The sequence below is a fragment of the Ranitomeya imitator genome, chromosome 2 (assembly GCF_032444005.1).
Source record: "Ranitomeya imitator isolate aRanImi1 chromosome 2, aRanImi1.pri, whole genome shotgun sequence".
Taxonomy (NCBI): Eukaryota; Metazoa; Chordata; class Amphibia; order Anura; family Dendrobatidae; genus Ranitomeya; species Ranitomeya imitator.
Window position 1 is genome coordinate 377024439 of NC_091283.1, and position 144179 is coordinate 377168617.

The 144179-nt window shown below is 45.0% G+C and overlaps 1 protein-coding gene across 1 annotated transcript; it reads left to right on the forward strand.

Annotated features, from left to right (window-relative positions):
* Window positions 1-42453: 42453 nt before the first annotated feature.
* Window positions 42454-113728, forward strand: LOC138664031 (gastrula zinc finger protein XlCGF57.1-like). Its single transcript, XM_069750442.1, has 6 exons — window positions 42454-42597; window positions 42728-42907; window positions 42990-43113; window positions 43197-43294; window positions 43482-43572; window positions 112225-113728. The coding sequence occupies exons 1-6, from the start codon at window positions 42520-42522 to the stop codon at window positions 113499-113501; spliced, it is 1848 nt and encodes a 615-aa protein (XP_069606543.1). The 5' UTR covers window positions 42454-42519; the 3' UTR covers window positions 113502-113728.
* Window positions 113729-144179: the final 30451 nt, after the last annotated feature.

A 144179-nucleotide genomic window follows, 5' to 3' on the forward strand; every position in this document is an offset into this window, starting at 1 on the left:
TCTCCACGGTATTCACGGTGGAAAATGAAATGCTAGGTGAAATCCCAAGAAACAATGAAAACCCTATATTAAGGGTCACCAATCTAACCCAAGAAGAGGTGCGAAACCGGCTAAATAAGATTAAAATAGATAAATCTCCGGGTCCGGTTGGCATACACCCACGAGTACTAAGAGAACTAAGTAATGTAATAGATAAACCATTATTTCTTATTTTTAGGGACTCTATAGTGACTGGGTTTGTTCCGCAGGACTGGCGCATAGCAAATGTGGTGCCAATATTCAAAAAGGGCTCTAAAAGTGAACCTGGAAATTATAGGCCAGTAAGTCTAACCTCTATTGTTGGTAAAATATTTGAAGGGTTTCTGAAGGATGTTATTCTGGATTATCTCAATGAGAATAACTGTTTAACTCCATATCAGCATGGGTTTATGAAAAATCGCTCCTGTCAAACCAATCTAATCAGTTTTTATGAAGAGGTAAGCTATAGGCTGGACCACGGTGAGTCATTGGACGTGGTATATCTCGATTTTTCCAAAGCGTTTGATACCGTGCCGCACAAGAGGTTGGTACACAAAATGAGAATGCTTGGTCTGGGGGAAAATGTGTGTAAATGGGTTAGTAATTGGCTTAGTGATAGAAAGCAGAGGGTGGTTATAAATGGTATAGTCTCTAACTGGGTCGCTGTGACCAGTGGGGTACCGCAGGGGTCGGTATTGGGACCTGTTCTCTTCAACATATTCATTAATGATCTGGTAGAAGGTTTACACAGTAAAATATCGATATTTGCAGATGATACAAAACTATGTAAAGCAGTTAATACAAGAGAAGATAGTATTCTGCTACAGATGGATCTGGATAAGTTGGAAACTTGGGCTGAAAGGTGGCAGATGAGGTTTAACAATGATAAATGTAAGGTTATACACATGGGAAGAAGGAATGAATATCACCATAACACACTGAACGGGAAACCACTGGGTAAATCTGACAGGGAGAAGGACTTGGGGATCTCCTGACCATAACCCTTCCACTTGACCAAGTACTGGAGTTTCCGTCTCGAAATACGAGAATCCAAAATCTTCTCCACCACATGCTCCAACTCCCCCTCAACCAACACCGGAGCAGGAGGGTCAATGGATGGAACCACAGGCGCCACGTATCTCCGCAATAACGACCTATGGAACACATTATGGATGGCAAAAGAATCTGGAAGGGCCAAACGAAATGACACAGGATTGATAACCTCAGAAATTTTATACGGACCAATGAAACGAGGCTTAAACTTAGGAGAGGAAACCTTCATAGGAACATAACGAGACGACAACCAAACTAAATCCCCAACACGAAGTCGGGGACCCACACAGCGCCGGCGGTTAGCGAAACGTTGAGCCTTCTCCTGGGACAATGTCAAATTGTCCACCACATGAGTCCAAATCTGCTGCAACCTATCCACCACAGTATCTACACCAGGACAGTCCGAAGACTCAACCTGCCCTGAAGAGAAACGAGGATGGAAACCAGAATTGCAGAAAAACGGCGAAACCAAAGTAGCCGAGCTGGCCCGATTATTAAGGGCAAACTCAGCCAACTGCAAAAAGGACACCCAATCATCCTGATCAGCAGAAACAAAGCATCTCAGATATGTTTCCAACGTCTGATTAGTTCGATCGGTTTGGCCATTTGTCTGAGGATGGAAAGCCGAGGAAAAAGACAAATCAATGCCCATCCTAGCACAAAAGGATCGCCAAAACCTCAAAACAAACTGGGAACCTCTGTCCGAAACGATGTTCTCCGGGATGCCATGTAAACGAACCACATGCTGGAAAAACAATGGCACCAAATCTGTAGGTTTCCTGTTCCTAATGGGCGGATCCCCTCTCTCGTCGTGCTGTCATGGGAGTCCGAGTAAATAATGGCACCAAATCAGAGGAGGAAGGCAATTTAGACAAAGGTACCAAATGGACCATCTTAGAAAAGCGATCACAAACCACCCAAATGACTGACATCTTTTGAGAGACGGGGAGATCCGAAATAAAATCCATAGAAATATGCGTCCAGGGCCTCTTTGGGACCGGCAAGGGCAAAAGCAACCCACTAGCACGAGAACAGCAGGGCTTAGCCCGAGCAGAAGTCCCACAGGACTGCACAAAAGAACGCACATCCCGTGACAAAGACGGCCACCAAAAGGATCTAGCCACCAAATCTCTGGTACCAAAGATTCCAGGATGCCAAGCCAACACCGAACAATGAAGCTCAGAGATAACTCTACTAGTACATTTATCAGGGACAAACAGTTTCCTCTGCTGGGCAACGGTTAGGTCTATCAGCCTGAAATTTTTGCAGCACCCGCCGCAAATCAGGGGAGATGGCAGACAGAATTATCCCCTCTTTGAGAATACCTGTCGGCTCAGAAACACCCGGAGAGTCAGGCACAAAACTCCTTGACAGGGTATCAGCCTTCACATTCTTAGAGCCCGGAAGGTACGAAACCACAAAATCAAAACGGGAGAAAAATAACGCCCATCGAGCCTGTCTCGGATTCATCCATTTGGCAGACTCAAGATAAGTCAAATTTTTGTGATCTGTCAAGACCACCACGCGATGCTTGGCTCCTTCAAGCCAATGACGCCACTCCTCGAATGCCCACTTCATGGCCAACAATTCTCGATTACCAACATCATAATTGCGCTCAGCAGGCGAAAACTTTCTAGAAAAGAAAGCACATGGCTTCATTCCCGAGCCATCAGAACTTCTTTGCGACAAAACAGCCCCTGCTCCAATCTCAGAGGCATCAACCTCAACCTGAAACGGGAGCGAAACATCTGGCTGGCACAACACAGGGGCAGAAGAAAAACGACGCTTCAATTCCTGAAAAGCATCCACGGCCGCAGAAGACCAATTGACCACATCAGCACCCTTCTTGGTCAAATCAGTCAACGGTTTAGCAACAGTAGAAAAATTAGCGATGAAGCGACGATAAAAATTAGCAAAGCCCAGGAACTTTTGCAGGCTCTTCACAGATGTCGGCTGAGTCCTATCATGAATGGCCTGGACTTTAACAGGGTCCATCTCGACAGTAGAAGGGGAAAAAATGAACCCCAAAAATGAAACCTTCTGAACTCCAAAGAGACACTTTGACCCCTTCACAAACAAGGAATTAGCACGAAGGACCTGGAACACCATTCTGACCTGCTTCACATGAGACTCCCAATCATCCGAAAAGACCAAAATATCATCCAAATACACAATCAGGAATTTATCCAGGTACTCTCGGAAGATGTCATGCATAAAGGACTGAAATACTGATGGAGCATTGGAAAGCTCGAATGGCATCACCAGGTACTCAAAATGGCCCTCGGGCGTATTAAATGCTGTTTTCCATTCATCGCCCCGTTTAATACGCACAAGATTATACGCCCCTCGAAGGTCTATCTTGGTAAACCAACTAGCCCCTTTAATACGAGCAAACAAGTTGGACAGCAACGGCAAAGGATACTGAAATTTGACTGTAATTTTATTAAGAAGGCGGTAATCAATACAAGGTCTCAAAGAACCATCCTTCTTGGCCACAAAAAAGAACCCTGCTCCCAACGGTGATGACGATAGGCGAATATGGCCTTTCTCCAAGGATTCCTTTATATAACTCCGCATAGCGGTGTGTTCTGGCACAGATAAATTGAACAATCGGCCCTTAGGAAACTTACTACCAGGAATCAAATTAATTGCACAATCGCAATCCCTATGAGGAGGTAGGGCACTGGCTTTGGGCTCATCAAATACATCCTGATAATCCGACAAAAACTCCGGAACTTCAGAAGGAGTAGACGACGAAATTGACAAAAATGGAACATCACCATGTACCCCCTGGCAACCCCAGCTGGATACAGACATAGATTTCCAGTCCAATACTGGATTATGGACCTGTAGCCATGGTAACCCTAAAACGACCACATCATGCAGATTATGTAACACCAAAAAACGGATATCCTCCTGATGTGCAGGAGCCATGCACATGGTCAATTGGGTCCAGTACTGAGGCTTATTCTTGGCCAAAGGCGTAGCATCAATTCCTCTCAATGGAATAGGATGCTGCAAGGGCTCCAAGAAAAAACCACAGCGCGTAGCATACTCCAAGCCCATCAAATTCAGGGCAGCGCCTGAATCCACAAATGCCATAACAGAGTAGGAAGACAAAGAACAAATCAGAGTAACGGACAATAGAAATTTTGACTGTACCGTACCAATGGAGGCAGACCTAGCGAACCGCTTAGTGCGCTTAGGACAATCGGAGATAGCATGAGTGGAATCACCACAGTAAAAACACAGCCCATTCCGACGTCTGTGTTCCTGCTGTTCAGCTCTGGTCAAAGTCCTATCACACTGCATAGGCTCAGGCCCATGCTCAGATAGTACCGCCAAATGGTGCACAGTTTTACGCTCACGCAAGCGCCGATCGATCTGAATAGCCAAAGACATAGACTCATTCAGACCAGCAGGCATGGGAAATCCCACCATGACATCTTTAAGGGCTTCAGAGAGACCCTTTCTGAAGATTGCTGCCAGGGCACATTCATTCCACTGAGTGAGCACAGACCACTTTCTAAACTTCTGACAATATATCTCTGCTTCATCCTGACCCTGACACAGAGCCAGCAAGATTTTCTCTGCCTGATCCACTGAATTAGGTTCGTCATAAAGCAATCCGAGCGCCAGGAAAAACGCATCCACATCACGCAATGCCGGATCTCCTGGCGCAAGGGAAAATGCCCAGTCTTGAGGGTCGCCACGTAACAAGGAAATAATGATCCTTACCTGTTGAACAGGATCACCTGAGGAGCAAGGTTTCAAAGCTAGAAACAATTTACAATTATTTTTGAAATTCAAGAACTTAGATCTATCACCAAAAAATAAATCAGGAATTGGAATCCTAGGCTCTGACATCGGATTCTGAACCACAAAATCTTGAATGTTTTGTACCCTTGTAGTGAGATTATCCATCCAAGAGGACAGACCTTGAATGTCCATGTCTACACCTGTGTTCTGAACCACCCAGAGGTAAAGGGGAAAAGTGAGCCAGAACACGCTGCAAAGAAAAATAAATGGTCTCAGAGCTTCTCTTATCCCTCTATTGAGATGCATCAATACTTTTGGCCTGCTGTACTGTTATGATCTGGTGGTTAGGACAAATAGTGGACCTGGTAGTTAGAGCACCAGGAAAGACCTGATAGTACATTAACATAGGACAAGCTCTGGGAAGTGGAACCTCTGCTGACCGCAATCCCTAATCCTATCACGCACACTAGAAATAGCCGTGGAGCGCTCCTATCATGACCTAGGCGCCTCGTCACAGCCTCAGAACTAGCTAGCCCTAGAGATAGGAAAAATAAGCCTATCTTGCCTCAGAGAAAATTCCCCAAAGGAAAAGGCAGCCCCCCACATATATTGACTGTGAGTAAGATGAAATCACAAACACAGAGATGAAATAGATTTAGCAAAGAGAGGCCCGACTTACTAAACAGACAGAAGATAGGAAAGGTCACTTTGCAGTCAGCACAAAACCCTACAAAAGCCACACAGAGAGTGCAGGGAAAAATACCTTCCGCACTGACTAACGGAGCGGAGGCGCCCATCTGCGTCCCAGAGCTTCCAGCAAGCAAGGCAAAATTCACATAAGCATGCTGGACAGAAAAAATAGCAAACAAGAAAAAAGCAAAGCGAAACTTAGCTTTTGCTGGAGGAAACAGGTAACCAGAAAGATCCAGGAGCGAACTAGACCAATGCTACAACATTGACAGCTGGCATGGGGCAAAGATCTAAGTAGAGTTAAATAGAGCAGCCCACTAACGAATTAGCCTCGTCACCTGTGGAAGGAAACTCAGAAAAACCCACAGGCACCAGAGAAAGTCCATGGACAGAACCAGCCGAAGTACCATTCATGACCACAGGAGGGAGCTCGAAAACAGAATTCACAACAGGGATCCTAGTTAATGATAACCTTACCTGGAGCAGCCAGTGCCAGGCAGCAGCTGCCAAGGCAAACAGGATCATGGGGTGCATTAAAAGAGGTCTGGATACACATGATGAGAGCATTATACTGCCTCTGTACAAATCCCTAGTTAGACCGCACATGGAGTACTGTGCCCAGTTTTGGGCACCGGTGCTCTGGAAGGATATAATGGAACTAGAGAGAGTACAAAGGAGGGCAACAAAATTAATAAAGGGGATGGGAGAACTACAATACCCAGATAGATTAGCGAAATTAGGATTAGTTAGTCTAGAAAAAAGACGACTGAGGGGCGATCTAATAACCATGTATAAGTATATAAGAGGACAATACAAATATCTCGCTGAGGATCTGTTTATACCAAGGAAGGTGACGGGCACAAGTGTTGTGAATTCCATTCTTGGGCTCCCTCCGGTGGATGTAAGTATCATTTTTGTGAGTGCTGCTCTTGGGCTCCCTCCTGTGGTTTTGAGTGGTATGGCTGCTTCTTGGATTTAGCTTCAGCAGCTGTTTTCACTGATCGTCTTTCTGGCTCGGCTATATTAGTCTGACCTTTTCCCTCTTTCAATGCCAGTTGTCATTGTTCCTGGAGTCTTTGCTCTTTGGATTTTCCTGACACTCTGACCAATTCAGCAAAAGCTAAGTCCTTGCTTGTTCTTTTGCAGTTCTATGTTTTGTTCATTTGTCCAGCTTTTCAGTATGGATCTATTCAGCTAGGCTGGAAGCTCTGGGCAGCAGAGTTTGCCCTCCACACCTTTAGTCAGGTGTGGAGATTTTTGCATTTCTCTGCGGTGGACTTTTTCTAGTTTTTTTTACTGACCGCACAGCGCTCTGTCCTGTACTTTTTTCTATCTAGCTAGAAGTGGCCTCCTGTGCTAAATCTTGTTTCATACTACGTATGTCATTTCCTTCTCCTCTCACAGTCATTATTTGTGGGGGGCTAAGCTATCCTTTGGGAATTTTCTCTGAGGCAAGATAGTTTTCCTGCTTCTATCTTTAGGATTAGTTAGTTCTCCGGCTGTGACGAGATGCAAAGGCAGTGTTAGGAGCATTCCACGGCTGCTTCTAGTGTTGTGTTGAGCTTAGGGACTGTGGTCAGTATAGTTGCCACCTGCTCAGAGCTAGATGCATGTCGCTCCTTAATCACCAAACCATAACAGTACAACTGGCCAAAAATGAGCTGATTGCCTCTCAAAAGAAGGAAGAGAAAAAGAGTTCTGAGCCATTTTTTTTTCTCTTTAGTTTGTTTGGTCATTTTTCTTCCTCTTGATCTCTGGGTGATTCGGGATTTGGATGCAGGCATGGATGTTCAGAGTTGATGTTCTCGTGTGGAGCACCTTGCTGCACAAGTACAGAGTATTCAAGATTATGTGGTTCAAACTCCGGCCTTAGAGCCTAGAATTCCTACTCCAGATTTGTTTTACGGGGATAGATCTAAGTTTTTGAACTTTAAAAATAACTGCAAATTGTTTTTTGCTCTTATACCCCGTTCCTCTGGTGACCCCATTCAGCAAGTAAAGATAGTTATTTCTCTACTACGTGGCGACCCTCAAGACTGGGCATTCTCACTTGAGTCAGGGAATCCGGGATTGCTTAATGTAGATGCATTTTTTCAATCGCTCGGATTATTGTATGACAAACCTAACTCTGTAGAGCATGCTGAGAAAACACTGTTGGCCTTGTGTCAGGGTCAGGAAGCGGCAGAATTATACTGTCAGAAATTTAGAAAATGGTCTGTGCTCACTAAATGGAATGAGGACGCTCTGGCAGCAATTTTCAGAAAGGGTCTTTCTGAAGCCCTTAAAGATGTTATGGTGGGGTTTCCCACGCCTGTTGGTTTGAGCGAATCTATGTCTCTGGCCATTCAGATTGATCGGCGCCTGCGCCAACGCAAAGTGGTGCACCATATGGCAGTATCCTCTGAGCAGAGTCCTGAGGCCATGCAATGTGATAGGATTTTGACTAGAGCGGAACAGAGGGGATACAGACGTCAGAATGGGCTGTGTTTTTACTGTGGTGATTCTACTCATGCTATTTCTGATTGCCCTAAGCGTATTAAGAGGGTCGCTACATCTGTTATCATTAGTACTGTGCAGCCTAAGTTTCTCCTGTCTGTGACCCTGATTTGCTCATTGTCATCTTTTTCCTTCATGGCATTTGTGGATTCGGGCGCTGCTCTGAACTTAATGGACTTAGAGTTCGCTAGGCGCTGTGGTTTTTCTTTGCAGCCTTTGCAGAGTCCCATACCCTTGAGGGGTATTGATGCTACACCATTGGCCAAGAATAAACCTCAGTATTGGACTCAGCTGACTATGTGCATGACTCCTGCGCATCAGGAAGATTGCCGTTTTCTGGTGTTGCATAATTTACATGATGTTGTTGTGCTGGGTTTCCCATGGTTACAAGTACACAATCCAGTGCTGGATTGGAAATCGATGTCTGTGACTAGTTGGGGTTGTCAAGGGGTACATAGTGATGTTCCTTTAATGTCAATTTCCTCTTCCCCCTCTTCTGATGTTCCTGAATTTTTGTCAGATTTCCAGGATGTATTCGATGAGCCCAAGTCCAGTTCCCTTCCTCCACATAGGGACTGTGATTGTGCTATTGACTTGATTCCTGGCTGTAAGTTCCCTAAGGGCAGACTTTTCAATCTGTCTGTGCCAGAGCATGCCGCCATGCGGAGCTATGTTAAAGGGACACTGTCACCTGGATTTGGAGGGAACAATCTTCAGCCATGGAGGCGGGGTTTTGATTCACCCTTTCCTTACCCGCTGGCTGCATGCTGGCTGCAATATTGGATTGAAGTTCATTCTCTGTGCTCCATAGTACACGCCTGCGCAAGGCAAGATTGCACCTTGTGCAGGCATGTACTACGGAGGACAGAGAATGAACTTCAATCCAATATTGCAGCCAGCATGCAGCCAGCGGGTAAGGAAAGGGTGAATCAAAACCCCCAAAACCCCGCCTCCATGGCTGAAGATTGTTCCCTCCAAATCAAGGTGACAGTGTCCCTTTAAGGAGTCTTTGCAGAAGGGGCATATTCGGCCGTCTTCGTCACCATTGGGAGCGGGATTCTTTTTTGTTGCCAAGAAGGATGGCTCCTTAAGACCCTGTATTGATTATTGCCTTCTTAATAAGATCACGGTCAAGTTCCAATACCCTTTACCTCTGCTCTCTGATTTGTTTGCTAGGAGAGGAGGAGGGGTTTGTCTCTATGTAAAGTCTTGTCTAAAGTCCACTTTAAGGGAGGATATTAGCGAAGGGAATGAGGATGTCGAGTCCATATGGGTCGAAATTCATGGAGGGAAAAATGGTAACAAAATTCTCATTGGGGTCTGTTACAAACCCCCAAATATAACAGAAACCATGGAAAGTCTACTTCTAAAGCAGATAGATGAAGCTGCAACCCATAATGAGGTCCTGGTTATGGGGGACTTTAACTACCCGGATATTAACTGGGAAACAGAAACCTGTGAAACCCATAAAGGCAACAGGTTTCTGCTAATAACCAAGAAAAATTATCTTTCACAATTGGTGCAGAATCCAACCAGAGGAGCAGCACTTTTAGACCTAATACTATCTAATAGACCTGACAGAATAACAAATCTGCAGGTGGTTGGGCATTTAGGAAATAGCGACCACAATATTGTGCAGTTTCACCTGTCTTTCACTAGGGGGACTTGTCAGGGAGTCACAAAAACATTGAACTTTAGGAAGGCAAAGTTTGAACAGCTTAGAGATGCCCTTAATCTGGTAGACTGGGACAATATCCTCAGAAATGAGAATACAGATAATAAATGGGAAATGTTTAAGAACATCCTAAATAGGCAGTGTAAGCGGTTTATACCTTGTGGGAATAAAAGGACTAGAAATAGGAAAAACCCAATGTGGCTAAACAAAGAAGTAAGACAGGCAATTAACAGTAAAAAGAAAGCATTTGCACTACTAAAGCAGGATGGCACCATTGAAGCTCTAAAAAACTATAGGGAGAAAAATACTTTATCTAAAAAACTAATTAAAGCTGCCAAAAAGGAAACAGAGAAGCACATTGCTAAGGAGAGTAAAACTAATCCCAAACTGTTCTTCAACTATATCAATAGTAAAAGAATAAAAACTGAAAATGTAGGCCCCTTAAAAAATAGTGAGGAAAGAATGGTTGTAGATGACGAGGAAAAAGCTAACATATTAAACACCTTCTTCTCCACGGTATTCACGGTGGAAAATGAAATGCTAGGTGAAATCCCAAGAAACAATGAAAACCCTATATTAAGGGTCACCAATCTAACCCAAGAAGAGGTGCGAAACCGGCTAAATAAGATTAAAATAGATAAATCTCCGGGTCCGGATGGCATACACCCACGAGTACTAAGAGAACTAAGTAATGTAATAGATAAACCATTATTTCTTATTTTTAGTGACTCTATAGCAACAGGGTCTGTTCCGCAGGACTGGCGCATAGCAAATATGGTGCCAATATTCAAAAAGGGCTCTAAAAGTGAACCTGGAAATTATAGGCCAGTAAGTCTAACCTCTATTGTTGGTAAAATATTTGAAGGGTTTCTGAGGGATGTTATTCTGGATTATCTCAATGAGAATAACTGTGTAACTCCATATCAGCATGGGTTTATGAGAAATCGCTCCTGTCAAACCAATCTAATCAGTTTTTATGAAGAGGTAAGCTATAGACTGGACCACGGTGAGTCATTGGACGTGGTATATCTCGATTTTTCCAAAGCGTTTGATACCGTGCCGCACAAGAGGTTGGTACACAAAATGAGAATGCTTGGTCTGGGGGAAAATGTGTGTAAATGGGTTAGTAACTGGCTTAGTGATAGAAAGCAGAGGGTGGTTATAAATGGTATAGTCTCTAACTGGGTCGCTGTGACCAGTGGGGTACCGCAGGGGTCAGTATTGGGACCTGTTCTCTTCAACATATTCATTAATGATCTGGTAGAAGGTTTACACAGTAAAATATCGATATTTGCAGATGATACAAAACTATGTAAAGCAGTTAATACAAGAGAAGATAGTATTCTGCTACAGATGGATCTGGATAAGTTGGAAACTTGGGCTGAAAGGTGGCAGATGAGGTTTAACAATGATAAATGTAAGGTTATACACATGGGAAGAGGGAATCAATATCACCATTACACACTGAACGGGAAACCACTGGGTAAATCTGACAGGGAGAAGGACTTGGGGATCCTAGTTAATGATAAACTTACCTGGAGCAGCCAGTGCCAGGCAGCAGCTGCCAAGGCAAACAGGATCATGGGGTGCATTAAAAGAGGTCTGGATACACATGATGAGAGCATTATACTGCCTCTGTACAAATCCCTAGTTAGACCGCACATGGAGTACTGTGTCCAGTTTTGGGCACCGGTGCTCAGGAAGGATATAATGGAACTAGAGAGAGTACAAAGGAGGGCAACAAAATTAATAAAGGGGATGGGAGAACTACAATACCCAGATAGATTAGCGAAATTAGGATTATTTAGTCTAGAAAAAAGACGACTGAGGGGCGATCTAATAACCATGTATAAGTATATAAGGGGACAATACAAATATCTCGCTGAGGATCTGTTTATACCAAGGAAGGTGACGGGCACAAGGGGGCATTCTTTGCGTCTGGAGGAGAGAAGGTTTTTCCACCAACATAGAAGAGGATTCTTTACTGTTAGGGCAGTGAGAATCTGGAATTGCTTGGCTGAGGAGGTGGTGATGGCGAACTCAGTCGAGGGGTTCAAGAGAGGCCTGGATGTCTTCCTGGAGCAGAACAATATTGTATCATACAATTATTAGGTTCTGTAGAAGGACGTAGATCTGGGGATTTATTATGATGGAATATAGGCTGAACTGGATGGACAAATGTCTTTTTTCGGCCTTACTAACTATGTTACTATGTTACTATGTTACTATGTTGCCAAGAAGGATGGCTCCTTAAGACCCTGTATTGATTATTGCCTTCTTAATAAGATCACGGTCAAGTTCCAATACCCTTTACCTCTGCTCTCTGATTTGTTTGCTAGGATTAAGGGGGCTTGTTGGTTTACCAAGATTGACCTTCGAGGGGCATATAATCTTATTCGTATCAAGCAGGGTGACGAATAGAAAACTGCATTTAATACGCCCGAAGGCCATTTTGAATACCTGGTTATGCCTTTCGGGCTTTCTAATGCTCCATCTGTATTTCAGTCCTTTATGCATGATATTTTCCGCAATTATCTTGACAAATTCTTGATTGTGTATTTGGATGATATTTTGATTTTTTCCAATGATTGGGAGTCTCATGTGAAGCAGGTCAGGATGGTATTCCAGATCCTTCGTGATAATGCTCTATTTGTGAAGGGGTCTAAGTGCCTATTTGGAGTTCAGAAGGTATCTTTTTTGGGTTTATTTTTTCCCCTTTGTCTATAGAAATGGATCCTGTTAAGGTCCAAGCCATTCATGACTGGATTCAACCCACATCTGTGAAGTGCCTACAGAAGTTTTTGGGCTTTGCTAATTTTTATCGCCGTTTCATTGCCAACTTCTCTAGTGTGGTTAAACCCCTGACCGATTTGACGAAGAAAGGCGCTGATGTGACTAATTGGTCCTCGGAGGCTGTTGAGGCCTTTCAGGAGCTTAAACGCCGATTTACTTCTGCCCCTGTCTTGCGTCAGCTGGATGTTTCTCTTCCCTTTCAGGTTGAGGTTGACGCTTCTGAGATTGGGGCAGGGGCCAATTTGTCGCAGAGGAATTCTGATGCCTCCTTGATGAAGCCATGTGCCTTCTTTTCCCGAAAGTTTTCGCCTGCGGAACATAATTATGATGTTGGCAATCGGGAGTTGTTAGCTATGAAGTGGGCATTTGAGGAGTGGCGACATTGGCTTGAGGGAGCCAAGCACCGCATTGTGGTCTTGACCGATCATAAGAATCTGATTTACCTTGAGTCGGCCAAGCGGCTGAACCCTAGACAGGCTCGGTGGTCCCTGTTTTTCTCCCGTTTTGATTTTGTGGTCTCATATCTTCCAGGATCTAAGAATGGTAAAGCGGATGCCCTCTCTAGGAGTTTTTTGCCGGATTCTCCTGGAGTCCTTGAGCCGGTTGGCATTCTTAGGGAAGGGGTGATTCTGTCTGCCATCTCCCCTGACTTGCGGCGGGCGCTTCGGGAGATTCAGGCTGATAAACCTGATGTTGTGAATTCCATTCTGGAGCTCCCTCCTGTGATTGCTAATGGTATTTTTGTGAGTTCTGCCCTTGGGCTCCCTCTGGTGGTTTCGAGTGGAACTGCTGCTCCTTTAGGTAGCTGTAGCAGCTGCCTTCACTAATCGCCTTGCCTGGGTTTGTTATTTAAACCTGCTCTGGGCTTTAGTCCATGCCTGCTGTCAATGTTCTTGGTTAGATTTGGTTCTCTCCTTGGAATTTTCATATGGCCAGTCCTTGTCTGCAAAAGATAAGTTTTTGCTAGTTTTTGTTTGTCCATTTGTTTGGACTCTGTTGCTTTGCAAATATGTCTCTTTTTGTCCAGCTTGTCACTATGTCTTATTCAGGCTAGCTGGAAGCTCTGGGAAGCAGATTTGCCCCTCCACACCGTGAGTCGGTGTGGAGTTCATTTTTGTAATCTCTGCGTGGATTTTGTAGTTTTTATACTGACCGCACAGTATCCTTTTCTCTCTGTCTATCTAGTTTAGTATTGGCCTCCTTTGCTGAATTCTGATTTCATTTCTATGTACGTCATTTCCCTCTCCATTCACAGTCAATATTTGTGGGGGGCTATCTTTCCTTTTGGGGGTTTTCTCTGAGGCAAGATAGCTTTCTATTTCCTTCCTTAGGGGTAGTTTTTCTTAGGCTGTGAAGAGGTGTCTAGGGAGAGTCAGGAATATCCCACGGCTATTTCTAGTGTTGTTGTTAGGATTAGGGACTGCGGTCAGTAGAGATACCACCTTCTCAGAGCTCACTCCATGTTGCGTTTTAGCCACCAGGTCATATCAGTGTGGCCTCTTAACCACCAGGTCATAACACCTGACCGCTGTCCTGTGGGGAAGTTGTTTGTTCCTGATAGATGGACAAGTAAGGTAATTTCTGAGGTCCATTGTTCTGTGTTGGCCGGTCATCCTGGGATTTTTGGTACCAGAGATTTGGTTGCTAGGTCCTTTTGGTGGCCTTCCTTGTCGCGGGATGTACGCTCTTTTGTGCAGTCCTGTGGGACTTGTGCCCGGGCTAAGCCTTGCTGTTCCCGCGCTAGTGGGTTGCTTTTGCCTTTGCCCGTCCCAGAGAGGCCTTGGACGCATATTTCCATGGATTTTATTTCGGATCTTCCTGTGTCCCAGAGGATGTCTGTTATCTGGGTGGTTTGTGACCGGTTCTCTAAAATGGTCCATTTGGTACCTTTGCCTAAATTGCCTTCCTCCTCTGATTTGGTTCCATTGTTTTTTCAACATGTGGTTCGTTTGCATGGCATTCCGGAGAATATTGTGTCTGACAGAGGTTCCCAGTTTGTTTCCAGGTTTTGGCGGGCCTTTTGTGCTAGGATGGGTATCGATTTGTCTTTTTCTTCGGCGTTCCATCCTCAGACAAATGGTCAAACTGAGCGAACTAATCAAACCTTGGAGACCTATTTGAGATGCTTTGTGTCTGCTGATCAGGATGATTGGGTGACCTTCTTGCCATTGGCCGAGTTTACCCTTAATAATCGGACCAGTTCGGCTACTTTGGTTTCACCTTTCTTTTGTAATTTTGGTTTCCATCCTCGTTTTTCTTCAGGGCAGGTTGAGCCTTCTGATTGTCCTGGTGTAGATTCTGTGATGGACAGGTTACAGCAGATTTGGACTCATGTGGTGGACAATTTGACGTTGTCCCAGGAAAAGGCTCAGCGTTTTGCTAACCGCCGTCGGTGTGTTGGTCCTCGGCTTCGTGTGGGGGATTTGGTCTGGTTGTCCTCTAGTCATGTTCCTATGAAGGTTTCTTCCCCAAAGTTCAAGCCTCGGTTTATTGGTCCTTATAAGATTTCTGAGATTATCAATCCTGTGTCTTTTCGTTTGGCCCTTCCAGCCTCTTTTGCCATCCACAATGTTTTCCATAGATCTTTGTTGCGGAGATATGTGGTGCCCGTTGTTCCATCTGTTGATCCTCCTGCTCTGGTGTTGGTTGAGGGGGAGTTGGAATATGTGGTTGAGAAAATTTTGGATTCTTGTTTTTCGAGGCGGAAGCTTCAGTATCTTGTCAAGTGGAAAGGTTATGGCCAGGAAGATAATTCTTGGGTTGTTGCCTCCGATGTTCATGCCGCCGATTTGGTTCGTGCTTTTCATTTGGCTCGTCCTGATCGGCCTGGGGGCTCTGGTGAGGGTTCGGTGACCCCTCCTCAAGGGGGGGAGGGTACTGTTGTGAATTCCGTTCTTGGGCTCCCTCCGGTGGATGTATCATTTTTGTGAGTGCTGCTCTTGGGCTCCCTCCTGTGGTTTTGAGTGGTATGGCTGCTCCTTGGATTTAGCTTCAGCAGCTGTTTTCACTGATCGTCTTTCTGGCTCGGCTATATTAGTCTGACCTTTTCCCTCTTTCAATGCCAGTTGTCATTGTTCCTGGAGTCTTTGCTCTTTGGATTTTCCTGACACTCTGACCAATTCAGCAAAAGCTAAGTCCTTGCTTGTTCTTTTGCAGTTCTATGTTTTGTTCATTTGTCCAGCTTTTCAGTATGGATCTATTCAGCTAGGCTGGAAGCTCTGGGCAGCAGAGTTTGCCCTCCACACCTTTAGTCAGGTGTGGAGATTTTTGCATTTCTCTGCGGTGGACTTTTTCTAGTTTTTTTTTACTGACCGTACAGCGCTCTGTCCTGTACTTTTTTCTATCTAGCTAGAAGTGGCCTCCTGTGCTAAATCTTGTTTCATACTACGTATGTCATTTCCTTCTCCTCTCACAGTCATTATTTGTGGGGGGCTAATCTATTCTTTGGGAATTTTCTCTGAGGCAAGATAGTTTTCCTGCTTCTATCTTTAGGATTAGTTAGTTCTCCGGCTGTGACGAGATGCAAAGGCAGTGTTAGGAGCATTGCATGGCTGCTTCTAGTGTTGTGTTGAGCTTAGGGACTGCGGTCAGTATAGTTGCCACCTGCTCAGAGCTAGACGCATGTCGCTCCTTAATCACCAAACATAACACACAAGGGGGCATTCTTTGCGTCTGGAGGAGAGAAGGTTTTTCCACCAACATAGAAGAGGATTCTTTACTGTTAGGGCAGTGAGAATCTGGAATTGCTTGCTTGAAGAGGTGGTGATGGCGAACTCAGTCGAGGGGTTCAAGAGAGGCCTGGATGTCTTCCTGGAGCAGAACAATATTGTATCATACAATTATTAGGTTCTGTAGAAGGATGTAGATCTGGGGATTTATTATGATGGAATATAGGCTGAACTGGATGGACAAATGTCTTTTTTCGGCCTTACTAACTATGTTACTATGTTTAAATACAGATTAAATACATGTAATTAAAATATAAAAACAGACCCCCTCTTTCACCCATTTACCAAAAAAAAACACCTGCAGGTCCAATGAGATCCACAAGGTCCAGCGTAATCCACATCGAGGTCCTAAGACGATCCCCGACTCCAATACATACAGAAGCCACAGTGACATCATAAAACGTGACCCCTCCCCGTGTCCGCCGTACACACACTAAGGGTGGCATGGAAGCCGCCACCTGTGAGGTCACTGGAGATTACAGTTTGAGGTTATCACAGACCCTCTGAGCTGTCAACTGTCACTTGAGGTGAACTCAAGGAGCACAGTGACCGGCAATACGCATAACCTGGCGGAAACATTGTAGTAGGTTGGATTGCCGGACTGCCCCCTGCGTGACACAGGGGCACTACAGTACGGAAGTCCGACAGTGAACCAGTGGAATCATTACAGTGCATCAGATTGGTGAATCAATGTTGGACTGCATTGCCCACTAGAATTTGTTACATACAGCAAGCTAAATGGGCAGAAGGACCTGGTGTTTTAGCTTACTAAGTCTGGTATTAAACCACTTCAAGGGATCTGGTCCTTTATCCCACTTGGATTTAGCTTTCTCACAGAGAGCAGGAAGGCTAAATCCAAGTTGGCAGAAGGACCTGGCGTTTTAGCTTGCTAGATCTAGTAGATCATCTTTTGTCGCAATGCGTCGGGCCGACGGACGTTGTTAAAGTTTTGCACGACGTGGGCAGTGGATGCCGTTTTTCGACGCATCCGCTGCCCATTCTGCAGTCTGGGGAGAAGGGGACGGAGGAGGGGGAGGAGGCTGACGCGACGTACAAAAACATGTTACATTGAACGTTTTTTGTGACGACGGTCCATCAAAACACAACGGATCCGTCGCACGACGGACGCGACGTGTGGCTAAGGCTACTTTCAAACTGGCGTTTTTTTTCAATACGTCGCAATGCGTCGTTTATGGGAAAAAACGCATCCTGAAAAGTTGTTTGCAGGATGCGTTTTTGCCCCCTAGATTAACATTAGTGACGCATAGCGACGCATTGACACACGTTGCAACCGTCGTGCGGCGCTTGCGCCGTGTTGTGGCGGACTGCTGGGAGCAAAAAACGTTATATGTAATGTTTTTTGCTGCCGACGGACCGCTTTTTCCGACCGCGCATGCGCTGCCGGAACTCCGCTCCCACCTCCCCGCACCTTACAATGCGGCAGCGGATGCGCCGGAGAAATGCATCCGCTGCCTCTGTTGTGCCTCCATTTCACTGCTAGCGTCGGAACCTCGGCCCGACGCCAGTGGCGTAGGAAGGGGGGGCGGGCCGCCCCGGGCGGCACAATGCGGGGGGCGGGCATCTAGCCCTGCTGGCACAAGCATCTTTTCAGTCAGTGCAGGGCCAGGCAGTGCAGGCACACAGCCAGCGTGACATTGTTTGTGGGTGGAGAGAGCACGTTCTCCTGCTCTGCTCTCCCGCCCGCCCCTCGCTGGCTGCTGAACTTATCAGGAGGACAGGCAGATTCCGGAGGAGCTCCTTGCCGCCCTGAGTGAGTGCGATGTATCTTTGTATTCTGACAGTCTGGGTGAGCTGGGGCGGCCACAGCTGATATACTGTATATTATATACTTCAGCAGCCGCCCAGGCCCCCAGCACCTGTCCTGTATATGTATATACTGTATCTATACAGCCTGTATGACAGTATATATAATATATATACAGGACAGGTGCTGGGGGCATGGGCTGGGCGGCTGTTGAAATATATACACTGCACAGTACCACTGCCCTGTATATATACACTGCACAGTACCACTGTCCTGTATATATACACTGCACAGTACCATCACTCCTCTGTATATATACACTGCACAGTACCATCACTCCCCTGTATATATACACTGCACAGTACCGCTCCTCCTGTCCTGTATATATACACTGCACAGTACCGCTCCTCCTGTGCTGTATATATACACTGCACAGTACTGCTCCTCCTGTCCTGTATATATACACTGCACGGTGCTGCTCCTCCTGTCCTGTATATATACACTGCACAGTACTGCTCCTCCTGTCCTGTATATATACACTGCACAGTACCATCACTCCCCTGTATATATACACTGCACAGTACCGCTCCTCCTGTCCTGTATATATGCACTGCACAGTACTGCTCCTCCTGTCCTGTATATATACACTGCACGGTACCATCACTCCCCTGTATATATACACAACACAGTACCACTCCTCCTGTCCTGCATATATACACTGCACAGTACCACTCCTCCTGTCCTGTATATATACACTGCATAGTACTGCTCCTCCTGTCCTGTATATACACACTGCACAGTACCACTCCTCCTGTCCTGTATATATACACTGCACAGTACCACTGTCCTGTATATATGCACTGCACAGTACCATCACTCCCCTGTATATATACACTGCACAGTACCATCACTCCCCTGTATATATACACTGCACAGTACCGCTCCTCCTGTCCTGTATATATACACTGCACAGTACCGCTCCTCCTGTCCTGTATATATACACTGCACAGTACTGCTCCTCCTGTCCTGTATATATACACTGCACGGTACCACTCCTCCTGTCCTGTATATATACACTGCACAGTACCACTTCTCCTGTCCTGTATATATACACTGCACAGTACCACTCCTCCTGTCCTGTATATATACACTGCACAGTACCACTCCTCCTGTCCTGTATATATACACTGCACAGTACCACTCCTCCTGTCCTGTATATATACACTGCACAGTACCACTTTTCCTGTGCTGTACATATACACTGCACAGTACCACTCCTCCTGTCCTGTATATATGCACTGCACAGTACCACTCCTCCTGTCCTGTATATATACACTGCACAGTACCATTCCTCCTGTCCTGTATATATACACTGCACAGTACCACTCCCCCTGTCCTGTATATATACACTGCACAGTACCACTCCTGTCCTGTATATATACACTGCACAGTACCATTCCTCCTGTCCTGTATATATACACTGCACAGTACCACTCCTCCTGTCCTGTATATATGCACTGCACAGTACTGCTCCTCCGGTCCTGTATATATACACTGCACGGTACCATCACTCCCCTGTATATATACACTGCACAGTACCACTCCTCCTGTCCTGCATATATACACTGCACAGTACCACTCCTCCTGTCCTGTATATATACACTGCATAGTACTGCTCCTCCTGTCCTGTATATACACACTGCACAGTACCACTCCTCCTGTCCTGTATATATACACTGCACAGTACCACTGTCCTGTATATATACACTGCACAGTACCATCACTCCCCTGTATATATACACTGCACAGTACCATCACTCCCCTGTATATATACACTGCACAGTACCGCTCCTCCTGTCCTGTATATATACACTGCACAGTACCGCTCCTCCTGTCCTGTATATATACACTGCACAGTACTGCTCCTCCTGTCCTGTATATATACACTGCACGGTACCACTCCTCCTGTCCTGTATATATACACTGCACAGTACCACTTCTCCTGTCCTGTATATATACACTGCACAGTACCACTCCTCCTGTCCTCTATATATACACTGCACAGTACCACTCCTCCTGTCCTGTATATATACACTGCACAGTACCACTCCTCCTGTCCTGTATATATACACTGCACAGTACCACTTTTCCTGTGCTGTACATATACACTGCACAGTACCACTCCTCCTGTCCTGTATATATGCACTGCACAGTACCACTCCTCCTGTCCTGTATATATACACTGCACAGTACCATTCCTCCTGTCCTGTATATATACACTGCACAGTACCATTCCTCCTGTCCTGTAAATATACACTGCACAGTACCACTCCTCCTGTCCTGTATATATGCACTGCACAGTACTGCTCCTCCGGTCCTGTATATATACACTGCACGGTACCATCACTCCCCTGTATATATACACTGCACAGTACCACTCCTCCTGTCCTGCATATATACACTGCACAGTACCACTCCTCCTGTCCTGTATATATACACTGCATAGTACTGCTCCTCCTGTCCTGTATATACACACTGCACAGTACCACTCCTCCTGTCCTGTATATATACACTGCACAGTACCACTGTCCTGTATATATACACTGCACAGTACCATCACTCCCCTGTATATATACACTGCACAGTACCATCACTCCCCTGTATATATACACTGCACAGTACCGCTCCTCCTGTCCTGTATATATACACTGCACAGTACCGCTCCTCCTGTCCTGTATATATACACTGCACAGTACTGCTCCTCCTGTCCTGTATATATACACTGCACGGTACCACTCCTCCTGTCCTGTATATATACACTGCACAGTACCACTTCTCCTGTCCTGTATATATACACTGCACAGTACCACTCCTCCTGTCCTGTATATATACACTGCACAGTACCACTCCTCCTGTCCTGTATATATACACTGCACAGTACCACTCCTCCTGTCCTGTATATATACACTGCACAGTACCACTTTTCCTGTGCTGTACATATACACTGCACAGTACCACTCCTCCTGTCCTGTATATATGCACTGCACAGTACCACTCCTCCTGTCCTGTATATATACACTGCACAGTACCATTCCTCCTGTCCTGTATATATACACTGCACAGTACCATTCCTCCTGTCCTGTAAATATACACTGCACAGTACCACTCCTCCTGTCCTGTATATATGCACTGCACAGTACTGCTCCTCCGGTCCTGTATATATACACTGCACGGTACCATCACTCCCCTGTATATATACACTGCACAGTACCACTCCTCCTGTCCTGTATATATATACTGCATAGTACTGCTCCTCCTGTATATATACACTGCATAGTACTGCTCCTCCTGTATATACACACTGCACAGTACCATCACTCCCCTGTATATATACACTGCACAGTACCACTCCTCCTATCCTGTATATATACACTGCACAGTACTGCTCCTCCTGTCCTGCATATATACACTGCACGGTACCATCACTCCCCTGTATATATACACTGCACAGTACCACTCCTCCTGTCCTGCATATATAAACTGCACAGTACCACTCCTCCTGTCCTGCATATATACACTGCACAGTACCACTCCTCCTGTCCTGTATATACACACTGCACAGTACCATCACTCCCCTGTATATATACACTGCACAGTACCACTCCTCCTATCCTGTATATATACACTGCACAGTACCACTCCTCCTATCCTGTATATATACACTGCACAGTACCACTCCTCCTGTCCTGTATATATACACTGCATAGTACTGCTCCTCCTGTCCTGTATTTACACACTGCACAGTACCACTCTTCCTGTCCTGTATATATACACTGCATAGTACTGCTCCTCCTGTCCTGTATTTACACACTGCACAGTACCGCTCCTCCTGTCCTGTATATATACATTGCACAGTACCACTCTTCCTGTCCTGTATATATACACTGCACAGTACCACTCCTCCTGTCCTGTTTATATACACTGCACAGTACCACTCCTCCTGTCCTGTATATATACACTGCACAGTACCACTCCTCCTGTCCTGTATATATACACTGCACAGTACCACTCCTCCTGTCCTGTATATATACACTGCACAGTACCACTTCTCCTGTGCTGTACATATACACTGCACGGTACCACTCCTCCTGTCCTGTATATATGCACTGCACAGTACCATTCCTCCTGTCCTGTATATATACACTGCACAGTACCATTCCTCCTGTCCTGTATATATACACTGCACAGTACCACTCCTCCTGTCCTGTATATATGCACTGCACAGTACTGCTCCTCCTGTCCTGTATATATACACTGCACGGTACCATCACTCCCCTGTATATATACACTGCACAGTACCACTCCTCCTGTCCTGTATATATACACTGCATAGTACTGCTCCTCCTGTATATATACACTGCATAGTACTGCTCCTCCTGTATATACACACTGCACAGTACCATCACTCCCCTGTATATATACACTGCACAGTACCATCACTCCCCTGTATATATACACTGCACAGTACCACTCCTCCTATCCTGTATATATACACTGCACAGTACCATCACTCCCCTGTATATATACACTGCACAGTACCACTCCTCCTGTCCTGTATATACACACTGCACAGTACCATCACTCCCCTGTATATATACACTGCACAGTACCACTCCTCCTATCCTGTATATATACACTGCACAGTACTGCTCCTCCTGTTCTGTATATATACACTGCACGGTACCATCACTCCCCTGTATATATACACTGCACAGTACCACTCCTCCTGTCCTGCATATATACACTGCACAGTACCACTCCTCCTGTCCTGCATATATACACTGCACAGTACCACTCCTCCTGTCCTGTATATACACACTGCACAGTACCATCACTCCCCTGTATATATACACTGCACAGTACCACTCCTCCTGTCCTGTATATATACACTGCACAGTACCACTCCTCCTATCCTGTATATATACACTGCACAGTACCACTCCTCCTGTCCTGTATATATACACTGCATAGTACTGCTCCTCCTGTCCTGTATTTACACACTGCACAGTACCACTCCTCCTATCCTGTATATATACACTGCATAGTACTGCTCCTCCTGTCCTGTATATATACACTGCACGGTACCATCACTCCCCTGTATATATACACTGCACAGTACCACTCCTCCTGTCCTGTATATATACACTGCATAGTACTGCTCCTCCTGTATATATACACTGCATAGTACTGCTCCTCCTGTATATACACACTGCACAGTACCATCACTCCCCTGTATATATACACTGCACAGTACCACTCCTCCTATCCTGTATATATACACTGCACAGTACCATCACTCCCCTGTATATATACACTGCACAGTACCACTCCTCCTGTCCTGTATATACACACTGCACAGTACCATCACTCCCCTGTATATATACACTGCACAGTACCACTCCTCCTATCCTGTATATATACACTGCACAGTACTGCTCCTCCTGTTCTGTATATATACACTGCACGGTACCATCACTCCCCTGTATATATACACTGCACAGTACCACTCCTCCTGTCCTGCATATATACACTGCACAGTACCACTCCTCCTGTCCTGCATATATACACTGCACAGTACCACTCCTCCTGTCCTGTATATACACACTGCACAGTACCATCACTCCCCTGTATATATACACTGCACAGTACCACTCCTCCTGTCCTGTATATATACACTGCACAGTACCACTCCTCCTATCCTGTATATATACACTGCACAGTACCACTCCTCCTGTCCTGTATATATACACTGCATAGTACTGCTCCTCCTGTCCTGTATTTACACACTGCACAGTACCACTCTTCCTGTCCTGTATATATACACTGCATAGTACTGCTCCTCCTGTCCTGTATTTACACACTGCACAGTACCGCTCCTCCTGTCCTGTATATATACATTGCACAGTACCACTCTTCCTGTCCTGCATATATACACTGCACAGTACCACTCCTCCTATCCTGTATATATACACTGCATAGTACTGCTCCTCCTGTCCTGTATTTACACACTGCACAGTACCGCTCCTCCTGTCCTGTATATATACATTGCACAGTACCACTCTTCCTGTCCTGTATATATACACTGCACAGTACCACTCCTCCTGTCCTGTATATATACACTGCACAGTACCACTCCTCCTGTCCTGTATATATACACTGCACAGTACCACTCCTCCTGTATATATACACTGCACAGTACCACTCCTCCTGTATATAGACACTGCACAGTACCGCTCCTCCTGTCCTGTATATATATATATACACTGCTCAGTACCACTCCTCCTGTCCTGTATATATACACTGCACAGTACCACTCCTCCTGTCCTGTATATATACACTGCACAGTACCACTCCTCCTGTCCTGTATATATACACTGCACAGTACCACACCACCTGTACTGTATATATACACTGCACAGTACCACTCCTCCTGTCCTGTATATATACACTGCACAGTACCACTCCTCCTGTCCTGTATATATACACTGCGCAGTACCACTCCTCCTGTCCTGTATATATACACTGCACTATATATACACTGCACAGTACCACTCCTCCTGTCCTGTATATATACACTGCACAGTACCGCTCCTCATGTCCTGTATATATACACTGCACAGCACCACTCCTCCTGTCTTGTATATATACACTGCACAGTACCACTGTTCTGTCCTCACTAGTTGAGGCAGGCTCATACGTAGCTATACAGTCAGCTAAACCGCTATACCGGGGTCCAATAAGGAGACTGTGGTTGAGTCTGTGCTTTATTAAACGTAGTGGTATATTGATGCGGTGAAACTGTGAACAATGATATACATAGAATCAGTGCAGGGTATAGAACAGATACATAATACACATGATATACATTATGCATAACATTTAGAAAGCTAGTGACTAAACTGGGAGTACAACTGGTTAAACTAAGCTAATATAGAGCAGGAATATCTATATGAAGCATAAAGACATACCGGCAATGCAATCGCAAGGGGGATGAAGTGAAGCGTCTTTCCTTGAAGGCAAACTGAAGAAAGTGAAAGGAAAAATGGAGGGAAATGGAGGCTGAGCTACCATAATGCATTGCAAAGAAGGAGGAGAATCAGACATGGATAATACAAAAACAAGATTGAACTGCCAACATAACTATGACCGCTAGAGGGAGCCAAAGCATCACAGATGAATAAAGGCATGAATATATCAATACTGTATACTGAGGAAACTGCAATTATGCAAGCAAATAATCAGGGTAACAATATTAGATGGCGGAGACAGAACACTCCCCGTCTGGCATCAACGGATGTCACTACTCCTTTCTTCCGAAGGCAACAATAGGACCAGTTCAGATACCGGTCTGGAAAATGTCTTAGGTTCATTCCCTTTGGTCATCCTTAGCTCAACTTTGCGGACGTTGCCGTCCTTGCTCGGGAACGTTGCGGTAACTAGACCAAGTGGCCACTAGTTCCGGTGAATCTGACAGTCTTTCACAAGAACAAGGTCACCTATGTTCAGATTAGGTTTAGTAGATTGCAACTTCGTCCGTGGCTGCAGGGTAGACAAATATTGTTTGCGCCACCTGTCCCAGAAAGTATTTGCAAGACTTTATACCTGTCTCCATTGGCGCTTGTAGAGGTCCTTAGCGTCGAATCCTCCTGGAGGGGCACTGGACAGTCCCGTTTTCTGGGTAAGTAGAGTAGCTGGAGTCAATAACAAGGGTTCCTCAGGGTCGTTAGGAACTGGAACCAGGGGTCTTGCATTGATTATAGCTGCAGCTTCAGCCATGAAGGTGATTAGGCTTTCGTGGGTAAGCCTCGCTGCTCCTTTACATTTTTCCATGTCACGAGTTCTGGTGGTCCTGAATGAGCGAGCTATATGAGTCAGGCAGGTAATGGCTCGAGTACGTGACTTCCAACTTGAGAATCTGTCGAACCTGCAAGATCCGAGCTGGATAACAGAGGTCATTGTATGTAGTGTAGACACCTGAGGGCGGATTTCAGCATCTGAGTCCTCTCCTACTAGTTCAAAGGTGTCTGGAAAACATTCCTCAATGTACAATAGTTTTGGTCCCGAGAGCCACGTTGTGCTTCCTAGTCGACTTGCGTCAACTGCTCTAGTTGCATGATCTGCGGGATTCTGGTCTGTGGGTATGTAATGCCACTGCTTTGGATGAACTGATCTCCTGATTCGTAGCACTCTGTTATTGACATAAACGTAGAATTGCCTGGTTTCGTTGTGGATATATCCCAGGACTACTTTGCTGTCTGAGTAGAACTTGGCCTGTGTCAGGTCGATATCCATTTCGGATGCGATGAACTCCGCTAACTCAACAGCTAAGACTGCGGCACAAAGCTCTAACCTGGGTATAGTGTGCTCTGGTTGTGGTGCGAGTTTGGCCTTTCCCATGACGAAACCAATGTGGCACTGACATTTGGAGTCTACAGTTTTGAGGTAGGCAACAGCGGCAATTGCTTTGACAGAAGCATCTGCAAATACGTACAGTCTTTGGCTCTGTATCTCAGTAGATGGCACAGGGGTGTACGGTCTCGGCACATTCAGGTTGGAGAGTGCCGCTAACGAGTTCTTCCACTCTTCCCACTGGATCCTCTTCACAGGTGGCAGAGGTGCATCCCAGTCAAATTTTTCCCTAGTTAAGTCTCTTAGTAGGGCCTTGCCTTGTATAGTAACAAGAGCTGCGAAACCCAAGGGATCGTACAGACTGTTGATGGTAGACAGGACGCCTCTACGTGTGAAAGGCCTTTCTTCCTGGTTGTCCTGAAAGGTGAAAGTGTCTGACTGTAGATTCCAGAGAAGCCCGAGGCTGCGTTGCATTGGTGCGGGGTCTGACCCCAGGTCCAGGTCTCTGAGACCATTACATAGGTCTTGAGAAGGGAACGCTTCCATGAGTTCTTGGCTGTTGGAGGCTATTTTATGAAGCCTAAGGTTCGAGTAGGCAAGCATGTCCTGAGCTCTCCTGAGAAGACTGATGGCAGTCTCATTTGAAGGCATGGCTTTTAGACAGTCGTCGACATAAAAGTCCTTTTCTATGAATTGTCTGACATCTGCTCCGTATTCTGGCTCTCCTTCCTGAGCTGACCTTTTGAGTCCGTAAATGGCGACTGCAGGTGAAGGACTGTTGCCAAAGATGTGCACTCTCATGCGATACTCTGTGACTTCTTTAGTAGGATCATTGTCTCTGTACCAGAAGAATCTTAGGAAGTTCCTGTCTCTCTCTCTCACAAGGAAACAATGGAACATTTGCTGGATATCAGCGATGAAGGCAATGGAATCCTTACGGAAGCGCATAAGTACACCCAGTAGTTTGTTATTGAGGTCTGGTCCTGTCAGCAGAACGTCATTCAGGGAGACATCATTAAATTTAGCACTGGAATCAAACACGACTCTGATCTGGCCTGGTTTCTTAGGGTGGTATACTCCGAACATGGGTAGGAACCAGCATTCTTCAGAGTCTTTGAGAGTGGGAGCTAGTTCTGCGTGGCAGTTTTCAAAAATCTTTGACATGAAGGAGAAAAAGTGATCTTTCATCTCTGGTTTCTTTTGGAGATTACGTTTGAGAGAGGAGAAACGTTGTAATGCCTGATTTCTGTTGTTCGGTAGACGTGGTCTGTGGGTTTTGAAGGGAAGAGGTGCGACCCAGCTGTTGGTCTCATCTTTAACGAGTCCCTTGTCCATTACCTCTAAGAACAACTTGTCCTCTACCGACATTGCCACTTGGTTGTCCTGCTTAGTTCTCTGGAAGACTGTGCACCCTAACTGATCCTCATAGCTTCCCGACACTATAGTGCTGTCGTGAGTAAAGTCTATTAGATGATCAGGTAGTTGGATGCTGTGTGGCAGTTCCCTGACATGGAACTCATTGTTACAAGGTTGAAACAGAGATGGACGTCCTTTCTCCAATGTATTTGTCAGCATGCTTGTCACAGAAGATGGGGCGTGCATGCGTCCCAAGCATACGTTGCCAATTATGACCCATCCTAGGTCTAGCCTTTGGGCATAGGGAGCATTGTGAAGTCCATTGATATGACGTCTCACTTTATGAACCTGTAGGATATCTCTCCCCAACAGCAGAATTATCTGGGCCTGTTGGTCGAGTTCCGGTATGAGGTGTGCTATTTGTTTTAAGTGAGTGTGATGGATTGCTACATCTGGCGTAGGGATTTCAGATCTGTTGTCTGGGATCTGGTTACATTCGATGATCGTAGGTAGCGGTAGGCAGAATTGTCCTTCTAAAGACTCGATCTGGTAGTCAGTAGCTTTCCTGCCTGCTGTTGTCACAGTACCTGCACACGTCTTTAAGGAGTAGGGAGTGCTTGGCCCTTTGATGTTGAATAGGTCAAAGAACGTTGATCTAGCCAAGGATCGATTACTTTGATCATCCAAGATAGCATACAGTCTTACAGCTTGGTCTCTATGGCCCTTCGGGTATACTTTGACGAGGCATATTTTTGAACAGGACCTACTGTCTATTGTCCCTTTGCAGACCTCGGTACATTGTGAAGTGATCTCTGGCGTAGCTGTATCAGTGTTCCTTTCCTCCCCGCCATGCTCACTGTCAGCTGGCGTGTTTTGTGTACTCCATGGAGCTGGGCCGGGGTGTAGAGCAGTGTTATGATCTGTGGTGCCACATTCTGTGCATTTTACACTGACCTTGCAATCCTTGGCGAGATGAGCTGTGGACGAGCAGCACTTGTAGCAGATACCGTTTTCTTTCAGGAAGCTTCTGCGATCTGGCATAGATTTTCCTCTGAAGGCTCTGCATTTCAGGAGAGGATGAGGCTTCTGATGAAGTGGGCACTGCTTGTCAGGGTCCTGCACCTTTGTCTCTGATTGGGAGTAGCCAGCAGACCTGTAATTAGAATCTGAAGAAGAAACATAAGTCTTGTGTACTGCTACAGATGTTCTGCGTGGATTTGCAGGTGGTGATGGTGTGGCATATGGTATTGCAAAGTCAAAGCTGGGATCGTTTCTAATTCTCGTTTGTTGGTGTATGAAGTCTACAAAAATGGAGAAGGGAGGGAATGGAACGCTGTGTTTGTATTTGTACGTGGAACCATGTGTGAGCCACCTCTCCTGTAGATTGTAGGGCAACTTCTGGACTATAGGGTTAACACCTCTGGCTGTGTCGAGAAATGCAAGTCCCTGTAGGTCGTCCTCGTATTTGGCAACTTGGACTTCCTTTAGCAAGTCGCTTAGCTCTCTAAGTTTCTGGAGACCTTTGTTAGATATTTTAGGAAAGTCATCGATTCTTTTGAACAAGGCTCTTTCTATTACTTCTGCTGAGCCGTAACACTCATCCAGCCTTTTCCAGATCTCTTTGAGGCCAGTCTCAGGGCGGTTTATATTAATGTCTCTGATCCTTACTGCGTGTTTGACTGACTCTTCTCCCAGGTATTTGACTAACAGGTCTATCTCTTCCCTGTGTTGTAGCCCCAAGTCTCTAATGACATTTTGGAAGGAAGCTTTCCAAGCTCTGTAACCTTCAGCTCGGTCAGTGAATTTCATGAGTCCCTTGGCAACCAGTTCACGTCGTGTGAAGAACTTGGCAAATTCTGTCGTGAACCGGTTGTCAGCAGAGTATACTGGTGATGGATCGCCCTGATAGTGATGTGAGGTGCGTTCGTACCTGTTAGTGTCCTCATGGTGGCGCCAGCCGGTGTCGTATTGCTTCGGTCTGACGTAAGGTATGTCAGCAGGGTGATTCACGTTGGTTACCTGATGAGGGGCAGGGTAGTCATTAGCAGAGTTGTTTTGCCTCACATTTTCGAGTTTGTTTCTGTCCTGAGCCTCGTGACGACTCTCGCTCACTTCGCTGGAGGTGTCGTATTCTGGTTTTGGTACTGGTTCAGGGTTATAGTTTGGATCAGGAAGTTCATTAACATACTGAGATGTGCGTTGTGGTGAGTCTTGCAGTGGGAACTCCAGACTCGACATACTGCTTTGGCTATGCAGCTTTGGATTTTGCGCGGCTTCTAGCGATTCTGCTTCGGCGAGGGCTGCGGCAGCTTCCCTTTTTGCTGCTAGGCTTTCTAAGGCGGCATCCACGCGTGCCTTCTCTAACTGCGTTCTTCTCTCTTGGTCGGCTCTCTCTAACTGCATTCTTCTCTCTTGGTCGGCTCTCTCTAACTGCATTCTTCTCTCTTGCTCGTCTCTCTCTAAGCGTGACCTTCTCTCTTGCTCGTCTCTCTCTAAGCGCAACCTTCTCTCTTGCTCGTCTCTCTCTAAGAGTGACCTTCTCTCTTCGTCATCTAGGCGTGCTTTTTCTAATTTAAGTTGCATCTCTTGGTCAGCAAAGCTCGCTCGTATTTTGGCGGCTTCAGCATTTGCGCGGGCAATGGCGACCGCGCTGCTGATGGATGTTGTCTTTGAGGAGACGGAAGTAACAGATCTTGTCCTATGTGATTTGTGAGACATGGTGTCTTGGGAAAGTGCTTGGCTGTGCAGAGATTGCTGTAGCTGTATTCAGTCTCTGTGTAGCCGGTGACTTGAATCCCACTAGTTGGATGGCTGCCGTTTCACTGATGAATCCCACTAGTTGGATGATTGCCGTTTCACTGTTCTGTCCTCACTAGTTGAGGCAGGCTCATACGTAGCTATACAGTCAGCTAAACCGCTATACCGGGGTCCAATAAGGAGACTGTGGTTGAGTCTGTGCTTTATTAAACGTAGTGGTATATTGATGCGGTGAAACTGTGAACAATGATATACATAGAATCAGTGCAGGGTATAGAACAGATACATAATACACATGATATACATTATGCATAACATTTAGAAAGCTAGTGACTAAACTGGGAGTACAACTGGTTAAACTAAGCTAATATAGAGCAGGAATATCTATATGAAGCATAAAGACATACCGGCAATGCAATCGCAAGGGGGATGAAGTGAAGCGTCTTTCCTTGAAGGCAAACTGAAGAAAGTGAAAGGAAAAATGGAGGGAAATGGAGGCTGAGCTACCATAATGCATTGCAAAGAAGGAGGAGAATCAGACATGGATAATACAAAAACAAGATTGAACTGCCAACATAACTATGACCGCTAGAGGGAGCCAAAGCATCACAGATGAATAAAGGCATGAATATATCAATACTGTATACTGAGGAAACTGCAATTATGCAAGCAAATAATCAGGGTAACAATATTAGATGGCGGAGACAGAACAACCACTCCTCCTGTCCTGTATATATACACTGCACAGTACCACACCACCTGTACTGTATATATACACTGCACAGTACCACTCCTCCTGTCCTGTATATATACATTGCACAGTACCACTCCTCCTGTCCTGTATATATACACTGTGCAGTACCACTCCTCCTGTCCTGTATATATACACTGCACAGTACCACTCCTCCTGTCCTGTATATATACACTACACAGTACCACTCCTCCTGTCCTGTATATATACACTGCACAGTACCACTCCTCCTGTCCTGTATATATACACTGCGCAGTACCACTCCTCCTGTCCTGTATATATACACTGCACAGTACCACTCCTCCTGTCCTGTATATATACACTGCACAGTACTGCTCCTCCTGTCCTGTATATATACACTGCACAGTACCGCTCCTCCTGTCCTGTATATATACACTGCACAGTACCGCTCCTCCTGTATATATACAATGCACAGTACCACACCACCTGTCCTGTATACACTGCACAGTACCACTCCTCCTGTCCTATATATATACACTGCAGAGCACCACTCCTCCTGTCCTGTATACTCTGCACAGCACCACTCCTCCTGTCCTGTATATACACTGCACAGCACCACTCCTCCTGTCCTGTATATATACACTGCACAGCACCACTCCTCCTGTCCTGTATATATACACTGCACAGTAACGCTCCTCCTGTCCTGTATATATACACTGCACAGTACCACTCCTCCTGTCCTGTATATATACACTGCACAGTACCGCTCCTCCTGTATATATACAATGCACAGTACCACACCACCTGTACTGTATATATACACAGATAAACTTACCTGGAGCAGCCAGTGCCAGGCAGCAGCTGCCAAGGCAAACAGGATCATGGGGTGCATTAAAAGAGGTCTGGATACACATGATGAGAGCATTATACTGCCTCTGTACAAATCCCTAGTTAGACCGCACATGGAGTACTGTGTCCAGTTTTGGGCACCGGTGCTCAGGAAGGATATAATGGAACTAGAGAGAGTACAAAGGAGGGCAACAAAATTAATAAAGGGGATGGGAGAACTACAATACCCAGATAGATTAGCGAAATTAGGATTATTTAGTCTAGAAAAAAGACGACTGATGGGCGATCTAATAACCATGTATAAGTATATAAGGGGACAATACAAATATCTCGCTGAGGATCTGTTTATACCAAGGAAGGTGACGGGCACAAGGGGGCATTCTTTGCGTCTGGAGGAGAGAAGGTTTTTCCACCAACATAGAAGAGGATTCTTTACTGTTAGGGCAGTGAGAATCTGGAATTGCTTGCCTGAGGAGGTGGTGATGGCGAACTCAGTCGAGGGGTTCAAGAGAGGCCTGGATGTCTTCCTGGAGCAGAACAATATTGTATCATACAATTAGGTTCTGTAGAAGGACGTAGATCTGGGGATTTATTATGATGGAATATAGGCTGAACTGGATGGACAAATGTCTTTTTTCGGCCTTACTAACTATGTTACTATGTTACTATGTTACACTGCATAGTACCACTCCTCCTGTCCTGTATGTATACACTGCACAGTACCACTCCTCCTGTCCTGTATACTCTGCACAGCTCCACTCCTCCTGTCCTGTATATACACTGCACAGCACCACTCCTCCTATCCTGTATATATACACTGCACAGTACCACTCCTCCTGCTCTGTATATATACAATGCACAGTACCACTTCTCCTGTACTGTATATATACACTGCACAGTACCACTCCTCCTGTCCTGTATATATACTGCACAGTACCACTCCTCCTGTCCTGTATATATGCACTGCACAGTACCACTCCTCTTGTCCTGTATATATACACTGCACAGTACCACTCCTCCTGTCCTGTATATATACACTGCACAGTACCACTCCTCCTGCCCTGTATATATACACTGCACAGTACCACTTCTCCTGTACTGTATATATACACTGCACAGTACCACTCCTCCTGTCCTGTATATATACACTGCACAGTACCACTCCTCCTGTCCTGTATATATACACTGCACAGTACCACTCCTCCTGTCCTGTATATATACACTGCACAGTACCACTCCCCCTGTCCTGTATATATACACTGCGCAGTACCACTCCTCCTGTCCTGTATATATACACTGCACAGTACCACTCCCCCTGTCCTGTATATATACACTGCGCAGTACCACTCCTCCTGTCCTGTATATATACACTGCACAGTACCACTCCTCCTGTCCTGTATATATACACTGCACAGTACCACTCCCCCTGTCCTGTATATATACACTGCACAGTACCACTCCCCCTGTCCTGTATATATACACTGCGCAGTACCACTCCTCCTGTCCTGTATATATACACTGCACAGTACCACTCCTCCTGTCCTGTATATATACACTGCACAGTACCACTCCTCCTGTCCTGTATACAGTGGGGCAAAAAAGTATTTAGTCAGTCAGCAATAGTGCAAGTTCCACCACTTAAAAAGATGAGAGGCATCTGTAATTTACATCATAGGTAGACCTCAACTATGAAAGACAAACTGAGAAAAAAAAAATCCAGAAAATCACATTGTCTGTTTTTTTAACATTTTATTTGCATATTATGGTGGAAAATAAGTATTTGGTCAGAAACAATCAAGATTTCTGGCTCTCACAGACCTGTAACTTCTTCTTTAAGAGTCTCCTCTTTCCTCCACTCATTACCTGTAGTAATGGCACCTGTTTAAACTTGTTATCAGTATAAAAAGACACCTGTGCACACCCTCAAACGGTCTGACTCCAAACTCCACTATGGTGAAGAACAAAGAGCTGTCAAAGGACACCAGAAACAAAATTGTAGCCCTGCACCAGGCTGGGAAGACTGAATCTGCAATAGCCAACCAGCTTGGAGTGAAGAAATCAACAGTGGGAGCAATAATTAGAAAATGGAAGACATACAAGACCACTGATAATCTCCCTCAATCTGGGGCTCCACGCAAAATCCCACCCCGTGGGGTCAGAATGATCACAAGAACGGTGAGCAAAAATCCCAGAACCACGCGGGGGGACCTAGTGAATGAACTGCAGAGAGCTGGGACCAATGTAACAAGGCCTACCATAAGTAACACACTACGCCACCATGGACTCAGATCCTGCAGTGCCAGACGTGTCCCACTGCTTAAGCCAGTACATGTCCGGGCCCGTCTCAAGTTTGCTAGAGAGCATTTGGTTGATCCAGAGGAGTTTTGGGAGAATGTCCTATGGTCTGATGAAACCAAACTGGAACTGTTTGGTAGAAACACAACTTGTCGTGTTTGGAGGAAAAAGAATACTGAGTTGCATCCATCAAACACCATACCTACTGTAAAGCATGGTGGTGGAAACATCATGCTTTGGGGCTGTTTCTCTGCAAAGGGGCCAGGACGACTGATCTGGGTACATGAAAGAATGAATGGGGCCATGTATCGTGAGATTTTGAGTGCAAACCTCCTTCCATCAGCAAGGGCATTGAAGATGAAACGTGGCTGGGTCTTTCAACATGACAATGATCCAAAGCACACCGCCAGGGCAACGAAGGAGTGGCTTCGTAAGAAGCATTTCAAGGTCCTGGAGTGGCCTAGCCAGTCTCCAGATCTCAACCCTATAGAAAACCTTTGGAGGGAGTTGAAAGTCCGTGTTGCCAAGCGAAAAGCCAAAAACATCACTGCTCTAGAGGAGATCTGCATGGAGGAATGGGCCAACATACCAACAACAGTGTGTGGCAACCTTGTGAAGACTTACAGAAAACATTTGACCTCTGTCATTGCCAACAAAGGATATATTACAAAGTATTGAGATGAAATTTTGTTTCTGACCAAATACTTATTTTCCACCATAATATGCAAATAAAATGTTAAAAAAACAGACAATTTGATTTTCTGGATTTTTTTTCCTCAGTTTGTCTCCCATAGTTGAGGTCTACCTATGATGTAAATTACAGACGCCTCTCATCTTTTTAAGTGGTGGAACTTACACTATTGCTGACTGACTAAATACTTTTTTGCCCCACTGTATATACACTGCACAGTACCACTCCTCCTGTCCTGTATATATACACTGCACAGTACCACTCCTCCTGTCCTGTATATATACACTGCACAGTACCACTCCTCCTGTCCTGTATATATACACTGCACAGTACCACTCCTCCTCTCCTGTATATATACACTGCACAGTACCACTCCTCCTATCCTGTATATATACACTGCACAGTACCACTCCTCCTGTATATATAAACTGCACAGTACCACTCCTCCTGTCCTGTATATATACACTGCACAGTACCACTCCTCCTGTCCTGTATATATACACTGCACAGTACCACTCCTCCTCTCCTGTATATATACACTGCACAGTACCACTCCTCCTATCCTGTATATATACACTGCACAGTACCACTCCTCCTGTATATATAAACTGCACAGTACCACTCCTCCTGTCCTGTATATATACACTGCACAGTACCACTCCTCCTGTCCTGTATATATACACTGCACAGTACCACTCCTCCTGTCCTGTATATATACACTGCACAGTACCACTCCTCCTGTCCTGTATATATACACTGCACAGTACCACTCCTCCTGTATATATACACTGCACAGTACCACTTCTCCTGTCCTGTATATATACACTGCACAGTACCACTCCTCCTGTCCTGTATATATACACTGCACAGTACCACTCCTCCTGTATATATACACTGCACAGTACCACTCCTCCTGTCCTGTATATATACACTGCACAGTACCACTCCTCCTGTCCTGTATATATACACTGCACAGTACCACTCCTCCTGTCCTGTATATATACACTGCACAGTACCACTTCTCCTGTCCTGTATATATACACTGCACAGTACCACTCCTCCTCTCCTGTATATATACACTGCACAGTACCACTCCTCCTATCCTGTATATATACACTGCACAGTACCACTCCTCCTGTATATATACACTGCACAGTACCACTTCTCCTGTCCTGTATATATACACTGCACAGTACCACTCCTCCTGTCCTGTATATATACACTGCACAGTACCACTTCTCCTGTCCTGTATATATACACTGCACAGTACCACTCCTCCTCTCCTGTATATATACACTGCACAGTACCACTCCTCCTGTATATATACACTGCACAGTACCACTCCTCCTGTCCTGTATATATACACTGCACAGTACCACTCCTCCTGTCCTGTATATATACACTGCACAGTACCACTCCTCCTGTCCTGTATATATACACTGCACAGTACCACTCCTCCTGTCCTGTATATATACACTGCACAGTACCACTTCTCCTATGCTGTATATATACACTGCACAGTACCACTCCTCCTATCCTGTATATATACACTGCACAGTACCTCTCCTCCTATCCTGTATATATACACTGCACAGTACCACTCCTCCTGTCCTGTATATATACACTGCGCAGTACCTCTCCTCCTATCCTGTATATATACACTGCACAGTACCACTCCTCCTGTCCTGTATATATACACTGCACAGTACCACTCCTCCTGTCCTGTATATATACACTGCACAGTACCACTCCTCCTGTCCTGTATATATACACTGCACAGTACCTCTCCTCCTATCCTGTATATATACACTGCACAGTACCACTCCTCCTGTCCTGTATATATACACTGCGCAGTACCTCTCCTCCTATCCTGTATATATACACTGCACAGTACCTCTCCTCCTATCCTGTATATATACACTGCACAGCACCACTCCTCCTGTCCTGTATATACACTGCACAGCACCACTCCTCCTGTCCTGTATATATACATTGTACAGTATCACTCCTCCTGTCCTGTATATATACACTGCACAGTACCACTCCTCCTGTCCTGTATATATATACTGCACAGTACCACTCCTCCTGTCCTGTATATATACACTGCACAGTACCGCTCCTCCTGTCCTGTATATATACACTGCACAGTACCGCTCCTCCTGTCCTGTATATATACACTGCACAGTACCACTTCTCCTATGCTGTATATATACACTGCACAGTACCACTCCTCCTGTCCTGTATATATACATTGCACAGTACCACTTCTCCTGTCCTGTATATATACACTGCACAGTACCGCTCCTCCTGTCCTGTATATATACACTGCACAGTACCACTCCTCCTGTCCTGTATATATACACTGCACAGTACCTCTCCTCCTATCCTGTATATATACACTGCACAGTACCACTCCTCCTGTCCTGTATATATACACTGCGCAGTACCTCTCCTCCTATCCTGTATATATACACTGCACAGTACCTCTCCTCCTATCCTGTATATATACACTGCACAGCACCACTCCTCCTGTCCTGTATATACACTGCACAGCACCACTCCTCCTGTCCTGTATATATACATTGTACAGTATCACTCCTCCTGTCCTGTATATATACACTGCACAGTACCACTCCTCCTGTCCTGTATATATATACTGCACAGTACCACTCCTCCTGTCCTGTATATATACACTGCACAGTACCGCTCTTCCTGTCCTGTATATATACACTGCACAGTACCGCTCCTCCTGTCCTGTATATATACACTGCACAGTACCACTTCTCCTATGCTGTATATATACACTGCACAGTACCACTCCTCCTGTCCTGTATATATACATTGCACAGTACCACTTCTCCTGTCCTGTATATATACACTGCACAGTACCGCTCCTCCTGTCCTGTATATATACACTGCACAGTACCACTTCTCCTATGCTGTATATATACACTGCACAGTACCACTCCTCCTGTCCTGTATATATACACTGCACAGTACCACTCCTCTTTTCCTGTATATATACACTGCACAGTACCACTCCTCCTGTCCTGTATATATACACTGCACAGTACCACTTCTCCTATGCTGTATATATACACTGCACAGTACCACTCCTCCTGTCCTGTATATATACACTGCACAGTACCACTCCTCCTGTCCTGTATATATACACTGCACAGTACCACTCCTCTTTTCCTGTATATATACACTGCACAGTACCACTCCTCCTGTCCTGTATATATACACTGCACAGTACCACTTCTCCTATGCTGTATATATACACTGCACAGTACCACTCCTCCTGTCCTGTATATATACACTGCACAGTACCACTCCCCCTGTATATATACACTGCACAGTACCACTCCTCCTGTATATATACATTGCACAGTACCACTCCTCCTGTCCTGTATATATACACTGCACAGTACCACTCCTCCTGTATATATACACTGCACAGTACCACTCCTCCTATCCTGTATATATACACTGCGCAGTACCTCTCCTCCTATCCTGTATATATACACTGCACAGTACCTCTCCTCCTATCCTGTATATATACACTGCACAGCACCACTCCTCCTGTCCTGTATATACACTGCACAGCACCACTCCTCCTGTCCTGTATATATACATTGTACAGTATCACTCCTCCTGTCCTGTATATATACACTGCACAGTACCACTCCTCCTGTCCTGTATATATATACTGCACAGTACCACTCCTCCTGTCCTGTATATATACACTGCACAGTACCGCTCTTCCTGTCCTGTATATATACACTGCACAGTACCGCTCCTCCTGTCCTGTATATATACACTGCACAGTACCACTTCTCCTATGCTGTATATATACACTGCACAGTACCACTCCTCCTGTCCTGTATATATACATTGCACAGTACCACTTCTCCTGTCCTGTATATATACACTGCACAGTACCGCTCCTCCTGTCCTGTATATATACACTGCACAGTACCACTTCTCCTATGCTGTATATATACACTGCACAGTACCACTCCTCCTGTCCTGTATATATACACTGCACAGTACCACTTCTCCTATGCTGTATATATACACTGCACAGTACCACTCCTCCTGTCCTGTATATATACACTGCACAGTACCACTCCTCTTTTCCTGTATATATACACTGCACAGTACCACTCCTCCTGTCCTGTATATATACACTGCACAGTACCACTCCCCCTGTATATATACACTGCACAGTACCACTCCTCCTGTATATATACATTGCACAGTACCACTCCTCCTGTCCTGTATATATACACTGCACAGTACCACTCCTCCTGTCCTGTATATATACACTGCACAGTACCACTCCCCCTGTATATATACACTGCACAGTACCACTCCTCCTGTATATATACACTGCACAGTACCACTCCTCCTGTCCTGTATATATATACTGCACAGTACCACTCCTCCTGTATATATACACTGCACAGTACCACTCCTCCTGTATATATACACTGCACAGTACCACTCCTCCTGTCCTGTATATATATACTGCACAGTACCTCTCCTCCTATCCTGTATATATACACTGTAGAATTTGCAATAGCCATCACTCATGTTAGAAGTGAAATCTGGCATTGTACTATACCTAGATTTCTCTGCCGTATCTGGGCATCATGAATCGTGGTATGTGTTAAAGGGGGGACCCACTGAGACTCTTTTGCCCGGGGCCCTCAAAAACCTGGAGCCAGCCCTGGGGGTGGGTCACCGGGCCCCGGCCGGCGCTGCAGCTGTTTAACGCTATTGACGTGCGGGCCCGCGTCCGCACGTCAATAGTTAACAGCCGCCAGCCAATCTGAGGCTGGCAGCTGACGTCAGTCTCAGTGTGCATGTCGCCGGCGTCTGTCATCATTGTCAGTCGCCGGCGAGTGCACGTTTCAGCTGCGTGGAGAGAGCAGGAGCGCAGTCAGGTAAGCAGAACTTGGTTTTTTTTTGCAGTCCCGATCATGTGATGGTAACATTCACCGGCGAAACAATTTAACTTCTCCATCTGAGGTCTTATTCCTGCTTGGGGGGGGGGTCCATTTGGCCAATAATTATAGTATTAACCCCTTCACAACGCATGATGCAGTTACGTCATATATCATAGAAATATAAGAAAAAAAATATTGCTTTTGCTCAATTAAAAAAAAATACACCAATTTGGAATTGACGTGTTCAGAAAGGTCTGACCAATCAAAATGTAAAATAATCTGATCAGTAAACGGCATAACGAGAAAAAAACTCAAAACGCCATAATTGCGTTTTTTTTGGTCGCCGCAACATTGCAATAAAATGAAATAAGAGGTGATCAAAACATGGTATCCGCGCCAAAATGGCATCAATAAGAACGTCCCGCCAAAATAAAAAAAAATCCCAACGGCGATGTGGATGAAAAAATAAATAAGTTATGGGAAGGAAATTTTTTAAAAAAAAAAAGGAAAATTGCCCGAGGGTTAAAACACTCCTAGGTGCATGCATGGAAAAAAAATCTGTGGTCGTGTGATCTCCAAAAATGATCACCAGAAAATAAAACGGGACGCGGATGAGATTGGCGCAGAATATTGTACACACTGGGATTAGGGGGAAAATTCTTCTGTATAATTGTCACATATAAATAAATGTGTGATCAGATGTCATATTTAGTCTGCAGCTCAAAAAAAATCACATCACAGTATTCATATATATCTATATACAGTCAGGGTCCTTCTATCTACTGGGATTTAGCATTCTTATATAGAGCAGGATAAATCCAAGTCACTAAAGGACCTGGTCCCTCTGCAACCAGGAAATAGCGACTGTGTGAGAGAAAGCGAAATCCCAGTGCACAGAAGGACCTGGGCTACAGCCACAACCATCTCATTCCCTGAGGCCCCTGATCATGTGACCCCTGACTCCTCCCCTCCTGTGACCTCATCACAGGTCCTGTGCACACAGAACAGCCATATATGTGGAGTGCGGCTCTGCAGGTGGAGGTAGGTGCTGGAGATTCCCCATTACTGGGCGCGGGGACATTAACCCCTTCTGCACTGAGACTCTTTTGGGGTTGTTGTTGCCTCTTTATAAGAATCATAACGTTGTTGTTCTGTTTCCTGTAATAGATACATACGAGCCAACTATGGAGGACAGGAAGTGAGGGAGCGGATTGTTCTCCTAGTACAGGGCCCCTTTCTTGGCCCCACACAGTGTAATATTCCTACAGTACCGCCATACCCCCACACAGTATAATGTTCTCATAGTACCGCTATACCTCCACACACAGTATAAATTTCCCCACAGTACTGCCATCCCCCCACTTTTTAATGTTCCCACAGTACTGCCCCCCACATGCACAATATGGTACCATCCACCTCACTGACTACCTCCGACCACCGACAATTACCGTAATAAATAATCACTTAGCCTCATTCTTGGTGCAGTTACTAATAAACCCAGGATCTATGAGATATTTACCATATGATAGTTGGATAGGCAGCATTGTATCCAAGACGATAGCCGACTCGGTTGCTATGATGCCTATGAATTGACAGGGCTCGGTGGGGTATGGTACTGTTACCCTCTCCTTCCCATCATCCCAATTTCAGCGATATCCACTAAAAGGCAAGTGGGAAGAGAGAGGCTAAGTGCCAGAATTGGTTATTCTTAGATATGTGCCTTTTCCGGGTGACTGAGAGGTGATATTTTTAGCCTGGGGTTGCAGGATCCATGGCCCCTTCCTAGGCTAATAATATCAACCCGCAACTGTCTGCATAGTCTTTGCTGGTTATTAAATATAGGGGGACCCTACATCACTTTTTGGGTGGGTCCCTCATTTTAATAGCCACTAAAGGTTAAGTATACAGTTGTGAGCTGATATTACTAGCCTGGGAAGCTCCATGGGTATTACCCCCTTCCTAGGCTATAAACAAACTTCTGTGTGCGAATCAGACAAGAAATCTAACGTGATTGAAGATTACAGTGCGGGGAAGACGGGAAACCTTCATAAAGAGGCCGGTGGTGATGGAGTCAGTGACCAACTCTGGACAAATCTAGAGCCGTAGTAGAAGATGAGGATGTCGTCCTCATCATGAAGTAGTTATTTCTCATGTCGCGTGTAATGAATATCTCCTGCAGTATTGCTAATGCCGATTCCAGGGTCGGTAAATGAGAATTAGCGTTATGGAAGATGAGTCTATGAGAAACGTATTCAGCTGCCGACTCCGAGGAGGAAACTGCTTGTTGTCTGTGGCCTAAATATGTAGGTTTTATTAGTAGATGTAAAGAAGGAAACTAAATACTGTAAAATAATAAATCTCCTCATATGTTTCCCTTATTATCTCCAGTAATTGTATTATTACACAGGATTCTTATGATGTTACTTCGGCTTATCTTCTCATTCAGGTCTCTACAATATCGGATCCTCTCAGTGAAGATCTTCTACAAAAGAACATTTTCCTGATTTACCCATCAAAGATGGATATGGACAGAGACAAGATGGCGGAGAGGATATTACACCTCACCCTAGAGATCCTCTTCCGGCTTACTGGAGAGGTGAGAGATTCTGATGACGTCACATTACATCATTCTTATCTATGGGAATAACAGATGGACAGAACTTGGAGAGGTGAGGACTCTGGAAATGTCTGTAGTGAGGTTTATTAATGTGTCTCTCCATAACCAGGATTACACAGTGGTGAAGAAGACCTCTAGTGAGCGCTGTCAGGCCCCTGTGTCTGAGGGTTGGGGAAGACCCCTGAGCCCAATCACTGGGCCTCCACCTCACCCCCTGATCCATGAGGACATCAATGACCAGAAGATCCTAGAACTCACTTACAAGATGATTGAGCTGCTGACTGGAGAGGTGACACTGCTGGGAATGCTGGGACATTATACAGTAACACTATGAAGGGATCGGGGGATGACGGTATCATTGTATGTGTCAGGTTCCTATAAGGTGTCAGGATGTCGCCATCTATTTCTCCATGGAGGAGTGGGAGTATTTAGAAGGACACAGAGATCTGTACAAGGACGTCATGATGGAGGTTCCCCAGCCCCTCACATCACCAGGTAATAGACAGGACTATATACACACGGCCTATAATTATCTGTATGTAGAGAATAAATTCACTCCCTGTATGTGTTTCCTCTAGGTCTATCCAGTAAGAGGACAACACCAGAGAGATGTCCCCGTCCTCTTCTTCCACAGGACTGTAACCAAGAAGATCCCAGTGTTCCTCAGGATCATCAGGTAGATGGAGAGAAGGTGTCAGGAGATCTTCCCTATGATGTGTAGACGGCTGTGAAGGTCTTGTGCTCAGTCTTGTTTTATCCACCAGTATTATATGTTTTATACTTGTGTACTGAGAGCGGTGGAGATGGCAGGATTAGAGCTGATCATAGATGGGACTTCTCCATCTGTACAATATTTGTTTCAGGGTGAAGATCTGACCCATATTAATACTACAGAGACATATGTGAGGGGGGATGAGCGGTGTAAAGAGGAGATTCCCACATATGGCTACCCAGGTGAGTAGTAACCACTAAATGCAGAGAGGTCACAGATTCTTCTCAGTCACCGGCTGTGGCTGCTTTATCGGTGGTGTAGTCCGGCCGTATTACCATGATCACCATTTTGCCTCTAGAGCACAACATTCTCCTTCTATACACTGACCTGACAGACTTGCTGATCATCACTGCGCATGACAGGAAGCCTCTCAGGTCTAGAGACCCGAATGTCGTCGTGACGACATCGGTTCTCCATGGCAGCGATCGGAACCACGCGTCATGCCACGGGGTCTAGGATCTAAAGTCAGAGGGGATGTTGGCCCATGTAGAGAGGGATCAGCGACCTGTCATAAGCCAATACAGATGCATATGTAAACAGAGCACCACATAAAGGCCCCGCCCAGAGCACCACATAAAGCCCCCCCCCCCCCCCCAGAGCACGAGAATCTCATTAACTGAAAACTACAAATACAGATTAAACAACAACCACAAGACGGATTTCATCACCAGGTATCGGTGTAATCAGTATAACGGCACCGACCTGACAGTGTCTGTAGTCACTGAGCACAATCCTGCTGACAGGTTCCCTTTAAGACATCTCCACTCTGCACTTATACACAGTTCTCTTTAACCCCTTAGTGACAGAGCCAATTTGGTACTTAATGACCAGGCCAATTTTTACAATTCTGGCCACTGTCACTTTATGAGGTTATAACTCTGGAACTTTTCAACGGGTCCCGCTGATTCTGAGATTGTTTTTTCGTGACATATTGTACTTCATGTTAGTGGTAACATTTCTTCGATATTACTTGCAATTATTTATGAAAAAACGGAAATATGGCAAAAATTTTTAAAATTTTGCAATTTTCAAACTTTGAATTTTTATGCCCTTCAATAAAAGAGAGATATGTCACACAAACTAGTTAATGAATAACATTTCCCACATGTCTACTTTACATCAGCACAATTTTGGAAAAAAAAATGTTTTCTTAGGAAGTTATAAGGGTTAAAATTTGACCAGCGATTTCTCATTTTTACAACAAAATTTACAAAACCATTTTTTTAGGGACCATCTTACATTTAAAATCACTTTGAGGGGTGTACATGACAGAAAATACCAAAATTTGACACCATTCTAAAAACTGCACCCCTCAAGGTGCTCAAAACCACATTCAAGAAGTTTATTAACCCTTTACGTGCTTCGCAGGAACTGGAACAATTTTGAAGGAAAAAATTAACATTTAACTTTTTTTTTGCAAACATTTTACTTCAGATCCAATTTTTTTATTTTCACAAGTGTAAAAAGAGAAAACGAACCACAAAATTTGTTGTACAATTTCTCCTGAATACGCCGATGCCCCATATGTGGGGGTAAACCACTGTTTGGGCGCATGGGAGAGATTGGAAGAGAAGGAGCGCTATTTGACTTGACAATGCAAAATTGGCTGGAATTGAGATCGGACGCCATGTCGCGTTTGCAGAGCCCCTGATGTGCCTAAACAGTGAAAAAAACCACAAGTGACCCCATTTTGGAAACTAGACCCATTAAGGAACTTATCTAGATGTGTGGTGAGCACTTTGAACCCCCAAGTGCTTCACAGAAATTTATAACGTAGAGCCGTGAAAATAAAAAATCCTTTTTTTTTCCTCAAAAATGATTTTTTAGCTCGCAATTTTTTATTTTCTCAAGGGTAACATGAGAAATTGGACCCCAAAATTTGTTGTCTGGTTTGTCCTGAATACGCCGATACCCCATATGTGGGGGGGCACCACTGTTTGGGCACACATCGGGGCTCGGAAGGGAAGTAGTGATGTTTTAAAATGCAGACTTTGATGGAATGGTCTGCGGGCGTCATGTTGCATTTGCAGAGCCCCTGATGTACCTAAACAGTAGAAACCCCCCACAAGTGACCCAATTTTGAAACTAGACCCCCCCAAAGAGCTTATCTAGATGTGTGGTGAGCACTATGAACCCCAACTGCTTCACAGAAGTTTATAATGTAGAGCCATGAAAATAAAAAATCATATTTTTTCCACAAAAATGATCTTTTCACCCCAACATTTTTACTTTCACAAGGGTAACAGGAGAAATTGGACCCCAAACTTTATTGTGCAATTTATACTGAGTAGGGTGATACCCCATACGTGGGGGGACCACTGTTTGGGCGCATGGCAAAGCTCGGTAGAGAAGGAGCGCCGTTTTGAAATGCAGACTTTGATAGAATAATCTGCGGGCGTTATGTTGCGTTTGCAGAGCCCCTGATGTACCTAAACAGTAGAAACCCCCCACAAGTGACCCCATTTTGGAAACTAGACCCCCCATGGAACTTTTCTAGATGTGTGGTGAGAACTTTGAACCCCCAAGTGCTTCACAGACGTTTATAATGCAGAGTCGTGAAAATAAAAATATTTTTTTTCCACAAAAATGATTTTTTTAGCCCCCAATTTTTTATTTTCCCAAGGGAAACAGGAGAAATTGGACCCCAAAAGTTGTTGTACAATTTGTCCTGAGTACGCTGATACCCCATGTGTGGGGGGGGAACCACCGTTTGGGCACACATCGGGGCTCGGAAGGGAAGGAGCGCCGTTTGGAATGCAGACTTAGATGGATTGGTCTGCAGGCGTCACGTTGCATTTGCAGAGCCCCTGATGTACCTAAACAGTAGAAACCCCCCACAAGTGACCCCATATTGGAAACTAGACCCCCAGAGGAACTGATCTAGATGTGTTGTGAGAACTTTGAACCCCCAAGTGTTTCACTACAGTTTATAACGCAGAGCCGTGAAAATAAAAAAATCATTTTTTTTCCACAAAAATGATTTTTTAGCCCCCAATTTTTTTATTTTTGCAAGGGAAACAGGAGAAACTGGACCCCAAAAGTTGTTCTCCAACTAGTATTTAGTATGCTGATGCTCCATATGTGGGGGTAAACCACTGTTTGGGCGCACAGCAGAGCTCAGAAGGGAGGGAGCATAATTTGACTTTTTGAGCGCAAAATTGGCTGTCTCGTTTGGAGACCCCCTGATGTACCTAAACAGTTGAAACCTCCCAATTCTAACTCCAACCCTAACCCCAACACACCCCTAATCCCAACCCGATCCATAATCCTAATCACAATCCTAACCCCCAAAACACCCGTAACCATAATCCCAACCCTAACCATAACCCTAATCAAAACCCTAAACCCAACACAACCCTAATCCTAATCTCAACCCTAACCTCAAAACCTAACCCTAATCCCAACCCTAACCTTAACCATAATCCCAAACGTAACCCTAATGCCAACCCTAATCCAAACCCTAATCCCAACTCTAACCATAACTTTAGCCCTAACCCTAACTTTAGCCCCAACCCTAACATTAGCCCCAACCCTAACCCTAACCGTAACTTTAATTTGAAAATAGAAATACATACATTTTTTTTTATTTTATTATTTTTTCCTAACTAAGGGGGAGATAAAGGAGGTGGGGGGTTATTTACTATTTTTTTTATTTTGATCACTGTGATAGGATCTCACAGTGACCAAAATAAAACAAGAGGAAGAATCTTCCTCTGCTGGCCGGCAGATCACGGCGGGCGCACTGCTCATGCGCCCGCCATTTTCTTACCAGAGCTAGAAGCCGACGGCCAGGAGAGGAAGCAGGAGGACCCAGGGACACCGGTAAGTATAACAGGGTCCCCAATCCCCCTATTGTGTGCGATCACATCAGAGGACAGAGAATGACAGATCGCTTTTTTTGTTTTTGCGGCTTCCGGTAAACGGTTAATTACCGGCGATCGCAAAACAGTGGTCAGTAAAAACCGACCCCGATCATGTTCTTTGGGGTCTCTGCTACCCCCGGCAGCCAAGACCCCAAAGATCTGCCAGGTCCCGGGCAGTAGGCCCACTGCGCATGCGTCCGCCATTTTTTTTCCCGAAACAAGATGGTGGCGCCAATCGGGAGCCATGAGGAGCACTGGGGGGAGACAGGTGAGTATCGGAGAGCGATCGGGGACCCCATTTCTCTCTCCTTTGATGTGCGATCACATCGGAGGACAGAGAAATTAAATGGTAAATCGCGTTTTTTTTTTTTTGTTGTTGGTGCGACCGCCGGTAAACGTTAATTACCAGCGATCGCAACTCGCGGGGCGGTAAAACACCCCGAATCATGCTCTCTGGGGTCTTGGCTACCCTCAGCAACCGAGACCCCAGAGAAAATCCGACTCTGGGGGGCGCTATTCACTTTTTCCACTTTTTCTGTTGTTAAGTACCCTTAACTGTCGCCGTTAAAAGGCGTATCGGCGGTCGTTAAGGGGTTAAATGTGTAATATTTCTTCTTGAAACTCATCTGACAGAAAATATTGGAGCTTCCGATAGTTTAGATTGTGAAGTCACCGAGCCCCGTGCTCTAATTACCCAAGAGAGGTTTCACCACTAGCTGCTCATTTATTACTGATGGAGACTGTTCAGTTTGAGCATTTCAGTAGATGTTATTGTCTATAGTCAGTTTTTGATTACAGTAGTGTCCAGAATCCTCTGATTTAACCTCTTCCTGCAGCCAGTTTTGTGTTCTTAATCCGGCCCCATTTTTACAATCTGACGTGTGTCACTTTATGTGGCAATTAGGGTTGAGCGACCTTGACTTTTTTAGAGTCGAGTCGGGTTTTGCAAAACCCGACTATCTCAAAAGTCGAGTCGAGTGGAATCGGCCGATTATCGCAAAAAGTCGGGGATCGACCGAAACACGAAACCCAATGCAAGTCAATGGGGGAGCATAGTCGGCAGTGAGTGGAGGCCAGGAAAACACCTACAGTGCCAATTTTAATGGCAAAAAACATACATTCTTGTTACTGAAGCTTGTCAATCTAAATTTACCTTATAATAATAGTAAGGCATTGGAAATTGGGGGTCATTTGGCTAAAGTTGTGGGGGGTAGGGCTGGTTCAAGTATTTAGAGGGCCCAGGAAATCTGGACCACGTCACGGCAGTGGAGCAGGGAGAGGTAAGTATTTCAACTTTGCAAGTGCTGTGATCCTGAGCAAACAGGGGGGGCCCACTCGTTGGCATTGGCACTGGCACAGGGCCCCTCAAAGTACGGCGGTGTGTTTGCACGGCGGGGGCGCCTCCCACCGGCAGCGACACTTTTGCGTACTATGAGGGGCCCTGTGCCAGTGACGTCGCCAACGAGTATTCCTCCCCCCACCTGATGAAGGAACCTGCACCTTCATCTGCACCTTCCTCTTTGTCCCCGTGTAAGGTGGTATTGTATGCGGGAAGGGGAACCTGACTTTCAGCAGGGTCACAATCTTGCAGTGTAGCGTGCACGGGGAATGTTGCGTTATGGGTCAATGTACCAGCAGACTCATCTATCACTGGCTGGGCAATGGGCAGGATGAGGGGGAAACAGATATGGGCCCAAAGAATAAAGTGGGCTAAATGCCGTTCAAAATTAGTAACAGGACTAACCAGGGGGCATTGCTTTGTTCAGTGGAGGACAGCTGGAATGAGAGGCTGACACAGAGAGTAGGCCCAAATCAGTAAGTAGTCTAAATGCAGTTCAAAATTGGCAACAGTGGTAAACAGGCGGCACAGCTTTGTTCACTGGAGGAGAACAGCAAGGAGCGGCAGACACCGATAGAAGGCCCCAACCCAACTAGTAGGCCCACTGCAGTTTTAAAATTCCAATAGGCTGAAAACCAGATAATTGTAGGTCATTTTTTGTAAAGAGGACAGCTGTATTGAGTGGCGCAGCCAGACACTACAAGTAGGCCTTACACCACAAAGTTGGCTTGACGCAGGTTTAAAAAAGGTTACATGGGTACACGGTCTGCATTGGTGTGCTCAGTGGAGGACAATTGGAAGGAGGGACCGCAGAAAGACTTAGTAGGCGTAAAATAACAAAATAGGCTCTATGCAGCTTCGATTATGTGGCAACCTGGAGAACACCTTGGAGCGGCAGACACCATCTCTACGAACCAGACCCAACTTGTAGGCCTAATGTAGTGTTGTTTCAACAACTACTTAAGACGAGCATGAAGATTGAAGCAATGGAGAGGCAACCTGGAAAACACCTTGGAGCGGCAGACACCGTCTCTACGACCCAGACCCAACTTGTAGGCCTAATGTAGTGTTGTTTCAACAACTACTTAACACGAGCATGAAGATTGAAGCTATGGAGAGGCAACCTGGAGAACACCTTGGAGCGGCAGACACCGTTAGTAGGCCCTACCGAAGTAGTAGCCCCAATGCAGTTTTCAAATTCCTATAAGCTGAAAACCAGACTGTTGACGCTCAGCTTTTTTCAGAGGAGGACAGCTGTATTGAGTGGCGCAGACAGACACAGGTAGTAGGCCTTAAACACAAAATTTGGCTCAATGCAGTTTAAAAAAGGTTACAGGGGTACACAGGCAGCATTGGTCTGTTCAGTGGAGGACAATTTCAATTATGGACCGCAGACAGACTTAGTACACCTACAATGAAAAAAAAAAGGATGCTCTATGCAATTTAAAATAGGTTCCAGGGGTACACGGACAGCATTGGTCTGGTCAGTGGAGGACTAGTGGAAGGAGGGACCGCAGACAGGCTTAGTAGACCTAACATAACAAAAGTAGGCTGTAGGCACTTTAAAATAGGTTCCAGGGGTACACGGGCAGCAGTGGTCTGGTCAGTGGAGGACTATTGGAAGGAGGGACCGCAGACGGGCTTAGTAGGCCTAACATTACAAAAGTGGGCTGTAGGCACTTTAAAATAGCTTCCAGGGGTACACGGGCAGCAGTGGTGTGGTCAGTGGAGGACTAGTGGAAGGAGGGACCGCAGACAGGCTTAGTAGGCCTAACATAACATAAGTAGGCTGTAGGCACTTTAAAATAGGTTCCAGGGGTACACGGGCAGCAGTGGTCTGGTCAGTGGAGGACTATTGGAAGGAGGGACCGCAGACAGGCTTAGTAGGCCTAACATAACAAAAGTGGGCTGTAGGCACTTTAAAATAGCTTCCAGGGGTACACGGGCAGCAGTGGTGTGGTCAGTGGAGGACTAGTGGAAGGAGGGACCGCAGACAGGCTTAGTAGGCCTAACATAACAAAAGTAGGCTGTAGGCACTTTAAAATAGGTTCCAGGGGTACACGGGCAGCAGTGGTTTTGTCAGCGGAGGCCGATTGTAATGAGTACAAACAAGGAAGAGAACAGCTGACCGCACTACCGCTACTCACACCCGCAGCGTGAAACTCACAGACTCTAGCCGGGCAGCTGACCTGAGGTGCTGTAGCCAGAAAGACGACCATCAATGGTGCAGCGATAAGGAAGAAACTGTGGCAGCACTCACCGATCTTCTAAAAACAGGTACTTTATTAGCCAAACTTCACAGCTCGGGGGTGTGTACAGAGAAGGTGGCAGCCGAACGACGACCGTTTCGCGCCCTCCCGGCGCTTCAACGGGTTCGATGGGAGGATGGATGTGACGCCTGAAGTAGCGCCTCACACAAGCGCTCCTCCCCGCGCCATCACCCGCCCACCCTCGGTACACTATCCAATTAAAACATATAATACATAAAATACATAAAAACAATACCTTTAGCAACAAGCACGGAACCAACATTATATCCATAATGAACATTATACAAATATACACATATTGAAACACAATACATGGCGGACCTTACAAGATAGTACTAAAACCATGGGCTCGGCTTAACAAGTGGCTATACAAACATATCTAACCACTTATACCTCACATAATGACGCAACCTATATATTTACAGCTTATTCCTAAGTTTGACACCTGGTGTGCAACAGTGGCAGCTGCGGATGGAGTGGTTGTGCGACTGCGGTCTGTGGACGAGCTCTCGCTTCTGCAGGAGGAGGAGGGGGTGCGAACGGCTACAGCCAACTGTTTCCTAGACCGTGGACTAGGCAGAACTGTCCCAAAATTGCTGTCCCCTGTGGACCCTGCATTCACCACATTCAACCAGTGTGCCGTGATGGACATGTAACGTCCCTGGCCATGCCTGCTGGTCCATGCATCTGTTGTCAGGTGCACCTTTGTACTCACAGATTGCCTGAGTGCATGGACGATGCGCTCTTTAACATGCTGGTGGAGGGCTGGGATGGCTTTTCTCTAAAAGAAGTGTCGACTGGGTAGCTCGTAGCGTGGTACAGCGTAGTCCATCAGGGCTTTGAAAGCTTCCCTTTCAACTAACCGGTAGGGCATCATCTCTAACGAGATTAGTCTAGCTATGTGGGTGTTCAAACCCTGTGTACGCGGATGCGAGGCTAAGTACTTCCTTTTTCTAACGAGAGTCTCATGTAGGGTGAGCTGTACTGGAGAGCTGGAGATCATGGAACTAGCGGGGGTGCCGGTGGACATGGCAGACTGAGAGACGGTTGGAGACGGTATTCTTGCCGGTGCCCTACATGCATTGTTTCCAACTATGAAACTGGTGATTCCCTGACCCTGACTGCTTTGGCCTGGCAACGAAACCTGCACAGATACTGCAGGTGGTGCGGAAAATGGTGGCCTTACAGTGACGGAAGGGATGTAGCGTTGCTGACTAGCTTCATTCGCCGAGGGTGCTACAACCTTAAGGGACGTTTGGTAGTTAGTCCAGGCTTGCAAATGCATGGTGGTTAAATGTCTATGCATGCAACTTGTATTTAGACTTTTCAGATTCTGACCTCTGCTTAAGGTAGTTGAACATTTTTGACAGATGACTTTGCGCTGATCAATTGGATGTTGTTTAAGAAAAATGCCAGACTGCACTATTTCTAGCATCGGATACCTTTTCAGGCATTGCAGACTGAGCTTTAACCGGATGGCCACGCTGTCCTCCAACAGGTTTTGGCTTTGCCACGCGTTTTGGGCCAGATACGGGCCCGGCAGATGGAACCTGTTGCGATGTTGATGCCTGCTGCGGCCCCATCTCCTCCGCTTCAGAACTACTGCCGCCTGCACCCTGTTCCCTCAATGGCTGCCAATCGGGGTCAACAACTGGGTCATCTATGACCTCCTCTTCTATCTCGTTTGCAACTTCGTCTGTGTCACCGTGTAAGCCGGTGGTATAGCGTTCATGACGGGGCACCATAGTCTCATCAGGGTCTGATTCTGGATCAGTACACTCCGAGGGCAATGTTGTGGTCTGAGTCAAAGGAACAGCATAGTAATCTGGCTGTGGCTGTGCATCTGTGCACTCCATGTCCGATTCAACTTGTAATGGGCATGGCCTGTTAACTGTTTCACTTTCTAACCCAGGAACGGTATGTGTAAAGAGCTCCATGGAGTAACCCGTTGTGTCGCCTGACGCATCCTTCTGTTGTTGTTTTGGCTGAAGAGGACAAGGAAGCGACTTGTCCCTGACCGTGAACATCCACTAACGATGCGCTGCTTTTACATTTACCAGTTTCAGAAGAGGAGGCAAAAGAGCTAGAGGCTGAGTCAGCAAGGAAAGCCAAAACTTGCTCTTGCTGCTCCGGCTTTAAAAGCGGTTTTCCTACTCCCAGAAAAGGGAGCGTTCGAGGCCTTGTGTAGCCAGACGAAGAACCTGGCTCCACAGCTCGAGACTTAGGTGCTATATTGTTTTTCCCACGACCACCTGATGCTCCACCACCACTACCATCATTACCAGCTGGCAATAAACGCCCACGGCCACGACCTCTTCCACCAGACTTCCTCATTGTTTTAAAAACGTAACCAAAGTAACGGTATTTGTTACTGTTAAACAACTTGCAAGGTGAACTCAAACTTCTGTAGGATTTAGATATCCCTTTATAGGTGGGTGAGACTGCAAGGAAAATCAGGCACAATGTTACACACTCGGTTTTCTGTGGCACAAAATGAGAGAGATGCCACACACGCAGGACTGTCACTCAAGCACAAATGCCAATATTAATCTCCCACTATTTATTTTTTTTTCAGGGAGAATTTAAAAACCAAAATAACCAAAAACAGACACTAGGCTTTCTGTGGCCCACAATTTGAGAGAGATGGCACACACAGGACTGGCACAGAAGCACAAAGGCCAATATTAATCTCCCACTATTTTTTTTTTTTTCAGGAATTTAAAAACCAAAATAAAAAAAAAACAAACAAACTAGGCTTTCTGTGGCCCACAATTTGAGAGAGATGGCACACACAGGACTGGCACAGAAGCACAAAGGCCAATATTAATCTCCTACTATTTATTTTTTTTTAGGGAGAATTTAAAAACCAAAATAACCAAAAACAGACACTAGGCTTTCTGTGGCCCACAATTTGAGAGAGATGGCACACACAGGACTGGCACTCTAGCAGAAATGCCAATCTTAATCTCCCACTACTTTTTTTGGTTAGGGAGAATTGCCAAGAAATCAGGGCCAGTATTACACACTAGGCTTTCTGTGCCCCAAAATTGGAGAGAGATGGCACACACAGGACTGGCACTCTAGCAGAAATGCCAATCTTAATCTCCCACTATTTTTTTTTTTAGGGAGAATTAAAAAAAAAAAAAAAAAAAAAAGGATTATAGACACTAGGCTTTCTGTGCCCCACAATTGGAGAGAGATGGCACACACAACTGGCACTCAAGCACAAATGCCAAGATTAATCTCCCACTATTTATTTTTTTTCAGGGAGAATTTAAAAAAAAAAAAAAAACAGGGACTGTCCTACAATTACTATCTCCCTGCAGTAATCTCAGCCAGGTATGGCAGGCAGCAATAACAAGGAGTGGACTGCTGCACAAATTACATCAAAAGTGTGGACAAACAAACAAGATAGCTGTGCAGAAAGGAAGGAACAACAGGATTTGTGCTTTGAAAAAAGCAGTTGGTTTGCACAGCGGCATACACACAGCAATGCAGCTATCAGGGAGCCTTCTAGGGCAGCCCAATGAGCTACAGCGCTGAGAAAAAAAATATAGCTTGCACTGTCCCTGCAAACAAAAGGTGGTGTTGGACAGTGGAAATTGCTACAGCACAAGCGGTTTGGGGGTTAATGGACCCTGCCTAACGATATCCCTGCTTCTGACGAAGCGGCAGCAACCTCTCCCTATGCTCAGATCAGCAGCAGTAAGATGGCGGTCGCCGGGAACGCCCCTTTATAGCCCCTGTGACGCCGCAGACAGCAAGCCAATCACTGCAATGCCCTTCTGTAAGATGGTGGGGACCAGGACCTATGTCATCACGCTGCCCACACTCTGTGTCCACCTTCATTGGCTGAGAAATGGCGCTTTTCGCGTCATTGAAATGCGACTTTGGCGCGAAAGTCGCGTACCGCATGGCCGACCCCACACAGGGATCGGGTCGGGTTTCATGAAACCCGACTGTGCCAAAAGTCGGTGACTTTTGAAAATGAACGATCCGTTTCGCTCAACCCTAGTGGCGATAACTGTGGAATTATTCACAAAGGATAATAGAAAACAAATGGATCTTACAAATTATTTTCCAGCTTCTCACAATACCCTACATACGATTGTACACTACTGTCTGGGCACATGGCAGTGTTCAGAAGGGAAGGAGCGCCATTTAGCTGTTTGAATGTAAAATATGTTGGAATAATTAGTGGTTGCCATGTTGCGATTGGAGAGCCCCTGATGTGCCTAAACATTGAAACACCCCACAAGTGACCCCATTTTGTAAACTAGACCCCTTAGGGAACTTATCTGAATGTGTATTGAGCACCTTGAACCCACAGATGCTCCACAGAAGTTTATAATGTAGAGCCATGGAAATAAAAAAAAAAATATATTTTTCACAAATCTTTTTAGCTCCGTATTTTGCATTATCTTAAGGGTAATAGGAGAAATTGCTCCATGCAGTTTGTTGTGCAGTTTCTCCTGAGCACAGCGATATCCCATATGTGGGGGAATACTACTGTTTGGGCACACGGCAGAGCTTGGAAGGGAAGGCGCACCATATTGGAGAGCAGATTTTGCTTGAATTGTTTGTGGGTGACATGTCACATTGTCTGAGCCCCTGATGTGTCTAAACAGTGGAAACCCCCCCAACAATTGACCCCATTTTGGAAACTAGACCCCCCAAGAAACTTATCTAGATGTGTGGTGGGCACTTTGAATCCCCAAGTGCTTCACAGAAGTTAATTACGTAGAGCCGTGAAAATAAAAAATCATATTTTTTTTCTAAAAAAAAATGATCTTTTTGCCCTTAATTTTTTTCCAAAGGGTAACCGGAGAAATTGAACGCCAAAAGTTATTGTGAAATTTCTCTTGAGCATGCCGATACGCCATATGTGGGGGTAAACCACTGTTTGGGTGCATGGCAGAGCTCAGAAGGGAAGGAGCGCCATTTTGGAGAGCAGATTTTGCTGGAATTGTTTGTGGGTAATATGTCACATTGTCAGAGCCCCCTGAGGTGCCAGAACAGCATAAGCCCCCAAAAGTGACTGCATTTTACACAATACTTCCCTGAATGAATTCTTCTAGTGGTGCAGTGAGCATACTGACACCACAGCTGTTCCATAGAAAATTATACCATTGGGCAGTGAAGAAAAAATAATTACATTTTTACCACTAAAATGCTGTTTTAACCCCAGATTTTACATTGGAAAATACGTAGATAGGTAAACACCCATAGATGAATTCCCAGAGGGGTGTCATTTCCAAAATGGGGTCACTTCAGGGGGGATTCTGCTGTTATGGCACTTTGGAGAGCCGCTAAGTGCCAGAACAACAGAATATCCCCTGAAGTGACCCCGTTTTGGAAATGACACCGCTCTGGGAATTCATCTATGGATCTAGTGACCATTTTCACTACACGGATGATTTCCAGAAGCACGTAGTGGAAGTTTTAGAGCAAAAATTGCAAAAATGTCATTGTAGTGACCAATATATTGTGCCCAGCTTGTGTCTCTGGAGACATCCCCCCACCTACCCCCCGGAATTGTTAATTCCGCTCCTCAGATGTCTGTCACTAAATAAACCAAATGCTTGACTGTCAAAACAGTTTAAAAATGTGGTTCTGTGTGGAAGATTATAAATCAGTCATGGAGGCATAAGGCCGGCAATGATGGGCATTGTGGGCAATAATAGCGGGTATCATGCCTCATTCCTCTCTTGGAACATACACGACATCTTCTCTGGGGGTTCTTTCTTGTTTCAGTTGCTGGAATGAGGGCAATAAAATGTCGCTCAGTGAGTCTTCTGACATCTTCAGATTCTAAAGGATTGGCGGGGACAACATTTACAAAAACAAGATTTTCAATGACCTTTTCCTGATGAGGAAAGTATCTGCATTTCCGGCTTTTTTGTATAAAGGTACCGTCACATTAAGCGACGCTGCAGCGATTCAGACAACGATCCCGATCGCATGGGTGCGCTTAGTAACCCGATGTTTACCCTGGTTACCAGCGTAAACGTAAAAAAACCCAAACACTACATACTTACTTTCCGCTGTCTGTCCTCCGGCGCTGTGCTTCTCTGCACTGACTGTGAGCGCCAGCCGGAAAGCACAGCGGTGACGTCACCGCTGTGCTCTGCTTTCCGGCTGGCCGGCGTTCACAGTGCAGAGAAGCACAGCGCCGGAGGACAGACAGCGGAAGGTAAGTATGTAGTTTTTTTTTTTTTTTTTTACGTTTACGCTGGTAACCAGGGTAAACATCTGGTTACTAAGCGCGGCCCTGCGCTTAGTAACCCGATGTTTACCCTGGTTACCAGTGAAGACATCGCTGAATCGGCGTCACACACGCCGATTCAGCGATGTCAGCGGGAGATCCAGCGACGAAATAAAGTTCTGGACTTTCTGCTCCGACCAACGATGGCACAGCAGGATCCTGATCGCTGCTGCCTGTCAAACTCAACGATATCGCTATCCAGGACGCTGCAACGTCACGGATCGCTAGCGATATCGTTCAGTGTGACGGTACCTTAACACTAAAGAATTACAGTGGGGCAAAAAAGTATTTAGTCAGTCAGCAATAGTGCAAGTTCCACCACTTAAAAAGATGAGAGGCGTCTGTAATTTACATCATAGGTAGACCTCAACTATGGGAGACAAACTGAGAAAAAAAAAATCCAGAAAATCACATTGTCTGTTTTTTAACATTTTATTTACATATTATGGTGGAAAATAAGTATTTGGTCAGAAACAAAATTTCATCTCAATACTTTGTAATATATCCTTTGTTGGCAATGACAGAGGTCAAACGTTTTCTATAAGTCTTCACAAGGTTGCCACACACTGTTGTTGTTATGTTGGCCCATTCCTCCATGCAGATCTCCTCTAGAGCAGTGATGTTTTTGGCTTTTCGCTTGGCAACACGGACTTTCAACTCCCTTCAAAGGTTTTCTATAGGGTTGAGATCTGGAGACTGGCTAGGCCACTCCAGGACCTTGAAATGCTTCTTACAAAGCCACTCTTTTATTGCTGACTGACTAAATACTTTTTTGCCCCACTGTATATGAGGCCACCTGAAACAAATAAATGACTAACTTTTTATACCAGGTGTATGATTTTTTTGATACCTGGTATGGCTGTAGAACGTGATCTGCAAGGTCCGCACCCCCCATATATTTGTTATAGTCAATGACAGACACAGGTTTTGGGGTAGTGGATCCCTGTTGGTAGTGGATCCCTGTTGTGGCATCTGTGTGGATCGAGCTCAGGATAAAAATATCTTTGTTATCCTTATACTTAAGGACAATCATCTCTCCATTGCGTAAAGCCCCTGACTGCCCCTTTCAGGACTTTTCGTTGACCAATGATTGTGGAAACCCCTGACGGTATTTGCGAATGGTCCCACAAGCCCCCATGTTATGTTCAACCAGACTTTTAACCCCTTTACTCCCAAGGGTGGTTTGCACGTTAATGACCGGGCCACTTTTTACAATTCTGACCACTGACCCTTTATGACGTTATAACTCTAGAGAACATAGCATAAGCTATAAGCTACATAACTTTTAATGTATAACCAAATAAAGGAATATATTAAATAAACTGCCACCCATGTCACCCAGTTGATGTTATAACTCTGGAACGCTTCAACGGATCCCAGTGATTCTGACATTGTTTTCTCATGACATATTGTACTTCATGATAGTGGTAACATTTCTTTGATATTACTTGAGTTTATTTGTGGAAAAAAAGGAAATTTGGCGAAAATTTAGAAAATTTCACAATTTTCAAACTTTGAATTTTCATGCCCTTAAATCACAGAGATATGTCAAACAAATACTTAATACGTAACATTTCCCACATGTCTACTTTAAATCAGCACAATTTTGGAACCAAAACTTTTTTTGTTAGGGAGTTATAAGGGTTAAAAGTTGACCAGCAATATCTCGTTTTTACAACACCATTTTTTTTAGGGACCACCTCACACTTGAAGTCATTTTGAGGGGTCTATATGATAGTAAATACCCAAGTATGGCACCATTCTAAAAACTGCACCCCTCAAGGTGCTCAAAACCACATTCAAGAAGTTTTTTTTAACCCTTCAGGTGCTTCACAGGAATTTTTGGAATGTTTAAAAAAAAAAAAAAAATGAACATTTAACTTTTATTATTTTTGCAAGGGAAACAGGAGAAACTGGACCCCAAAAGTTGTTCTCCAACTAGTATTTAGTATGCTGATGCTCCATATGTGGGGGTAAACCACTGTTTGGGCGCACGGGAGAGCTCGGAAGGGAAGGAGCGCCATTTGACTTTTCAATGCAAAATTGACTGGAATTGAGATGGGACGCCATGTCGCGTTTGGAGAACCCCTGATGTGCCTAAACATTGAAACCCCCCACAAGTGACACCATTTTGGAAACTAGACCCCCCCCCCCAAAGGAACTTATCTAGATGTGTTGTGAGAACTTTGAAACCCCAAGTGTTTCACTGCAGGTTATAACCCAGAACCGTGAAAATAAAAAAAATTTTTTTTCCACAAAAATAATTTTTTAGCCCCCAGTTTTGTATTTTCCCAAGGGTACCAGGAGAAATTGGACCCCAAAACTTGTCTAATTTGTCCTGAGTACGCTAATACCCCATATGTTGGGGTAAACTCCTGTTTGGGCACACGGTAGAGCTCGGAAGGTAAGAAGCGCCGTTTCACTTTTTCAACGCAGAATTGTATGGATTGAGATCGGACATCATGTTGCATTGCAGAGTCCCTGATGTGCCTAAACAGTGGAAAACTCCCAATTCTAACTCCAACCCTACCCCAACACACCCCTAACCCTAATCCCAACCATAACCCAACCGTAAATGTAATCCAAACCATAACTTTGGCCCCAACCCTAACCATAATGGGAAAATGGAAATAAATACATTTTTTTTATTTTTCCTTAAATAATGGGGTGATGAAGGGGGGTTTGATTTACTTTTATAGCGGGTTTTTTAGCGGATTTTTATGATTGGCAGCCGTCACACACTAAAAGACGCTTTATATTTCTAAAAATATTTTTTGCGTTACCACATTTTGAGAGCTCTAATTTTTCTATATTTTGGGCCACAGTCATGTGAGGGTCTTGTTGTTTGCGGGACGAGTTGACGTTTTTGTTGGTATCATTTTCGGGCACGTGACATTTTTGGATCGCTTTTCATTCCGATTTTTGTGAGGCAGAATGACCAAAAACCAGCTATTCATGAATTTCTTTTGGGGGGTGGAGGGGCATTTATACCGTTCCACGTGTGGTAAAATTGATAAAGCAGTTTTATTCTTTGTGTCAGTACGATTACAGCGATATCTCATTTATATCATTTTTTATGTTTTGGCGCTTTTATACGATAAAAACTATTTTACAGAAAAAATAATTATTTTGGCATCGCTTTATTCTGAGGGCTATAACTTTTTTAGTTTTTTTGCTGATGATGCTGTATGGTGGCTCTTTTTTTGCCGGACAACAAAACGTTTTCAGCGGTACCATGGTTATTTATATCCGTCTTTTTGATCGCGTGTTATTCCACTTTTTGTTTGGCGGTATGGTGATAAAGCGTTGTTTTTTGTTTTTTTTTTTTTTTTTACGGTGTTCACTGAAGGGGTTAACTAGTGGGACACATTTATAGGTCGGGTCATTACGGACGCGGGGATTCTAAATATGTGCACTTTTGTTTTTTTTTCATTTACATAAATAAATGTATTTATTGGAACGAATGTATACCGTATATACCCGAGTATAAGCCGACCCCCCCCCTAATTTTGCAAAAAACGTATTGACTCGAGTATAAGCCTAGGGTGGAAAATGCAGCAGCTACTGGCAAATGTCAAAAGTTAAAATAGATACCAATAAAAGTAAAATTAATTGAGACTTCAGTAGGTTAAGTGTTTTTGAATATCCATATTGAATCAGGAACCCCATATAATGCTCCATATAGTTCATTATGGCCCCCTAGATGCTCCATATAACAATGTGCCACATATAATGCTCCATACAGCTCATTATGGCCCCATAGATGCTTCGTATAACAATGTGCCCCATATAATGCTCCATGCAGTTCATGATGGCCCCATAGATGCTCCATATAACAATGTGCCCCATATAATGCTCCATACAGTTCATTAAGGCCCCATAGATGCTCCATATAACAATGTGCCACATATAATGTTCCATACAGTTCATGATGGCCCCATAGATGCTCCATATAACAATGTGCCACATATAATGCTCCATACAGTTCATTATGGCTCCATAGTCATAAAATGCTCCATACAGTTCATTATGGCCCCATAGATGCTCCATATAACAATGTGCCTCATATAATGCTCCATACAGTTCATTATGGCCCCATAGATGCTCCATATAACAATGTGCCTCATATAATGCTCCATACAGTTCATTTTGGCCCCATAGATGCTCCATATAACAATGTGCCTCATATAATGCTCCATACAGTTCATTATGGCCCCATAAATGCTCCATGTAACAATGTGCCACACATAATGCTCCATACAGTTCATTATGGCCCAATAGTCATATAATGCTCCATACAGTTCATTATGGCTCCATAGATGCTCCATATAACAATGTGCCTCATATAATGCTCCATACAGTTCATTATGGCCCCATAGATGCTCCATATAACAATGTGCCTCATATAATGCTCCATACAGTTCATTATGGCCCCACAGATGCTCAATATAACAATGTGCCCCATATAATGCTCCATACAGTTCATTATGGCCCCATAAATGCTCCATGTAACAATGTGCCACACATAATGCTCCATACAGTTCATTATGGCCCAATAGTCATATAATGCTCCATACAGTTCATTATGGCTCCATAAATGCTCCATATAACAATGTGCCACATATAATGCTCCAAACAGTTCATTATGGCCCCACAGATGCTCCATATAACAATGTGCCCCATATAATGCTCCATGCAGTTCATTATGGCCCCATAGATGCTCCATATAACAATGTGCCCCATATAATGCTCCATACAGTTCATTATGGCCCCATAGATGCTCCATATAACAATGTACCCCATATAATGCTCCATACAGTTCATTATGGCCCAATAGTCATATATTGCTCCATACAGTTCATTATGGCTCCATAGATGCTCCATATAATAATGTGCCCCATATAATGCTCCATACAGTTCATGATGGCCCCATAGATGCTCCATATAACAATGTGCCCCATATAATGCTCCATACAGTTCATTATGGCCCAATAGTCATATAATGCTCCATACAGTTCATTATGGCTCCATAGATGCTCCATATAATAATGTGCCCCATGTAATGCTCCATACAGTTCATGATGGCCCCATAGATGCTCCATATAACAATGTGCCCCATATAATGCTCCATACAGTTCATTATGGCCCAATAGTCATATAATGCTCCATACAGTTCATGATGGCCCCATAGATGCTCCATATAACAATGTGCCCCATATAATGCTCCATACAGATCATTATGGCCCCATAGATGCTCCATATAACAATGTACCACATATAATGCTCCATACAGTTCATTATGGCCCCATAGATGCTCCATATAACAATGTGCCCCATATAATGTTCCGTGCAGTTCATTATGGCCCCATAGATGCTCCATATAACAATGTGCCCCATATAATGCTCCATACAGTTCATTATGGTCACATAGATGCTCCATATAACAATGTGCCCCATATAATGCTCCATACAGTTCATTATAGCCCCATAGATGCTCTATATAACAATGTGCCCCATATAATGCTCCATACAGTTCATTATGGCCCAATAGTCATATAATGCTCCATACAGTTCATTATGGCTCCATAGATGCTCCATATAACAATGTGCCACATATAATGCTCCATACAGTTCATTATGGCCCCATAGATGCTCCATATAACAATGTGCCACATATAATGCTCCAAACAGTTCATTATGGCCCCACAGATGCTCCATATAACAATGTGCCCCATATAATGCTCCATGCAGTTCATTATGGCCCCATAGATGCTCCATATAACAATGTGCCCCATATAATGCTCCATACAGTTCATTATGGCCCCATAGATGCTCCATATAACAATGTACCCCATATAATGCTCCATACAGTTCATTATGGCCCAATAGTCATATATTGCTCCATACAGTTCATTATGGCTCCATAGATGCTCCATATAATAATGTGCCCCATATAATGCTCCATACAGTTCATGATGGCCCCATAGATGCTCCATATAACAATGTGCCCCATATAATGCTCCATACAGTTCATTATGGCCCAATAGTCATATAATGCTCCATACAGTTCATTATGGCTCCATAGATGCTCCATATAATAATGTGCCCCATATAATGCTCCATACAGTTCATGATGGCCCCATAGATGCTCCATATAACAATGTGCCCCATATAATGCTCCATACAGTTCATTATGGCCCAATAGTCATATAATGCTCCATACAGTTCATGATGGCCCCATAGATGCTCCATATAACAATGTGCCCCATATAATGCTCCATACAGATCATTATGGCCCCATAGATGCTCCATATAACAATGTACCACATATAATGCTCCATACAGTTCATTATGGCCCCATAGATGCTCCATATAACAATGTGCCCCATATAATGTTCCGTGCAGTTCATTATGGCCCCATAGATGCTCCATATAACAATGTGCCCCATATAATGCTCCATACAGTTCATTATGGTCACATAGATGCTCCATATAACAATGTGCCCCATATAATGCTCCATACAGTTCATTATAGCCCCATAGATGCTCTATATAACAATGTGCCCCATATAATGCTCCATACAGTTCATTATGGCCCAATAGTCATATAATGCTCCATACAGTTCATTATGGCTCCATAGATGCTCCATATAACAATGTGCCACATACAGGTCCTTCTCAAAAAATTAGCATATAGTGTTAAATTTCATTATTTACCATAATGTAATGATTACAATTAAACTTTCATATATTATAGATTCATTATCCACCAACTGAAATTTGTCAGGTCTTTTATTGTTTTAATACTGATGATTTTGGCATACAACTCCTGATAACCCAAAAAACCTGTCTCAATAAATTAGCATATTTCACCCATCCAATCAAATAAAAGTGTTTTTTAATAACAAACAAAAAACCCATCAAATAATAATGTTCAGTTATGCACTCAATACTTGGTCGGGAATCCTTTGGCAGAAATGACTGCTTCAATGCGGCGTGGCATGGAGGCAATCAGCCTGTGACACTGCTGAGATGTTATGGAGGCCCAGGATGCTTCAATAGCGGCCTTAAGCTCATCCAGAGTGTTGGGTCTTGCGTCTCTCAACTTTCTCTTCACAATATCCCACAGATTCTCTATGGGGTTCAGGTCAGGAGAGTTGGCAGGCCAATTGAGCACAGTAATACCATGGTCAGTAAACCATTTACCAGTGGTTTTGGCACTGTGAGCAGGTGCCAGGTCGTGCTGAAAAATGAAATCTTCATCTCCATAAAGCATTTCAGCCGATGGAAGCATGAAGTGCTCCAAAATCTCCTGATAGCTAGCTGCATTGACCCTGCCCTTGATGAAACACAGTGGACCAACACCAGCAGCTGACATGGCACCCCACACCATCACTGACTGTGGGTACTTGACACTGGACTTCAGGCATTTTGGCATTTCCTTCTCCCCAGTCTTCCTCCAGACTCTGGCACCTTGATTTCCGAATGACATGCAAAATTTGCTTTCATCAGAAAAAAGTACTTGGGACCACTTAGCAACAGTCCAGTGCTGCTTCTCTGTAGCTCAAAAGTGGCTTTACCTGGGGAATGCGGCACCTGTAGCCCATTTCCTGCACACGCCTGTGCACGGTGGCTCTGGATGTTTCCACACCAGACTCAGTCCACTGCTTCCTCAGGTTCCCCAAGGTCTGGAATCGGTCCTTCTCCACAATCTTCCTCAGGTCCGGTCTCCTCTTCTCGTTGTACAGCGTTTTCTGCCACATTGTTTCCTTCCAACAGACTTACCATTGAGGTGCCTTGATACAGCACTCTGGGAACAGCCTATTTGTTGAGAAATTTCTTTCTGGGTCTTACCCTCTTGCTTGAGGGTGTCAATGATGGCCTTCTTGACATCTGTCAGGTCGCTAGTCTTACCCATGATGGGGGTTTTGAGTAATGAACCAGGCAGGGAGTTTATAAAAGCCTCAGGTATATTTTGCATGTGTTTAGAGTTAATTAGTTGATTCAGAAGATTAGGGTAATAGGTCGTTTAGAGAACCTTTTCTTGATATGCTAATTTATTGAGACAGGTTTTTTGGGTTATCAGGAGTTGTATGCCAAAATCATCAGTATTAAAACAATAAAAGACCTGACAAATTTCAGTTGGTGGATAATGAATCTATAATATATGAAAGTTTAATTGTAATCATTACATTATGGTAAATAATGAAATTTAACACTATATGCTAATTTTTTGAGAAGGACCTGTATAATGCTCCATACAGTTCATTATGGCCCCATAGATGCTCCATATAACAATGTGCCACATATAATGCTCCATACAGTTCATGATGGCCCTATAAGATGCTACATATAATAATGTGCCCCATATAATGTTCCATACAGTTCATGATGGCCCCATAGATGCTCCATATAACAATGTGCCACATATAATGCTCCATACAGTTCATTATGGCTCCATAGTCATAAAATGCTCCATACAGATCATTATGGCCCCATAGATGCTCCATATAACAATGTACCACATATAATGCTCCATACAGTTCATTATGGCCCCATAGATGCTCCATATAACAATGTGCCCCATATAATGTTCCGTGCAGTTCATTATGGCCCCATAGATGCTCCATATAACAATGTGCCCCATATAATGCTCCATACAGTTCATTATGGTCACATAGATGCTCCATATAACAATGTGCCCCATATAATGCTCCATACAGTTCATTATAGCCCCATAGATGCTCTATATAACAATGTGCCCCATATAATGCTCCATACAGTTCATTATGGCCCAATAGTCATATAATGCTCCATACAGTTCATTATGGCTCCATAGATGCTCCATATAACAATGTGCCACATATAATGCTCCATACAGTTCATTATGGCCCCATAGATGCTCCATATAACAATGTGCCACATATAATGCTCCATACAGTTCATGATGGCCCTATAAGATGCTACATATAATAATGTGCCCCATATAATGTTCCATACAGTTCATGATGGCCCCATAGATGCTCCATATAACAATGTGCCACATATAATGCTCCATACAGTTCATTATGGCTCCATAGTCATAAAATGCTCCATACAGTTCATTTTGGCCCCATAGATGCTCCATATAACAATGTGCCTCATATAATGCTCCATACAGTTCATTATGGCCCCATAGATGCTCCATATAACAATGTGCCTCATATAATGCTCCATACAGTTCATTATGGCCCCACAGATGCTCTATATAACAATGTGCCCCATATAATGCTCCATGCAGTTCATTATGGCTCCATATAACAATGTGCCCCATATAATGCTCCATACAGTTCATTATGGCCCAATAGTCATATAATGCTCCATACAGTTCATTATGGCTCCATAGATGCTCCATATAACAATGTGCCACATATAATGCTCCATACAGTTCATTATGGCCCTATAGATGCTCCATATAACAATGTGCCACATATAATGCTCCATACAGTTCATGATGGCCCGATAAGATGCTACATATAATAATGTGCCCCATATAATGTTCCATACAGTTCATGATGGCCCCATAGATGCTCCATATAACAATGTGCCACATATAATGCTCCATACAGTTCATTATGGATCCATAGTCATAAAATGCTCCATACAGTTCATTATGGCCCCATAGATGCTCCATATAACAATGTGCCTCATATAATGCTCCATACAGTTCATTATGGCCCCATAGATGCTCCATATAACAATGTGCCTCATATAATGCTCCATACAGTTCATTATGGCCCCATAGATGCTCCATATATCAATGTGCCTCATATAATGCTCCATGCAGTTCATTATGGCCCCATAGATGCTCCATATAACAATGTGCACCATATAATGCTCCATACAGTTAATTATGGCCCTATAGATGCTCCATATAACAATGTGCCCCATATATTGCTCCATACAGTTCATTATGGCCCAATAGTCATATAATGCTCCATACAGTTCATTATGGCTCCATAGATGCTCCATATAATAATGTGCCCCATATAATGCTCCATACAGTTCATTATGGCTCCATAGATGCTCCATATAATAATGTGCCCCATATAATGCTCCATACAGTTCATTATGGCTCCATAGATGCTCCATATAATAATGTGCGACATATAATGCTCCAAACATTTCATTATGGCCCCACAGATGCTCCATATAACAATGTGCCCCATATAATGCTCCATGCAGTTCATTATGGCCCCATAGATGCTCCATATAACAATGTGCCCCATATAATGCTCCATACAGTTCATTATGGCCCCATAGATGCTCCATATAACAATGTGCCCCATATAATGCTCCATACAGTTCATTATGGCCCAATAGTCATATAATGCTCCATACAGTTCATTATGGCTCCATAGATGCTCCATATAATAATGTGCCCCATATAATGCTCCATACAGTTCATGATGGCCCCATAGATGCTCCATATAACAATGTGCCCCATATAATGCTCCATACAGTTCATTATGGCCCAATAGTCATATAATGCTCCATACAGTTCATTATGGCCCCATTGATGCTCCATATAACAATGTGCCCCATATAATGCTCCATACAGTTCATTATGGCCCAATAGTCATATAATGCTCCATAAAGTTCATTATGGCTCCATAGATGCTCCATATAACAATGTGCCCCCATATAATGCTCCATACAGTTCATTATGGCCCCATAGATGCTCCATATAACAATGTGCCCCATATAATTCTCCATACAGTTCATTATGGCCCAATAGTCATATAATGCTCCATACAGTTCATTATGGCTCCATATAACAATGTGCCCCATATAATGCTCCATACAGTTCATTATGGCCCAATAGTCATATAATGCTCCATACAGTTCATTATGGCTCCATAGATGCTCCATAGAACAATGTGCCACATATAATGCTCCATACAGTTCATTATGGCCCCATAGATGCTCCATATAACAATGTGCCACATATAATGCTCCATACAGTTCATGATGGCCCGATAAGATGCTACATATAATAATGTGCCCCATATAATGTTCCATACAGTTCATGATTGCCCCATAGATGCTCCATATAACAATGTGCCACATATAATGCTCCATACAGTTCATTATGGCTCCATAGTCATAAAATGCTCCATACAGTTCATTATGGCCCCATAGATGCTCCATATAACAATGTGCCTCATATAATGCTCCATACAGTTCATTATGGCCCCATAGATGCTCCATATAACAATGTGCCTCATATAATGCTCCATACAGTTCATTATGGCCCCACAGATGCTCCATATAACAATGTGCCCCATATAATGCTCCATGCAGTTCATTATGGCTCCATATAACAATGTGCCCCATATAATGCTCCATACAGTTCATTATGACCCAATAGTCATATAATGCTCCATACAGTTCATTATGGCTCCATAGATGCTCCATATAACAATGTGCCACATATAATGCTCCATACAGTTCATTATGGCCCCATAGATGCTCCATATAACAATGTGCCACATATAATGCTCCATACAGTTCATGATGGCCCGATAAGATGCTACATATAATAATGTGCCCCATATAATGTTCCATACAGTTCATGATGGCCCCATAGATGCTCCATATAACAATGTGCCACATATAATGCTCCATACAGTTCATTATGGCTCCATAGTCATAAAATGCTCCATACAGTTCATTATGGCCCCATAGATGCTCCATATAACAATGTGCCTCATATAATGCTCCATACAGTTCATTATGGCCCCATAGATGCTCCATATAACAATGTGCCTCATATAATGCTCCATACAGTTCATTATGGCCCCACAGATGCTCCATATAACAATGTGCCCCATATAATGCTCCATGCAGTTCATTATGGCTCCATATAACAATGTGCCCCATATAATGCTCCATACAGTTCATTATGGCCCAATAGTCATATAATGCTCCATACAGTTCATTATGGCTCCATAGATGCTCCATATAACAATGTGCCACATATAATGCTCCATACAGTTCATTATGGCCCCATAGATGCTCCATATAACAATGTGCCACATATAATGCTCCATACAGTTCATGATGGCCCGATAAGATGCTACATATAATAATGTGCCCCATATAATGTTCCATACAGTTCATGATGGCCCCATAGATGCTGCATATAACAATGTGCCACATATAATGCTCCATACAGTTCATTATGGCTCCATAGTCATAAAATGCTCCATACAGTTCATTATGGCCCCATAGATGCTCCATATAACAATGTGCCTCATATAATGCTCCATACAGTTCATTATGGCCCCATAGATGCTCCATATAACAATGTGCCTCATATAATGCTCCATACAGTTCATTATGGCCCCATAGATGCTCCATATAACAATGTGCCCCATATAATGCTCCATACAGTTCATTATGGCCCCATAGATGCTCCATATAACAATGTGCCCCATATAATGCTCCATACAGTTCATTATGGCCCAATAGTCATATAATGCTCCATACAGTTCATTATGGCTCCATAGATGCTCCATATAATAATGTGCCCCATATAATGCTCCATACAGTTCATGATGGCCCCATAGATGCTCCATATAACAATGTGCCCCATATAATGCTCCATACAGTTCATTATGGCCCAATAGTCATATAATGCTCCATACAGTTCATTATGGCCCCATAGATGCTCCATATAACAATGTGCCCCATATGATGCTCCATACAGTTCATTATGGCCCAATAGCCATATAATGCTCCATAAAGTTCATTATGGCTCCATAGATGCTCCATATAATAATGTGCCCCATATAATGCACCATACAGTTCATGATGGCCCCATAGATGCTCCATATAACAATGTGCCCCATATAATGCTCCGTACAGTTCATTATGGCCCAATAGTCATATAATGCTCCATACAGTTCATTATGGCTCCATAGATGCTCCATATAACAATGTGCCCCATATGATGCTCCATACAGTTCATTATGGCCCAATAGTCATATAATGCTCCATAAAGTTCATTATGGCTCCATAGATGCTCCATATAATAATGTGCCCCATATAATGCTCCATACAGTTCATGATGGCCCCATAGATGCTCCATATAACAATGTGCCCCATATAATGCTCCATACAGTTCATTATGGCCCAATAGTCATATAATGCTCCATACAGTTCATTATGGCTCCATAGATGCTCCATATAATAATATGCCCCATATTATGCTCCATACAGTTCATGATGGCCCCATAGATGCTCCATATAACAATGTGCCCCATATAATGCTCCATACAGTTCATTATGGCCCAATAGTCATATAATGCTCCATACAGTTCATTATGGCCCCATAGATGCTCCATATAACAATGTGCCCCATATAATGCTCCATACAGTTCATTATGGCCCAATAGTCATATAATGCTCCATACAGTTCATTATGGCTCCATAGATGCTCCATATAATAATGTGCCCCATATAATGCTCCAAACATTTCATTATGGCCCCACAGATGCTCCATATAACAATGTGCCCCATATAATGCTCCATGCAGTTCATTATGGCCCCATAGATGCTCCATATAACAATGTGCCCCATATAATGCTCCATACAGTTCATTGTGGCCCCATAGATGCTCCATATAAGAATGTGCCCCATATAATGCTCCATACAGTTCATTATGGCCCAATAGTCATATAATGCTCCATACAGTTCATTATGGCTCCATAGATGCTCCATATAATAATGTGCCCCATATAATGCTCCATACAGTTCATGATGGCCCCATAGATGCTCCATATAACAATGTGCCCCATATAATGCTCCATACAGTTCATTATGGCCCAATAGTCATATAATGCTCCATACAGTTCATTATGGCCCCATAGATGCTCCATATAACAATGTGCCCCATATAATGCTCCATACAGTTCATTATGGCCCAATAGTCATATAATGCTCCATACAGTTCATTATGGCTCCATAGATGCTCCATATAACAATGTGCCACATATAATGCTCCATACAGTTCATTATGGCCCCATAGATGCTCCATATAACAATGTGCCACATATAATGCTCCATACAGTTCATGATGGCCCCATAGATGCTCCATATAACAATGTGCCTCATATAATGCTCCATACAGTTCATTATGGCCCCATAGATGCTCCATATAACAATGTGCCCCATATAATTCTCCATACAGTTCATTATGGCCCAATAGTCATATAATGCTCCATACAGTTCATTATGGCTCCATATAACAATGTGCCCCATATAATGCTCCATACAGTTCATTATGGCCCAATAGTCATATAATGCTCCATACAGTTCATTATGGCTCCATAGATGCTCCATAGAACAATGTGCCACATATAATGCTCCATACAGTTCATTATGGCCCCATAGATGCTCCATATAACAATGTGCCACATACAGGTCCTTCTCAAAAAATTAGCATATAGTGTTAAATTTCATTATTTACCATAATGTAATGATTACAATTCAACTTTCATATATTATAGATTCATTATCCACCAACTGAAATTTGTCAGGTCTTTTATTGTTTTAATACTGATGATTTTGGCATACAACTCCTGATAACCCAAAAAACCTGTCTCAATAAATTAGCATATTTCACCCATCCAATCAAATAAAAGTGTTTTTAAATAACAAACAAAAAAACCATCAAATAATAATGTTCAGTTATGCTCTCAATACTTGGTCGGGAATCCTTTGGCAGAAATGACTGCTTCAATGCGGCGTGGCATGGAGGCAATCAGCCTGTGACACTGCTGAGATGTTATGGAGGCCCAGGATGCTTCAATAGCGGCCTTAAGCTCATCCAGAGTGTTGGGTCTTGCGTCTCTCAACTTTCTCTTCACAATATCCCACAGATTCTCTATGGGGTTCAGGTCAGGAGAGTTGGCAGGCCAATTGAGCACAGTAATACCATGGTCAGTAAACCATTTACCAGTGGTTTTGGCACTGTGAGCAGGTGCCAGGTCGTGCTGAAAAATGAAATCTTCATCTCCATAAAGCATTTCAGCCGATGGAAGCATGAAGTGCTCCAAAATCTCCTGATAGCTAGCTGCATTGACCCTGCCCTTGATGAAACACAGTGGACCAACAACAGCAGCTGACATGGCACCCCACACCATCACTGACTGTGGGTACTTGACACTGGACTTCAGGCATTTTGGCATTTCCTTCTCCCCAGTCTTCCTCCAGACTCTGGCACCTTGATTTCCGAATGACATGCAAAATTTGCTTTCATCAGAAAAAAGTACTTGGGACCACTTAGCAACAGTCCAGTGCTGCTTCTCTGTAGCCCAGGTCAGGCGCCTCTGCCGCTGTTTATGGTTCAAAAGTGGCTTTACCTGGGGAATGCGGCACCTGTAGTCCATTTCCTGCACACGCCTGTGCACGGTGGCTCTGGATGTTTCCACACCAGACTCAGTCCACAGCTTCCTCAGGTTCCCCAAGGTCTGGAATCGGTCCTTCTCCACAATCTTCCTCAGGGTCCGGTCTCCTCTTCTCGTTGTACAGCGTTTTCTGCCACATTGTTTCCTTCCAACAGACTTACCATTGAGGTGCCTTGATACAGCACTCTGGGAACAGCCTATTTGTTGAGAAATTTCTTTCTGGGTCTTACCCTCTTGCTTGAGGGTGTCAATGATGGCCTTCTTGACATCTGTCAGGTCGCTAGTCTTACCCATGATGGGGGTTTTGAGTAATGAACCAGGCAGGGAGTTTATAAAAGCCTCAGGTATCTTTTGCATATGTTTAGAGTTAATTAGTTGATTCAGAAGATCAGGGTAATAGGTCGTTTAGAGAAACTTTTCTTGATATGCTAATTTATTGAGACAGGTTTTTTGGGTTATCAGGAGATGTATGCCAAAATCATCAGTATTAAAACAATAAAAGACCTGACAAATTTCAGTTGGTGGATAATGAATCTATAATATATGAAAGTTTAATTGTAATCATTACATTATGGTAAATAATGAAATTTAACATTATATGCTAATTTTTTGAGAAGGACCTGTAATAATGTGCCCCATATAATGTTCCATACAGTTCATGATGGCCCCATAGATGCTCCATATAACAATGTGCCTCATATAATGCTCCATACAGTTCATTATGGCCCCATAGATGCTCCATATAACAATGTGCCTCATATAATGCTCCATACAGTTCATTATGGCCCCACAGATACTCCATATAACAATGTGCCCCATATAATGCTCCATGCAGTTCATTATGGCTCCATATAACAATGTGCCCCATATAATGCTCCATACAGTTCATTATGGCCCAATAGTCATATAATGCTCCATACAGTTCATTATGGCTCCATAGATGCTCCATATAACAATGTGCCACATATAATGCTCCATACAGTTCATTATGGCCCCATAGATGCTCCATATAACAATGTGCCACATATAATGCTCCATACAGTTCATGATGGCCCGATAAGATGCTACATATAATAATGTGCCCCATGGGCGTGTCCTAGCTGGCCATGTGAGTGGAAGCAGGGAAGAGTGCTCCTGCTGCCATAAGGACAAAAATCCTGCTTTAACCCCGATTTTCGGGTAAACTCACCTAAATCCGGCTGGCTGAAGGTCCGGAGAGTGCAGTGGTGCGGAGCAGCAGGTCCGGAGTCGGCAGCGATGACCAGGAGGCGGCAGAAAGACGCTGGCACCAGCGATGCAGGAACCAGCCAAGATGGCTCCGATGCTAGGGAGGACGCCGAGAAGGAGAACGCCGCATGTCAGCGGCGCATGGAGGTGGCCGCAAAGCTGCAGCAGTATGCCAGAGTGGAGGCTGCTGAGGAGGCAGAACCAGGATCTGGAGCTGGAGCTGACCAGGAGGAGGAGGAAGCAAGCACAGCCGAGCAGCATGAGGTACAGAGGGGGAAGGAGAGAGGCAGCATGGCTGGGGCTAGTGTGGGACCTGGAGGCATATCACAGGGAGAGGAGCCGACTCTTAGAGATGTTATCACACTGATCTCTTCATGTCAGCAATCCCTGAACTCCTTGGCCCAGCAGATGCAGGAAGTTAAAGGGGACACGGCACAGATTAATGCGGCTCTGCAGAAAATGGACAAACGTATAGGAGTGGTGGAGGAGAGGGTGAGCACGGCAGAAGATCACATAGTTAAGCTACAAAAAGCTGAAAAGAAGTTCACCCAAGCAATAGCCGAGCTCGCTGCCAAAAATGAGGATCTGGAAAATAGATCCAGAAGAAATAATATACGTATAGTGGGGCTGCCTGAAAAGACTGAGGGGAGAAATCCCACTGAGTTTGTGGAGAACTGGCTGCTGGAGAAGATTGGGAACACAGTGTTGACAAAAGTCTTTGTTGTTGAACGGGCTCATAGGGTCCCGCCGCAGCCCCCTGCCCCAGGAGCAAATCCCCGTACCATGCTTGCTAAAATACTGAACTACAGGGACAGAGACATTATCCTTAGAAAGGCTAGAGAGATGGAGGATCTGACGGCTGGAGGTCAGAAAATCGCCATTTATCCGGATTATTCCGCTGCGGTTCAGAAACAGCGGATGAAGTTTACTGGAGTCAAGCGGCGACTGAGGGAGCTGGGAGTGCAGTACTCAGTGATGTTTCCCGCCAAGCTGAGACTGGTGGCTTTTAATAAGACCCACTTTTTCTTGACACCGGAGGACGCTACCCAGTGGCTTGATACTCATGAGAAAAAACTTAAGGGAATGGGCGACTGACATTTCGGCGAGATCCAGTTGGGATTTGTTTTCTCTGTCGAGGGAGGAGAGTTCTGCGCTCGTTAGCAATGGTTAAAGAGTTGAGCAACTGTTGGGGGTTTTGCTGGGCCATATTGAAGGAATGGCCGGAGGGGACAGTACCAACTACTAAGTACGGGGGAGGAGGGTTATGCTGGGTACTGTGAACTGGTTTGGTACTTTTTCTATATGTTAATATAAGTTGAAATGTTAAGATACAATAAAGTGAAAGTTGGGCGGGAAATTGTGATTGCTATGGCAGCGGGACGCGAATGGAGAGGGTTAAGTAAGGGAGATTGTTCGCAGTGGGCAGTGGAGCCCCACTCTTGATGAGAGGAAGAATGCGTTATATTGGGGGGGTTAGGGGGGTAAGTTGGGAGGGGGCAGGGGGGGTGGGAGGGTTGGGGCAGCTCATACTTGGGAAATTGGATACTTTAAGAAAAGATGAGCCACATGATGGGAGATTGTATTAAAATATTGAGTTGGAATGTGAGAGGTCTGGCGGATAAAACACGGCGGGTGGCAAGTCTGCAGTATGTCCGAGAACAGAAAGTCTCAATGATATGCCTGCTGGAGACACATTTAGTGCGGGAGAGGGTGAACATATTGAATAGGCGCTGGATACAGAGGGCGTATCATTCTACTTTCTCGACGTATTCTAGGGGTGTGTCTGTGTTAATACCTGCGGGGGTGCAGTATGAGGAGGTAATGGTAAAAAAGGATGTCGATGGTCAGTATGTGGTGGTGAAATGTAAAATGAATGGAGTATTGATGTGTATAGTGGCAATGTATATTCCGCCCCCATACTCAAGCAAGAAGATAAGAGAGGTGCTGGAGAGGGTAGAGCGCTGGGGACCGTTACCATTACTAATTATCGGCGACCTTAATAATATATGTGATGACTTTTGGGATAAGAACAAAAACCCCCAGAATAGGACGGCGGGACATACCACTACGTTTGGGACTTATGTCGGGGAAGTGGGCATGGTTGATTTATGGAGAGTTAGGCATATCGGGGAAAGGGCGTATTCATGCTACTCACCAGCTCATGGTACGCTGTCTAGGATTGATCTGGCACTGGGTAACCGATTACTAGATACGATGGTAAGGGACGTGAGATATTTACCTAGGGCTCTCTCAGACCATAGTCCAGTTGAAGTGGAATTTCGATCAGTGGGGACATGGAACGGGAGCAGAAGGGAGTGGAAAATTCACCCTAATTGGCTACACAGTATAGACTTGGAGAAGATTAAGAAGGAATTGGTGGAATTTTTTGAGATAAATGAGGGTAGCGTAGATGTGCTTACTGTGTGGAGTACCATGAAAGCGTACTTGAGAGGGCTGTTGTTTAGGGATATTAGCAGGTGTAAGCGGAAATAGAGAGAGGCAGAGAGGCTGGCGATAGATGGGCTGAGGGTGGCTGAAGATGAGATGGTAATAATGGGTACTTTGGAGGCTGGGAGGAGGTTAAAGGCAGCTCAAAGCCAGCTAGAGGCGGTCTTGCTGAGTAAGGCTGAAAGGAAGAGGGAATTGATGAATTTGGCCTATTACCAGGAGGGTGAATCAGTGGGTCATTTGCTGTCGCTGGTGGCATCTGCCCAGAGAAATACTTCCTTTGTTCACTCTTTGGTGACTGGGAGTGGTGTTGCTGTTTCTGAGACTTCAGAGATTTTGGAGACTTTTGCAGATTTTTACGCAGACTTATACTCCTCTCAGGTAGATGGGTCAATGGAGGACACGGTGGCGTTCCTTGAGGAGTTGGAGCTCCCGAGGCTGAGTGACACAGCTAGGGAGGATTTGGAGGCTCCCATTACGGAGGAGGAACTGGGACGGGCATTGCAGTCGATGGCTAATGGGAAGGCGCCTGGCGTAGACGGATTTCCTGCCGAAATTTATAAAAGCTTGGGGGAAGTGTTGATCCCTAAATTGAAGGCGGTCTTGGAAGAGGCTACGAATGGTGGAAGGCTACCGGCATCTATGCGGGAGGCCACAATTGTGGTGATTCCAAAGGAGGGGAAAGACCCGACACAGCCGGATTCATATCGGCCAATTTCTTTGCTTACTATCGACGTTAAACTCCTGGCTAAGGTGTTGGCGATGAGGTTGACAAGTGTTATTTCTGGCCTGATACACTCAGACCAGTCTGGCTTTATGCCTGATAGGTCAACTGCGATTAATCTACGAAGGCTGTATATGAACTTGCAACTCAAAGCCGATAACTGTGGCCAGAGAGTTATTGCATCTTTAGACGCTCACAAGGCGTTCGATAGTGTGGAGTGGGGGTATCTCTGGCAGGTGTTGCGAAGAATGGGGTTTGGACCGCAGTTCATATCATGGATTCAATTAATGTACTCGATGCCGATGGCCAGGGTTAGGGTAAACGGGGAGTTGTCACAGACCATACAATTGGCTAGAGGGACGAGACAGGGGTGTCCGCTTTCCCCCCTTTTGTTTGCTCTGGCGGTGGAACCACTGGCCGCTACGCTTCGACAGTCTGATGAGATGACGGGGTTTAAATATGGGGTGATTGAAGAAAGGGTGGCGTTGTATGCGGATGATATTTTGTTGTTTCTGGCTGACCCGGTTGCATCCTTGGAGGGAGCCATTGGGATTATTGAACGATTCGGATCAGTGTCGGGACTTAGGATAAATTGGAGTAAGTCTATCTTGTTTAAGGTGGACGATGTGGATGGGGAGCCATTGGAGGACGGGCGACTGGAGGTGACGAGTAAATTTAAGTACCTGGGAATATGGGTATCTATGCCGGTCACTGACTATATACGTGAGAATCTGACTCCAATCTTGGGTGCCCTCAAGGCAAAAGCGGATGCATGGCTTAAGCTACATTTGTCTGTGGTAGGCAGGGTGAATCTTATCAAAATGATTCTGATGCCGAAAATATTGTATATTCTTCACAATGCGCCGGTTTGGATACCACGTGGGAAATTTAGACAGATCAACTCTCTGTTTAGGAATCTGATTTGGGGGAGGCAGCATCCGTGTATCAAACTGGAGACACTTCAGCGACCCAAGGATGATGGGGGTCTGGCATTGCCTAACCCTGAGTTGTACTTTCTTGCAGCCCAGAGTCAGCATTTAAGGGGCTGGGCGCATGGGGGGTCATCTGGGACAGTACAGCGGTTGATGGAGGTGGTGACAAAAAGGCGGCCAGTGGTGCAATGTTTGGAGGATGGATCCTTGGAGAGTTTGGGGAAGCTATATCCGACTTTGCTGTTGATACGCAAGCTGTGGAGTAGATTGAGGCACATACGTGGGATCACGGACTTGACTAGATACTCGCCGCTATGGCATAATAACAATCTGAAAGAATTTGAGGCATTGGGGGTACTGATAGAGTGGTTGGGCAAAGGGATTCAGTATGTGTATCAAATAATTGAACAAGGTGAACTGAAATCATTTTCCCAATTGCAGGCGGAATTTGGTCTTGGGTCTGCAGGGGAGTATCAATATTTGCGGATGAGGCATGCCTTTGGAGCTCAGAGTAGGAACGGAGGTATTAGGATTCAAAGGGATATAGTACTGGAGTATGTGTGTAATGATGGGACGACTGGAGGAGTCATATCCACTCTGTACAGGGATCTGTTGCACACTTTTCTATTGGGGTTTCCAATAATGGCAAGAGCTAAATGGAAAGGGATTTGGGCCCAATAGATAACGAGACTTGGGAGTCGGTGTTGGAATGGATCCCAAGACTGTCGCTGAGTGAACCGTATAGACTGTCACAGCTCTATGTGATACACAGAGTTTATAGGTCTCCGATTGTGCTATATAAGGCAGGATTGCGTAATGACTCTGAATGTCCGAGGTGTAAGTCTACGGATACAGACATTTTCCATATGATGTGGACATGTCCGAGGTTGGCTGCCTTCTGGGTGGTAGTTTTGAGTCGTATGGAAGGTGCGTATGGATGCAAGGTGCCAAGGGATCCAGTTGTCTGTTTGTTGTGATGCGTGGATGAGATTGGAGTGGATAAACACCTAAAGATAGCTATAGCCAGATTGTTGTATATGGCTAGGCAGGTGATAGCTAGAAACTGGATTAGGGAAGAGCCGCCGTCAAGAGGAGAGTTCCTCCAGTATGTGAAACAGGGCCTGACACTAGAAAAAGGGATTTATAAGAAGAAAGGGAAAACTGAAACGTTCAATAAAATGTGGTCTCCATGGATTGCTATGGGATAGTAATGTGAAGTGTGGCTTATACGAATGGTTGAGGGATTAGATACTCTATTGTTTTAATGATGGTAGTAATTAACAAGATGAGCTGCTTTGTGGGGTGGGGGTGGGGGGCTTTGGGATCGAAGGGAGCTGTTTGAAGGGGGAGGGGGGGAAATACTCTATATTGAAAATGTAAATGTAACATGTTAATTGCCTTGTTATTCTTAATAAAAATTTATTTGAATAAAAAAAATAATAATGTGCCCCATATAATGTTCCATACAGTTCATGATGGCCCCATAGATGCTCCATATAACAATGTGCCACATATAATGCTCCATACAGTTCATTATGGCTCCATAGTCATAAAATGCTCCATACAGTTCATTATGGCCCCATAGATGCTCCATATAACAATGTGCCTCATATAATGCTCCATACAGTTCATTATGGCCCCATAGATGCTCCATATAACAATGTGCCTCATATAATGCTCCATACAGTTCATTATGGCCCCATAGATGCTCCATATAACAATGCGCCTCATATAATGCTCCATACAGTTCATTATGGCCCCATAGATGCTCCATATAACAATGTGCCCCATATAATGCTCCATACAGTTCATTATGGCCCCATAAATGCTCCATGTAACAATGTGCCACTCATAATGCTCCATACAGTTCATTATGGCCCAATAGTCATATAATGCTCCATACAGTTCATTATGGCTCCATAAATGCTCCATATAACAATGTGCCACATATAATGCTCCAAACAGTTCATTATGGCCCCACAGATGCTCCATATAACAATGTGTCCCATATAATGCTCCATGCAGTTCATTATGGCCCCATAGATGCTCCATATAACAATGTGCCCCATATAATGCTCCATACAGTTCATTATGGCCCAATAGTCATATAATGCTCCATACAGTTCATTATGGCTCCATAGATGCTCCATATAATAATGTGCCCCATATAATGCTCCATACAGTTCATGATGGCCCCATAGATGCTCCATATAACAATGTGCCCCATATAATGCTCCATACAGTTCATTATGGCCCAATAGTCATATAATGCTCGATACAGTTCATTATGGCCCCATAGATGCTCCATATAACAATGTGCCCCATATAATGCTCCATACAGTTCATTATGGCCCAATAGTCATATAATGCTCCATAAAGTTCATTATGGCTCCATAGATGCTCCATATAATAATGTGCCCCATATAATGCTCCATACAGTTCATGATGGCCCCATAGATGCTCCATATAACAATGTGCCCCATATAATGTTCCATACAGATCATTATGGCCCCATAGATGCTCCATATAACAATGTACCACATATAATGCTCCATACAGTTCATTATGGCCCCATAGATGCTCCATATAACAATGTGCCACATATAATGCTCCATACAGTTCATTATGGCTCCATAGTCATATAATGCTCCATACAGTTCATTATGGCCCCATAGATGCTCCATATAACAATGTGCCTCATATAATGCTCCATACAGTTCATTATGGCCCCACAGATGCTCCATATAACAATGTGCCCCATATAATGCTCCATGCAGTTCATTATGGCCCCATAGATGCTCCATATAACAATGTGCCCCATATAATACTCCATACAGTTCATGATGGCCCGATAAGATGCTACATATAATAATGCGCCCCATATAATGTTCCATACAGTTCATGATGGCCCCATAGATGCTCCATATAACAATGTGCCACATATAATGCTCCATACAGTTCATTATGGCTCCATAGTCATAAAATGCTCCATACAGTTCATTATGGCCCCATAGATGCTCCATATAACAATGTGCCTCATATAATGCTCCTTACAGTTCATTATGGCCCCATAGATGCTCCATATAACAATGTGCCTCTTATAATGCTCCATACAGTTCAGTATGGCCCCATAGATGCTCCATATAACAATGTGCCTCATATAATGCTCCATACAGTTCATTATGGCCCCATAAATGCTCCATGTAACAATGTGCCACACATAATGCTCCATACAGTTCATTATGGCCCAATAGTCATATAATGCTCCATACAGTTCATTATGGCTCCATAGATGCTCCATATAACAATGTGCCTCATATAATGCTCCATACAGTTCATTATGGCCCCATAGATGCTCCATATAACAATGTGCCTCATATAATGCTCCATACAGTTCATTATGGCCCCATAGATGCTCCATATAACAATGTGCCTCATATAATGCTCCATACAGTTCATTATGGCCCAATAGTCATATAATGCTCCATACAGTTCATTATGGCTCCATAAATGCTCCATATAACAATGTGCCACATATAATGCTCCAAACAGTTCATTATGGCCCCACAGATGCTCCATATAACAATGTGCCCCATATAATGCTCCATGCAGTTCATTATGGCCACATAGATGCTCCATATAACAATGTGCCCCATATAATGCTCCATACAGTTCATTATGGCCCCATAGATGCTCCATATAACAATGTACCCAATATAATGCTCCATACAGTTCATTATGGCCCAATAGTCATATAATGCTCCATACAGTTCATTATGGCTCCATAGATGCTCCATATAATAATGTGCCCCATATAATGCTCAATACAGTTCATGATGGCCCCATAGATGCTCCATATAACAATGTGCCCCATATAATGCTCCATACAGTTCATTATGGCCTAATAGTCATATAATGCTCCATACAGTTCATTATGGCTCCATAGATGCTCCATATAATAATGTGCCCCATATAATGCTCCATACAGTTCATTATGGCCCAATAGTCATATAATGCTCCATACAGTTCATTATGGCCCCATAGATGCTCCATATAACAATGTGCCCCATATAATGCTCCATACAGTTCATTATGGCCCAATAGTCATATCATGCTCCATAAAGTTCATTATGGCTCCATAGATGCTCCATATAATAATGTGCCACATATAATGCTCCATACAGTTCATGATGGCCCCATAGATGCTCCATATAACAATGTGCCCCATATAATGCTCCATACAGATCATTATGGCCCCATAGATGCTCCATATAACAATGTACCACATATAATGCTCCATACAGTTCATTATGGCCCCATAGATGCTCCATATAACAATGTGCCCCATATAATGCTCCATGCCGTTCATTATGGCCCCATAGATGCTCCATATAATAATGTGCCCCATATAATGCTGCTGCAATAAAATTAAAATGACATACCTCTCTTCGCTGCCTGCTGCTCCTCAGCGTCCCTTCTCTCCGCAGTGACTGTTGAGGCACACTAATACGTCATCGTGCCCTCTGACCTGAACAGTCACAGCCAGAAGACTGAGCGGCGGTGGAACGAGTGAAGGTGAATATGAAATACTCACCTGCTCCCGGCGCGGTCCCAGGCAGCTTCTCCCGGACAGATGGTCTCCAGCGCCAGCAGCTTCTTCCCCTGTTCAGCGGTCACTGGTACCGATCATTACAGTAATGAATATGCGGCTCCACCCGTATGGGAGTGGAGTCCATATTCATTACTTTAATGAGCAGTACCACATGACAGCTGAACAGGGGAAGAAGCTGCCGGCGCCGGAGACCACAGGACATACAGGGACCGCGTCAGCAGCGTCAGAAGCAGGTGAGTATGTGACTGTTGTCGCTTCCCTCAGCCGCCCACCCCCCCGCCGACCATGACTCAAGTATAAGCCGAGGGGGGCACTTTCAGCCCATTTTTTGGGGTTGAAAATCTCGGCTTGTACTCGAGTATATACGGTATATATATTTTTTTTATTTAGGATTTTTTTTTTTTTTTTTACACATGTATTTTTTTTTATTTCACCCATGGTGGGACATCATGCTATAGTGTCAGATCGCTGATCTGACACTTTGCACAGCAGTGTGTCAGATCAGCGATCTGACAGGCAGTGCTGGAGGCTTGCCGGCACTTGCTCTCAGCAGGCACTTGCAAGCCACCTCCCTGCAGGACCCAGAAGGATCCCCACGGCCATTTTGGATCCGGGGCCTGCAGGGAGGAGACACATCGCGTTGTTCCGAGGGTCTCAGGGAAGCACGCAGGGAGCTCCCTCCCTGCACGATTCTTCCCTATGCCACCGGAGCGCTGCGATCATGTTTGATCACAGTGTTCCGGGGGTTAATGTGCCAGGAGCAGTCCGTGACTGCTCCTGGCACATAGTGCCGGATGTCAGCTGTGATAATCAGCTGACACCCGGCCGCTGATCTGTGATGACGTACTATCCCATAAGTGGTCATAGGGGCCCAGGTCACCTCGATGGGATAGTACATCTTATGTCAGAAAGGGGTTAAATAGGGGTATGCTGGTGTAGTAGTTGTCAACGTACGGATTGTAGCCTGTTGTGAATTCTGTTATCGAACTCCCTCCTGTGGTCATGAATGGTACTTCGGCGAGTTCTGTCCATGGACTCCCTCTGGTGGCTGTGAGTGGAGCTGCTGGTTCTGAGGTTCCTTCCACAGGTGATCTAGCTTATTCTTAGGCTGGCTGCTCTATTTAACTCCACTCTGATCGTTACTCCTTGCCAGCTGTCAATGTTCCTGTACTGGTTCAGTTTGCTCTTGGATCTTTCTGGTTACCTGTCAATTCCAGCAGAAGCTAAGTCCCTGATTGTTATTTTCTGTTCATTTTTTCTTGTCCAGTTTGCTTTCATGATTTTGCCTCGCTAGCTGGAAGCTCTGGGATGCAGAGTGGCACCTCCGCACCGTGTGTCGGTGCGGGGGTCTTTTTGCACACTCTGCGTGGTCTTTTGTAGTTTTTTGTGCTGACCGCAAAGTTACCTTTCCTATCCTCTGTCTGTTTAGTTAGTCTGGTGTTGTGAATTCTGTGGTCAAGCTCCCTCCTGTGGTCATGAGTGGTACTTCGGCTGGTTCTGTCTATGGGCTTCCTTGGTGGATGTGAGTGGGGCTGCGGCTTCTGAGTTTCCTTGCTCAGGTGACGAGGTTAAGTTGTTAGGTGCTGCTCTATTTAACTCCACCTAGTTCTTTGTTCCTGGCCTCCAGTCAATGTTCCAGTATTGGTCTGCTCTCTCCTGGATCCTTCTTGTGGCCTGTCTATCCTGCATAAGCTAAGTTTTGCTTGTGTTACTTTTGTTTGCAATATTTTCTGTCCAGCTTGCTATATTGGTTTTTCTTGCTTGCTGGAAGCTCTGAGACGCAGAGGGAGCACCTCCGTACCGTTAGTCGGTACGGAGGGTCTTTTTGCGCCCTCTGCGTGGTTGTTTGTAGGTTTTTGTGCTGATCGCAAAGCTATCTTCCTATCCTCGGTCTATTTAGTAAGTCGGTCCTCACTTTGCTAAAATCTATTTCATCTCTGTGTTTGTATTTTCATCTTAACTCACAGTCATTATATGTGGGGGCTGCCTTTTCCTTTGGGGAATTTCTCTGAGGCAAGGTAGGCCTATTTTTCTATCTTCAGGCTAGCTAGTTTCTCAGGCTGTGCCCGAGGCGCCTAGGTCTGTCAGGAGCGCTCCACGGCTACCTCTAGTGTGGTATGATAGGATTAGGGATTGCGGTCAGCAGAGTTCCCACGTCTCAGAGCTCGTCCTATGTTATTAGTAACTATCAGGTCACTTTGTGTGCTCTTAACCACTAGGTCCATTGTGGTTCTGAATCACCTGTTCATAACAGTACTGGAGGCCCAAAGTACTAATGCTTCTCAATAGAGGGAAAAGAGAAGTTCTGAGACCATTTTTTTTTCTTTGCACTGTGTTTTGTCTTTCTTTTTCCCTTTACATCAGGGTGGTTCAGAACACAGGTGTAGACATGGACATTCAAGGTCTGTCCTCTTTGATGGATAATCTCGCTATAAATGTACAGAACATTCAAGATTTAGTGGTTCAGAATCCTATGTTAGAACCTAAAATTTCTATTCCTGAGTTATTTTCTGGAGATAGAGCTAAGTTTCTGAATTTTAAAAATAATTGTAAACTATTTCTGGCTTTGAAACCCCGCTCCTCTGGTGACCCAGTTCAACAAGTTAAGATCATTATTTCTTTATTACGTGGCGACCCTCAAGAGTGGGCATTTTCCCTTGCGCCAGGAGATCCTGCATTATGTAATATTGATGCGTTTTTTCTGGCACTCGGATTGCTGTATGATGAACCTAATTCAGTGGATCAGGCAGAGAAAAATTTGCTGGCTCTGTGTCAGGGTCAGGATGAGATCTATAATATAACGCTGGGAGCGTCACTCTGTCCGAAGCCTCTATAGACTGCGCAGGCGCAAGCGCCGGCGCAGTCTGGGCCTCACAGAGCGACGCTCCCGGGAGATCGCGGTGTGCGTTCACACTGAACGCATACCGCGATCTCCACCGGAGAGTCAGGGACCGTGGACGCGCCAGGAGGGAGGGTAAGTATATTCACCTGTCCTCCGTTCCAGCGCTGCGTGCGGCTCCGTCTCCGGCTCCTCTGCTGTGACAGAGTCCAGTCACAGCAGAGGAGCCGGAGTGTGTGTTCAAGAAAATGGCGCCGGAAAGCGCGGACTGCGCAGGCGCCGATTCCTGCTGCCGGAATCGGCGCCTGCGCAGTCCGCGCTTTCCGGCGCCATTTTCTTGAAAACACACCTGCAGTGGAGCCGGACGATAGGTGAGTATGGTATTTTTTTTTTTTTTTTATGGCAGCAGCATACGGGGGCATACAATACAATAGTGGCGCAGGATGGGAGCAGCACATGACAGAACGGGCGCAGGATGGCAGCAGCCCATGACAGAACGGGCGCAGGATGGCAGCAGCGCATGACAGAACGGGCGCAGGATGGCAGCAGCACATGACAGAACGGGCGCAGGATGGCAGCAGCACATGACAGAAGGGGCAGGATGGCAGCAGCACATGACAGAACGGGCGCAGGATGGCAGCAGCACATGACAGAACGGGCGCAGGATGGCAGCAGCACATGACAGAACGGGCGCAGGATGGCAGCAGCGCATGACATAACGGGCGCAGGATGGCAGCAGGATGGGAGCAGCACATGACAGAACGGGCGCAGGATGGCAGCAGCACATGACAGAACGGGCGCAGGATGGGAGCAGCACATGACAGAACGGGCGCAGGATGGGAGCAGCACATGACAGAACGGGCGCAGGATGGCAGCAGCGCATGACATAACGGGCGCAGGATGGCAGCAGGATGGGAGCAGCACATGACAGAACGGGCGCAGGATGGCAGCAGCGCATGACAGAACGGGCCCAGGATGGGAGCAGCACATGACAGAACGGGCGCAGGATGGCAGCAGCGCATGACATAACGGGCGCAGGATGGCAGCAGGATGGGAGCAGCACATGACAGAACGGGCGCAGGATGGCAGCAGCGCATGACAGAACGGGGGCGCAGGATGGGATTAGCACATGAGAGAACGGGCGCAGGATGGCAGCAGCGCATGACATAACGGGCGCAGGATGGCAGCAGGATGGGAGCAGCACATGACAGAACGGGCGCAGGATGGCAGCAGCACATGACAGAACGGGGGCGCAGGATGGGAGCAGCACATGACAGAACGGGCGCAGGATGGCAGCAGCGCATGACATAACGGGCGCAGGATGGCAGCAGCGCATGACAGAACGGGGGCGCAGGATGGCAGCAGCGCATGACAGAACGGGGGCGCAGGATGGCAGCAGCGCATGACATAACGGGCGCAGGATGGCAGCAGGATGGGAGCAGCACATGACAGAACGGGCGCAGGATGGCAGCAGCGCATGACAGAACGGGGGCGCAGGATGGGAGCAGCACATGACAGAATGGGCGCAGGATGGCAGCAGCGCATGACAGAACGGGCGCAGGATGGCAGCAGCACATGACAGAACGGGCGCAGGATGGCAGCAGCACATGACAGAACGGGCGCAGGATGGCAGCAGCACATGACAGAACGGGCGCAGGATGGCAGCAGCACATGACAGAACGGGCGCAGGATGGGAGCAGCACATGACAGAACGGGCGCAGGATGGGAGCAGCACATGACAGAACGGGCGCAGGATGGGAGGAGCACATGATGGAGACCATATACCAATATAAATGCTCGGCACCCGGGCGTAGAACGGGTTCAATAGCTAGTAGAGATATATTGTCAGAAGTTTAGGAAGTGGTCTGTGCTCGCTCAATGGAATGAATGTGCGCTGGCAGCAATTTTCAGAAAGGGTCTCTCTGAAGCCCTTAAGGATGTCATGGTGGGATTTCCTATGCCTGCTGGTCTGAATGAGTCTATGTCTTTGGCCATTCAGATCGGTCGACGCTTGCGTGAGCGTAAAACTGTGCACCATTTGGCGGTATTATCTGAGCATAAACCTGAGCCTATGCAGTGCGATAGGACTTTGACCAGAGCTGAACGGCAAGAACACAGACGTCAGAATGGGCTGTGTTTCTACTGTGGTGATTCCACTCATGCTATCTCCGATTGTCCTAAGCGCACTAAGCGGTTTGCTAGGTCTACCACCATTGGTACGGTACAGTCGAAATTTCTTTTGTCCGTTACTTTGATCTGCTCTTTGTCATCCTATTCTGTCATGGCATTTGTGGATTCAGGCGCTGCCCTGAATTTGATGGACTTGGAGTATGCTAGGCGCTGTGGGTTTGTCTTGGAGCCCTTGCAGTGTCCTATTCCATTGAGAGGAATTGATGCTACGCCTTTGGCCAAGAATAAGCCTCAGTATTGGACCCAGCTGACCATGTGCATGGCTCCTGCGCATCAGGAGGATATTCGCTTTCTGGTGTTGCATAATCTGCATGATGTGGTCGTGTTGGGGTTGCCATGGCTACAAGTCCATAATCCAGTATTGGATTGGAAATCAATGTCTGTGTCCAGCTGGGGTTGTCAGGGGGTACATGGTGATGTCCCATTTCTGTCTATTTCATCATCCACCCTTTCTGAGGTTTCAGAGTTCTTGTCAGATTACCGGGATGTATTTGATGAGCCCAAGTCCAATGCCCTACCTCCGCATAGGGATTGTGATTGTGCTATCGATTTGATTCCTGGTAGTAAGTTTCCTAAAGGTTGACTGTTTAATATATCTGTGCCTGAGCACGCCGCTATGCGGAGTTACGTACGAGAATCCTTGGAGAAGGGTCATATTCGCCCGTCATCATCGCCATTGGGAGCAGGGTTCTTTTTTGTGGCCAAGAAGGATGGTTTGCTGAGACCTTGTATTGATTACCGCCTTCTAAATAAAATCACGGTCAAATTTCAGTACCCCTTGCCGCTGCTGTCTGATTTGTTTGCTCGGATTAAGGGAGCTAGTTGGTTCACCAAGATAGATCTTCGTGGTGCGTATAATCTTGTGCGTATTAAACGGGGCGATGAATGGAAAGCAGCATTTAATACGCCCGAGGGCCGTTTTGAGTACCTGGTTATGCCATTCGGGCTTTCTAATGCTCCATCAGTGTTTCAGTCCTTTATGCATGACATCTTCCGAGAGTACCTGGATAAATTCCTGATTGTATACTTGGATGATATTTTGGTCTTCTCGAATGATTGGGAGTCTCATGTGAAGCAGGTCAGAATGGTGTTCCAGGTCCTGCGTGCGAATTCTTTGTTTGTGAAGGGGTCAAAGTGTCTCTTTGGTGTTCAGAAGGTTTCTTTTTTGGGGTTCATTTTTTCCCCTTCTACTATCGAGATGGACCCTGTTAAAGTTCAGGCCATTTATGATTGGACTCAGCCGACATCTCTGAAGAGTCTGCAAAAGTTCCTGGGCTTTGCTAATTTTTATCGTCGCGTCATCAATAATTTTTCTAGTATTGCTAAACCGTTGACTGATTTAACCAAGAAGGGTGCTGATGTGGTCAATTGGTCTTCTGCTGCTGTGGAAGCTTTTCAGGAGTTGAAGCGTCGTTTTTCTTCTGCCCCGGTGTTGTGCCAACCAGATGTTTCGCTCCCGTTCCAGGTCGAGGTTGATGCTTCTGAAATTGGAGCAGGGGCTGTTTTGTCGCAAAGAAGTTCTGATTGCTCGGTGATGAAACAATGCGCCTTCTTTTCCGGGAAGTTCTCGCCTGCTGAGCGAAATTATGATGTTGGCAATCGAGAGTTGCTGGCCATGAAGTGGGCATTCGAGGAGTGGCGTCATTGGCTGGAAGGAGCAAAGCATCGCGTGGTGGTCTTGACTGATCACAAGAACTTGACTTATCTCGAGTCTGCCAAACGGTTGAATCCTAGACAGGCTCGTTGGTCGCTGTTTTTCTCCCGTTTTGACTTTGTGGTTTCGTACCTTCCGGGCTCTAAAAATGTGAAGGCGGATGCCCTGTCTAGGAGTTTTGTGCCCGACTCTCCGGGTTTGCCTGAGCCGGCGGGTATTCTCAGAGAGAGGGGGTAATTTTGTCTGCCATCTCCCCTGATTTGCGGCGGGTGCTGCAAAAATTTCAGGCTAATAGACCTGACCGTTGCCCAGCGGAGAAACTGTTTGTCCCTGATAGGTGGACGAATAGAGTTATCTCTGAGGTTCATTGTTCGGTGTTGGCTGGTCATCCTGGAATCTTTGGTACCAGAGATTTGGTGGCTAGATCCTTTTGGTGGCCGTCTCTGTCGCGGGATGTGCGTTCTTTTGTGCAGTCCTGTGGGATTTGTGCTCGGGCTAAGCCCTGCTGTTCTCGTGCCAGTGGGTTGCTTTTGCCCTTGCCGGTCCCGAAGAGGCCTTGGACACATATCTCTATGGATTTTATTTCGGATCTCCCCGTCTCTCAAAAAATGTCGGTCATTTGGGTGGTTTGTGATCGCTTCTCTAAGATGGTCCATTTGGTACCCTTGTCTAAATTGCCTTCCTCCTCTGATTTGGTGCCATTGTTCTTCCAGCATGTGGTTCGTTTACATGGCATTCCAGAGAACATCGTTTCTGATAGAGGTTCCCAGTTTGTTTCGAGGTTTTGGCGAGCCTTTTGTGCTAGGATGGGCATTGATTTGTCTTTTTCCTCGGCTTTCCATCCTCAGACAAATGGCCAGACTGAACGAACCAATCAGACCTTGGAAACATATCTGAGATGTTTTGTTTCTGCTGATCAGGATGATTGGGTGTCCTTTTTGCCTTTGGCTGAGTTCGCCCTTAATAATCGGGCCAGCTCGGCTACTTTGGTTTCGCCGTTTTTCTGCAATTCTGGGTTCCATCCTCGTTTCTCTTCAGGGCAGGTTGAGTCTTCGGACTGTCCTGGTGTGGATACTGTGGTGGACAGGTTGCAGCAGATTTGGACTCATGTAGTGGACAATTTGACTTTATCCCAGGAGAAGGCTCAACGTTTCGCTAACCGCAGGCGCTGTGTGGGTCCCCGACTTCGTGTTGGGGATTTGGTTTGGTTGTCATCTCGTTATATTCCTATGAAAGTTTCCTCTCCTAAGTTTAAGCCTCGTTTCATTGGTCCGTATAGGATTTCTGAGGTTCTTAATCCTGTGTCTTTTCGTTTGACCCTTCCAGCTTCTTTTTCCATCCATAACGTATTCCATAGGTCATTGTTGCGGAGATACGTGGCACCTGTGGTTCCATCCGTTGATCCGTTGTATATAGTGGAGAAGATTTTGGATTCTCGTGTTTCGAGACGGAAACTCCAGTATCTGGTTAAGTGGAAAGGTTAACCAGAATGTTAACTCTGAATGTCCGGTCTGTTAGGTATGATGAGATCCAGGATAGGGCCAAGTCTGTGATGCCAAGGGAAAGGGCTTGGATATGTGGTTTGAAGGAGAGATCAGCGTCAAGGATTACCCTGAGGCAGCGAGCTTGTGGGACTGGGGACAGTGGGCAGCCGTTTACTGTAATGGATAGGTTAGTTGGGGGGTCGTGTGAGATGGGGAAAGATTATGAATTCTGTCTTGTCCATGTCAAGTTTCAGAAATCTAGCAGAGAAGAAGGATAAAATAGTGGACAGACATTGAGGGATTCTGGTTAGTAGGGAGGTGATATCTGGTTCAGAGATGTAGATCTATGTGTCATCAGCATAAAGGTGATACTGAAAGCCGTGAGATTCTATGAGCTGTCCCAGGCCAAAGGTGTAAATGGAGAAGAGCAGGGGCCCTAGGACTGAGGGTGAGGTGAGGATGTGGTGTGTGAGTGGGAGACTCTGAATGTCCGGTCTGTTAGGTATGATGAGATCCAGGATAGGGCCAAGTCTGTGATGCCAAGGGATGAGAGGGTCTGTAATAATAGGGAATGGTCCACTGTGTCAAAGGCAGAGGACAGGTCGAGGAGGAGGAGGACAGAGTAGTGTCGCTTGCTCTTGGTGGTTAAGAGGTCATTGGTGACCTTAGGTAGGGCAGTTTCAGTGGAGTGGTGTGACCGGAAGCCAGATTGTAAGCGATCAAAGAGGGAGCAAGAAGAGAGATGGGAGGACAATTCAAGGTAGACGTGTTGTTCCAGTAGTTTGGAGGCATAGGGGAGAAGTGATATCGGGCGATGGCTAGATACAGATGATGGGTCAAGAGAGGGCTTTTTGAGGATAGGTGTGATTGAGGCGTATTTAAACTTGAGGGGAAAACACCAGTTGTTAGTGATAGGTAGTGTTGAGCATTCCGATACTGCAAATATCGGGTATCGGCCGTTATTCGCTGTATTGGAATTCTGATACCGAGTTCTGATATTTTTGCGATATCGGAATCGGAAGTTCCTTGAATGAAAAAAAAAAAAATACTCCATACATACATGCTATTTACATGCTACATATATTCTACATGCCAAATACATGCTACATGCATACATGCTACATGCATACATGCTACATGCATACATGCTACATGCATACATGCTACATGCATACATGCTACATACATACATGCTACATACATACATGCTACATACATGCTACATACATACATGCTACATACATACATGCTACATACATACATGCTACATACATACATGCTACATTATTATTATTATTATTTATTTATATAGCACCATTGATTCCATGGTGCTGTACATGAGAAGGGGTTACATACAAGTTACAAATATCACATACAGTAAACAAACTAACAATGACGGACTGATACAGAGGGGCGAGGACCCTGCCCTTGCGGGCTTACAGTCTACAGGATTATGGGGAAGGAGACAGTAGGTTGAGGGTTGCAGGAGCTCCGGTGTTGGTGAGGCAGTAGCTCCGGTGTTGGTGAGGCGGTAGCTCCGGTGTTGGTGAGGCGGTAGCTCCGATAGTGATGAGGCAGCAGCGGTGTCAGTGCAGGCTGTAGGCTTTCCTGAAGAGATGAGTTTTCAGGTTCCGTCTGAAGGATCCGACTGTGGTTGATAGTCGGACGTGTTGGGGCAGAGAGTTCCAGAGGATGGGGGATATTCGGGAGAAGTCTTGGAGGCGATTGGATGAGAAGCGAATAAGTGTGGAGGAGAGAAGGAGGTCTTGGGAGGACCGGTGGTCACGTGAGGGAAGATATCGAGAGATTAGTTCAGAGATATATGGAGGAGACAGGTTGTGGATGGCTTTGTAGGTCAGTATTAGCAATTTGAACTGGATACGCTGAGGGAATGGGAGCCAGTGAAGAGATTTGCAGAGGGGGGAAGCGGAGGAGTAGCGAGGAGAGAGATGGATTAGTCGGGCAGCAGAGTTAAGGATGGACTGGAGAGGTGCAAGGGTGTTAGCAGGGAGGCCACAGAAAAGGATGTTGCAGTAGTCAAGGCGGGAAATGATGAGGGCGTGCACAAGCATTTTAGTAGATTGGGGGTTGAGGAAAGGACGGATCCTGGAGATGTTTTTGAGCTGGAGGCGACAGGGGGTGGAAAGAGCTTGGATGTGTGGTTTGAAGGACAGGGCAGAGTCGAAGGTTACTCCGAGGCAGCGGACTTCGGGTACAGGGGAAAGCATGATGTCATTGACTGCGATAGATAGGTCAAGTAAGGAAGATTTGTGGGATGGAGGAAAGATGATGAGTTCAGATTTGTCCACATTGAGTTTGAGGAAGCGAGAGGAGAAGAAGGAGGATATGGCTGATAGGCACTCTGGGATTCTGGACAGCAGAGCGGTGACGTCTGGGCCAGAGAGGTAGATCTGAGTGTCGTCAGCATAGAGGTGGTACTGGAATCCATGGGACTTTATGAGTTGTCCCAAGCCAAGTGTATAGATTGAGAAGAGTAGGGGTCCTAGAACAGAGCCTTGGGGGACTCCAACAGAGAGAGGGTGGGATGAGGAGGTAGTATGGGAGTGGGAGACGCTGAATGTGCGGTTGGAAAGGTACGAGGCGATCCAGGATAAGGCGAGGTCTTTGATGCCAAAGGAGGAGAGCATCTGCAGTAGGAGGCAGTGGTCAACTGTGTCGAAAGCAGAGGACAGGTCTAGAAGGAGGAGTACACAGTAGTGTCCAGTAGCTTTGGCGGTAAGTAGGTCGTTAGTGATTTTGGTCAGGGCAGTCTCAGTTGAGTGATGGGGGCGGAAACCAGATTGTAGATTGTCGTACAACAAGTTAGATGAGAGGTGGGAGGAGAGTTCAGCATGGACGTGCTGCTCCAGGAGTTTGGAAGCAAATGGGAGCAGCGATATTGGGCGATAGCTGGACATAGCAGTTGGATCGAGGGTTGGCTTTTTAAGGATAGGCGTGATTGTGGCATGTTTGAACGCAGAGGGGAAGGTGCCAGAAGTTAGTGATAGGTTGAAGAGGTGGGTTAGGGATGGGATAAGTGTGGTGGTGAGGTTGGGGAGGAGATGGGATGGGGTCGAGCGCACAGGTGGTGAGGTGGGATTTGGAGAGGAGACAATTAAGTCCCCCTTCAGTGATGTTGGATAGGGAGGTTATGGGGTTTGGGCATTGGTCTGGTATACAAAGGGGTTGTGGTGGTTGAACAATAAAGTCTTGCCTTGTCTGGTCGATCTTATTTTTAAAGTGTGTGGCAAAGTCCTCAGCAGAGATGAGGGAGGTTGGAGGGGGCAGTGGGGGGCGGAGGAGGGAGTTAAATGTTTTGAATAACTGTTTGGGGTTGTGGGATAGGGAAGATACGAGGGTTGTGAAGTAGGCCTGTTTAGCAGAGGTGAGTGCAGATTTAAAAGCGAGTGTTGCTTGTTTGAATACAGTGAAGTCGTCTTGCGAGTGTGTTCTCTTCCAACGACGCTCCGCAACCCTGGACACTTGCCTTAGCTTTTTGGTGGTGTTATTATGCCAAGGTTGTCTATTGATGCGTCGCGCTCTGCCATGGACGAGAGGGGCAACCGTGTCAATAGCTGATGCGAGAGTGGCATTGTAGAAAGCAGCGGCACTGTCTGTGTCGTGGAGTGAGGATATGGATGCCAGTGGTAGGATGGAGTCAGAGAGTGTGTGGGTGTCTAGGTGTGCAAGGTTTCTGCGTGGGTGCGCATGTTGCCGGATATGGATGATTGGTGAGGAGGACAGGGATGAGAAGGTGAGCAGATGGTGGTCGGATAGAGGGAGAGGGGAGGTGGTGAAGTTAGATAGAGAGCAGAGACGGGTGAATACCAGGTCTAGTGTATGCCCATCCATGTGGGTGGCTGCGGAGGACCACTGAGTAAGTCCAAAGGATGAGGTAAGGGACAGAAGTTTGGAGGCTGTTGACTGAAGGGTATCAATGGGGATGTTGAAGTCACCCATGATGATGGTGGGAGTGTCAGCAGAGAGAAAGTGAAGAAGCCAGGTGGAGAATTGGTCAATAAAGGCAGTGGCCGGGCCCGGAGGTCGGTATATGACGGCCACTTGGAGGTTGGAGGGAGAGTAGATGCGGACAGAATGGACTTCAAAAGAGGGGAGGATAAGGGAGGGAAGAGGTGGGATTGGGTTAAAGGTGCAGTTTGAAGAAAGGAGAAGACCCACTTCTCCACCATGTTTGTTGCCGGGTCGAGGGGTGTGGGTGAAGTGGAGGCCTCCGTAACACAGCGCAGCAGGGGAGGCGGTGTCAGAGGGTGTTAGCCATGTTTCTGTGAGGCCAAGGAAGGCAAGATTGCGGGAGAGAAAAAGGTCGTGAATCACATGAAGCTTATTGCAGATTGAGCGGGCATTCCAGAGTGCTCCAGAGAGAGGGAGTAGGGGGGTGGGCGTCAGGGGCACGGGTTTTATGTTGGAAAGATTGCGGAAGTTCATGTTGGATAGGGAGTGATAGGAGGGAGTAGTAATGGGAGGTATGAGATGTGGGGGTCCAGGGATGGGAGATATGTCTCCAGCAGTGAGGAGAAGGAGAGAGAGAGAGAGAGCAGGTGGGAGAAAGAGAGTGGCCGACTTGTTTTATGTGTTTGTTGGACAGATTTGAGGTTGAGGAGCAGGTCAGCAGGGGAGGACAGGTGGGGAGGTAAGAGGGAAGGGGAGATGATTATTAGGTTAGTGAGTGCTGGGATTTGTGATAGCGATGGAGAGAGAGGACTAGTGGAGCAAACAATGTAGGGGCACAGGTAAACATGGCGAAGTAGTAAGATGGGTTAATAGAAAAGCTAGATCCAAGTAATAAGAAGTGCTTACTCGGAAGACACACCCAGAAGAAACAGAACATAGAGTGGGGTCCTGACTCCTGCCGTGACTAACTGCCGTTGAAATAACTGCGGCGTCTGTATGCTTAGCTGCCGTGATGCTTTGCTGCAGAGATGCGCGTGCCTGACCCCACACCCCACATACATACATGCTACATACATACATGCTACATACATTCATACTATATACATTCATACTGCATACATGCTACATACATGCTACATACATACTACATACATACTACATGCATACATACTGCGTACATACATACATACTACATACATACTGCATACATACATACATATATACTACATACAGTACATTAAAACATTACATACATGACATAGATATAGACATACAGTACATTAAACATACAATACATACTCACCATTACTTGTCATTTTGATCCCCGAAGCCAGTGTCATCTGTAAAAAATATGAAAAAAACAAACAACCAATATACTCCCTGTCCGCAGAAATCCACGAGTGTCCCACGACGATTTCCTGTGGAGAATCGCAGCAACAGCCGTTGCAACCGCTCTCCAGGGGACCCAGATACACAATGACGGGAGGAAGGTATTCCTCCGCCGCTGTAAAAAAAAAGTCCCTAGTCTCACTTTATGCCATTGCTGTATGAGAAATTTTCCCCGGCAGCAATTGCCATAAAGTGAGACTTTGAACTCAGGTAATCTCAGTGATGCACTGCAGGAGTTATTGTCTCCTGTCAGTGTGTCACTGAGGGTCCTATAGAGCAGGGGTCCCCAACTCCAGTCCTCAAGGCCCACCAACATGTCATGTTTTCAGGATTTCCTTAGTCTTGCCCAGGTAATAATTGCATCACCTGTGCAATGCAAAGGAAATCCTGAAAACATGACCTGTTGGTGGGCCTTGAGGACTGGAGTTGGGGACCCCTGCTATAGAGCAGTGACATCACACGATGTCACTGTTCTATAGGGGAGATCGTCGTGGGACACTTGTTATTAATTAATTAACCCTTTCTTACTATTGGATTAATAACAGATAGGCTTCTTATTGACGCCTCTCCGTTATTAACCCGGCTTAATGTCACCTTACAATAGCAAGGTGACATTAACCCCTTATTACCCCATATCCCACCGCTACACGGGAATGGGAAGAGAGGGGCTAAGTATCGGAATCGGCGCATCTTACAGATGCACCATTTCCGGGGTGGCTGCGGACTGGTATTTGTAGCCGGGGGGGGGGACAGAGAGGGGCAATATCCATGGCCCCTCTCTAGGCTATGAATATCAGCCCGCAGCTGTCTGTGTGGCCTTTTTGGCTATAAAATATAGGGGGACCCCACATCATTTTTTGGGGGGTCCCCCTATTTTAATAGCCAGTAAAGGCTACGCAGACAGCTGCGGACTGATATTCATCGCAGGCTACAAATGTTGGCCCCCGGCCGTCGGCTTTCCCCCTCTGGCGCAGAAACACGCCATTTTTTTCAGTTTTTTGTGTTTTTTTTAATTCAACGCTCATAAAGGCCTGTTTGACACTTGCGTCGGTACAGGTCCGTCGCTATGCGTCGGGCCGACGTACCGACGCACGTTGTGAAATTTGTGCCCGACGTGGGCAGCGGATGCAGTTTTTCAACGCATCCGCTGCCCATTCTGAAGTGCGGGAAGGAGGGGGTGGAGTTTTTGCTGCGCATGCGCGGTAGAAAATGGTGGAGGCGACGGACAAAAAACCGTTCACTTGAAGGTTTTTTCGTGCCAACGGTTCGCCAAAACATGACATGTAGTTTTTGGTGCAGGTTTTGATGCTGGTTTTTGGTGCAGTTTTTATGCGGTTTTAGATGCTGTTTTTGATGCCGTTTTTGATGCAGTTTTCCTTCCGTTTTTTTGACCGCATTTTTTGGAAATAAATAAACAGAAAATGTTCATGATTTGAATGGAAACATACATGAAAAAACGGATTCGGAGGCCGAATTCATCATTTCACATCTGTTTCATTCGTTTTTGCTGGATCCGTCGCTGTGCTTTTTTTCGCCGGACAGAAAAACCGTTCCTCTGTATGTGTTTTTCGTCCGGCGGAAACAGCTTTTTTGACGGATCCTGCAAAAAACGGATGAAACGTGTGGCCATCAGGCGCAATCCGGCGCTAATACAACTCTATGAGAAAAAAACGGATCTGGCGAAAAAAAAAGATATGGTGGAAAAAACGGATCCAGTGGAAAAAAGGGATCTGGCGGAAAAAAACGGATCCTGCAAATGTGCTCTCAGGATGCGTTTTTTTCCCATAGACTTTTTTTAGTATTCGCGACGGATGGCCACACGTCGCATCCGTCGTACAATGGATCCGTCGTGTTTTGGCGGACCGTCGGCAAGGAAAAAACGTTCAAGTGAACGGTTTTTTGTCCATCGCGTCCGCCATTTTCTACCGCGCATGAGCGGCCGAAACTCCGCCCCCTCCTCCCCATTCTTCAGAATGGGCAGCGGATGCGTTGAAAAACTGCATCCGCTGCCCATGTCGTGCACAAATGTCACATAGCGACGGACCCGTACCGACGCAAGTGTGAAACAGGCCTTTATGAGCGTTGAATTAAAAAAAAAAAACAAAAAAAAAACGCTGTGGGCTCCCGCGCAATTTTCTGCGCCAGAGGGGGAAAGACCATTATATCAGCCCGCAGCTGTCTGCGTAGCCTTTACTAGCTATTAAAATAGGGGGACCCCCCCCAAAAAATGACGTGGGGTCCCCTTATACTTTATAGCCAGAAAGGCTATGCAGACAGCTGCGGGCTGATATTCATAGCCTAGAGAGGGGCCATGGATATTGCCCCCCCCCATCCCCGGCTACAAATACCAGTCTGCAGACACCCCGGAAATGGCGCATCTGTAAGATGCGCCAATTCCGGCACTTAGCCCCTCTCTTCCCACTCCCGTGTAGCGGTGAGATATGGGGTAATAAGGGGTTAATGTCACCTTGCTATTGTAAGGTGACATTAAGCCAGGTTAATAACGGAGAGGCGTCAATAAGACGCCTATCTGTTATTAATCCAATAGAAAGAAAGGGTTAATAAAACACACAAACAGTAGAAAAAAGTATTTTAATATTCTTCATTTCACCATACTTACCATACTTCAGCGCCTGCAAAAAACGTAAAATAATAAACCGCATACTACCTGTCCGCCGTAGTCCAATTAATAACGAGTGTCCCACGACGATCTCCCCTATAGAACAGTGACATCGGGTGATGCCACTGCTCTATAGGACCCTCAGTGACACACTGACAGGAGACAATGGCTCCTGCAGTGCATCACTGAGGTTACCTGAGTTCAGAGTCTCACTTTATGGCAATTGCTGCCTGGGAAAATTTCTCATACAGCAATGGCATAAAGTGGGACTTTTTTTTTACAGCGGCGGAGGAATACAGTGGCGGAAGGATACCTTCCTCCCGTCATTGTGTTCCTGGGGCCCCCGGAGAGCGGTTGCAACAGCTGTTGCTGCCATTCTCCACAGGAGATCGTCGTGGGACACTCGTGGATTTCTGCGGACAGGGAGTATATTGGTTGTTTGTTATTTTTAATCTTTTTTTACAGATTACACTGGCTTCGGGGAACAAAGTGACAAGTAATGGTGAGTATGTAATGTATGTTTAATGTACTGTTTGTCTATATGTATGTCATGTAAGTAATGTATGAATGTACTGTATGCAGTATGTATGTATGTACGCAGTATGTATGTATGTATGTAGTATGTATGTATGTAGCATGTATGCAGTATGAATGTATGTAGTATGTATGTAGCATGTATGTAGCATGTGTGTAGTATGTAAGTATATATGTAGTATGTATGCCGTATGTATGTAGCATGTATGTAGCATGTATGTATGTAGTATTTTTTTTTTTTTTCATTCAACACATTAGCCGGATGATGGGACTACTACTGTCCCATCATTGGCTAATGTGTCAATCACTGTCAGTGTAGCAGGCATCGTCCGATGGGACTTGTAGTCCCATCGGACGATGCCCGCACTGAGACACCCTGCATGCCGCAGAGACACCCCGCACACCGCACAGACACCCCGCAGACACCCCACACGCCGCAGACACCCCGCACAGAGACCCCGCACGCTGCACAGAAACCCCGCACGCCGCAGAGACACCCCGCACGCCGCACAGAGACGCCGCAGACACCCCCCGCACGCCGCATAGAGCCCGGGCAGCCCCGGCACGCCGCATACAGCCCCGGAAGGCACGTACAGATCCCTGGCAGGCCCGCACAGACCCCGCCCGCAGACACACACTCAGTGTCCGCCCACGCACCGCCCACACTCTTCCCCCCTCCAGCACAGCATATAGAAGGACAGAAAGGGCTTATTTACGTTCCGATATTTGTGTCCCATTGACTTGCATTGGTATCAGTATTGGCGATATCCGATATTTTTTGGATATCGGCTGATCCAATCCGATACCGATACTTTTGAATATTGGAAGGTATCGCTCAACACTAGTGATAGGTTGAAGAGATGGGTTAGTGTTATGACCTGGTGGTAAGGACAATAATGGACCTAGTGGTTAAGAGCACACGGAATGACCTGATAGTTACTAATAATATAGGACGAGCTCTGAGACGTGGGAACTCTGCTGACCGCAATCCCTAATCCTATCACACACACTAGAAATAGCCGTGGATTGCTCCTAACGATCCCTATGCAACTCGACACAGCCTAAGAAACTAGCTAGCCCTAGAGATAGAAAAATAAAGCCTACCTTGCCTGAGAGAAATTCCCCAAAGGAAAAGGCAGCTCCCCACATATAATGACTGTGAGTAAAGATGAAAATTACAAACACAGAGATGAAATAGATTTAGCACAGTGAGGCCCGACTTACTGAACAGACAGAGGATAGGAAAGGTAACTTTGCGGTCAGCACAAAAACCTACAAAAAGACCACGCAGAGGGCGCAAAAAGACCCTCCGCACCGACTCACGGTGCGGAGGCGCTCCCTCTGCGTCCCAGAGCTTCCAGCAAGCAAGACAAAAATCAAAATAGCAAGCTGGACAGAAAAATAGCAAACCAGAGAAAAACAAGCAGGAACTTAGCTTCAGCTGGGAAGACAGGTCACAAGAACGATCCAGGAGAGAACTAGACCAATACTGGAACATTGACAGGTGGCATGGAGCAAAGATCTAAGTGGAGTTAAATAGAGCAGCCAGCTAACGAATTCACCTCGTCACCTGTAGAAGGAAACTCAGAAGCCGCAGCTCCACTCACAACCACCAGAGGAAGCCCATGGACAGAGCCAGCCGAAGTACCATTCATGACCACAGGAGGGAGCTTGACAACAGAATTCACAACAGGTTAGGGTTGGGATGAAGACTGTGGCGAGGTTTGGGATGAAGTGGGATGGGATGGGGTCAAGTGCACAGGTGGTGAGATGCGATCTTGAGAGTAGAGTGGAGAGTCGATCTTCTGTAATGGTGGAGAAGTTGGTTTTGGAGGTGGAGGGCTGGGAAGTCGGGAGGAAGGGCTCTGGTTGTTGTTGACCAAAACTGTCTCTGATGCTATCAATCTTCTGCTTGAAAAATGAGGCAAAGTCTTCAGCTGAGATGAGTGGGGAGGGAGGATGTGTTCGGGGACAGAAGAGAGAATTGAAGGTTTTGAATAACTGTTTAGGGTTGTGAGACAGGGAGGATATGAGAGATGAGAAGTAGGTTTGTTTAGCTGTGGCGAGTGTGGTGTTGAAAGTAGTGAGGGATTGTTTGAATGCGATGAAGTGCTCATTGGAGCGGGATCTTTTCCATCTCCGCTCCGCAGCCCTGGAAGCTCGCCTCAGTTCTTTGGTCAGGCTGGTGTGCCAGGGCTGTCTGTCGATTTTGCGAGCTTTGGTATGTGTAAGTGGGGCAGCAGATTCCAAAGCTATAGCTATTGTGGTGTTATATAGAGTGGCAGCGTCATCCGCATTGTGTAGGGAACTTATGTCTGTGAGAGGGAGGAGGGATTCAGAGAATGAGTGTAGGTCAAGGTGTTTAAGATTTGTGCGAGGGTGTGAAAGTTTGTGGGGTGGGGATTGTAGACATGGAGAGGAGAGGGAAGAGAATGTGAGAAGGTTGTGGTCAGAAAGAGGAAGAGGTGAGTTAGAGAGGTTAGATAGGGAGTAGAGGCGGGGGAAGATGAGGTCCAGTGTGTGACCGTCTTTGTGGGTGGCTGCAGAAGACCATTGAGTGAGGCCGAAGGAGGAAGTGAGAGATAGCAGTTTAGTGGCAGCTGAGAGGGAAGTGTCAATGGGGATGTTGAAGTCGCCCATGATGATAGTGGGGATGTCCGTGGAAAGGAAATGAAGTAGCCAGGTGATTAAGTGGTCAAAGAAGGTGGTGGCTGGCCTTGGGGGTGGTGTTGTGAATTCTGTTGTCGAGCTCCCTCCTGTGGTCATGAATGGTACTTCGGCTGGTTCTGTCCATGGTCTTCCTCTGGTGGATGTGAGTGGGGCTGCGGCTTCTGAGTTTCCTTCCACAGGTGACGAGGTTAAGTCGTTAGGTGCTGCTCTATTTAACTCCACTTAGTTCTTTGCTCCATGCCTCCAGTCAATGTTCCAGTATTGGTCTTGCTCTCTCCTGGATCGTTCTTGTGACCTATCTTCCCTGCATAAGCTAAGTTCTGCTTGGGTTTCTTTTGTTTGCTATTTTTTCTGTCCAGCTTGCTATTTTGATTTTTCTTGCTTGCTGGAAGCTCTGGGACGCAGAGGGAGCGCCTCCGCACCGTTAGTCGGTGCGGAGGGTCTTTTTGCGCCCTCTGCGTGGTCTTTTGTAGGTTTTTGTGCTGACCGCAAAGCTACCTTTCCTATCCTTGGTCTGTTCAGTAAGTCGGGCCTCACTTTGCTAAATCTATTTCATCTCTGTGTTTGTATTTTCATCTTTACTCACAGTCATTATATGTGGGGGGCTGCCTTTTCCTTTGGGGAATTTCTCTGAGGCAAGGTAGGCTTATTTTTCTATCTTCAGGGCTAGCTAGTTCTTAGGCTGTGACGAGGCGCATAGGGAGCGTCAGGAGCGCTCCACGGCTATTTCTAGTGTGTGTGATAGGATTAGGGATTGCGGTCAGCAGAGTTCCCACGTCCCAGAGCTCGTCCTATATTATCGGTAACTATCAGGTCATTCCGTGTGCTCTTAACCACCAGGTCATAACAGGGTGGTAAATGACAGCCAGTTGGAGGGGGAGTACATGCGCACAGAGTGCACCTCAGAGGAAGGGAGGGTAACAGAGGGTGGCAGTGGCTTTGTGGTGAAGGAGCAGTTATCTGACAGGAGAAAACCAACTCCTCGCCCATGTTTGCTGCTGGGGCGGGGTGTGTGAGAAAGGTGGAAGCCACCATATGAAAGTGCAGCAGGGGAGGCTGTGTCAGAAGGGGTGAGCCAGGTTTTGGTGATGGTGAGGAAGGAAAGTTTGGTAGCAACAAAAGATCATGGATGTAGGAAAGCTTGTTGCAGACAGCAAGCGTTCCACAGAGCTCCTGTTAGTGGGACTGGGGAAGCAGGGGCTGTGTGAATGGGTATAAGGTTAGAGAGGTTACAGAAGTTTGTGATATAGCGTGGATAGGGGGTAGAAATGACTGTGGGAATATGGTGAGGAGGACCAGGATTTGGAGAGATATCACCAGCAGTGAGAAGGAGCAGAGAAAGTGTTAGCAGGTGGGAGCAGGAGAGGGCATGAGGGGGCTGTCTGTGTTTGGAGACAGAGGATTGTATGTTGAGGAACAGTTCTGAGGAGGAGGTGAGATGGATGGGGGAGGATTGAGGAAGAGATGAACAGTTCCTTACTTGGTGTAGGGATCAGGGGAGTTTGCAGAAAGTGAAGGATTATAGGGATGAGAGTGAATACAAACAAACATTGTTTACAGTGGCTGGGCAGTTATCTTTAGTTCCCTTCAGGTTCAATTCTGGTTTTAATTCTACTGTAATCTTCACACTTCTAGGAATCACACTGTAGATTAAAGTCTTTGCAGACTTGAGCTATGCAATATATCTGCCACAAAGTGCATTCAGGTGTGAACCAGAGAGGAGTGTTCTCTGTTCATCTTGGTCAGAGAATTAAGAGTGGACCAGATGCATATAATCAAGCCAAAGTAAACAAGGTTATAAATAGCACGGGTGGAGGGGGTGTTTGGGTGAAGCTGGGGTTGGTTGAGAGACATACCAAGTGGAAGATAGGAGTAGAGGCAAGTCTGTGTGGAAAGATGGATGACACTACATGCACTTCATAGACAGACAGAGCAGGAGAGCTGGGTGGATCAACATACCATGTGAATGCTAGGTGCAGGGGCCAGTCTGTGTGCAAAGCTGGGTGATGTAGTATATGCACTTCATAGACAGACAGAGCAGGAGCAGGAGAGCTGGGTGGATCAACATACCATGTGAATGCTAGGTGCAGGGGCGAGTCTGTGCAAAGCTGGGTGATGTAGTATATGCACTTCATAGACAGACAGAGCACGAGCAGGACAGCTGGGTGGATCAACATACCTGTAGGAAGAACATACATGCTTGTTATCTATGTATAGATCTATCTATCCATCTCATTCCTTCTATCTAATTATCTATCTATATTTATGTCTATTATCTATCATCTATCTACCTATCTATCTGTGTGTATAATGGAGTGTGGGTTGGACAAATGTAAAAGAGCAGGTTGGACAAGAAATGACATAACAAATCTTTTTTTTTTGTTCAATAATACAGGTCCTTCTCAAAAAATTAGCATATAGTGTTAAATTTCATTATTTACCATAATGTAATGATTACAATTAAACTTTCATATATTATAGATTCATTATCCACCAACTGAAATTTGTCAGGTCTTTTATTGTTTTAATACTGATGATTTTGGCATACAACTCCTGATAACCCAAAAAACCTGTCTCAATAAATTAGCATATTTCACCCATCCAATCAAATAAAAGTTTTTTTTAATAACAAACAAAAAAACCATCAAATAATAATGTTCAGTTATGCACTCAATACTTGGTCGGGAATCCTTTGGCAGAAATGACTGCTTCAATGCGGCGTGGCATGGAGGCAATCAGCCTGTGACACTGCTGAGATGTTATGGAGGCCCAGGATGATTCAATAGCGGCCTTAAGCTCATCCAGAGTGTTGGGTCTTGCGTCTCTCAACTTTCTCTTCACAATATCCCACAGATTCTCTATGGGGTTCAGGTCAGGAGAGTTGGCAGGCCAATTGAGCACAGTAATACCATGGTCAGTAAACCATTTACCAGTGGTTTTGGCACTGTGAGCAGGTGCCAGGTCGTGCTGAAAAATGAAATCTTCATCTCCATAAAGCATTTCAGCCGATGGAAGCATGAAGTGCTCCAAAATCTCCTGATAGCTAGCTGCATTGACCCTGCCCTTGATGAAACACAGTGGACCAACACCAGCAGCTGACATGGCACCCCACACCATCACTGACTGTGGGTACTTGACACTGGACTTCAGGCATTTTGGCATTTCCTTCTCCCCAGTCTTCCTCCAGACTCTGGCACCTTGATTTCCGAATGACATGCAAAATTTGCTTTCATCAGAAAAAAGTACTTGGGACCACTTAGCAACAGTCCAGTGCTGCTTCTCTGTAGCCCAGGTCAGGCGCCTCTGCCGCTGTTTATGGTTCAAAAGTGGCTTTACCTGGGGAATGCGGCACCTGTAGCCCATTTCCTGCACACGCCTGTGCACGGTGGCTCTGGATGTTTCCACACCAGACTCAGTCCACTGCTTCCTCAGGTTCCCCAAGGTCTGGAATCGGTCCTTCTCCACAATCTTCCTCAGGGTCCGGTCTCCTCTTCTCGTTGTACAGCGTTTTTTGCCACATTGTTTCCTTCCAACAGACTTACCATTGAGGTGCCTTGATACAGCACTCTGGGAACAGCCTATTTGTTGAGAAATTTCTTTCTGGGTCTTACCCTCTTGCTTGAGGGTGTCAATGATGGCCTTCTTGACATCTGTCAGGTCGCTAGTCTTACCCATGATGGGGGTTTTGAGTAATGAACCAGGCAGGGAGTTTATAAAAGCCTCAGGTATCTTTTGCATGTGTTTAGAGTTAATTAGTTGATTCAGAAGATTAGGGTAATAGGTCGTTTAGAGAACCTTTTCTTGATATGCTAATTTATTGAGACAGGTTTTTTGGGTTATCTGGAGTTGTATGCCAAAATCATCAGTATTAAAACAATAAAAGACCTGACAAATTTCAGTTGGTGGATAATGAATCTATAATATATGAAAGTTTAATTGTAATCATTACATTATGGTAAATAATGAAATTTAACACTATATGCTAATTTTTTGAGAAGGACCTGTACATCTTTATTTAGCTTTCAAAAACGAATTAAAAACGCATCAAAAACGCACCTGCGTTTTCTGCCAAGAGATGCAGATTCAGTGCAGAAAAATCTGCAGACAAATCTGCAACGTGTGCAGATACCCTAACGGTAACCCTAACTTTACCCTAACAGTAACCCTAAGGCCTCTTTCACATTTCCGTCGGAATATGAACGTTGCTATGCGTTGTTCTGTCCAAAAAACGTATCCTGCAAAGTTGCCCGCAGGATGTGTTTTTGCACATAGACTTGTATTACTGACGCACCGCGACCTATGGACACACGTTCCATACGTCGTGCACTGGATGCGTCGGTATATGGCGGACCGTCGTTGCAAAAAAAGTTCAAGGGAACGTTTTTTCGCACGTCTGGTCCTGCATTTCTGACCGCGCATGTGCGGCTGGAACTCTGCCCCTCCTCCCCTGGACTTTACAGTGGGCAGCGGACGTGTTGAAACACTGTGTCCGCTGCCCACGTTGTGGCGAATTTGCACGTCGTCGGGCCGACGCTTAGCGACGGCCCTGTACCGACGGAAGTGTGAAAGAGGCCTAACTTTAGCCCCAGCACTAACCCTAACTATAGTATTAACCCTAACCTGCCTTATCTGTTTTTTTTTACTTTTTAACAAGATGGCTGACTGACACAGCTGTTGCCAGCAGCACTTGTAACACTGTTTCTCCTCTAATCTCTCACTGACATCTGAGGAGAAACAGCGTTTTTATAAGGCAGATCGCCCGGGAAAGTTCATTGCTACAACACACTTTCTTAGTGATTTGTCTCATTGGCTGGTGTGATGCTGATGTCATCAGGACCTGAACCAATCGGGTCTCGATAAGGTCGGGGGTCACAATAAGGGTTGTGCGCCGGAATCCAATAGCTAGCGCCGATGTTTATCTATCGTTATGCAAGTAGAGGAGCTGCGGAGACACCATCACGTGTTTCTCAACGCAGGCAGTGAATAGCCAGGCCTTTCACCGGGAAGGAACAACCAAGGGAAGGGCAGCATCCAATAAAGGAAAACATCAAATAAAGGAAAACCACCTATGCCAAGCATGGTATCCATCCACAGACAGCTGTTTCGGGGTTTTTGCCCCTCATCAGTGTGGAGTAGGAAACTAGCTATCAGGAGCAGTGCCTAGTAGAAAGTCTATAAAGGCACGAGGTCAATCATCCGTGTCTCGTGATGGTGTCTCCGCAGCTCCTCTACTTGCATTTGCATATTTGGGGGCAGTGTTCTGGATCACTGCGTTGAGAAACACGTGATGGTGTCTCCGCGGTGTTGGATGTTTTGGTCTCCACGAGGTCAATCATCCGTGCTTTTATAGTTTATCGTTGGCGGTCACAAAGCAGTTAAGTTAAGGGTACCATCATTTCTGTCCAGGCCTATTTCCTGAGTTTTATTTATTTTTTTTTAAATTCTGTGGAAGCATGGTTAACCCCTTCACGACCTTTGACGCCATGTAGGCATCATGAAAGTCGGTGCCAATCCGACCTGTGACGCCTATGTGGCGTCATGGAAAGATCGCGTCCCTGCAGATCGGGTGAAAGGGTTAACTCCAATTTCACCCGATCTGCAGGGACAGGGGGAGTGGTACTTTAGCCCAGGGGAGTGGCTTCACCCCCCAGTGGCTACGATCGCTCTGATTGGCTGTTGAAAGTGAAACTGCCAATCAGAGCGATTTGTAATATTTCACCTAAAAAACTGGTGAAATATTACAATCCAGCCATGGCCGATGCTGCAATATCATCAGCCATGGCTGGAAACACTGATGTACCCCCCCCCCCCCCCACACCGCCACGGATCTCCTTCCCGGTCCTCCGTCCAGTGCTCCGCTCCCATCCGTTGTCCTGTCTGCTCCCCCGTCCTCCTGCCCGCTCCCCCCGTGCTCCGAAGCCACCCCTCCATCCTCTGATCCACCCCCCCATGCTCAGATCCCCCTCCCCTCATACATACCGGGCCTCCCGGTGTCCGTCCGTCTTCTCCATGGGCGCCGCCATCTTCCATCCGGCAGATTCATTCCAGGTATATTTTGATCACTGTAATAAAACCTATCACAGTGATCAAAAATAAAAAAAAATAGTAAATGACCCCCCCCCCCCCCCCTTTATCACCCCCATAGATAGGGACAATAATAAAGAAAAGAAAATATACCTGCGGATTTTTCAAAAATCGTGCGGAAAAATCTCACATGAATCCGCAACGTGGGCACATAGCCTTAGGGTTGGAATTAGAGTTAGGGTTGGAATTAGGGCTAGGGTTGGAAATAGGGTTAAGATTAGGCTTGTGGTTAGGGTTACGGATAGGGTTAGGGGTGTGTTGGGGTTACACTTTTGGTTAGGGTTGGGATTAGGGTTAGGGTTGGGATTAGGGTTGGGATTAGGGTTAGGGGTGTGTTGGGGTTACACTTTTGGTTAGGGTTGGGGTTAGGGTTAGGGTTGGGATTAGGGTTACGGGTGTGTTGGGGTTAGGGTTGTGGTTATGGGTGTGTTGGGGTTAGGGTTGTGATTAGTGTTATGGCTACAGTTGGGATTAGGGTTAGGGGTGTGTTGGGGTTAGTGCTGGAGGTAGAATTGAGGGGTTTCCACTGTTTAGGCACATCAGGGGTCTCCAAACGCAACATGGCGCCACCATTGATTCCAGCCAATCTTGCGTTCAAAAAGTCAAATGGTGCTCCCTCCCTTCCGAGCCCCGACGTGCGCCCAAACAGTGGTTTACCCCCACATATGGGGTACCAGCGTACTCAGGACAAACTGGGCAACAACTATTGGGGTCCAATTTCTCCGGTTACCCTTGTGAAAATTAAAAATTGCTTGCTAAAACATTTTTTGAGGAAAGAAAAATGATTTTTTTATTTTCACAGCTCTGCGTTGTAAACTTCTGTGAAGCACTTGGGGGTTGAATGTGCTTACCACACATCTAGATAAGTTCCTTGGGGGGGTCTAGTTTCCAAAATGAGGTCACTTGTGGGGGGTTTCTACTGTTTAGGCACATCAGGGGCTCTGCAAATGCAACGTGACGCCCGCAGACCATTCCATCAAAGTCTGCATTTCAAAACGTCACTACTTCCCTTCCGATCCCTGACGTGCGCCCAAACAGTGGTTTACCCCCACATATGGGTAATCAGTGTACTCATGACAAACTGGACAAAAACATTTGGGGTCCAATTTCTCCTGTTACTTTTGTGAAAATAAAATATTGCGGGCTAAAATATAATTTTTGAGGAAAGAAAAATGATTTTTTATTTTCACGGCTCTGCGTTATAAACTTCTGTGCAGCAATTGGGGGTTTAAAGTGGTCACCGCACATCTAGATTAGTTCCATGGGAGGTCTAGTTCCCAAAATTGGGTCACATGTGGGGAGCTCCAATGTTTAGGCACACAGGGGCTCTCCAAACGTGACATGGTGACCGCTAACGATTGGAGCTAATTTTTCATTCAAAAAGTCAAATGGCACTCCTTCCCTTCCGAGCCCTGCCGCGTGCCCAAACAGTGGTTTACCCCCACATGTGAGGTATCCGTGTACTCAGGAGAAAATGCCTAATAAATTTTAGGATCCATTTTTTGTGAAAAAAAAGTACTTTTTCATTTTTTCGGATCAATTTGTGAAGCACCTGGGGGTTCAAAGTGCTCACTATGCATCTAGATAAGTTCCTCGGGGGGTCTAGTTTCGAAAATGGGGTCACATGTGGGGGAGCTCCAATGTTTAGGCACACAGGGGCTCTCCAAACGCGACATGGTGTCCGCTAAAGATTGGAGCTAATTTTTCATTCAAAAGTCAAATGGCGCTCCTTCCCTTCCGAGCCTTGCCGTGTGCACAAACAGTAGTTTGTAACCACATATGAGGTATCAGTGTACTCAGGAGAAACTGTCCAACACATTTTAGGATCCATTTTATCCTGTTGCCCATGTGAAAATGAAAAAATTGAGGCTAAAATACATTTTTTGTGAAAAAAAAGTACTTTTTCATTTTTACAGATCAATTTGTGAAGCACCTGGGGGTTCAAAGTGCTCTCTATGCATCTAGATAAGCTCCTTGGGGGGTCTAGTTTCCAAAATGGGGTCACTTGTGGGGAAGCTCCAATGTTTAGGCTCACAGGGGCTCTCCAAACGCGACATGGTGTCCGCTAAAGATTGGAGCCAATTTTTCAGTGAAAAAGTCAAATGGCGCTCCTTCCCTTCAGAGCCCTGTCGTGCGCCCAGACAGTGGTTCCCCCAACATATGAGGTATCGGGGTACTCAGGACAAATTGTACAATAACGTTTGGGGTCCAGTTTCTCTTTTTACCCATGGGAAAACAAAAAAATTGTTGCTAAAACATCATTTTTGTGACTAAAAAGTTAAATGTTCATTTTTTTCTTCTATGTTGCTTCTGCTGCTGTGAAGTACCTGAAGGGTTAATAAACTTCTTGAATGTGGTTTTGAGTACCTTGAGGGGTGCAGTTTTTAGTATGGTGTCACTTTTGGGTATTTTCAGCCACAGAGACCCCTCAAACTGACTTGAAATGTGAGGTAGTCCCTAAAAAAAATGGTTTTGTAAATTTTGTTGTAAAAATGAGAAATTGCTGGTCAAATTTTAATTATCGACCTAAATTTACTACTAACATGAAGCCCAATATGTAACGAAAAACAGTCTGAGAACCGCTAGGATCCGTTATTACCTCATAAAGGGAAACTGGTCAGAATTGCAAAAAACGGCCAGGTCATTAAGGTCAAAATAGGCTGGGTCATGAAGGGGTTAAAAAGCAATGTCTGACTTTCATTTGTTCATTCTCATAGATTTTTGATTTATTATTATTTTTGTCAGATTCAAGTTATTTCTGTGACCATTGTGGGTTTTTCTGTCATTAAACCAGGGGTACCAACAATTTTGACCACGTGTGTAGGAGGAATTAATATTTTGACTCCACAGCCACTTTCTGGAAATCAGCACTAAGTGGATGTTGGAGAGTGAAAATTACAATTTGCCATTTTATTACCCAGCACATAGTGCCCAGATTGTGCTCTGTGAGACACACTGCAAATTAAGTGGATTCTTCTCACTATATAATATTACTGTGGGCAGCACGGTGGCGCAGTGGTTAGCACAGCAGCCTTGCAGCGCTGGAGTCCCACCTTGGACAACATCTGCAAAGAGTTTGTATGTTCTCTCCGTGTTTGCGTGGGTTTCCTCCGGGCACTCCGGTTTCCTCCCACATTCCAAAGACATACTGATAGGGAATTAAGATTGTGAGCCCCATCGGGGACAGCGATGATAATGTGTGCAAACTGTAAAGCGCTGCATAATATGTTAGCGCTATATAAAAATAAAGATTATTATTATTATTATTATTACTAAATACAGGGATCCTAAATGTTGTTTGAGCACACTGCAAGACTCAGAAGTGAGAGCGGATTTTGCTGGATTGGTTTATAGAAACTCTCTTGCTTTTCAACAGCCTTTGAGCCACTAGTAGTGTGGGAACCTCTGTTTCTACATTGACAGATGATGGACCTGAGTGGGGACTTGGCTTTTTATGAGATGAGAATAAGTATTATTTTAGCCTACATAACATTGATTGGTTTCTTTTTATTCGATAGTTGGGAGGCAGAATGAACAAACAGTTGAACACCACGCACTACTGGCTCATCCAGGTGGACTGTCATTGTCTTGATGAATAATTAAAGGGAACCTGTCACCCCCAAAATGGAAGGTGAGCTAAGTCCACTGTCATTCTGTAATGCTGTAGATAAGCCCCCGATGTTACCTGAAAGATAATAAAAAGAGGTTAGATTATACTCACCCAGTGGCGGTCCCGCTGCGGTGGGCTTCACTGGTCCGGTCCGGCGCCTCCTATCTTCATTCCATGACGTCCTCTTCTGGTCTTCACACCGCGGCTCTGGCGCAGGCATACTTTCTCTGCCCTGTTAAGGGCAGAGCAAAGTACTACAGTGTGCAGGCGCCGGGAAAGGTCAGAGAGGCCCCGCGCCTGCGCACTGCAGTACTTTGCTCTGCCCTAAACAGGGCAGACAAAGTACGCCTGCGCCGGAGCCTTGTCGTGAAGACCAGAAGAGGACGTCATGGAATGAAGATAGGAGGCACCGGACCGGACCGGACCAGCGACGCCCTTCGGACCGGACCGCAGCGGGACCGCCCCTGGGTGAGTATAATCTAACCTTTTTTTATCATCTTTCAGGTAACATCGGGAGCTTATCTACAGCATTACAGAGTGCTGTAGATAAGCCCCTGATGACTGGGCTTGGCTCACCTTCCATTTTGGGGGTGACCGGTTCCCTTTAAAGTTTTTTACATAGCTTGCCAATTTTATGGACAGTTTAAGTAGAAATGTTCAAAAATATAAAACCCAAGGATATTTTATTTAAAAAAAAATGTTTTTTGTCTTGGCAGATGACTGTACCTGGAGATCAGAAGGACAGCTGACATCTTCAATTTTTAAATCTGATAATCTTGAGATCCTACAAGACACAACTAAAGTGATTGCTGTTACTCCAGATATATCGACATCCATTCACAGCAAAGATCTTTCATCCGATCCTATGAAACAGGTCCCATCTTCTGATTCATTACTGCCTACTAAGGAAAATCAAAGTCACAAAAGAGGCATTAAAAAACAAACTGCTCCTAAAGCAAAGAAGTCATTTTCATGTACAGAATGTGGGAAATCTTTTAACAAGAAATCAGAATTGGTTATTCACTGTAGAATTCACACAGGGGAGAAGGCTTTTTCCTGTTCAGAATGTGGGAAATGTTTTAACCAGAAAGGGAGTCTAGTTAGTCACCAGAGAACTCATACAGGGGTGAAGCCTTTTTCCTGTTCAGAATGTGGGAAATGTTTTAACCAGAAAGCGCTTCTTGTTAGACATCAGAGAAGTCACACAGGGGAGAAGCCTTTTTCCTGCTCAGAATGTGGGAAATGTTTTACCCAGAAAGCAGATTTGGTTAATCACCGTAGAATTCACACAGGGGAGAAGCCTTTTTCCTGTTCAGAATGTGGGAAATGTTTTAGCCAGAAAGGGAATCTAGTTAGCCACCAGAGAAATCACACAGGACAGAAGCCTTTTTCCTGTTCAGAATGTGGGAAATGTTTTAACCAGAAAGTGCTTCTTGTTAGACATCAGAGAAGTCACACAGGGGAGAAGCCTTTTTCATGTCCAGAATGTGGGAAATGTTTTAACTGCAAATGGCTTCTTGTTAGTCACCAGAAGAAAGCTCACACAGATGAGAAGCCTTTTTCCTGTTCAGAATGTGGGAAATGTTTTAAATGGAAAGAGAATCTAGTTAGTCACCAGAGAACTCATACAGGGGAGAAGCCTTTTTCCTGTTCAGAATGTGGGAAATGTTTTACCCAGAAAGCAGATTTGGTTAATCACCGTAGAATTCACACAGGGGAGAAGCCTTTTTCCTGTTCAGAATGTGGGAAATGTTTTAGCCAGAAAGGGAATCTAGTTAGCCACCAGAGAAATCACACAGGACAGAAGCCTTTTTCCTGTTCAGAATGTGGGAAATGTTTTAACCAGAAAGGGAGTCTAGTTAGTCACCAGAGAACTCACACAGGGGAGAAGCCTTTTTCCTGTTCAGAATGTGGGAAATGTTTTAAATGGAAACAGCTTCTTGATAGACATCAGAGCAGTCACACAGAGGAGAACCCTTTTTCGTTTTCCTAATGTGGGAAATATTTTACTTGGAAATCAACTGTTGATAAACATCAGAGACATCACATAGGGGAGAAGCCTTTTTTATGTTCATAATGTTGGAATAGTTTTAACCAAAACTTAATCTTCTTAAAGGGGTTGTCTCTTGTCATTCCTCATGTTTGCTGACAAAATGATAAAATTAAACTTTATTAATTCTAAATGTAAAACTATACCCATAATTCACGCCCTGAAGGTTAGTCAGTAGGTGACTAATAGAAAAAAAACATGTACCCCACAGTTCAGTATATAGGGTGAGGTGACGTATACACACACACTCTCCAAGCCTCTCATTTCTACGTGTTTCATCGTCCTCACCAAAGGCGACTCAACAGGAGACTATTTAATATTGACCTATATTGAAGCGAGACTAGACAAAAAAAAACAAAATCATGTATCATGTTATCCGAAACAGTCAGAAAACCAGCCACATATTGGCAGATCCCAGACCTCAAACTATATACTTCATAAGTTTATAAGCCACTGCAGTGTCAGGAATAGATAGTATGTGACAATACAGTATAATTCTTGTGTTTTTCTCCTATAGGGACTGCCCTAGTTTGGTATTGTAACAGCTGTTAATTAGTAGTGCAGACAAATTGTCCTAGACTAAACTCCGTTTTCAGACGGCCCAATATGTACCACTCAGGGAAAACTTACCTGCTCCAAAGATCAATAGCAGCTTCTAACTAATGGCCATGCTGCGGTCTGTCAAGGAATGAGTGCAATATCGTTATAAAGACTAGGGATGTGTGCAGTCATAATGTCTGGAAGATCTGTGCCATTATTTAGTATGAATATGGAGATTATCTCTGGAAGTTAACTGTTCCCTGAGCGGTATATACTGTATTGTCACATACTATCTATTCCTGACACTAGAGTGGCTTATAAACTTATGAAGTATATAGTTTGAGGTCTGGGGTCTGCCAATATGTGGCTGGTTTTCTGACTGTTTCCGAAAACAAGATTTTAGTTTTTTTTTTGTCTAGATGAAACGCATAGAAATGAGAGGCTTGGAGAGTGAGTGTGTATACATCACCTCACCCTATATACTGAACTGTGGGGTACATGTTTTTTCTATTAGTCACCTACTGACTAACCTTCAGGGGTTGAATTATGGGTATTTGTACATTTGGAATTAATAAAGTTTAGTTTTATCCTTTTGTCAGTGAATCTTCTAATCAAGGGATCATTTTATATATAATTATATCTTAGAATTTTTTTTCTCAGTGAACTCATTCCTCATGTTTGGCCTCATTAAAATAAAACACTCATACTCCGCTGGCGGCCGGCTCCACTTCAGCGGTGTCGAGACTCACTGTCCTGGGGCTTATGTGAGGTTGTTACATCACACGAGCCCTGCACCCGATCAGCGGCAGCTTCACTGCTCCTTCCTTCAGACGTATTGATCATGAACAGGAAGCCAGGGCCGCGGCTGCTCTCTGCCTCATGATGCTTGATTTGTCCGAAGGTGGGGACAGTGACATTAGCGCTGATTGGGCACAGGGCTCACATGACGTAAAAACCTCAGAAGAGCCCCAAGAACACAAGCGCCAACATCAGTGAAACGGCGCCACCATGGGAGGTTTGTAGGAGGATTTTTATTTTAACAGGACCAAACATGAGGAATGAGAAGCGCTGGTAGAGAGCGAAACAGCTGTTGTCTTTCCCTGCTCACTTCCACTATGTCCGTACTCCCCCGAGCCGTGAACACGCTACTATGGATATTTTTATCTCCAATAAAGGATTGAACCACGCCATCTGGTGAGTGCTGCCGCAGTTTTTTCTTCGTTGTATTCACATTGGATTGCCTGTTTTTCCTCATGCGAGCACCTCCAGTTACTGAAGTCTAAACACCCACAAGTGACTGTGTTCTTACCAGTATCTTTTACTCAGGCTGTGCAGCACCACATTTTCCTCTTCATTGCTTGAATGAGAAGGGCTTGTCCAACTAGTTGTCAACCTTTATAAACAGCAAAAATCTCACACAGGGAAAAGCCATTATTATACCTAGAGGGTGAGAAATGAATTACAGGAAAATCGTATTTTCCTCAGACTGGGAGAAACGATATATGTTATTGACAAACTGTACAAAAACATGATGCGTGCATTCCAGAATCGAATATTACCGTATATGGGAGTTTTATAGAATAAACAAAATACCAACAGAAAATAAATGACCCAAAACAAACATTTATCAGTAAAAATAACTCCTCTTTATTAAGTATAAAAGAATTGCGCCATTTTCTGATACCCGTCGCGTCTCCACTTTTCATGATCTCGGGTTGGGTGAAGGCTCATTTTTTGTGTGCTGAGCTGATTTTTTTAATGATACCATTCTGGGGGTAATTTTTTATGTATTGATAGATCGGGCAATTCTGAACCAATTATGTATATGTTTGATTTTTTTTTAATTGTTTTATTTTGAATGGGGCGAAAGGGGGTAATGTGAACTTTTATATATTTTTTATTTTTTTAATATTTTTAAAAACTTTTTTTTTACTTTTGGCATTGTGAAGACATACAGCATTGTATCTTAATTAACCAGACAACTACTACTCTGCTCCATTGACCATCTCTGAACCATGGATACGTTTGGAGAAGCCAGTTTGTGATCCTCAGATCAACTGGCTTTGTACCTTGTATGGACTCAATAGACTGTCCATCTTCCTACACTCGTTATCTTCTCTCTGTGCGCGTGCCACTGGTAGAGTAACCGACCCTGGAAGATGAAGCCAGTTTGTGAACTGGCCTTGTATGGACTGAATGGATTGTCATCTTCCTATGCTAGCCGTTGCCTCCTCTCTGTGTGTGCTATAGGTGGGTTAGCGACCGTGGAAGATCTGAAGTCACAGCTACTATTATCCCGGAAGAGCGAGACTCTGTAATATGCCCCATCTTGGGTACTGTGCTGGGACTGTTCTCTGTGTTACCTGCCTGATTTGCGGTTCAATAAAGCTTTTGCCACACTGCTTTACCCTCATCCTGTGTTGTCTGAGTAACGTTTTGCCCATGTTAAAAGGAGAGCGGGAGTTCGGTGGGACGATCCCTGGTCCATGCTGTTTCGGCTAGCAGGCAGTGCTCCTAGCAATCTGGCAGCGACCACCATAGAGGTCTGCTGGAGATATAGTTAAGACAAGAAAATATAATTTGTACCAATAAATCTGGCTTACTCTTTACTAGCCTATCCTGACGCACTTGTAGAATAGGAATATACTGTAAACATCGATCTTTACACTTGTAGAAAATAAAGGATGTTTATTACAAGCCCTCTTGGTAACTACTCCTGGCTTTTCCGTCATAATATATATCTATAGATCATTTACAATCAGAATGATTAATACAAGCTCCTCCAACCTTTCCCATCCTGTCCAGAGGGGGGCTGGCCTGGGCCCGTTATTGTCCATGGCTTGCTGAATCTCTATCAGATGATTTCTAACTTGTACTAGAAAATTGCCATCATGTCCGTTGCAACGACATCACTGCGGAAATGACTAAGTGAACCCCATCCAGCAGGTAGAGACTCGTCACAGCGCAGCTTTCATTTTACTACAGCTGGTTACAACAATTAAAGCTGTGCTGTGGTTGGTTGCTATGGGCAACAAAGACTTTTTCTCTTAGACATTTTTAATAAACGGGGCCCATGATGTGGCAAGCCACAGCACAATCTACAATATAGTGCTACACAATCAGGATATCTTCAGCCATTTTTTTAACCCTTTTCTGGCATCTGACGTAATATTCCGTCCATGTGACCTGGGCCTATCTTACCAGGTACGTAATATTACGTCATCACAATTGGCCATGCACACTGGGTGCGTGTGTGCGTGCGATCGCCACAGGTGTCAGCTGATTCTGACCGCTGACACCCGGCGCTAGGTGGCAGGAGCAGTCACAACGGCTCCCAGCACTTTAACCCCTGAAATACTGCAATCAAACACAAGCGCAACAGTTCGGAAGCCGGCACAGGGGATGACAGCCCCTCTGCCTTTGGGTCGGAGACGCCGTGGTGTAACGCGGCTCCAGATCGTTGCCATGGTGACTCAATATCATCATGACGACATCCGGGTCACCACAGCTAGGGAACTTGGTGATCATGCGCAGTGCATGTCAGGAAGTCTCCCTGTAAGTGCAGCGCTGACAGCGTCTATGGCATGGTGATGCTGCTTCATCTGCCGGCTATAGAAGTGATCAGCCTGCAAAACATGATTGTCCCATAGTCGGACAAAGGCAAAAGTTAGAATTATTTTTTTTTTAAATAATTGTAAAAATATTTTTTTTATTCTAAAATAATAATTAAAAATCTATATATATTCTATCTCTAAATAAATATTTGAATGAAAAAAATCTAAACAATAAAAATACACATATTTGGTAACGCCCCGACCTATAAAACTATCCCACCAGTTGTTCTGTCACCCTCAACTTTGTGCTTAAGAAAAGCGACGTGACAGACAGCTAAACTCCTGTCTATGCATTGAGGTAGACGCAGGGGGTCCGTTACTACTTTTATTGATAGGATCAGTGTAAAACTATGAGAAAAAATGAAAGTACTCAGTACAAGGCATACAACATATCTAAATACACAGCATTAAGTATGGTACAAGACATTCACAGTGCAAGTGCACAACAAGGCGATAGTATAAACATCTGTAATATCAAAAGGCTACTTTGATATAAAACATATATAGAACAGAGTAGCTATATAATACAACATGGCGAGCTCTAACAAGGGGAAAACAATAACTCACTGACTGTGCTATGTGGAGGTGAACAACCAGATGGGCTGAAAATCAGGGAGACATAATCAGCATGTCAGCATCCATGAGGCCAAAATGGCTGCTGGAGAAGAAGGGGCAAGACTAATGCAGGCTGATGGGAAACTACGGAGGCCTCGATGAGCCTTAAAGATTGAATTGCACAGTAAGCAATGAAACAGAAAGTAAACTACAATGAGAACACTGTTGGATAAGTTATCACAATACACCACACTTCAATAATACAAAGCATTGTAAACTGATTATATGCATTTGTATAAAGGCTTGACACTCTCCGTCTGGTGTCCAGTGGAAACAGTTTTCCGTTTTGCTTGGGGATCTTGATCTCCACCTTCCGGACCTGTCCATCTTGACTTGGGAAGAGTTTGGTTACCAATCCTAGAGGCCACTTGTTCCTTTTAGAACAAGTGTTTCCAGGTTCCATATTGGGCTTACTAGCTTGCCATTTGTCTCTTGTCTGTAACGTAGAAACTGCACTCATCAAAGTGACCAATGACCTTCTGACAGCAGAATCTAACGGTGACCACTCTCTGCTCATTCTTCTCGACATCTCTGCAGCTTTCGACACTGTTGACCACCCTCTCCTACTCTCTAGGCTCCAGTCACTGGGCATTAGGGACACTGCTCTTTCCTGGTTCTCCTCCTATCTTTCTGACCGCTCCTTCAGTGTTCTGTTCTCTGGCTCCACTTCATCTCCTCTTCCTCTCACTGTTGGGGTACCTCAAGACTCAGTCCTTGGCCCCCTTTTCTTCTCCCTCTACACTGCCCCAATGGGACAGACTATCAGCAGATTTGGCTTTCAGTACCATCTTTACGCTGATGACACACAACTATACAACCTCTGGCAAAAATTATGGAATCACCGGCCTTGGAGGATGTTCCTCAGAATTGAGTGATTCCATAATTTTCCACTTATGCTTGGTTAAAAAAAGTAACCATTACTAAATACCTCATTTTTGACCACAAAAAACAAAAAGACAGCGCCACAATGGATGGTGAAAAAAATAGGAGCTTACATTTATTCTGCCTCCTGTAGCGACGTTTTGGTCAACAGACCTTTATCAAGTACCTCATTTTTTGTTCTTGATTTCTTTTAGTGTTTCTTAAAGCCAGAAAGTTGCCGTTTGAAATGACTTTAGTTTTGTGCCATTTCTGTGATCTGCTTTTTTTTTTTTACAAAATTAAACAACTGATTGAACATCCTCCAAGGCCGGTGATTCCATAATTTTTGCCAGGGGTTGTACATGTCATCCCTGACCTTACCTCCGCTGTACTACAGAATGCCACTGACTGTCTGCAGTCTCCAACATCATGTCCGCTCTCTATCTGAAACTCAACTTCTCCAAAACCGAACTTCTTCTGATAACGCTGTCTACTAACCTCTCTAATTCTGACATTTCCCTCTCCGTGGATGGCACCATAATAACACCCCGGCAGCAGGCGCGCTATCTGGGTGTTATGTTTGACTCCGATCTCTCCTTCACCTCCCATATACAATCTCTTGCCCGCTCGTGCCGCTTACATCTAATGAACATCTCTAGAATCCGCCCTTTTCTCACCATGGTAACAACAAAAACCCTCACTGTCGCCCTGATCCACTCCCGCCTGGACTACTGTAACGCTCTATTAATTGGCCTCCCCCTCACTCGACTTTCCCCTCTCCAGTCTATCCTTAATGCAGCAGCCAGGGTCGTCCATCTGGCTAATCGTTACTCGGATGCGTCCGCTCTTCGCCAGTCGTTACACTGGCTGCCCATTCATTACAGGATATAATTCAAAGTACTTGTTCTCACCCACAAAGCTCTCCACAGTGCGGCACCCCCTTACATCTCCTCCCTCATTTCTGTCTATTGGCCTAACTGACTGCTGCGCTCTGCAAATGACTTTCAACCAACCTCTGCACTAATCCGTACCTCCCACTCCCGACTCCAAGACTTCTCCCGTGCTGCACCAATCCTCTGGAATGCTCTACCCCAAGATATTAGGATCATCCACAATTTGCATAGTTTTAGGCGCTCGCTCAAAACACATTTGTTCACGTTCACTAATCAGTCATTTTTTGTTTATTTGTAGCCCATTCACTATCTCCATCTATCCCCCACCCCCTGAAGATGGCTGGACCATCATTGTAAATACATCATTGTAACTACACACCTGTACTTTGTATCTCCCCCACCTCATTGTAGAGTGTAAGCTCTCACGAGCAGGGGCGGCTTATGTTGCTTTAATTATTAGATTTCTGTTATGCTGTAATGTCTATTGTATGTACAAGTCCCCTCTATAATGTAAAGCGCTGCGGAATATGTCAGCTCTATATAAATAAAGATTATTATTATTATTAATTGTAAGAATCTAAGGCAATAAATATGAGCCTCTGTGTTAAAATAAATTAGGTTTTCTGGTATTTTTAAAAAATTTAGGGAACATAAAGTGTTACAGAAATAGTGTTTAATTTTGTGTGTTTGATTGACAGCTGACATCTTGCTGCACTTTTTTGCAGTGTTTTCATTTTTCAGTGACCTCTTACAGAGTAATTTCATACAAAACCGACTTATTGCACAAAAGGCCATTATGCGGCTCATTGTCCCCTTTCTCTCCCAGGGTTACATCATTCTGGCTCCCTACAGAATGCACACGTTTTACGGAATAATCCTCTAAGTAAAGCTTAAAGAGTAACAAAACTATGTTTTATGGAATTAGCCTCCAGACATGTTACTTTAGAAGAGATCGGTACACTATATTCCAATAGTTTCTATATGAGAATTTCCTTGTCTGAGTACAAGAGTAGAGAGCAGGCACGGAAAGCAATGTATACTGATTGGTTACAGTGTACCGATCTAGCCGAGCAGCATTTAAAAGGTGCTTCTAAAGGAGCACAAACTGTGCGTTGACACTGCTCTGCAGCATAGTGTATAAATGGGAAATTGTGGGTAGCATGGATCAGAGCCTGGCTGCGCGATTGAGCATTTCAAAGAGAAATAAGCTTTAACAATCTGTCAGGGAAACCTCGTGTATATGGGGGAGACCTGTCAATCACCGCTGGACTAGTCTGGTCTCCGGCTATGATCCCCGGCAGGATCTTTCAAGTATCTTTTCTCTGAAATAATGGCGGATTTCAGAGCAATATATTCCTGACTCTGATTCATGTTGCCAACAATTTGCTCAGCATGAATCAGATGACAGGTTCCCTGTAAGACAAACGTAGCAGAATAAGGCTTCATGCACATTTGTGTTCTGACATTCTGTTTATCTATTACCTTTTTTGGGCCAGATAAAAGAAATTAATGTCCAAAATGGATTTGTGGCCTAACTAATGCATGCGTGAAAGTGGCCGTAGGGAAAGGTAGTGACAAAACTCTCTCTCCTCTGAAGCCGCTCACCACACTGTAGTAGTGTAACCAGGATGGAAACCGGCCACTGTGTGCGGGTACAGCTGGCAACAGGCACATATGCACACATGCCAGTCGCATTCATACAGTGCTCACTCTGGGAAGCGTGCTGATCAGTCAGAAGCATGGAAGTCGCCTAATATGCCAAAGAGGTGGCCTTACAGCCCAGAGAATTCCTGGCTACACCAGGGGTACACTGCAGCCCCATCATATGCACACATGCCAGTCGCATTCAGACAGTGATCGCTCTGGGAAGCGTGCTGATCAGTCAGAAGCATGGAAGTCGCCTAATATGCCAAAGAGGTGGCCTTACAGCCCAGAGAATTCCTGGTTACACCAGGGGTTCACTGCAGCCCCATCATATGCACACATGCCAGTCGCATTCAGACAGTGATTGCTCTGGGAAGCGTGCTGATCAGTCAGAAGCATGGAAGTCGCCTAATATGCCAAAGAGGTGGCCTTACAGCCCAGAGAATTCTTGGCTACACCAGGGGTGCACTGCAGCCCCATCATATGCACACATGCCAGTCACATTCAGATAGTGATCGCTCTGGGAAGCGTGCTGATCAGTCAGAAGCATGGAAGTCGCCTAATATGCCAAAGAGGTGACCTTACAGCCCAGAGAATTCCTGGCTACACCAGGGGTACACTGTAGCCCCATCATATGCACACATGCCAGTCGCATTCAGACAGTGATCGCTCTGGGAAGCGTGCTGATCAGTCAGAAGCATGGAAGTTGCCTAATATGCCAAAGAGGTGGCCTTACAGCCCAGAGAATTCCTGGCTACACCAGGGGTACACTGCAGCCCCATCATATGCACACATGCCAGTCGCATTCAGACAGTGATCGCTCTTGGAAGCGTGCTGATCAGTCAGAAGCATGGAAGTTGCCTAATATGCCAAAGAGGTGGCCTTACAGCCCAGAGAATTCTTGGCTACACCAGGGGTGCACTGCAGCCCCATCATATGCACACATGCCAGTCGCATTCAGACAGTGATCGCTCTGGGAAGCGTGCTGATCAGTCAGAAGCATGGAAGTCGCCTAATATGCCAAAGAGGTGGCCTTACAGCCCAGAGAATTCCTGGCTACACCAGGGGTACACTGCAGCCCCATCATATGCACACATGCCAGTCGCATTCAGACAGTGATCGCTCTGGGAAGCGTGCTGATCAGTCAGAAGCATGGAAGTCGCCTAATATGCCAAAGAGGTGGCTATACAGCCCAGAGAATTCTTGGCTACACCAGGGGTGCACTGCAGCCCCATCATATGCACACATGCCAGTCGCATTCAGATAGTGCTCGCTCTGGGAAGCGTGCTGATCAGTCAGAAGCATGGAAGTCGCCTAATATGCCAAAGAGACGGCCTTACAGCCCAGAGAATTCCTGGCTACACCAGGGGTTCACTGCAGCCCCATCATATGCACACATGCCAGTCGCATTCAGACAGTGATCTGTTGTGAATTCTGTGGCAGAGCTCCCTACTGTGGTCACAAGTGGTACTTCGGCTGATTCTCTCTGTGAGCTTCCGTTGGTGGAGGAGAGTGGTACTGCGGCTTCTGAGTTTCCTTCCTCAGGTGATGTGGTGAAGTCGTTAGGTGCTGCTCTATTTAACTCCACCTAGTGCTTTGATCCTGGCCTCCAGTCAATGTTCTAGTATTGGACCTGTTTCCTCCTGGATCGTTCCTGTGGCCTCCTGCTCTGCATAGCTAAGTTCCGCTTTGCTTTTTGTTTGCTGTTTTTTTTCTGCCCAGCTTGCTTATTTGTTTTTTTCTTGCTTGCTGGAAGCTCTGGGACGCAGAGGGTGTACCTCCGTGCCGTTAGTTCGGTACGGAGGGTCTTTTTGCCCCCTTTGCGTGGTTGTTTGTAGGGTTTTGTGTTGACCGCAAAGTTATCTTTCCTATCCTCGCTCTGTTCAGAAAGTCGGGCCACACTTTGCTAAATCTATTTCATCTCTACGTTTGTCTTTTCATCTTAACTCACAGTCATTATATGTGGGGGCTGCTTTTTCCTTTGGGGTATTTCTCTGAGGCAAGGTAGGCTTATTTTCTATCTTCAGGCTAGCTAGTTTCTCAGGCTGTGCCGAGTTGCATAGGGAGCGTTAGGCGCAATCCACGGCTGCCTCTAGTGTGGTTGGAGAGGATTAGGGATTGCGGTCAGCAGAGTTCCCACGTCTCAGAGCTCGTTCTATGTTTTTGGGTTATTGTCAGGTCACTGTATGTGCTCTGACTTGTATGTCCATTGTGGTACTGAATTACCAGATCATAACAGTACTGGAGGCCCAAAGTACTAATGATTGTCAATAGAGGGAAAAAAGAAGTTCTGAGACCATTTTTTTTTCTCTGCACTGTGTTTTGCCTTTTTTTCCCCTAGACATTTGGGTGGTTCAGGACACAGGTGTAGCGATGGACATTAAAGGTGTGTCTTCATGTGTGGATCAGCTCACGGCAAGAGTACAAAAGATTCAAGACACTATTGATCAGAAATCTATGTTAGAACCTAGAATACCTATTCTGATTTGTTTTTTGGAGATAGAACTAAGTTTCTTAGTTTCAAAAATAATTGTAAACTATTTCTGGCTTTGAAACCTCGCTCCTCTGGTGACCCAGTTCAACAAGTTAGGATCATTATTTCTTTTTTACGTGGCGACCCTCAGGACTGGGCATTTTCTCTTGCGCCAGGAGATCCTGCATTATGTAATATTGATGCGTTTTTCCTGGCGCTCGGATTGCTGTACGATGAACCTAATTCAGTGGATCAGGCAGAGAAAAATTTACTGACTCTGTGTCAGGGTCAGGATGAGATAGAGGTATATTGTCAGAAATTTAGAAAGTGGTCCGTACTCACTCAATGGAATGAAGGTGCGCTCGCAGCTATTTTCAGAAAGGGTCTCTCTGAAGCCCTTAAGGATGTCATGGTGGGATTTCCTATGCCTGCTGGTCTGAATGAGTCTATGTCTTTGGCCATTCAAATCGGTCGACGCTTGCGTGAGCGTAAATCTGTGCACCATTTGGCGGTATTATCTGAGCATAAACCTGAGCCTATGCAGTGCGATAGGACTTTGACCAGAGTTGAACGGCAAGAACACAGACGTCAGAATGGGCTGTGTTTCTACTGTGGTGATTCCACTCATGCTATCTCTGATTGTCCTAAGCGCACTAAGCGGTTCGCTAGGTCTGCCACCATTGGTACGGTACAGTCAAAATTTATTTTGTCCGTTACCTTGATCTGCTCTTTGTCATCTTATTCTGTCATGGCATTTGTGGATTCAGGCGCTGCCCTGAATTTGATGGACTTGGAGTATGCTAGGCGTTGTGGGTTTTTCTTGGAGCCCTTGCAGTGTCCTATTCCATTGAGAGGAAGTGATGCTACGCCTTTGGCCAAGAATAAGCCTCAGTACTGGACCCAGCTGACCATGTGCATGGCTCCTGCATATCAGGAGGTTATTCGCTTTCTGGTGTTCCATAATCTGCATGATGTGGTCGTGTTGGGGTTGCCATGGCTACAAGTCCATAATCCAGTATTAGATTGGAAATCCATGTCTGTGTCCAGCTGGGGTTGTCAGGGGGTACATGGTGATGTCCCATTTCTGTCTATTTCGTCATCCACCCCTTCTGAGGTTCCAGAGTTCTTGTCTGATTACCGGGATGTATTTGATGAGCCCAAGTCCGATACCCTACCTCCGCATAGGGATTGTGATTGTGCTATCGATTTGATTCCTGGTAGTAAATTCCCAAAGGGTCGACTGTTTAATTTATCTGTGCCTGAGCACGCCGCTATGCGGAGTTACGTGAAGGAGTCCTTGGAGAAGGGGCATATTCGCCCGTCATCGTCGCCATTAGGAGCAGGGTTCTTTTTTGTGGCCAAGAAGGATGGTTCGCTGAGACCTTGTATAGATTACCGCCTTCTAAATAAGATCACGGTTAAATTTCAGTACCCCTTGCCGTTGTTATCTGATTTGTTTGCTCGGATTAAGGGGGCTAGTTGGTTCATCAAGATAGATCTTCGTGGTGCGTATAATCTTGTGCGTATTAAGCGAGGCGATGAATGGAAAACTGCATTTAATACGCCCGAGGGCCATTTTGAGTATCTAGTAATGCCATTCGGACTTGCCAATGTTCCATCAGTGTTTCAGTCCTTTATGCATGACATCTTCCGAGAGTACCTGGATAAATTCCTGATTGTGTACTTGGATGACATTTTGATCTTATCGGATGATTGGGAGTCTCATGTGAAGCAGGTCAGAACGGTGTTTCAGGTCCTGCGTGCTAATTCTTTGTTTGTGAAGGGATCTAAGTGTCTCTTTGGTGTTCAGAAGGTTTCATTTTTGGGGTTCATCTTTTCCCCTTCTACTATCGAGATGGAAGCAGAAATATCTACAGGTAACTTTGACATAGTGGGAATAACTGAGACATGGTTAGATGAAAGCTATGACTGGGCAGTTAACTTACAGGGTTACAGTCTGTTTAGAAAGGATCGTAAAAATCGGAGAGGAGGAGGGGTTTGTCTCTATGTAAAGTCTTGTCTAAAGTCCACTTTAAGGGAGGATATTAGCGAAGGGAATGAGGATGTCGAGTCCATATGGGTTGAAATTCATGGAGGGAAAAATGGTAACAAAATTCTCATTGGGGTCTGTTACAAACCCCCAAATATAACAGAAAGCATGGAAAGTCTACTTCTAAAGCAGATAGATGAAGCTGCAACCCATAATGAGGTCCTGGTTATGGGGGACTTTAACTACCCGGATATTAACTGGGAAACAGAAACCTGTGAAACCCATAAAGGCAACAGGTTTCTGCTAATAACCAAGAAAAATTATCTTTCACAATTGGTGCAGAATCCAACCAGAGGAGCAGCACTTTTAGACCTAATACTATCTAATAGACCTGACAGAATAACAAATCTGCAGGTGGTTGGGCATTTAGGAAATAGCGACCACAATATTGTGCAGTTTCACCTGTCTTTCACTAGGGGGACTTGTCAGGGAGTCACAAAAACAATGAACTTTAGGAAGGCAAAGTTTGACCAGCTTAGAGATGCTCTTAATCTGGTAGACTGGGACAATATCCTCAGAAATAAGAATACAGATAATAAATGGGAAATGTTTAAGAACATCCTAAATAGGCAGTGTAAGCGGTTTATACCTTGTGGGAATAAAAGGACTAGAAATAGGAAAAACCCAATGTGGCTAAACAAAGAAGTAAGACAGGCAATTAACAGTAAAAAGAAAGCATTTGCACTACTAAAGCAGGATGGCACCATTGAAGCTCTAAAAAACTATAGGGAGAAAAATACTTTATCTAAAAAACTAATTAAAGCTGCCAAAAAGGAAACAGAGAAGCACATTGCTAAGGAGAGTAAAACTAATCCCAAACTGTTCTTCAACTATATCAATAGTAAAAGAATAAAAACTGAAAATGTAGGCCCCTTAAAAAATAGTGAGGAAAGAATGGTTGTAGATGACGAGGAAAAAGCTAACATATTAAACACCTTCTTCTCCACGGTATTCACGGTGGAAAATGAAATGCTAGGTGAAATCCCAAGAAACAATGAAAACCCTATATTAAGGGTCACCAATCTAACCCAAGAAGAGGTGCGAAACCGGCTAAATAAGATTAAAATAGATAAATCTCCGGGTCCGGATGGCATACACCCACGAGTACTAAGAGAACTAAGTAATGTAATAGATAAACCATTATTTCTTATTTTTAGGGACTCTATAGCGACAGGGTCTGTTCCGCAGGACTGGCGCATAGCAAATGTGGTGCCAATATTCAAAAAGGGCTCTAAAAGTGAACCTGGAAATTATAGGCCAGTAAGTCTAACCTCTATTGTTGGTAAAATATTTGAAGGGTTTCTGAGGGATGTTATTCTGGATTATCTCAATGAGAATAACTGTTTAACTCCATATCAGCATGGGTTTATGAGAAATCGCTCCTGTCAAACCAATCTAATCAGTTTTTATGAAGAGGTAAGCTATAGACTGGACCACGGTGAGTCATTGGACGTGGTATATCTCGATTTTTCCAAAGCGTTTGATACCGTGCCGCACAAGAGGTTGGTACACAAAATGAGAATGCTTGGTCTGGGGGAAATTGTGTGTAAATGGGTTAGTAACTGGCTTAGTGATAGAAAGCAGAGGGTGGTTATAAATGGTATAGTCTCTAACTGGGTCGCTGTGACCAGTGGGGTACCGCAGGGGTCAGTATTGGGACCTGTTCTCTTCAACATATTCATTAATGATCTGGTAGAAGGTTTACACAGTAAAATATCGATATTTGCAGATGATACAAAACTATGTAAAGCAGTTAATACAAGAGAAGATAGTATTCTGCTACAGATGGATCTGGATAAGTTGGAAACTTGGGCTGAAAGGTGGCAGATGAGGTTTAACAATGATAAATGTAAGGTTATACACATGGGAAGAGGGAATCAATATCACCATTACACACTGAACGGGAAACCACTGGGTAAATCTGACAGGGAGAAGGACTTGGGGATCCTAGTTAATGATAAACTTACCTGGAGCAGCCAGTGCCAGGCAGCAGCTGCCAAGGCAAACAGGATCATGGGGTGCATTAAAAGAGGTCTGGATACACATGATGAGAGCATTATACTGCCTCTGTACAAATCCCTAGTTAGACCGCACATGGAGTACTGTGTCCAGTTTTGGGCACCGGTGCTCAGGAAGGATATAATGGAACTAGAGAGAGTACAAAGGAGGGCAACAAAATTAATAAAGGGGATGGGAGAACTACAATACCCAGATAGATTAGCGAAATTAGGATTATTTAGTCTAGAAAAAAGACGACTGAGGGGCGATCTAATAACCATGTATAAGTATATAAGGGGACAATACAAATATCTCGCTGAGGATCTGTTTATACCAAGGAAGGTGACGGGCACAAGGGGGCATTCTTTGCGTCTGGAGGAGAGAAGGTTTTTCCACCAACATAGAAGAGGATTCTTTACTGTTAGGGCAGTGAGAATCTGGAATTGCTTGCCTGAGGAGGTGGTGATGGCGAACTCAGTCGAGGGGTTCAAGAGAGGCCTGGATGTCTTCCTGGAGCAGAACAATATTGTATCATACAATTATTAGGTTCTGTAGAAGGACGTAGATCTGGGTATTTATTATGATGGAATATAGGCTGAACTGGATGGACAAATGTCTTTTTTCGGCCTTACTAACTATGTTACTATGTTACTATGTTACTAAGGTCCAAGCCATCCATGATTGGACTCAGCCGACATCTCTGAAAAGTCTGCAAAAGTTCCTGGGCTTTGCTAATTTTTATCGTCGCTTCATCTGCAATTTTTCTAGTATTGCTAAACCATTGACCGATTTGACCAAGAAGGGTGCTGATGTGGTCAATTGGTCTTCTGCTGCTGTGGAAGCTTTTCAAGAGCTGAAGCATCGTTTTTCTTCTGCCCCTGTGTTGTGTCAACCAGATGTTTCGCTTCCATTCCAGGTCGAGGTTGATGCTTCTGAGATTGGAGCAGGGGCTGTTTTGTCGCAGAGAAGTTCTGATTGCTCGGTGATGAAACCATGCGCCTTCTTTTCCAGGAAGTTTTCGCCTGCTGAGCGTAATTATGATGTTGACAATCAAGAGTTGCTGGCCATGAAGTGGACATTCGAGGAGTGGCGTCATTGGCTTGAAGGAGCTAAGGATCGCGTGGTGGTCTTGACTGATCATAAGAACTTGACTTATCTCGAGTCTGCCAAGCGGTTGAATCCTAGACAGGCTCGTTGGTCGCTGTTTTTTGCCCGTTTTGATTTTGTGATTTCGTACCTTCCGGGCTCTAAAAATGTGAAGGCGGATGCTCTGTCTAGGAGTTTTGTGCCCGACTCTCCGGGTTTATCTGAGCCGGCGGGTATTCTCAAAGAGGGAGTAATTGTGTCTGCCATCTCCCCTGATTTGCGGCGGGTGCTGCAAAAATTTCAGGCTAATAAACCTGATCGTTGCCCAGCGGAGAAACTGTTTGTCCCTGATAGGTGGACGAATAAAGTTATCTCTGAGGTTCATTGTTCGGTGTTGGCTGGTCATCCTGGAATCTTTGGTACCAGAGAGTTAGTGGCTAGATCCTTTTGGTGGCCGTCTCTGTCGCGGGATGTGCGTTCTTTTGTGCAGTCCTGTGGGATTTGTGCTCGGGCTAAGCCCTGCTATTCTCGTGCCAGTGGGTTGCTTTTGCCCTTGCCGGTCCCGAAGAGGCCTTGGACTCATATCTCTATGGATTTTATTTCTGATCTTCCCGTCTCTCAAAAAATGTCAGTCATTTGGGTGGTTTGTGATCGCTTCTCTAAGATGGTCCATTTGGTACCCTTGTCTAAATTAAATTCCTCCTCTGATTTGGTGCCATTGTTCTTCCAGCATGTGGTTCGTTTACATGGCATTCCAGAGAATATAGTTTCTGACAGAGGTTCCCAGTTTGTTTCGAGGTTTTGGCGAGCCTTTTGTGCTAGGATGGGCATTGACTTGTCTTTTTCCTCGGCTTTCCATCCTCAGACTAATGGCCAGACCGAACGAACCAATCAGACCTTGGAAACATATCTGAGATGCTTTGTTTCTGCTGATCATCCTGGACTGGGTGTCCTTTTTGCCTTTGGCTGAGTTCGCCCTTAATAATCGGGCCAGCTCGGCTACCTTGGTTTCGCCGTTTTTCTGCAACTCTGGGTTCCATCCTCGTTTCTCTTCAGGGCAGGTTGAGTCTTCGGACTGTCCTGGTGTGGATACTGTGGTGGACAGGTTGCAGCAGATTTGGACTCATGTAGTGGACAATTTGACCTTGTCCCAGGAGAAGGCTCAACGTTTCGCTAATCGCAGATGCTGTGTGGGTCCCCGGCTTCGTGTTGGGGATTTGGTTTGGTTATCTTCTCGTCATATTCCTATGAAGGTTTCTTCTCCTAAGTTTAAACCTCGTTTCATTGGTCCGTATAGGATTTCTGAGGTTCTTAATCCTGTGTCTTTTCGTCTGACCCTTCCAGATTCTTTTTCCATTCATAACGTATTCCATAGGTCATTGTTGCGGAGATACGTGGCACCTATGGTTCCATCTGTTGATCCTCCTGCCCCGGTTTTGGTGGAGGGGGAGTTGGAGTATATTGTGGAGAAGATTTTGGATTCTCGTGTTTCAAGACGGAAACTCCAGTATCTGGTTAAGTGGAAGGGTTATGCTCAGGAAGATAATTCCTGGGTCTTTGCCTCTGATGTCCATGCTCCCGATCTTGTTCGTGCCTTTCATATGGCTCATCCTGGTCGTCCTGGGGGCTCTGGTGAGGGTTCGGTGACCCCTCAAGGGGGGGGGTACTGTTGTGAATTCTGTGGCAGAGCTCCCTCCTGTGGTCACAAGTGGTACTTCGGCCGATTCTCTCTGTGAGCTTCCGTTGGTGGAAGAGAGTGGTACTGCGGCTTCTGAGTTTCCTTCCTCAGGTGATGTGGTGAAGTCGTTAGGTGCTGCTCTATTTAACTCCACCTAGTGCTTTGATCCTGGCCTCCAGTCAATGTTCTAGTATTGGACCTGTTTCCTCCTGGATCGTTCCTGTGGCCTGCTGCTCTGCATAGCTAAGTTCCGCTTTGCTTTTTGTTTGCTGTTTTTTTTCTGCCCAGCTTGCTTATTTGTTTTTTTCTTGCTTGCTGGAAGCTCTGGGACGCAGAGGGTGTACCTCCGTGCCGTTAGTTCGGTACGGAGGGTCTTTTTGCCCCCTTTGCGTGGTTGTTTGTAGGGTTTTGTGTTGACCGCAAAGTTATCTTTCCTATCCTCGCTCTGTTCAGAAAGTCGGGCCTCACTTTGCTAAATCTATTTCATCTCTACGTTTGTCTTTTCATCTTAACTCACAGTCATTATATGTGGGGGCTGCCTTTTCCTTTGGGGTATTTCTCTGAGGCAAGGTAGGCTTATTTTCTATCTTCAGGCTAGCTAGTTTCTCAGGCTGTGCCGAGTTGCATAGGGAGCGTTAGGCGCAATCCACGGCTGCCTCTAGTGTGGTTGGAGAGGATTAGGGATTGCGGTCAGCAGAGTTCCCACGTCTCAGAGCTCGTTCTATGTTTTTGGGTTATTGTCAGGTCACTGTATGTGCTCTGACTTGTATGTCCATTGTGGTACTGAATTACCAGATCATAACAGTGATCGCTCTGGGAAGCGTGCTGATCAGTCAGAAGCATGGAAGTCGCCTAATATGCCAAAGAGGTGGCCTTACAGCCCAGAGAATTCCTGGCAACACCAGGGGTACAATGCAGCCCCATCATATGCACATAAAGTTATTCCTTCAGGTACTCTACTAGTAGCAGGCACAGTGCTATTATGGGTTTTATGGCTACTAAGTCCCCTACAACACTGTATAAAATGTATTTTGGGGTGACAAACTCCTTTTAAATGTTTGCTAAGTCAAGGGGACCTGTAATTGGTTTCAACACTCATTTTGTACTGACAGACTTGCTTTAAAGGGACTCTGTCACCTGAATTTGGAGGGAACAATTTTCAGCCATAGGGGCAGGGTTTTCGGGTGTTTGATTCACCCTTTCCTTACCCGCTGGCTGCATGCTGGCTGCAATATTGGATTGAAGTTCATTCTCTGTCCTCCGTAGTACCTGCCTGCACAAGGCAATCTTGCCTTGCACAGGCGTGTACTATGGAGGACAGAGAATGAACTTCAATCCAATATTGCAGCCAGCGAGTAAGGAAAGGGTGAATCAAACACCCGAAAACCCCACCTCTATGGATTCTATGGCTGAAAATTGTTCCCTCCAAATTCAGGTGACAGAGTCCCTTTAAAGTGACACTCCTCTTCCTCCACAGTACATGTAACTACACAATTCTAATGGACTCCACTCTCCTGCTGCTCCATCCATGTCTGACATCAGTACCCTATTGTCTTCATGCCCTAAAATAGCTGTTCCCCATGAATTGGTCCCCCAATCCCTTTTATCGGGATTACTGTGGTAAATTGGTACCATGGCTTCCCTGCCATGCCATCGGTGTGAGACGCACCAGTGCCGATAAACATGTTGGTTTCTCCATCCAAGGGCAGAGAATGGCAGGAGGGCGAGGTTCAGACTTTGCACAGCTTCCCCCCCCCATGAATCTGCAGTGGCCAATGTGGACAAGAAGAAAATGATGAACCAATGGTAAATAAGTAAAGATCAGCAGCAGAGCGGAGGCTTTCGGTACAGTGACAATACATTAGAAATGTATCATTACAGTTAACATGGGGGGAGTGTAGGTCGCTTTAGAGGGGTTGTTTGCTGACATTGTTTAGGCATGGATGACTAGAAGAGCACATTGGATTCTTCTTGGTTAGCATCTTCCTCTAGTCACCGGGCTGTGGCAGCCAATCACAGGCTTCAGTTGACCTGTTAATATCTGGATGACCCGAATATCACTTCTGAAGCTGGCGCAGACCTCCAGAGCAGCCTGCAAACCATCCACTGGGTGACCGAAGGTGAGTTTATTTGTTTAATATTTTGTTTTTCCTGTTGGTTATTTTGAAAACATCCATGCTTAAAGAAATGTTCTTAACACTGGACAACCATGAGGTCCAATGGGCATTTTAAGGCTGCGGTCACATATGGGTCAAGGCTTTTGAACATGAATCTGGGCAGAGTGAATGGAAGTTATTGCAGCAGGTCATACTTCGTCAGCCTGGGGAAATCTCAGCACAGGAAAGTTTCCCGTATTTATTGTGAAGATAACGCACAAGTTGTAAGAACCTGTAAAAACACTACAGGCTTAGTAATTGCACGATGAACTAATAACTGCTGATAAAGTCGCCCGTATGGAACGATGCCACCTGCAGAAATTAAACACGGATGGCACCGGATTTTCTACTCCTCCTTCCTTTTCCATATTACTGGCAGTGGTGGTATTATTCTTTTGGATCTATGTACCTTGTTTCTTTCCTCTGCTTGATTATAAATGTCTATCAGTTTAGTGACTGTAAGGCTATGTGCACACGTTAAGGAATTCATGCAGAAAATTCCTGTGAAAATCCGGACATTTCTGGCAGATTTCCGCATGAAATCCGCATGCGTTTTTTTGCGCGTTTTTTGCGCGGTTTTGACGCGTTTTTTTCCGGACATTTCCCAATGCATTAGACAGTGGGAACACCGCGAAAAAAACACAAAATTAATGAGCAGGTTCATTATTTTTCCGCAATGCGTTTTTCATGCGGAAAAACGCACATCATGTGCACAGAAATTGCGGATTTCATTAACAATGATAGGATGCTTAATGTATGCAGATTATTTGCGGTTTTATAGCGTTTTTATTGCGCAAAAACGCTAGAAAACCGCTAATAATCTGCAACGTGTGCACACCTTAAGGGAGCAGGGAAGTCTGCCTATATTAACGAGTGGTCTCTGGACTTATAATCAGCTTCATATCTGGTTAGATTTTCCAAAATCCAGTATAGGTTTGCTTTTTGTTGTTGTCTCAAGTCACTTTAATAGTCTATTATCCACCATCCAACCAACAACCTTTTCCCACTGCTCTGGCTTCAATACTGCTGTCCTGCTGCGGTCCCCTAGTAATTGGGACTGGATGGTCGAGCCAGCAAAGGTGGGTGTTTGTTGTGGCCCACTTTCAGCTTGTCCACGGCCTCGACCTCTGCATGCACCATCACCATCACGTCCTCTTCCCCATCCCTTGCCACGCGCCTTGCCCATTTTAAATGGACTACAATATTTTCCACGTTCACTACAAATGGCTGAATTTGGAGCGAAATTATGTGTGATCCGTATGCGGGAAAACCACACACTGGTGTCAATTACTAGAGTAACACACAGCAAAAAAAGTTTAATGGAGGCCTCAAATGCCACAATTTGTACATGAGGCGTGTGACAGAGATACCACATTGCAAAATACCAGGCCTGTATTTTATTTTTCGGCCAGGAAAATTGTGTCAATAAGTTGCAATGGCACAAAAATAAAAATTCTATGGAGCCCTGAAATGGCACAATTTTGAGCACAATGATATACGATCCATGTGGGGTATAAAGCTCAGTTTAAAATATCTGCCCTGTTGCTAAATATTTTAAATATTTTTTGGGAAGCAAAATGGTGTCAAGAAATTGGATAAGACAGTTAAAAAAATGTTTACAGTACCACAAAAAATGGCAGAATTTTCTAGGCACTCAGATATGATCGCTGAGACGGACAAACCCGTGTAAAATAGTCGGATTTTTACGCTGAACTCTGAAAAGGATCTGGCTCTTGTCTGCAGTGTCAACAAGCAAATGGGGAAAAAAGGGGCTCTGGAATAAAATAATCAGGATTAAGATGCAAAAAAATGTATTCCTGACCACTGACACCTGGGGCTATGTATATATGTAATAGGCAGCAGCAGACAGTGATGTATGCAGTGATATCTATATACCCACATACAGCGCCTGCAGGCCTTGTACTGATATGTATAGAGCCACATACACTCCCTGCCTACCTAGCACTGCAATCTATATACTCCGGAATTAGTCCTTAGGAGGACTGTTGGTTTAGCGGGATTTGTGGATTCTATGATAGTAGACCCTCACTAACTGGAAACCCCCCACATCTGACCCTATCTCGGCAGAATCTCTCCCTACACCGTCTGATTCCGGAGCTGACTGTGACGAGCAGGGCGGTGCCAGGTCTCTTATAGACCTGATGAGGCTGTGCGGCCAGCCAATCACTGTAATGCCACAACCAACATGGCTACGGCATTACTGAGGAGACTCATGTAGCTGCTTCACTGCGGATCATGTGACCCCTGACTCCTCCCCCCGTGACCTCATCACAGGTCCTGTGCGCACAGAGCAGCCATATATGTGGAGGTTGAGCCTAGAGTGTATGGGCTCCTTCCAGGTCACCTGACTGCAGCCCATACAGTGTAGCTGGCTCACTACTGAAGATGCTAGAGTGTATGGGCTGCAGTCAGGTATATATTCTTGAAGATAGCAGACATTATGGGCTGCTGCCTGGCCCTGACTGCAGCCTATACATGACACTAGAATGTGGCCCTGACTGCAGCCTATACATGACACTAGAATGTATGTGCTCCTTCAAGGTATAAATTATTAAAGCCAGCAGAATATATGGGCTCCTGCCAGGTCCTGACTGCAGCCCATACAGTCTAGTCAGTTCACTGGTGAAGACACTAGACTGTATGGACTCCTGTCAGGTATATATTATTGTAGATATAGACTGTACGGGCTCCTGTCAGGTATATATTATTGTAGATACAGACTGTATGGGCTCCTGTCAGGTATATAGTATGGTAGATACAGACTGTACGGGCTCCTGTCAGGTATATATAATTGTAGATATAGACTGTACGGACTCCTGTCAGGTATATATTATTGTAGATACAGACTGTACGGGCTCCTGTCAGGTATATATTATTGTAGATATAGACTGTACGGGCTCCTGTCAGGTATATATTATTGTAGATATAGACTGTACGGACTCCTGTCAGGTATATATTATTGTAGATACAGACTGTACGGGCTCCTGTCAGGTATATATTATTGTAGATACAGACTGTACGGGCTCCTGTCAGGTATATATTATTGTAGATATAGACTGTACGGGCTCCTGTCAGGTATATATTATTGTAGATATAGACTGTACAGGCTCCTGTCAGGTATATATTATTGTAGATATAGACTGTACGGGCTCCTGTCAGGTATATATTATTGTAGATACAGACTGTACGGGCTCCTGTCAGGTATATATTATTGTAGATATAGACTGTACGGGCTCCTGTCAGGTATATATTATTGTAGATACAGACTGTACGGGCTCCTGTCAGGTATATATTATTGTAGATATAGACTGTACGGGCTCCTGTCAGGTATATATTATTGTAGATATAGACTGTACGGGCTCCTGTCAGGTATATATTATTGTAGATATAGACTGTACGGGCCCCTGTCAGGTATATAGTATGGTAGATATAGACTGTACGGGCTCCTGTCAGGTATATATTATTGTAGATATGGACTGTACAGACTCCTGTCAGGTATATATTATTGTAGATATAGACTGTACGGGCCCCTGTCAGGTATATAGTATTGTATATATAGACTGTATGGGCTCCTGTCAGGTATATATTATTGTAGATATAGACTGTACGGGCTCCTGTCAGGTATATATTATTGTAGATATAGACTGTACAGGCTCCTGTCAGGTATATATTATTGTAGATATAGACTGTACGGACTCCTGTCAGGTGTATATTATTGTAGATATAGACTGTACAGGCTCCTGTCAGGTATATATTATTGTAGATATAGACTGTACGGACTCCTGTCAGGTGTATATAATTGTAGATATAGACTGTATGGGCTCCTTTCAGGTATATATTATTGTAGATACAGACTGTACGGGCCCCTGTCAGGTATATATTAGTGATGATATCAGAATGTATGGGCCCCTGTCAGGTATATATTATTGTAGATATAGACTGTACGGGCTCCTGTCAGGTATATATTAGTGATATCAGAATGTATGGGCCCCTGTCAGGTATATATTAGTGATGATATCAGAATGTACGGGCTCCTGTCAGGTATATATATTAGTGATGATATCAGAATGTATGGGCTCCTGTCAGGTATATATTAGTGATGATATCAGAATGTATGGGCCCCTGTCAGGTATATATTAGTGATGATATCAGAATGTATGGGCTCCTGTCAGGTATATATTAGTGATGATATCAGAATGTATGGGCCCCTGTCAGGTATATATTAGTGATGATAGCAGAATGTACGGGCTCCTGTCAGGTATATATATTAGTGATGATATCAGAATGTATGGGCTCCTGTCAGGTATATATATTAGTGATGATATCAGAATGTATGGGCCCCTGTCAGGTATATATTACTGATGATATCAGAATGTATGGGCCCCTGTCAGGTATATATTAGTGATGATATCAGAATGTATGGGCTCCTGTCAGGTATATATATTAGTGATGATATCAGAATGTATGGGCCCCTGTCAGGTATATATTACTGATGATATCAGAATGTATGGGCCCCTGTCAGGTATATATTAGTGATGATAGCAGAATGTACGGGCTCCTGTCAGGTATATATTAGTGATGATATAAGAAGGTATGGGCTCCTGTCAGATATATATATATGTATATATATATATATATATTATTAATGGTATCAGAATGTATGGGCTCCTGTCAGGTATATATTAGTGATATCAGAATGTATGGGCCCCTGTCAGGTATATATGCTGCGATTGTTCTCGTATGCCGATTCGACATGAAAAAATAATCACAGATGTGATCTGCCCCATAGATTAACACTGGTCCGAGTGCCATGCGATGTTTTCTCACATAGCACTCGTCCGTATTCTACGCTAGTGTGACCCCGGCCTTAAACTTATGAAGAGACACAGACCACCTGCAGTTCAGCCTTCATCAATATGTAAATGACAAGTTTTTCACCATCCAAAAAATGCTATTTTTTAACTAGTTCCATAGGTTTCTTAAAGGGAACCTGCCAGGTTTTCCCCATATATAGTACCACCAGAACCTAGATGCCCTTATACACACCCTTCTAGAGTGCTGTACCGTACATACCGTATATACTTGAGTATAAGCCGAGATTTTCAGCCCACTTTTTTGGGCTGAAAGTGACCCTCTCGGCTTATACTCAAGTCATTGTCGGCGGGGGAGGGGGAGCGGCAGCTGTCACATACTCACCTGCTCCCGGCGCGGTCCCTGCATGTCCAATGGTCTCCGGGCAGCTCTTCCTTTTTAGCGGTCACGTGGAACCGCTCATTAAAGTAATGAATATGGATGCATATTCATTACTTTAATGAGCTGTTCGTGACAGCTGAACATAGGAAGACGCTGCCGACTCCCAGAGACCATCTGACAGTGAGAAGCTGCCAGGGACCGCGTCGGGAGCAGGTGAGTATGACGGGGGAGGTGAGCATTGCGCGATATTCACCTCTCCCCTTTCCACTGCTGCGGGCCGCTCTGTCCTCTGGCTGTGACTGTTTAGGTGAAACTCCCACCTGAAGAAGACGGTGTTTACCGTTGAAACACGTTGTGGCAAATGACATGTTGTCTGAGTTTCCTTCAGCGCTCCTGGGACTGATTTCTGTTTGACACACATTCTTATCCTCCTTTGGAGGTATTCAGCTGGAGCTGCGGTGGTGCTCGAAAACTCCCTTTCATCTCCCCTTCCCTGGGTCAATTCCTCTGCGCTCCCCTCTGACTGCTTTCACTTATCTTGTTTAGGTCAGAGGGCACGATGACGTAGTTAGTGTGCGCGCCGCCCTCTGCCTGAACACTCAGTGCAGAGTATGGAAGACAGAGCAGCGCAGGGGGCCTGGGCGAAGAGAGGCGAGTATGTGATTTTTTTTATTTTATTCGCAGCAACAGCAAATGGGGCATAATGCGTGGAGCATCTCATGGGGCATAATCTATGGAACATTTTATGGGGCAAAATCTATGGAGCATCTTATGGGGCCATCAACCTTTATGCAGCATTGTATGGGGCAAAAGTTTCTATGAAGCATCTCATGGGGCCATTATTAACATTTATGCAGCATTATATGGAGCATATTTTAATATGGAGCATCTTATGGGGCCATCATAAACTTTATGGAGCATTATATGGGGCTCCTGATTCAATATGGATATTCGAAAACACTTAACCTACTGATGTCTCAATTAATTTTACTTTTATTGGTATCTATTTTTATTTTTGACATTTACCGGTAGCTGCTGCATTTTCCACCCTAGGCTTATACTCGAGTCAATAAGTTTTCCCAGCTTTTTGCGGCAAAATTAGGGGGGGGGGGGGGGGGTCGGCTTCTACTCGAGTATATATGGTATGTCCCTAAGCCAATGTGCATCATGTAAATAACTTCTTAGGCTGGAGTCACACTAGCGAGTTTTACGGACGTATGAATGCAGAAAATACGTCCGTAAAACACGCCTAACAAACGTCCCAATTATTCTCTATGCCCCTGCTCCTATCTGCCGTATTTTACTGATCAGTATTATACGGCTTTCTACGGCCGTAGAAAATCGCAGCATGCTGCGTTTGTCACCGTATTGCGCAAAAAAAACGCCAATGAAAGTCTATGGAAGCCAGAAAAATACGGATTACAAACGGACCAGCAGTGTGACTTGCGAGAAATACGCAGCGGTGTTAGAGAGAAAAGCCGGCAATTCAGTGCGGTGTACAGTAAAATCACACTGACAGCTTACAATAGAATAGGTAGAATAAATGTGTACACATAGAATAGGTATATATATATATATATACATATATATATATATATATATATACATATATATATATATATATATATATATATATATATATATATATATATATATATATATACAGGTCCTTCTCAAAAAATTAGCATATAGTGTTAAATTTCATTATTTACCATAATGTAATGATTACAATTAAACTTTCATATATTATAGATTCATTATCCACCAACTGAAATTTGTCAGGTCTTTTATTGTTTTAGTACTGATGATTTTGGCATACAACTCCTGATAACCCAAAAAACCTGTCTCAATAAATTAGCATATCAAGAAAAGGTTCTCTAAACGACCTATTACCCTAATCTTCTGAATCAACTAATTAACTCTAAACACATGCAAAAGATACCTGAGGCTTTTATAAACTCCCTGCCTGGTTCATTACTAAAAACCCCCATCATGGGTAAGACTAGCGACCTGACAGATGTCAAGAAGGCCATCATTGACACCCTCAAGCAAGAGGGTAAGACCCAGAAAGAAATTTCTCAACAAATAGGCTGTTCCCAGAGTGCTGTATCAAGGCACCTCAATGGTAAGTCTGTTGGAAGGAAACAATGTGGCCGAAAACGCTGTACAACGAGAAGAGGAGACCGGACCCTGAGGAAGATTGTGGAGAAGGACCGATTCCAGACCTTGGGGAACCTGAGGAAGCAGTGGACTGAGTCTGGTGTGGAAACATCCAGATCCACCGTGCACAGGCGTGTGCAGGAAATGGGCTACAGGTGCCGCATTCCCCAGGTAAAGCCACTTTTGAACCATAAACAGCGGCAGAGGCGCCTGACCTGGGCTACAGAGAAGCAGCACTGGACTGTTGCTAAGTGGTCCCAAGTACTTTTTTCTGATGAAAGCAAATTTTGCATGTCATTCGGAAATCAAGGTGCCAGAGTCTGGAGGAAGACTGGGGAGAAGGAAATGCCAAAATGCCTGAAGTCCAGTGTCAAGTACCCACAGTCAGTGATGGTGTGGGGTGCCATGTCAGCTGCTGGTGTTGGTCCACTGTGTTTTATCAAGGGCAGGGTCAATGCAGCTAGCTATCAGGAGATTTTGGAGCACTTCATGCTTCCATCGGCTGAAATGCTTTATGGAGATGAAGATTTCATTTTTCAGCACGACCTGGCACCTGCTCACAGTGCCAAAACCACTGGTAAATGGTTTACTGACCATGGTATTACTGTGCTCAATTGGCCTGCCAACTCTCCTGACCTGAACCCCATAGAGAATCTGTGGGATATTGTGAAGAGAAAGTTGAGAGACGCAAGACCCAACACTCTGGATGAGCTTAAGGCCGCTATTGAAGCATCCTGGGCCTCCATAACATCTCAGCAGTGTCACAGGCTGATTGCCTGCATGCCACGCCGCATTGAAGCAGTCATTTCTGCCAAAGGATTCCCGACCAAGTATTGAGTGCATAACTGAACATTATTATTTGATGGTTTTTTTGTTTGTTATTAAAAAACACTTTTATTTGATTGGATGGGTGAAATATGCTAATTTATTGAGACAGGTTTTTTGGGTTATCAGGAGTTGTATGCCAAAATCATCAGTATTAAAACAATAAAAGACCTGACAAATTTCAGTTGGTGGATAATGAATCTATAATATATGAAAGTTTAATTGTAATCATTACATTATGGTAAATAATGAAATTTAACACTATATGCTAATTTTTTGAGAAGGACCTGTATGTCAGTGAGACACATATATGTATATATATTATTACTTCATACAGCGCTAGATAGCTTTAAAGCCGGTAATTGAATTACCGGCTTTAAAGCTATCTCCTTCCTAAACCCGACATGATATGAGACATGGTTACATACAGTAAACCATCTCATATCACCTTTTTTTGCATATTCCACACTACTAATGTCACTAGTGTGTATATGCAAAATTTGGCCGTTCTAGCTATTAAATTAAAGGGTTAAATGGCAGAAAAAATTGGCGTGGGCTCCGGCGCAATTTTTTCCGCCAGAGTAGTAAAGCCAGTGACTTGGGGCAGATATTAATAGCCTGGAGAGGGTCCACGGTTATTGGCCCCCCCTGGCTAAAAACACCTGCCCCCAGCCACCCCAGAAAAGGCACATCTGGAAGATGCGCCTATTCTGGCACTTGGCCACTCTCTTCCCATTCCCGTGTAGCGGTGGGATATGGGGTAATGAAGGGTTAATGCCACCTTGCTATTGTAAGGTGACATTAAGCCAAATTAATAATGGAGAGGCGTCAATTATGACACCTATCCATTATTAATCCAATACTAGTAAAGGGTTAAAAAAAACAACCACATTATTAAAAATTATTTTAATGAAATAAAAACAAAGGTTGTAATATTTTATTCTACGCTCAATCCAATCACTGAAGACCCTCGATCTGTAACAAAAAAAAAACCAACAATATCCATACCTTCCGCAGATCTGTAACATCCATCTGAAGGGGTTAAAATATTTTGCAGCCACGAACTCTGCTAATGCCGCGTTGTTCCTGGCTGCTAAACCCCGGGGAATGAAGGTAAAGTAGGTCAATGACCTATATTTACATTCATTTGCGGTGAGACGCCCTCTGCTGGTTGTCCCTAGATCGTGGGAACTTTCCTACAAAGCTCCCAGGCTCGAGTTCATATGAGGACAACCAGCAGAGGGCGCCTCTTATGAACTCGAGCCTGGGAGCTTTCTAGGAAAGTTCCCACGATCTAGGAACAACCAGCAGAGGGCGCCTCACCGCAAATGAAGGTAAATATAGGTAATTGACCTACTTTACCTTCATTCTCCGGGGTTTTGCAGCAAGGAGCAGCGCTGCATTAGCAGAGCTCCTTGCTGCAAAATATTTTAACCCCTTCAGATGGATTTACATCGTGGGACCTTACAGATCTTCGGAAGGTATGTATATTGTTGTTTTTTTTTTGTTACAGATCGAGGGTCTTCAGTGAGTGGATTGAGCGTAGAATAGAATATTACAACAACCTTTGTGATTTTTTTCATTAAAATACTTTTTAATAATGTTTGTGTATTTTTTAACCCTTTACTACTATTGGATTAATAATGGATAGGTGTCATAATTGACGCCTCTCCATTATTAATTTGGCTTAATGTCACCTTACAATAGCAAGGTGGCATTAACCCTTCATTACCCCATATCCCACCGCTACACGGGAATGGGAAGAGAGTGGCCAAGTGCCAGAATAGGCGCATCTTCCAGATGTGCCTTTTCTGGGGTGGCTGGGGGCAGATGTTGTTAGCCAGGGGGGGCCAATAACCGTGGACCCTCTCCAGGCTATTAATATCTGCCCTCAGTAACTGGCTTTACTACTCTGGCGGAGAAAATTGCGCGGGAGCCCACGCCAATTTTTCCCGCCATTTAACCCTTTAATTTAATAGCTAGAACGGCCAAATTTTGCATATACACACTACTAACATTAGCAGTGTGGAATATGCAAAAAAAAAAAGGTGATATGAGATGGTTTACTGTATGTAAACCAGGTCTCAAATCATGTCGGGTTTTAGGAAGGAGATAGCAAAAGCCGGCAATTGAATTACCGGCTTTAAAGCTATCTAGCGCTGTATGAAGTAATAATATATATACATATGTGTCTCACTGACATATATATATATATATATATATATATATATATATACCTATTCTATGTGTACACATTTATTCTACCTATTCTACTGTAAGCTGTCAGTGTGATTTTACTGTACACCGCAATGAATTACCGGCTTTAAAGCTATCTAGCGCTGTATGAAGTAATAATATATATACATATATGTGTCTACTGGATCCCTTGTATAGCCGTATGTTGGTTTTGCAAGCCTGCGAGAAAAACACGCAGTATGGATGCCATACGGATTACATACGGAGGATGCCATGCGCAAAAAACGCTGAAACACCCTGCCTACGGAGGAGCTACGGACCACTATTTTGGGGACTTTTCAGCGTATTACGGCCGTAATATACGGACCGTATTGTCTTACGCTGAGTGTGACTCCAGCCTTATACTCACCTACGGGGCGGTCCGGTGTTGTTTGGCGCTGGTTTTCATCCGGCGCAGTCCTTCCCGTGGATGATGTGTTCTACATCATCCACACAACCTCCCTCATCACGCTTCTGTGCAGGAACACTTCTCTGCCGAGCACAAAGCAAAGTACTCCAACGGGCAGAAAGAAGTGCCTAGCACAGGAGCACGATGGAAGACACCGTGTGGATGACATA

Coding starts and splice junctions, on each gene's coding strand:
- LOC138664031 (XM_069750442.1), top strand. CDS start 42,520: ATGGATATGGACAGAGACAAGATGGCGGAGAGGATATTACACCTCACC. Junction 42,598..42,727: donor TCTTCCGGCTTACTGGAGAG/GTGAGAGATTCT, acceptor CTCCATAACCAG/GATTACACAGTGGTGAAGAA. Junction 43,295..43,481: donor GTGTTCCTCAGGATCATCAG/GTAGATGGAGAG, acceptor TATTTGTTTCAG/GGTGAAGATCTGACCCATAT.